Genomic DNA, 142,043 nt, shown 5'->3' on the forward strand with positions numbered 1-142,043 from the left:
CGCTGTGTCCCCGCTGTGTCCCCCGCTGTGTCTCTCGTTGTGTCCCGCTGTGTCCCTCTTTGTCCCCAGCTGTGTCCCGCTGTGTCCCCGCAGTGTCCCCGCTGTGTCCCGCTGTGTCCCGTTGTGTACCGCTGTGTCCCGCTGTGTCACTCTGTGTCCCCCACTGTGTCCCGCTGTGTCCCCGCTGTGTCCTGCTGTGTCCCCGCTGTGTCCCACTGTGTCCCGCTTTGTCCCCGCTGTGTCCCGCTGTGTCCCGCTTTTTCCCTGCTGTGTCCCCCTGTGTCCCCGCTGTGACCCACTGTGTACTGTTGTGTCCCCCGCTGTGTCCCGCTGTGTCCCACTGTGTCCCGTTGTTTCCCCCGCTGTGTCTCGCTGTGTGCCCCGCTGTGTCCCCTCGGTGTCCCGCTGTGTCCTCGCTGTGTTCCGCTGTGTCCCACTGTGTTTTCGCTGTGTCCCCCTCTGTGTCCCGCTCTGTCCTCGCTGTTTTCCCCGCTGTGTCCTGCAGTGTCCCCGGCTGTGTCCCCCACTGTGTCCCGTTGTGTGCCGATCTGTCCACGATGTGTCACGCAGTGTCCTGCTGTGTCCCCGATTTTTCCCTTTGTGTCCCCAGCTGTATACCCCGCTGTGTCCACGCAGTTTCCCCACTGTGTCCCGCTGTGTTCCGCTGTGTCCCGTGGTGTCCTGCTTTGTCCCCCGCTGTGTCCTCCACTGAGTCCCCGCTGTGTCCCGAGCTGTCCCCCACTGTGTCCCGCTCTATCCCCCGCTGTGATTCCCGCTTTGTCACCGCTGTGTCCCGCTATGTCCCGCTGTGTCCCCCGCTGTGTCCCGCTGTGGCCCCGCTGTGTCCCGCTTGGTTCCGACAGTTTCCGCACTGTGTCCCGCTGTGTTCCGCTGTGTCCCGTGGTGTCCTGCTTTGTCCCCCCTGTGTCCCACTGTGTCCCGCTGTGTCCTGCTTTGACCCGCTGTGTCCCACTGTGTCCCGTTGTGTCCCGCTGTGTCCTGCTGTGTCCCCGCTGTGTCCCACTGTGTCCCGCTGTGTCCTCTTGTGTTCCTGCTGTGTCCCACTTTGTCCCCGCTGTGTCCAGATGTGGCCCCGCTGTGTCCCCGCTGTGTCCCCTGCTGGGTCCACCGCTGTGTCCCCGCTGTGTCCCCCGCTGTGTCTCTCGTTGTGTCCCGCTGTGTCCCTCTTTGTCCCCACTGTGTCTCGCTGTGACCCCGCCTTGACCCGCTGTGTCCCCCTGTGTTCCCCGCTGTGTCCCGCTGTGTCCTCGCTGTTTCCCCCGCTGTGTCTCGCTGTGTCCCCCGCTGTGTCCCCTCGGTGTCCCGCTATGTCCTCGCTGTGTTCCGCTGTGTCCCACTGTGTTCTCGCTGTGTCCCCCTCTGTGTCCCCCGCTGTGTCCCACTGTGTCTTCGCTCTCTTCCCCGCTGTGTAGCGCTGTGTCCCCCACTGTGTCCTGCTGTGTCCCGCTGTGTCCTCGCTGTGTCCCCCACTGTGTCCCCCGATGTGTCTCCGCTGTGTCTCCGCTGTGTCCTGCTGTGTCCACGATGTGTCACGCAGTGTCCTGCTGAGTCTCCATTGTTTCCCTTTGTGTCCCCAGCTGTGTACCCCGCTGTGACTCGCTGTGTCCCGCTGTGTCCCACTCTGTGTTCCGTTGTGTCCCCAGCTGTGTACACCGCTGTGTCCCGCTGTGTCCCTGCTGTGTCCCGCTGTGTCTCTCGCTGTGTCCCGCTGTGTCCCGCAGTGTCCCTGCTGTGACCCGCTGTGTCCCACTGTGTCCCGCTGAGTCCCCGCTGTGTCCCCGCTGTGTCCCTCTCTTTCCCCCGCTGTGTCTCCCGCTTTGTCCCCACTGTGTCCCGCTGTGTCCTGCTGTGTCCCACACTGTGTCCCGTTGTGTCCCCAGCTGTGTACACCTTTGTGTCCCACTGTGTCCCCACTGTGTCCCGCTGTGTCCCACGCTTTGTCATGCTGTGTCCTGCTGTGTCCCCCGCTGTGTCCTGCTGTGACCCCGCTGTGTCCCGCTGTGTTCTAGTTCTCTCCCCGCTCTGTCCCCCGCTGTGTGCTGCTGTTTCCTCGCTGTGTCTCTCGCTGTGTCCCACTGTGTCCCAGCTGTGTCCCGCTATGTCCCGCTGTGTCCCCTCTGTGTCTCCCCTGTGTCCCGCTGTGTCCTTGCTGTGTCCCGCTGTGTCCCGCTGTGTCCCCGCTGTGTCCCACTGTGTCCCCGCTGTGTCCCTATGTGGCCCCGCTGTGTCCCTGCTGTGTCCCCTGCTTTGTCACCCGCTGTGTGCCCGCTGTGTTCCCCGCTGTGTCCCGCTGTGTCCCGCTGTGTCCCCGATCTGTCCCACGCTGTGTCCCGCTGTGTCCATGCTGTGTCCTGCTGTGTCCCCCGCTGTGTCCCGCTGTGTCGCGCTGTGTCCCCCGCTGTGTCCCTGCTGTGTCCCCGCTGTGTACCGCTGTGTCCCGCTGTGTACCGCTGTGTCCCGCTGTGTCACTCTGTGTCCCCCACTGTGTCCTGCTGTCTCCCCGCTGTGTCCTGCTGTGTCCCCGCTGTGTCCCACTGTGTCCCGCTTTGTCCCCGCTGTATCCCGCTGTGTCCCCCTGTTTCCCTGCTGTGTACCCCTGTGTCCCCGCTGTGACCCACTGTGTCCCGCTGTGTCCCCCGCTGTGTCCCGCTGTGTCCCGCTGTTTCCCCCGCTGTGTCTCGCTGTGTGCCCCGCTGTGTCCCCTCTGTGTCCCGCTGTGTCCTCACTGTGTTCCGCTGTGTCCCACTGTGTTCTCGCTTTGTCCCCCTCTGTGTCCCGCTCTGTCCTCGCTGTTTTCCCCGCTGTGTAGCGCTGTGTCCCCCGCTGTGTCCTGCTGTGTCCCGCTGTGTCCTCACTGTGTCCCCCGCTGTGTCCCCAGCTTTGTCCCCGCTGTGTCTCCGCTGTGTCTCGCTGTGTCCTGCTGTGTCCATGATGTGTCACACAGTGTCCTGCTGTTTCTCTGCTGTTTCCCTTTGTGTCCCCAACTGTGTACCCCGCTGTGTCCTGCTGTGATCTCGCTGTGTTTCTCGCTATGTAGCGCTGTGTCCCCCGCTGTGTCCCGCTGTGTCCCGCTGTCTCCCCGATGTGTCACACAGTGTCCCGCTGTTTCCCCTTTGTGTCCCTGCTCTGTCACGCTGTATACCATTCTGTGTCCAGCTGAGTCCCCGCTGTGTCGCCCGCTGTGTCCCCCGCTGTGTTGCGTTGTGTTCACCGATGAGTCACGCTGTGTCCCGCTGTGTCCGGCTGTGTCCCCGGCTGTGTCCCCTGCTGTGTCCCTGCTGTGTCCCCGCTGTGTCCCACTGTGTCCCGCTGTGTCCCTGCTGTGTCCCCGCTGTGTCCCGCTGTGTCCTCGCTGTGTCCCCCGCTGTGTCCTGCAGTGTCCCCGCCTGTGTCCCCCGCTGTGTCCTGCAGTGTCTCCGACTGTGTCCCACGCTGTTTCCGGCTGTGTCCTCGCTGTGTCCCGTTGTGTCTCGATCTGTCCACGATGTGTCACGCAATGTCCTGCTGTGTCCCCGCTTTTTCCCTTTGTGTCCCCAGCTGTATACCCCGCTGTGTCCACGCAGTTTCCCCACTGTGTCCCGCTGTGTTCCGCTGTGTCCCGTGGTGTCCTGCTTTGTCCCCCGCTGTGTCCCCCACTGTGTCCCGCTCTATCCCCCGCTGTGATTCCCGCTTTGCCACTGCTGTGTCCCGCTGTGTCCCGCTGTGTCCCCGCTGTGTCTCGCTTGGTCGCTGCAGTTTCCCCACTGTATCCCGCTGTGTTCCGGTGTGTCCTGTGGTGTCCTGCTTTGTCCCCGCTGTGTCCCACTGTGTCCCGCTGTGTCCTGCTTTGACCCACTGTGTCCCACTGTGTCCCGTTGTGTCCCGCTGTGTCCTGCAGTTTCCCCGGCTGTGTCCCCCGCTGTTTCTGGCTGTGTCCTCCCTGTGTCCCCTGCTGTGTCCCGCTGTGTCCCGCTCTGTCCATGATGTGTCACGCAGTGTCCTGCTGTGTCCCCGCTGTTTCCCTTTGTGTCCGCAGCTGTATACCCCGCTGTGTCCCGCTGTGTCCCCGCTGTATCGACGCAGTGTCCCGCTGGGTCCCGCTGAGTCCTGGCTGTTTCCCCAGCTGTGTCCCGCTTTGTCCCGCTGTGTCCCCGCTGTGTCCCCTGGTGTGTCCCCCACTGTCTCCCGCTTTGTCCCCCACTGTGCCCGCTGTTTCCCACTGTGTCCCCGCTGTGTCCCCAGCTGTGTCCCGCTGTGTCCACGATGTGTCACGCAGTGTCCTGCTGTGTCCCGGCTGTTTCCCTTTGTGTCCCCAGCTGTATACCCCGCTGTGTCCCTCTGTGTCCCCTCTGTATCGACGCAGTGTCCCGCTGGGTCCCGCTGTGTCCTGGCTGTGTCCCCAGCTGTGTCCCGCTGTGTCCCGCTGTGTCCCCGCTGTGTCCCCTGGTGTGTCCCCCACTGTCTCCCGCTTTGTTCCCCGCTGTGTCATCGCTGTGTCCCGCTGTGTCCGCTCTTTGTCACCTGCTGTGTCCCGTTGTGTCCCCAGCTGTGTCCCGCTGTGTCCCCGCAGTGTCCCCGCTGTGTCCCGCTGTGTACCTCGCTGTGTCCCCCGATGTGTCCCGCTGTGTCCTGGCTGTGTCCCCCCTGTGTAGCACTGTGTCCCCCGCTATGTCCCGCTGTGTCCCGCTGTGTCCCCGATGTGTCACGCAGTGTCCCGCTGTGTCCCTGCTGTGTCCCCGCTGTGTCACGCTGTGTTCCCCGAGGTGTCCCGCTGTTTCCCGCTGTGTCCCCCGCTCTGTCCCGCGGTGTACCTGCAATGTCGCACTGGGTCATGCTATGTTCCCCGCTGTGTCCCCCGCTCTGTCCCGCAGTGTCCCCCGCTGTGTCCCACTGTGTCCCGCAGTTTCCCCGCTGTGTCCTGCACTGTGTCCCGCTGTGTCCTCGCTGTGTCCCCGCTGTGTCCCGCTGTGTACCTCGCTGTGTTCCCCGCTGTGTCGCGCTGTGTCCTTGCTGTGTCCCCCGCTGTGTCCAGCTGTGTCCCCGATGTGTCACGCAGTGTCCTGCTGTGTCCTCGCAGTGGCCTGCTGTGTCACGCTGTGTTCCCCGCTGTGTCCCCCGCTCTGTCCCGCATTGTCCCCCGCTGTGTACCACTGTGTTCCACTGTTTCCCCGCTGTGTCCTGCGCTGTGTCCTGCTGTGTCCTCGCTGTGTCCCTGCTGTGTCCCCACTGTGTCCCGCTGTGTCCTCGCTGTTTCCCCCGTTGTGTCCCGCTGTGTCCCCCGCTTTGTCCCCGCGGTGTTTCGCTGTGTCCTCGCTGTGTCCCGCTGTGTCCCACTGTGTTCGCACTATGTCCCACGCTGTGTCCCGCTGTGTCCTCGCTGTGTTCTGCGCTTTGTAGCGCTGTGTCCCCTGCTGTGTCCCGCTGTGTCCCCAATATGTCACGCAGTGGCCCGCTGTGTCCTAGCTGTGTCACGCTCTGTACCCCGCTGTGTCTAGCTTAGTCCCCGCTGTGTCCCGCTGTGTTCCCCACTCTGTCCCCCCCTGTGTTTCGCTGTGTTCCCCACTGAGTCCCGCTGTGTAGCGCTGTGTCCATGCAGTTTCCCCACTGTGTCCTGCTGTGTTCCGCTGTGTCCCATGGTGTCCTGCTTTGTCCCCCGCTGCGTCCCCCGCTGAGTCCCCGCTGTGTCCCGAGGTGTCCCCCACTGTGTCGCGCTGTATCCCCCGCTGTGATTCCCGCTTTGTCACGGCTGTGTCCCGCTGTGTCCCGCTGTGTCCCCCGCTGTGTCCCGCTGTGTCCCCGCTGTGTCCCTCTTGGTCCCCGCAGTTTCCCCACTGTGTCCCGCTGTGTTCCGCTGTGTCCCGTGGTGTCCTGCTTTGTCCCCAATGTGTCCCACTGTGTCCCGCTGTGTCCTGCAGTTTCCCCGGCTGTGTCCCCAGCTGTTTCTGGCTGTGTCCTCGCTGTGTCCCCTGCTGTGTCCCGCTGTGTCCCGCTCTGTCCACGATGTGTAACGCAGTGTCCTGCTGTGTCCCAGTTGTTTCCCTTTATGTCCCCAGCTGTATACCCCGCTGTGTCCCGCTGTGTCCCTGCTGTATCGACGCAGTGTCCCGCTGGTTCCCGCTGAGTCCTGGCTGTGTCCCCACCTGTGTCCTGCTGTGTCCCGCTGTGTCCCCGCGGTGTCCCCTGGTGTGTCCCCCACTGTCTCCCGCTTTGTCCCCCGCTGTGTCCCGCTGTTTCCCACTGTGTCCCCGCTGTGTCCCCAGCTGTGTCCCGCTGTTTTCCCGCTGTGTACCTCACTGTGTCCCCCGATGTGTCCTGCTTTGTCCTGGCTGTGTCCCCCGCTGTGTAGCGTTGTGTCCCCCGCTGTGTCCGGCTGTGTCCCGCTGTGTCCCCGATGTGTCACGAAGTGTCCCGCTGTGTTCCCGCTGTGTCCCCGCTGTGTCACGCTGTGTTCTCCAAGGTGTCACGCTGTGTCCCGCTGTGTCCCCCCTATGTTCCGCAGTGTCCCCGCAGTGTCTCCATTGTGTCATGCTGTGTCCCCCGCTGTATGCCCCGCTCTGTCCCGCAGTGTCCCCCGCTGTGTCCCACTGTGTCCCGCTGTTTCCCCGCTGTGTCCTGCGCTGTGTCCCGCTGTGTCCTCGCTGTGTCCCTGCTGTGTCCTGCTGTGTACCTCGCTGAGTTCCCCGCTGTGTCCCCCTGTGTCCTTGCTGTGTCCCCTCTGTGTCCCGCTATGTCCCACTGTGTCCCCTCTGTGTCCCCGCTGTGTCCCGCTATGTCCCTGCTGTGTCCAGCTGTGTCCCTGCTCTGTCCCGCTGTGTCCCGCTGTGTCCCCGCTCTGTCCCGCTGTGTCCCTGCTGTGTCCCGCTCTGTCCCCGCTCTTTCCCCGCTGTGTCCCCCGCTGTGTCCCCCGCTGTGTCCTGCTGTGTCGCCCGCTGTGTCCCGCTGTGTCCTTGCTGTTTCCCACGCTGTTTCCCGCTGTGTTCCCCGCTATGTTCCCCGTTGTGTAGCGCTGTGTCCCCCGCTGTGTCCCGCTGTGATCCGCTGTGTCCCGCTGTGTCCCCGATGTGTCACGCAGTGTCCCGCTGTGTCCCCCGCTGTGTCACGCTGTATCCCGCTGTGTCCCCCGCTGTATCCTGTGGTGTCCCCAGCCGTGTCCCCCGCTGTGTCCGGCTGTGTCCCCGCTGTATCGACACAGCGGGACACAGCGGGGACAAAGCGGGGACTCAGCGGTGCATACAGCGGGGGACAAAGCGGGACACCACGGGACACTGCAGGACAAAGCAGGGACACTGCGGGGACACAGCAGGTGACACAGCGGGGACACAGTGGGACACAGCGTGACACAGCGTTGACACAGTGGGACACAGCGAGAGACACAGCGGGTACACAGCGGGGAACACAGCGGGACACAGAGGGACAGAGCGGGGACACAGCGGGACACAGCGGAGCACACAGCGGAACACAGCGGAGCACACAGCGGGACATAGCGGGACAAGCAGGGTACACAACTGGGGACAGCGGGACACCATGTTGGATACAGAGGGACACAACGGGACACCGAGGGGGACATAGCGGGACACAGCGGGACACAGCAGGGACAAAGCGGGAATCACAGCGGGAAATAGAGCGGGACACAGCGGGGGACACAGGGAGGACACAGCGGGACACTGTGAGGACAAAGCGGGGACACAGCGGGGACACTGCGGGGACACAGCGGGACACAGTGGGACACAGCGGGAACAAAGTGGGAATCACAGCGGGGGATAGAGCCGGACAAAGCGGGGGACACAGCGGGGACACAGCGGGGACACAGCGGAATACATCGGGACACAGCGGTGACACAGCGGGACACTTCGAGAGACACAGCGGGTACACAGCGGGGAACACAGCGGGACACAGCGGGACAGAGCGGTGACACAGCGGGACACAGCGGAGCACACAGGGGGACACAGCAGGACACAGCGGGTACAGAGCAGGACACAACGGGGGACACAGCGGGGACACAGCGGGGACACAGCGGGACACAGCGGGACACAGCGGTGACACAGCGGGACAGAGCGAGAGACACAGCGGGTACACAGCGGGGAACACAGCGGGACACAGTGGGACAGAGCGGGGACACAGCGGGACACAGCGGGGCACACAGCGCGACATAGCGGGACACAGCGGGACACAGCAGGGGACACAGCTGGGGACAGAGCAGGACACAGCACAACACAGTGGGACACAGCAGGGGACACAGCAGGACACAGTGCGACACAGCGGGGACAGAGCGGGGAGACAGCGGGAAGCACAGCAGGAAACAGTGGTGGACATAGCGCGGACACAGCTGGGACAGAGCGGGACACAGGGGAGTCACAGCGGGACACAGCGGGGGACACAGTGAGGACACATCGGGACACAGCTGGACACAGCGGGTGACAAAGCGGGAGAGAGCGGGGGACACAGCAAGGATACAGCGGGACACAGCGGGGACACAGAGGGGACTCAGCGTGGGACACAGCGGGGGACAAAGAGGTACACCACGGGACACAGTGAGACACAGCGTGACACAGAGGGGACACTGCGGGGACACAGCGGGACAAATCAGGGGACACAGCGGGACACAGCGGGGGACAAAGCTGGACACAGCGGGACACAGCGGGGACAGAGCGGGACACAGAGTGACACAGCGGGGACACAGCGGGACACAGCGAGGACACAGCAGGGACACAGAGGGTACACAGCGGGACACAGCGGGGACACAGAGGGACACAGCGGGACACAGCTTGGACACAGCGGGACATAGTGGGACACAGCAGGGACACAGCAGGACACAGAAGGGACACAGCGGAACACAGTGGGGGACACAGCACGACACAGTGGGACGCAGCGGGGGACACAGCAGGACACAGCGCGAAACAGCGGGGACACAGCGGGGACACAGCGGGGACACAGCGGGACACAGCGGGACACAGCGGTGACACAGCGTTACACAGCGAGAGACACTGCGGGTACACAGCGGGGAACACAGCGGGAAACAGCGGGACAGAGCGGGGACACAGCGGGACACAGAGGGTCACACAGCGGGACATAGCCGGACACAGCGGGACAAGCAGGGGACACAGCTGGGGACACAGCGGGACACAGTGGGGGATACAGCGAGGACACAGAGGGACACAACGGGACACCGAGGGGGACACAGCAGGACACAGCGGTTCACAGCGGGACACAGCAGTGACAAAGCGGGAATCACAGCTAGGGATAGAGCGGGACACAGTGGGGGACACAGGGAGGACACAACGGGACACAGCGGGGACACAGCGGGGGACACAGCGGGGACAGAGAGGAGACACAGGGGGACACAGCAGGACACAGCGGGACACAGCGGGGGACACAGCGGAGACTCGGCGGGAAACAGCGGGGGACAGAGCGAGGAAACAGAGGCACACTGCGAGACTCAGCGGGTGACACAGCGGGACACAGCGGGAGACACAAGGGGGGAAAGAGCGGGACAAAGCGGGACATTGCGAGACACATAGAGTGACACAGGGGGACACAGCGTGGGACACAGCGGGGACACAGCGGGGACACAGCGGGACGCAGCGGGATACAGCGGGGACACAGCGGGACACACCGGGACACTGCGGGACACTGCGGGGGACACAGCAAGGACACAGTGGGACACAGCGGAGTCACAGTGGGACACAGCGGGACACAGCAGGACACAGCAGAGACACAGCAGGACACATCTTCGACACAGAGGGGGGCACAGCGGGGAACAACTCGGGACACAGCGGGGACACAGCTGGACACAGCGGGATACAGAGCGGGACACAGCGGGGGCACAGCGAGGACACAGCGGGGACACAGCCGAGAACACAGTGGGACCCAGCGGGGGACAGAGCGGGGGACACAGCGGGGACACTGCGGGACACTGCGGGGGAAACAGTGGGGACACATCGAGACCCAGCGAGGGACACAGCGGGGACACAGCTGTGACACAGCAGGACGCAGCAGGGACACAGAGAGGACACAGCGGGACACTGCGGGACACATCGGGAGACAGCGAGACACAGCGGGGACACAGGGGACACAGCGGGACACAGCGGGACACAGCGGGGGCAGAGCGAGGAAACAGCGGCACACTGCGAGACACAGCGCGGGACAAAACGGGATACAGCGGGGCACACAGCGGGGGACAGAGCGGGCCAAAGCGGGACACTGCGAGACACATAGAGGAACACAGCAGGACACTGCATGGGACACAGCGGGGACACAGCGGGGACACACCGGGACACTGTGGGGAACACAGCAAGGACACAGTGGGACAGAGCGGAGACACAACGGGACACGGGGCACAAAGTGGGGACACAGCAGTACACATCTTCGACACAGCGGGGGACACAGTGGGGGACACAGCGGGGAACAAAGCGGGGAACACATCGGGACACAGCGCGGACACAGCTGGACACAGCGGGATACAGAGCGGGACAGAGCGGGGACAAAACGAGGACAAAGATCGGACAAAGCAGAGGACACAGTGGTACTCAGCGGGGGACAGAGCGGGGGACCCAGCGGGGACAGTGCGGGACACAGCGGGGGAAGCAGCGGGGACATATCGAGACACAGGGAGGGACACAGCGGGGACATAGCTATGACACAGCAGGGCACACCGGGGACACATAGGGACACAGCGGGGGACACAGTGGGATACAGTGGGACACAGCGGGGGACACAGTGAGACACAGCGAGGGACACAGCAGGGGACAGAGCGGGACAGAGCGGGGGACACAGCGGGACACAGTGGGACACAGCAGGGACACAGCGGGGACACAGCGGGACACAGCATGGGACACAGCGGGACACAGCAGGAAACATGGGGGGACACAGCTTGACACAGCGGGATACAAGGCGGGACACAGCGGGGACACAGCGAGGACACAGCGGGACACAGCGGGACACAGCGGGACACAGCGGGGACACAGGGGACACAGCGGGACACAGCGGTACACAGCGGGGGACACAGCGGGACAAATCGGGGGACACAGCGGGACACAGAGGTACACAGCGGGGGACACAGCCGGACACAGCAGGCGACAGAGAGGGGGACACAGCGGGACACAGCAGGGACAAAGCGGGACACAGCGGGACACAGTGGGGACAGAGCGGGACACAGTGGGGACAGAGTGGGACACAGAGTGACAAAGCAGGACACAGCGGGGACACAGCAGGGACAAAGCGGGGTACACAGCGCGACACAGCGGGACATAGCGGAGGACACAGCAGGACACAGCATGGACACAGCGGGACACAGCGTGGTTCAGAGCGGGGACACAGCGGGACACAGCGGGGAAAACAGCCTAACGCAGCGTGTGACACAGCGAGAACACAGCGGGACCCATTGGGACACAGCGTCGATACAGCGGGGACACAGCGGGACACAGCATGGTACACAGCTGGGGACACAACGGGACATTGCGGGGAACACAGCGGGACACAGCGGGACAAAACTGGTACAAAGCGGGGGACACAGCGGGGGACAAAGTGGGACACAGCGGGGGACACAGGGAGGACACAGCGGGACACAGCGGGGACAAAGCGGGGACTCAGCGGTGGATACATCGGGGGACAAAGTGGGACACCACGGGACACAGCGGGACACATCGTGGACACTGCGGGGACACAGCTGGGGAAACAACGGGACACTGCAGGTGACACAGCGGGGACACAGCGGGACACAGCGGGGACACAGCGGGGACACAGTGGGAAACAGCAGGACACAGCGTGGGACAAAGCGGGAGACAGCAGGGGACAGAGCAGGGGACACAGCGGGGACACAGTGGGACACAGCGGGACACAGCTGGGGACACAGGCAGGACACAGCGGGACACAGCGGGGGACACAGCGGGGACACAGCGGACACAGCGGGAAACAGCGGAGACACAGCTGGACACAGCGGGATACAGCAGGAGACACAGCGGGGACACAACGGGACACAGCGCGGGACACAGCGGGACACAGCAGGGACACAGCGGGACACAACGGGACACAGCGGGGGACACAGTGGGGACATAGAGGGGGACACAGTGAGGACACAACGGGACACAGCGGGACACAGTGGGGTACATAGCGGGGAACAGCAGGGACACACCGGGGGACAGCAGGGACACAGCAGGACACAGCGGGGACAGAGTGGGACACAGCGGGGGACATAGCGGGGACTCAGCGGGAACACAGCGGGACACAACGGGAAACAGCGGTGACACAGCGGGACACAGCGAAAGACAAGGCGGGTACACAGCGGGGAACACAGGTGGACACAGCGGGACAGAACAGGGACACAGTGCGACACAGCGGGGCACACAGCGGGACATAGCGGGACACAGCGGGACACAGCAGGGGACACAGCTGGGGAAACAGCAGGACAAAGCATGACACAGTGGGACATAGCAGGGGACACAGCAGGACATAGCGCGACACAGCGGGGACACAGCGGGGAGCACAGCAGGACACAGTGGGGGACATAGCGCGGACACAGCTGGGACACAGCGGGACACAGCGGGGTCACAGCGGAACACAGCAGGGGACACAGCGAGGACACAGCGGGACACAGAGGGGGACAAAGCAGGAGAGAGCGGGGGACACAGCGAGGATACAGCGGGACACAGCGGGGACACAGAGGGGACTCAGCAGGGGACACAGCGGGGGACAAAGAGGTACACCACGGGACACAGTGGGACAGAGCGGGACACAGAGGGGACACAGAGGGGACACAGCGGGACAAATCGGGGGACACAGCGGGACACAGCGGGACACAGCGGGGGGCAAAGCTGGACACAGCAGGGGAGAGAGCGGGGGACACAGCGAGACACAGCGGGGACAAAGCTGGTCACAGTGGGACACAGCGGGGACAGAGCGGGACACAGAGTGACACAGCGGGGACACAGCGGGATACAGCGGGGACACAGAGGAACACAGCGGGACACAACTTTGACATAGCGGGACACAGTAGGACACAGCGGGGATACAGCAGGACACAGAGGGGACACAGCGGGACACAGTGTGGGACACAGCGCGACACAGTGGGACACAGCGGGGGACACAGCAGGACACAGCAGGACACAGCGGGGACACAGCGGGGACACAGTGGTGACAAAACGGGACACAGCTGGGAACACAGCGGGAAACAGCGGGACAGAGCAGGGACACAGCGGGACACAGAGGGACACACAGCGGGACATAGCGGGACACAGCGGGACAAGAAGGGGACACAGCTGGGGACACAGCGGGACACAGTGGGGGATACAGCGAGGACACAGAGGGACACATCGGGACACCGAGGGGAACACAACGGGACACAGCGGGACACAGCGGGACACAGCAGGGCCAAAGCGGGAATCACAGCGGGGGATAGAGCTGGACACAGCGGGGGAAACAGGGAGGATACAGCGGGACACAGCGGGGACACAGCGGGGACTCAGCGGGGGACACAGCGGGGGATAGAGCAGGACACAGGGGGACACAGGGAGGACACAGCGGGACACAGCGGGGACACAGCGGGGACTCTGCAGGGGACACAGCGGGAGACTAAGTAGAAAACCATGGGACACAGCGGAACACAGAGGGACACAGTGGGGAAACTGCGGGGACACAGCGGGACACAGCGGAGGACACAGCGGGACACAGCAGGACTCAACGGGCAACACAGCGGAACACAGCGGGGGACAGAGCGGGGGACACAGCGGGACACAGCGGGGACTCAGCTGGACACAGCGGGGGACACAGAGTGACACAGCGGGGACACAGCGGGACACTGCGTGACACATCGAGGACACAGTGGGACACAGCAGGACACAGCAGGGGACACAGCGCTACACAGCGGGGAACACAGTGAGGACACAGTGGGACACAGCGGGGGACACAGCAAGAACACAGTGGGACACAGCGGGACACAGTGGAGGACACTGCAGGGAAACAGCGGGACACAGTGGGACACAGCGGGGGACACTGAGGGACAGAGCGTGGGACACAGCGGGGAACACAGGGAGGACACAGCGGGACACAGCAGGGACACAGCGGGTACTCAGACGGGAACATAGCGGGGGACAAAGCAGGACACCACGGGACACAGCGGAACACAGCGGAACACAGTGGGGGACACAGCGAGGTATACAGCGGGACACAGCGGGACAAAGTGAGGACACAGTGGAACACAGGGGGACAAAGCGGTGACACAGTGTGGGACACAGCGGAGGACACAGCTGGACACAGCGGGACACAGCGGGGTCACAGCGGGACACAGCGGGGGACAAAGCGGGACATAGCAGGACACAGCGGGACAAAGCGGGGGACACAGTGGGACACAGCGGGACACAGCGGGACACAGCAGGGACAAAGCGGGAGCCACAGCGGGGGACAGAGCGGGACACAGCGGGGGACACAGCGGGGAACAAAGCGGGACACAGCGGGACAGAGTGGGAACACAGCGGGACACAGCGGGGCACACAGCGGGACATAGCAGGACACAGCGGGACACACCAGGGGACACAACTGGGGACACAGCAGGACACAGCGCGACACAGGGGGACACAGCAGGACACAGAGCGACGCCTTGGGGACACAACGGGAACACAGCGGGGAGCCCAGCAGGACAAAGTGGGGGACATAGCGCGGACACAGCTGGGACACAGTGGGACACAGCGGGGTCACGGCGGGACACAGCGGGGGACACAGCGAGGACACAGTGGGACACAGCGTGGGATAAAGCGAGAGAGAGAGCGGGGGACAGAGCGAGTATACAGCATGACACAGCGGGGACACAGAGGGGACTCAGCGGGGGACACAGCGGGGGACAAAGAGGGACACCACGGGACACAGTGGGACACAGCGGGACAGAGGGTACAATGCGGGGACACAGCGGGACAAATCGGGGGGCACATCGGGACACAGCGGGACACAGCGGGGGACAAAGTTGGACACAGTGGGGGACAGAGCGGGGGACACAGCGGGACACAGCGGGGACACATTGGGACACTGCGTGACATATCGGGGACACAGCGCGACACAGCGCGACACAGGGGATACAGCGGGGGACACAACGATACACAGTGGGAAACACAGCGAGGAAACAGCGGGACACAGCGGGGTACAGAGCTGTGGACAAAAAGGGAAACAGCGGGGACACAGCAGGACACTGCGTGACACATCTTGGACACAGCGGGACACAGCGGGTCAAAGCGGCAATACAGCGGGGACACAGCGGGGGACACAGCGAGGACACATCGGGACATTGTCGGGGACACAGCGAGGACACAGCGGGACACAGCGGGACACAGCTGGGTACACAGCGCTACACAGCTGGGAACACAGTGAGGACACAGCGGGACATAGCGGGAAACACAGCGAGAACACTGCGGGACATTGTCGGGGACACAGCGAGGACACAGCGGGACACAGTGGGACAAAGCGGGACACAGCGAGACACAACGGGGGTCACAGCTGGAGACAACGGGGACACAGCAGGGACACAGCGGGACACAGCGTGACACAGCGGGGTACAGAGCGGGACACAGTGTGGGACACAGCGGGACACAGCGTGACACAGCGGGCGACAGAGCGGGACACAGTGTGCGACACAGCGGGACACAGCGGGGACCCAGTGGGACACAGCGGGTGACACAGAGGGGACACAGCGGGACACAGCGTGGGACACAGCGGGACACAGCTGAGGACACAGCGGGATACAGCTGGACACAGCGGGACACAGCGGGTACACAGCGGGGGACACGGTGGGGAACACAGTGGAACACAACTGGGGACACAGCGAGGACACAGCAGCGGACACATTGGGACACCGCGAGACACAGCGTGACACAGCGGGGGACACAGCGGGACAAAGTGGTGGACACAGCGGGACACAGCGGGGAACCAGAAGGACACAGTGGGGACACAGCAGGGACACAGCGGTACACAGCGGGGGAAACAGCCGAGATATAGCGGGACACCACGGGGGACACAGCGGGACACAGCAGGACACAGCGGGACACAGCGGGTACACAGCGGGGGACACAGTGGAGGACACAGCGGAACAAAACGGGGGACACAGCGAGGACACAGAGGGACACAGCAGAGACACAGCGGGGGGACTCAGCAGGGGACACCGCGGGGACATACCGGGATACCACGGGAAACAGCGGGACACAGCGGGGATACAGCGGGGACACAGCGAGGGAACAGCGGGACACAGCGGGGGACACAGCGGGACACATCAGGGATACAGCGGCGACACAGCCCGGGACACAGAGGGACACAGCCGGGGACATAGCGAGGATACAGCGGGACACATCGGGGAAAAAGCGGGGACACAGCCTGGGACACAGCGAGACACAGCGGGGACACAGCGGGGACACAGCGAGGACCCAGCTGGACACAACAGGATAAACAGCTGAACAAGCGGTTACACAGTGAGGACACAGCTGGACACAGCTGGACACAGCGGGACACAGCAAGGACACAGCGGGAAACAGCAGGGTACTCAGCGGGACACAGCGAGGACAGAGTGAGGACACAGCAGGACACAGCGAGACACAGCGGGACACAGCGGGGGACACAGCGGGACACAGCGGGGGACACAGCATGACACAGCCGGGGACACAGCGGGACACAGCGGGGGTCATAGCGAGGACACAGGGGACTCATCGGGGACACAGCGGGGACAGAGCCGGGGACAGAGCGGGACAGCGTGGGGACAAAGCCGGGACAAAGCGGGGACACAGCAGGACACAGGGTGATACAGCGGGACTCAGCGGGGACAAAGCGGGGGACACAGCGAGGACATAGCAGGACACAGCAGGACACAGCGAGACACAGCGGGGACACTGGGGGGACACTCCAGGGGACAGCGGGTCACAGCGAGGACAAAGTGAGACACATCAGGGATACAGCGGGGACACAGCGGGGACACAGGACACAGCGGGACACAGCGAGGGACACAGCGGGACATGGCGCGGACACAACGGGGACTCAGCGGGGGACACAGCGCGGGACAAACCTGGACACCACGGGAAATAGCAGGACACACCAGGACACAGCGGGGAAACAGTGGGGATAAAGCTGGGGACACAGCGGGACACAGCGGGGGACACAGCGAGGACACAGCGGGACACAGCGGGACACATCGGGGACATAGCGGGGTGACAGCCAGGGACACAGAGGGACACAGCAGGGGACACAGCGAGGACACAGCGGGACAGAGCGGGACACATTGGGGACACAGCTGGGACACAGCCCGGGACACAGCGAGACACAGCGGGAACACAGCGGGGACACAGCTGGGACACAATGGGGGACACAGCGAGGACAGAGCGGGACACAGCGGCGACACAGTGGGGACACAGCGGGGGACACAGCCGGGGACAAACCGGGACACAACGGGAAACAGCGGGACACAGCGAGACACAGCAGTGAAACAGCGGGGACACAGCGGGCAACACAGAGGGACACAGCGGGGGACACAGCGGGGGACACAGCGAGGACACAGCGGGACACAGAGAGACACATTGGGAACACAGCTGGGACACAGCCCGGGACACAGCGGGACACAGCGGGGGACCCAGCGGGACACAGCACGGACACAGCGGTGACTCAGCGGGGGACACAGCGGGGGACAAACCGGGACACCACGGGAAACGGCGGGACACACCGGGACACAGCGGGGACACAGCGGATACAAAGCTGGGGACACAGCGGGACACAGCGGGGGACACAGCAAGGACACAGTGGGACACCGCGGGACACATCGGGGAAACAGCGGGGACACAGCAAGGACACAGCGGGTCACAGCGGGACACATCGGGGACACAGCGGGGACAGAGCGTGGATACAGCAGGACACAGCGGGGAGAGAGCAGAGGACACAGCGGAACACAGCGGGACACAGCGGGGACACAGCGGGTCCACAGCGGGGACATAGCAGGACACAGAGGGGACAGAGCGGGGGATACAACGGGACACAGGGGGATACAGTAGGGACATAGCGGGACACAGCGGGGAACACAGCAGGGGACACAGCGGGACAAAAGGGGGACACAGTGGTACACAGCGGTACACAGCGGGGACACAGCAGGGGACACAGCAGGGGACACAGCGAGACACAGCAGGGGACACAGCGAGGACACAGCGGGACACAGCGGGGACACAGTGGGGACTCAGAGGGGATCAGAGCGGGGGACAAACGAGACACCACGGGAAACAGCGGGACACAGCTGGACACAGCGGGTCACAGCGGGAGACACAGCGGGACACAGCGGAGAACACAGTGGGACAGAGCGGGGACACAGCGGGGACACTGCGGGGAACACAGACTTACACAGAGGGGACAAAGCGGGGACACAGCGGGGACACAGCTGGACACACCGGTATACACAGCGGGACACAGCGGGGACACGCGAGGATACAGTGGGACACAGCGGGACACAGCGGGACACATGGGGGACAAAGCCGGACACAGCAGTGGACACAGCGGGACACAGCGGGGGACACAGCAGGACACAGAGGGACACATCGGGGATACAGCGGGGACATAGCGGGGACACAGCCCAGGACACAGCGGGACACAGCGGGGGACACAGCGGGAAACGGCGCGGACACAGCGGGGAGTCAGCGGGGTACACAGCGCGGGACAAACCTGGACACCACGGGAAATAGCGGGACACACCAGGACACAGCGGGGAAACAGCGGGGACAAAGCTGGGGACACAGCGGGACACAGCGGTGGACACAGCTAGGACACAGCGGGACACAGCGCGACACATCGGGGACACAGCGGGGTGACAGCCAGGGACACAGAGGGACACAGCAGGGGACACAGCGAGGACACAGCGGGACACAGCGGGACACATCGGGGACACAGCTGGGACACATCCCGGGACACAGCGAGACACAGCGGGGACACAGCGGGGACACAGCTGGGACACAATGGGGGACACAGCGAGGACACAGCGGGACACAGCGGGGACACAGTGTGGACACAGCGGGGGACACAGCCGGGGACAAACCGGGACACAACGGAAAAAACAGCGGGACAAAGCGGGACACAGCAGTGACACAGTGGGGACACAGCGGGCGACAACGAGGGACTCAGCGGGGGACACAGCGAGGACACAGCGGGACACAGCGGGACACATTGGGGACACAGCGGGGACACAGCCTGGGACACAGCGGGACACGGTGCGGACACAGCGGTGACTCAGCGGGGGACACAGCGGGGGACAAACCGGGACGCCACGGGAAACATCGGGACACACAGGGACACAGCGGATACAAAGCTGGGGACACAGCGGGACACAGCGGGGGACACAGCAAGGACACAGCGGGAACCACGGGACATATCAGGGACACAGCGGGGACACAGCAAGGACACAGCGGGACACAGCGGGACACATCGGGGACACAGCGGGAACAGAGCGTGGATACAGCAGGACACAGCGGGGAGAGAGCAGAGGACACAGCGGAACACAGCGGGACACAGCGGGGACACAGCGGGTCCACAGCGGGGAGAGCGGGGGATACAACGGGACACAGGGGGATACAGTAGGGACATAGCGGGACACAGCGGGGAACACAGCAGGGGACACAGCGGGACAAAAGGGGGACACAGTGGTACACAGCGGTACACAGAGGGGACACAGCAGGGGACACAGCAGGGGACAGAGCGAGACACAGCGGGGGACACAGCGAAGACACAGCGGGACACAGCGGGGACACAGTGGGGACTCAGAGGGGAACAGAGCAGGGGACAAAGCGAGACACCACGGGAAACAGCGGGACACAGCGGGACACAGCGGGTCACAGCGGGGGACACAGCGGGACACAGCGGAGAACACAGTGGGACAGAGCGGGGACACAGCGGAGACACTGCGGGGAACACAGACTTACACAGAGGGGACACAGCGGGGGCACAGCGGGGACACAGCTGGACACACCGGTATACACAGCGGGACACAGCGGGGGACACGCGAAGATACAGTGGGACACAGCGGGACACAGCGGGACACAGGGGGGACACAGCCGGACACAGCAGTGGACACAGCGGGACAGAGCGGGGGACACAGCGGGACACAGAGGGACACAGCGGGGACACAGTTGGGACACAGCTGGACACAGCAGGATACACAGCGGGACACAGCGAGGACACAGAGAGACACAGCGGGGACACAGCGGGTCCACAGCGGGGACATAGCAGGACACAGCGGGGACAGAGCGGGTGATACAACGGGACACAGGGGGATACAGTAGGGACATAGCGGGACACAGCGGGGAACACAGCAGGGGACACAGCGGGACACAACGAGGGACACAGTGGTACACAGCGGTACACAGCGGGGACACAGCAGGGGACACAGCAGGGGACAGAGCGAGACACAGCGGGGGACACAGCGAAGACACAGCGGGACACAGCGGGGACACAGTGGGGACTCAGAGGGGAACAGAGCAGGGGACAAAGCGAGACACCACGGGAAACAGCGGGACACAGCGGGACACAGCGGGTCACAGCGGGGGACACAGCGGGACACAGAGGGACACATCGGGGATACAGCGGGGACATAGCGGGGACACAGCCCAGGACACAGCGGGACACAGCGGGGGACACAGCGGGAAACGGCGCGGACACAGCGGGGAGTCAGCGGGGTACACAGCGCGGGACAAACCTGGACACCACGGGAAATAGCGGGACACACCAGGACACAGCGGGGAAACAGCGGGGACAAAGCTGGGGACACAGCGGGACACAGCGGTGGACACAGCTAGGACACAGCGGGACACAGCGCGACACATCGGGGACACAGCGGGGTGACAGCCAGGGACACAGAGGGACACAGCAGGGGACACAGCGAGGACACAGCGGGACACAGCGGGACACATCGGGGACACAGCTGGGACACATCCCGGGACACAGCGAGACACAGCGGGGACACAGCGGGGACACAGCTGGGACACAATGGGGGACACAGCGAGGACACAGCGGGACACAGCGGGGACACAGTGTGGACACAGCGGGGGACACAGCCGGGGACAAACCGGGACACAACGGAAAAAACAGCGGGACAAAGCGGGACACAGCAGTGACACAGTGGGGACACAGCGGGCGACAACGAGGGACTCAGCGGGGGACACAGCGAGGACACAGCGGGACACAGCGGGACACATTGGGGACACAGCGGGGACACAGCCTGGGACACAGCGGGACACGGTGCGGACACAGCGGTGACTCAGCGGGGGACACAGCGGGGGACAAACCGGGACGCCACGGGAAACATCGGGACACACAGGGACACAGCGGATACAAAGCTGGGGACACAGCGGGACACAGCGGGGGACACAGCAAGGACACAGCGGGAACCACGGGACATATCAGGGACACAGCGGGGACACAGCAAGGACACAGCGGGACACAGCGGGACACATCGGGGACACAGCGGGAACAGAGCGTGGATACAGCAGGACACAGCGGGGAGAGAGCAGAGGACACAGCGGAACACAGCGGGACACAGCGGGGACACAGCGGGTCCACAGCGGGGAGAGCGGGGGATACAACGGGACACAGGGGGATACAGTAGGGACATAGCGGGACACAGCGGGGAACACAGCAGGGGACACAGCGGGACAAAAGGGGGACACAGTGGTACACAGCGGTACACAGAGGGGACACAGCAGGGGACACAGCAGGGGACAGAGCGAGACACAGCGGGGGACACAGCGAAGACACAGCGGGACACAGCGGGGACACAGTGGGGACTCAGAGGGGAACAGAGCAGGGGACAAAGCGAGACACCACGGGAAACAGCGGGACACAGCGGGACACAGCGGGTCACAGCGGGGGACACAGCGGGACACAGCGGAGAACACAGTGGGACAGAGCGGGGACACAGCGGAGACACTGCGGGGAACACAGACTTACACAGAGGGGACACAGCGGGGGCACAGCGGGGACACAGCTGGACACACCGGTATACACAGCGGGACACAGCGGGGGACACGCGAAGATACAGTGGGACACAGCGGGACACAGCGGGACACAGGGGGGACACAGCCGGACACAGCAGTGGACACAGCGGGACAGAGCGGGGGACACAGCGGGACACAGAGGGACACAGCGGGGACACAGTTGGGACACAGCTGGACACAGCAGGATACACAGCGGGACACAGCGAGGACACAGAGAGACACAGCGGGGACACAGCGGGTCCACAGCGGGGACATAGCAGGACACAGCGGGGACAGAGCGGGTGATACAACGGGACACAGGGGGATACAGTAGGGACATAGCGGGACACAGCGGGGAACACAGCAGGGGACACAGCGGGACACAACGAGGGACACAGTGGTACACAGCGGTACACAGCGGGGACACAGCAGGGGACACAGCAGGGGACAGAGCGAGACACAGCGGGGGACACAGCGAAGACACAGCGGGACACAGCGGGGACACAGTGGGGACTCAGAGGGGAACAGAGCAGGGGACAAAGCGAGACACCACGGGAAACAGCGGGACACAGCGGGACACAGCGGGTCACAGCGGGGGACACAGCGGGACACAGCGGAGAACACAGTGGGACAGAGCGGGGACACAGCGGAGACACTGCGGGGAACACAGACTTACACAGAGGGGACACAGCGGGGGCACAGCGGGGACACAGCTGGACACACCGGTATACACAGCGGGACACAGCGGGGGACACGCGAAGATACAGTGGGACACAGCGGGACACAGCGGGACACAGGGGGGACACAGCCGGACACAGCAGTGGACACAGCGGGACAGAGCGGGGGACACAGCGGGACACAGAGGGACACAGCGGGGACACAGTGGGGACACAGCTGGACACAGCAGGATACACAGCGGGACACAGCGAGGACACAGCGAGGACACAGAGAGACACAGCGGGGACACAGCGGGACACATCGGGACAAAGCGAGACACAGCAGGGACACAGCGGAGACACTCCAGGTGACAGCTGGTACACAGGACACAGCAGGGGACAGCAGGGACACAGTGGGTCACCACAGGGACAAAGCGGGGGATAGCGGGGACACAGCGGGACACAGCTGGAACAAAGAGGGGGGCAGCGGGGACACAATGGGACACAGCGGGACACAACGGGGCCACAGCGGGGTCACAGCGGGGGACACAGGGGGACAAAGCGGGGTCACAGCGGGGGACACAGCGGGACAAAGCGGGGTCACTGCGGGGACACAGAGGGACAGAGCAGGGCACAGCGATCGACACAGCGGGGGAAACTGTGGGGAACACAGCGGAATACAGCCGGGACACAGTTGGACACAACAGGATAGAGAGTGGGACACATCGGGGACAGAGCGAGGACATAGCGGGACACAGCGGGACACAGAGGGACACAGCAGGACACAGCGGGGACACAGCTGGACACAGTGGAGAACACAAGGGGACACAGCGGGGACACAGCAGGACACAGTGGGGACACAGCGGGAACACAGCGGGATACGGCGGGGAAACAGCAGGACACAGCGGGACACAGCGGGACAGAGCAGGACACAGCGGGGACACAGCTTAGACACAGCAGGTGACACAGCGGGACACAGCGGGACACAGCGGAGCACAGCGTGGGACACAGCAGGACACAGCGGGGACACAGCTGGACATAGCTTGATACACAACGGGACACAATGGCTGACACAGCGGGGGTCACAACGGGAAACAACGGGGGACACAGCGGGACACAGCGGGGACACAGCGAGACACAGCGGGACACTGCGGGGACACAACAGGACACAGCGGGGATACAGCAGGGACAAAGCAGGACACAGCGGGGACAGAGCGGGGGACACAGCGGGGAACACAGCGGGGGACACAGCGGGAAACTACGGGGGACACAGCGGGTGTCACATTTGGACACAACGGGGGACACAGCGGGACACAGCGGGACACAGCGGGGGACACAGCGGGACAGTGTGGGAAACCAGGGGACACAGTGGGAAACAGCAGGGCACAGCGGGACACAGAGGAGACACAGCGGGTGACAGAGCGGGACACAGTGGGACACAGTGGGGACACAGCAGGACACAGCGGGTGACACAGGGGTGGACACAGAGAAACACAACGGGGGACACACCGGGACACAGCGGGACACAGCGGGGAACACAGTGGTGGACACAGCGGGGGACAAAGCGAGGACACAGCAGGACACAGCGGGACATAGCAGGCACACAGAGGGACACAGCGGGGAACAGCGTGGGACACAGCGGGACACAGTGGGGGACAGAGGGGGACACAGCGGGGACACAGCGTGACACAGTGAGGACACAGCGGGGAAAGAGCGGGATTCAGCAGGGACACAGCGGGACACAGCGGGGACACAGCGGGGGACACAGTGGGGAACACAGCGGGAAACAGTGGTGTCACTGCTGGACACAGCGGGATACATAGCGGGATAAAGGAAGGACACAGCGAGGACAGATTGGGATACAGCGGGACACATCGGGACAAAGCGGGACACAGAGGGGACATAGCGGGGACACAGCAGGGGACACTTCGGGACACAGCGGGACACCACAGTACAGAGCGGGGGACACAGCGAGGGAGACAGTTGGATACATTGGGGGACACAGCGGGACACAGCCGGACACAGCAGGGACACAGCGGGGACACAGTGGGGGACACAGCGTGTACAGAGCGAGGACACAGCAGGACACAGCAGGGACAGAGAGGGGGACACAGCAAGACATAGCGGGACACAGCAGGGACACAGCAGGTCACAGCGGGGGACACAGCCGGCGACAGGGCGGGACAAAACGGGGGACAGAGCGGGACAGAGCGGGACACAGCGGGACACAGTGGGACACAGCGGGGACACAGCGGGGACACTCAAGGGGACAGCAGGGATACAGCTGGACACAGCGGGATACACAGCGGGACATAGCGGGGACACAGCAGGACACAGTGGGGACACAACGAGGACACAGCGGGACACAGCGGAGGACACAGCAGGGGACAGTGGGACAAAAGGGGGGACAAAGCAGGACACAGCGGGGGACACAGCGGGACACATCGTAGACACAGCGGGCACACATGGGGGGACACAGAGGGACAAAGCAGGGTCACAGCGGGGACACAGCGGGGACACAGCTGGACACAGGCTGATACAGAGCGGGCCACAGCGGGGACACAGAGAGGACACAGCGGGACACATCGGGACACAGCGGGACACAGCGGGGGACACAGCGAGGACACAGCGGTAGACAGCGGGGACACAGCGGGGAATAATCGGGCAACACAGAGCGACACGGCGGGGACACAGCAGGACACAGTGGGGACACAGCGGGACACAGTGGGGGACACAGCGGGACAGAGTGAGAAACCAGGGGACACAGTGGGACACAGCAGGGCACAGCGGGACACAGAGGAGACACAGCGGGGGACACAGTGGGACACAGTTTGGACACAGCAGGACACAGCGGGTGACACAGGGGAGGACACAGCGGGACACAACGGGAGACACACCGGGACACAGCGGGACACAGCTGGGGACACAGTGGTGGACACAGCGGGGGACAAAGCGAGGACACAGCAGGACACAGCGGGACATAGCAGGGACACAGAGGGACACAGCGGGGAACAGAGTGGGACACAGCGGGACACAGAGTGGGACAGAGGGGGACACTGCGGGGACACAGCGGGACACAGTGGGGACACAGCGGGGACAGAGCGGGATTCAGCGGGGACACAGCGGGACACAGCGGGGACACAGCGGGGGACACAGCGGGGAACAGCGGGAAACAGTGGGGTCACAGCTGGACACAGCGGGATACATAGCGGAATAAAGCAAGGACACAGGGAGGACATAGCGGGATACAGCGGGACACATCGGGACAAAGGGGTCACAGCGGGGACACAGCGGGGACACAGCAGGGGACACTTCGGGACACAGCGGGACACCGCGGGACAGAGCGGGGGACACAGCGAGGGAGACAGTTGGATACATTGGGGGACACAGCGGGTCACAGCAGGACACAGCGGGGACACAGCGGGGACACAGCGGGTACAGAGCGAGGACACAGCAGGACACAGCAGGGACAGAGAGGGGGACACAGCCGGCGACAGAGCCGGAAACAACGGGGGACAGAGCGGGACATAGCGGGACACATTGGGACACAGCGGGACACAGCGGGAAACAGCGTGGACACAGCAGGGTGCACAGCAGGAGACAAAGCGGGACACAGCAGGAAACTGCGAGACACAGTGGGGACACAGCGGGGACACTCAAGGGGACAGCAGGGACACAGCTGGACACAGCGGGATACACAGCGGGACATAGCGGGGACACAGCTATGACACAGCGGGACACAGCAGGACACAGCGGGACAGAGCGGGGGACACAACGGGACACAGCGGGACACAGCGGGACACACCGGGACACAGCGGGGGACACATTGGGACACAGACGTCACAGCGGAGACACAGCGGTAACACAGCTGGACACAGCGGGATACACAGCGGGACACAGCGGGGACACAGCGAGGACACAGCGGGATACAACGGGACACAGCGGGGACACTCTAGGGGACAGCCGGTACACAGCGGGACACAGCGGGGGACAGCAGGGACACAGCGGGTCACAGCGGGACACAGCGGGGACACAGCGGGGGACAGTAGGGAAACAGCAGGACAAAGAGGGGACACAGCGGGGACACAGCGGGACAAAGCGGTGGACACAGCGGGACACACCTGGTCACAGCAGGGGAAACAGTGAGGAAACAGCGGGACACAGCGGGACAGAGCGGGGGACAGAGTGGGACACAGCGGGACACAGTGGGACAAAGCGGGAGACACAGCAGGACACATCGGGGACACAGCAGGGATACAGCGGGTACACAAGGGGCCACAGCGGGGACACAGCGAGGAAACAGCGGGACACAGCAGGACACAGCGGGAGACAGAGGAGGACAAAGCGAGGACACAGCGAGACACAGCGGGGACACAGCGGGGACAGAGCGAGGACACAGAATGACACAGCAGGGACAGAGAGGGGGACACAGCAAGACATAGCAGGACACAGCAGGGACACAGAAGGACAGAGCAGGGGACAGAGCCGGGGACACAGAGGGACACAGCGCGGACACAACGGGGGACACAGCGAGGACACAGCGGGGACACAGAGGGGGACACAGCGGGTGACACAGCGGGGGACACACGAGACAAAGCCGAAGACACAGCGGGACACAACGGGGGACACATCGGGACACAGAGGGACACAGCGGGACACAGCCGGACTACAGCGGGGGACACAGCGGGGACAGAGCTGGACACAGAGGGGCTGATGTGTACCCGCTATGTCCCGCTGTGTATCCCGCTGTGCCCAGCTGTGTCCCCGCTGTCCCCTTGAGTGTCCCCGCTGTGTCCCCGCTGTGTCTCTCTGTTTCCTGCTGTGTCCCCGCTGTGTCCTCGCTGTGTCCCCTGCTGTGTCCCCGCTGTGTCCCGCTGTGTCACCCTGTGTCCCGCTGTGTGCCCGATGTGTCCCGCTGTGTATCCCGCTGTGTCCAGCTGTGTTCCAGCTGTGTCCCCGCTGTGACCCCACTGTGTCCCTCTGTGTGCCACTGTGTCCCCCGCTGTGTCACTCTGTGTCCCCCGCTGTGTCCCGCTGTGTCCCGCTGTGTCCGGCTGTGTCCCCCGCTGTGTCCCGCTGTGTCCCGCTGTGTCCCTCTGTGTCATAGCGTTATCCCCGCTGTGTCCCGCTGTGTATCCCTCTGTGTCCAGCTGTGTTCCCGCTGTGTCGCCGCTGTGTCGTCTGTGTCCTGCTGTGTCCCCCGCTGTGTGCCACTGTATCCCCTGCTGTGTTCCGCTGTGTCCCCCGCTGTGTCCCGCTGTGTCCTCGCTGTGTCCCCCGCTGTGTCCCGTTGTGTCCCCCGCTGTGTCGCCGCTGTGTCGTCTGTGTGCCGCTGTCTCCCCCGCTGTGACCAGCTGTGTTCCGCTGTGTCCCCCGCTGTGTCCCGCTGTGTCCCGCTGTGTCCCGTTGTGTCCCCCGCTGTGTCGCGCTGTGTCCTGCTGTGTCCCGCTGTGTCCTCGCTGTGTCCCCCGCTGTGTCCCGCTGTGTCCCGCTGTGTATCACGCTGTGTCCAGCTGTGTCCCTGCTGTGTTCCTGCTGTGTCCCCGCTGTTTGCCGCTGTGTCCCCGGCTGTGTCCCGGCTCTTTCCCCGATGTGTCCCGCTGTGTCCTCACTATTTCCCCCGCTGTGTCCCTCTGTGTCCCACACTGTGTCCTGCTGTGTCCCCTGCTGTGTCCCGCTGTTTCCCACTGTGTCCCCGCTGTATCCTGCTGTGTCCCCGCTGTGTCCCGACTGACACATCGGGGACACAGCAGGGTCACAGCGGGGGACACAGCTCGACACAGCGGGGACACAGAGGGGACACAGCGGGGGACACAGTGGGGGAATCAGTGGGGAACACAGCGGGACACAGCAGGGGAAACAGCAGGACACAGCGGGGGACACAGAGGGACACAGCGAGGGAAATAGTGAGGACACAGCGGGACACATCGGGGAAAGAGCCGGGACACAGCAGGGGACACAGCGGGAAACAGCGGGGACACAGCAGAGACAAAGCAGGGACACAGCTGGACACAGCGTGATACACAGCGGGACAAAGCGGGGGACACAGTGAGGACACAGCGGGACACAGCGGGACACAGCGGGGGACACAATGGGACACAGCGGGACACAGCGCGACACAGCGGGGGACACAGCGGAACACAGCGGGGAACACAGCTGGACACAGCGGGGGACAGAGCGGCACACATACGACACAGCGACGACACAGCGGGGGACACAGCGGGGGACACAGCGAGGACACACCGGGACAAAGTGGGACACAGCGGGGGACACAACGGGACACAGCGGGAAACAGCGGGACACAGCGGGGGACACAGCGGGACACAGCGGGGGACACAGCGGGACACAGACGACACAGCGGCGACACAGCGGGACACAGCGGAGACACCGAGAGGACACAGAGGGACACAGCGGGACATAGTGGGACACAGCGGGGGACACAGCGGGACACAGACGACACAGCGGCGACACAGCGGGACACAGCGGAGACACCGAGAGGACACAGAGGGACACAGCGGGACATAGTGGGACACAGCGGGGGACACAGCGGGACACAGCCAGACACAGCGGGGGACACAGCGTGACACAGCGGGGGACAGAACGGCACTCAGAGGGACACAGCAGGGACACAGGAGGAACACAGCTGGACACAGCGGGATACACAGCGGGACACATCGGGGACACAGCGGGACACAGGGTGACACAGCGGGACACAGCGGAGGATACAGCGGGACACAGCGGGGACACAGAAGGACACAGTGGGGACACAGCAGGGACCCAGCATTATACAGCGGGAGAAACAGCCAGGGACACAGCGGGACACAACGCGAGACACAGCGGGACACAGCGGGACACAGCAGGACACAGCGGGGCCACAGCGGGGGACACAGCGGGACACAATGGGGGACACAGCGAGGACACAGCAGGACACAGCGGAGACACAGTGGGGACTCAGCGAGGGAAACATGAGGGGACATATCGGTACACCACGGTTAACAGCGGGACACAGCGGGACACAGAGGGGGACACAGCGAGACACGGCGGGGAAACAGCAGGGCCTCAGCGGGCGACACAGCTGGGGACAAACCAGGACACCACGGGAAACAGCGGGACACACCGGGACAAAGCGGGGATACAACGGGGACACAGCGAGGAAACAGCGGAAAACAGCGGGGGACAAAGCGAGGACACAGAGGGACACAGCGGGAGACACAGTGGAACACAGCGGTGACACAGTGTGACATTGCCGGACAGAGTGGGGGACAGATTGGGACACTGCGAGACACAGCGGGACACAGCGGGAGACAAAGCAGGACACAGCGAGGACTCAGCGGGACACAGCGGGACACATCGGGGACACAGCGGGGACACATGGGGGGACAGAGGGACAAAGCAGGGACACAGCGGGGACACAGCGGGGACACAGCTTGACACAGGCGGATACACAGCGGGCCACAGTGGGGAAAAAGCGAGGACAAAGCGGGACACATCGGGACACAGCGGGACACAGCAGGGGACACAGCGAGGACACAACGGGACACAGCGGGGCACAGCGGGGACACAGCGGGCAACACAGCGGGACACAGAGAGGACACAGCGGGACAAAGCGGTGGACACAGCGGGACACACCTGGTCACAGCAGGGGAAACAGCGAGGACACAGTGGGACACAGTGGGACACAGCGGAGGACACAACGGGACACAGCGGGAAACAGCGGGACACAGCGGGGAACACAGCGGGACACAGCGGGACACAGACGACACAGCGGCGACACAGCGGGACACAGCGGAGACACCGAGAGGACACAGAGGGACACAGCGGGACATAGTGGGACACAGCGGGGGACACAACGGGACACAGCCAGACACAGCGGGGGACACAGCGTGACACAGCGGGGGACAGAGCGGCACTCAGAGGGACACAGCGGGGACACAGGAGGAACACAGCTGGACACAGCGGGATACACAGCGGGACACATCGGGGACACAGCGGGACACAGCGAGGACACAGCGGGACACAGCTGGGTACACAGCGCTACACAGCTGGGAACACAGTGAGGACACAGCGGGACATAGCGGGAAACACAGCGAGAACACTGCGGGACATTGTCGCAGGACACAGCGGGAGACACAGCAGGACACATCGGGGACACAGCAGGGACACAGCGGGTACACAGCGGGGGACAGCAGGGGACACAGCAAGGACACAGCGGGACACAGCGGGGACACAGCGGGTACAGAGCGAGGACACATAAGGACACAGCAGGGATAGAGAGGGGGACACACCAAGACATAGCGGGACACAGCAGGGACACAGCAGGACAGAGCGGGGTACAGAGCCGGGGACACAGCGGGACACAGCGCAGACACAGCGGGGGACACAGCGAAGGACACAGCGGGACACAATGGGGACACAGCGGGACACAGCGGGGACAAAGCGGGGGACACAGCGGGCGAATCAGTGGGGAACACAGCCGGAAACAGCTGGGACATAGTTGGACACAACCGGATACACAGCGGGACACATCGGGGACACAGCGAGGACACAGCGAGACACAGCGGGACACAGCGGAGGACACAGTGGGACACAGCGGAAGACACAGCGGGACAAAGCGGGGACACAAAAGGACACAGTGGGGACACAGCGGGGACACAGCAGGATACAGCGGGGACACAGTGGGAAACAGCGGGACACAGCAGGGGAAACAGCAGGACACAGCGGGGGACACAGAGGGACACAGCGGGGGAAATAGTGAGGACACAGCGGGACACATCGGGGAAAGAGCCGGGACACAGCAGGGGACACAGCGGGAAACAGCGGGGACACAGCAGGGGCACAGCAGGGACACAGCGGTACACAGCGGGGGAAACAGCCGGGGACACAGCAGGACACAACGCGGGACACAGCGGGACACAGCGGGACACAGCAGGATACAGCAGGGACACAGCAGGGGACACAGCGGGGGACATAGCGGGACATAAAGGGGGACACAGTGAGGACACAGCGGGACAAAGCGGGACACATCGCGGACACAGCGGGGACACAGCCCGGGACACAGAGGGACACAGCGGGGACACAGCAGTTACAGAGCGGGGACACAGCTGGACACAGCGTGATACACAGCGGGACAAGCGGGGACACAGCGAAGACACAGCGGCACACAGCTGGACATAGCGGGACACAGCAAAGACACAGCGGGACACAGCAGAATACTCAGCGGGACACAGCGGGGGAGACAGCGGCACACAGAGGGACATAGCGGCGACACAGAGGGAACACAGCTGGACACAGCGGGATACACAGCGGGACACAGCGGGGACAGAGTGAGGACTCAGCGGGACACAGAGGACACAGCGGGACAGAGCGCGGGACACAGCGGGACACAGCGGGGGACACAGCGGTACACAGCCGGGGACACAGCGTGACACAGCGTGACACAGTGGGGACACAGCGTGGGACACAGCGGGGACACAGCGGGACACAGCCGGGAAACAGCGAGGACACAGCGAGACACAGCGGGACACAGCGGGACAGAGCAGGCACAGCCGGTACACAGCGTGGACACAGCAGGTGACACAGCGGGATACAGCAGGACACAGCGGGGCACATCGTGGGACACAGCGGGACACAGCGGGGACACAGCTGGACACAGCTTGATACACAGCGGGACACAGCGGGGGACACAGCGGGGGTCACAGAGGGAAACAACGGGGGACACAGTGGGACACAGCGGGGACACAGCGGGGGTACAGCGGGACACAGCGGGACACAGCGGGGACACAGCGGGACACAGCGGGGATACAGCGGGGACAAAGCGGGACACAGCAGGGACAGAGTGGGGGACAGAGCGGGGAACACAGCGGGGAACACAGCGGGGGACACAGCGGGATACAGCGGGGGACACAGCGGGTGTCACATTGGGACACAACGGGGGACACAGCGGGACACAGTGGGGACACAGCGGGGACACAGCGCGACACAGCGGGGGACAGAGCTGGGGACAGGGGGACACACGGGGGGACAGCAGGGACACAGCTGGGCACAGCAGGGTTCACAGCGGGACACAGCTTGGACACAGCAGGACACAGTGGGGACACAACGAGGACACAGCGGGACACAGCGGGGGACACAGCAGGGGACACAGTGGGACACAAGGGGTGACAAAGCAGGACACAGCGGGGGACACAGCGAGACACAGCGGGGGACACAGTGAGGACTCAGCAGGACACAACGGGACACATCGGGGACACAGCGGGCACACATGGGGGGACAAAGAGGGACAAAGCAGGGACATAGCGGGGACACAGCTGGACACAGGCTGATACACAGCGGGCCACAGCGGGGACACAGCGAGGACTCAGCGGGACACAGCGGGACACAGCAAAGACAGAGCAGGACACAGCAGGGTACTCAGCAGAACACAGCGGGGGAGACAGCGGCACACAGAGGGACACAGCGGCGACACAGAGGGAACACAGCTGGACACAGCGGGATCCACAGCGGGACACAGCGGGGACAGAGTGAGGACACAGCAGGACACAGAGGGACACAGCGGGACAGAGCGCGGGGCACAGCGGGACACAGCGGGGGACACAGCGGTACACAGCCGGGGACACATCGGGACACAGCCGGGACAAAGCGGGGACCCAGCAGGACACAGGGTGACACAGCGGGACACAGGAGGACACAGCGAGACACTGTGGGGACACTGCGGGGATACTCCAGGGGACAGCGGGGACACAGCGGGACACAGTGGAGGACAGCAGGGACACAGCGGTCACAGTGGGACACAGGGGAACACAGCGGGGGACAGCGGGGACACAACGGGTCACAGCGGGGACACAGTGGGGGACAGCGGGGACATAACAGGACACAGCGGGACACATCGGGGACACAGCATGGTCACAGCGGGGGACACAGTGGGACACAGCAGGTACACAGCGGGGAATCAGCGGGACACAGCTGGGACAAAGCGGGGGACACAGCGGGGGATTCAGTGGGGAACACAGCTGACACAGCGGGGACACAGTTGGACACAGCGGGATACACAGCGGGACACATCGGGGAAACAGCGGGGACAATCCAGGGGACAGCGGGAACACAGCAGGACACAGCGGGAGACAGCAGGGACACAGCGGGTCACAGCAGTACACAGCGGGACACAGCGGGGGACAGCGGGGACACAGCGGGACACAGCGGGGGACACAGCGGGACACAGCATAGGACACAATGGGACACAGCAGGACACAGCGGGGACACAGCGGGACACAGCGGGGACACTCTGGGGGACAGCAGGGACACAGCGGGACACAGCGGGGGACAGCGGGTACACAGCAGGACACAGCTTGACACAGCGGGATACAGTAGGGATACAGCGAGGGACAGCGGGGACACCGCGGGACACAACGGGAAACAGCGGTGACACAGCGGGGACACAGCGGGTGAAACAGCGGGGGACACAGCGGGAGACACAGTGGGACACAGCGGGACACAGCGGGACAGAGCAGGACACAGCGGGAACACAGCTGGACACAGCTTGATACACAGCGGGACACAGCGGGGGACACAGCGGGGGTCACAGCGGGAAACAACGGGGGACACAGTGGGACACAGCGGGGACACAGCGGGACACAGCGGGGACACAGCGGGACACAGCGGGGATACAGCGGGGACAAAGGGGGACACAGCAGGGACAGAGCGGGGGACACAGCGGGGGACACAGCGGGATACAGCGGGGGACACAGCGGGTGTCACATTGGGACACAACGGGTGTCACATTGGGACACAACGGGGGACACAGCGGGACACAGCGGGGACACAGCGGGGGACACAGCTGGGGACACAGTGGGACAAAGCGGGGACACAGCGGGGGACACAGCGAGGTCACAGCAGGACACAGGAGGACACAGCGAGACACGGCGGGGACACTGCGGGGACACTTCAGGGGACAGCGGGACACAGTGGGGTGTCGCTACCGCTTCGACCAGCAAGGAAGACGCGACACCGGACTCTTCTCTCTGCAGTTTATTCAGGACCTTTTAGTAATCTTCTGACCCCAACCCCGGGGAGAATTCCCCACAGCCTTAAGTACCCGCTGGGTAGCCAACCCTGATACGCCACGTGGGAACCACCAATAGGTTCAGGTGCGCGGAAGCAAGCCAGATTCTTTGCCTTAGCCATAACAGGAGTTGTTTACCACAGAGAGCACTCGCCATCGGGAAGGCGGAGGGCGGAAGCTGGCACCATCTTCCAGGTGCGGCCTCTCGCAGCTCTCTACAGTTCCCCCTTTTTTGTTTAAAGAACACAGATGAGAACAGAGGTCTGATCCCTGTTGTGCAATTGCAAGGACTGCATACAAGCCTTCTCCCAGAGGGCGCCTTCTCTAGGGATGACTCAGCCTGTCCATTGATTCGTTTTTCACAAGGAAGGGAAAAGGCGAATCGAACCCGTGTGCAATCAAACATGCTCTCCTCGAGGGCAAAACTCATGCCTCTCGACTGCAGTACTTTGGCTTTGCAATCTGTGTTCATTGTTTTAGGGTGGCAAGCCACGCTTAGGGGGACTGACCTGCTCCAATGACTGTAAAGGCTTGGATAATCATGGCTGCACTGCAACGCTGAGAACCTCTAATTTGGCAAATGCACCACAGACATACCAAGGAGGCTAACACCAGGAGGCCTACCAGGGCTCCCAAACCCGCCCCCTCCTTGAGATGAATCATAGCAGCGGAGATCCATGAAGATAACCCCTCCGCCAATCCGGCATCCACTCGGGTCGAGTTCACCATGACGATGGCAACCCTGAGCTGTTCCATCAGGCTGTCGAACTCCCCAGTTCAGTTACCTAAAAGATAACTAGACAACTGTTCAGACAAATTTGCAGCGTTTTTTGAATAGGTTTTTTCCTGGGCCTGAACTCTGGGCCTGGGCGCTGTCCCTCAGCTCTTCAGCTCAAGGCTAGCGCTCTACCACTTGAGCCACAACATCACTTCCAGCTTTTTTCTTTCTTCTTATGTGGTGCTGAGGAATTGAACCCAGGGCCTCATGCATGCAAGGCAAGCACTCTACCACTGAGCCCCCTTCCCAGCCCCATTCTTCTGGGTTAATTGCACCACAGCAGCAGCTAATCCAGCATTAGTTAGTGGTCCGCCCAGCTCTCTGCAAACTCTCATCCATGCTTCTAGTCCCCTATTCTTATATGGGGTTATGGCGGCTCTGCATTCCTTAGTGCACTGCTCGTAAACAAGCTGTTTAATTAATGGCATGGCTGCGTCTGGGTCACCAAAAATTCTGCCAGCGGCCTCGACCATACGAGCAACAAAGTCCGAAAACGGCTCTATAGAGCCCTGCAGGATTTTGGTGAGATTGCCACGCACCTCGCCTTTATTTGGTAAGGCCTTCCATGCCTTTATGGCAATTTTATTGATTTGTTCATAAACTTGAACCGGGTAGCCTATCTGCTGATTGGCGAATCTCCCCTGTCCAAGCAGCATATCTCTGTCCCAAGCTGGGTTTCCCCCAGCCTGATTGGCCGCAGCCTCTTCACTAGCAAATTCAATCAAAAAGGCCTTCCAGTCTAAATACTGACCTGGGCTCAAACAAGCTTGTGCGAGCCCACTCCAATCACCGGGTGTCATGCAATGTCTGTTTAAGGCCTCCACCTGGGCTACAGTAAAGGAGGCTGTGATACCGTATGTCCGCACAGACTCAGCTAAAGATTTTATCACCTTAAAATCTAAGGGTTCATGATACCGCTGTCCCTGTGGATCCTGAAATATTGGACAGGCTAGATGTAACTCGGTTCTGACCGCTTTCCACAAGCCTGGGCTGAAAGAACAGCCGGGGCTGCCACTTCCGGGGTCCTCCACATAGAGCGGAGGGGCCGAAGGTGTGGGGCGGGACATGGAGGGCGTGCATTCGTCTTTATCTGGGTCCTCTCTCTCCTTCCCTTTCCTCCTCTTTCTTATCTTTGTTTTTTCTATTTGTTCTATGAGTGATTGTAGTTCCTCTGAGTCTGTAGACTCAGAGGTCTCTCGTTCGGCAAAATCAGGGTATAACCCCCCCTGCTCTCCTCCTTTTCGCTGTTTGCCCTTTCCGATCTTTCTTCCTGCAGCATTTCTAAGGCAGCCTGACCATTCTCTACCGCCTCACTGCAACGCTGGTCCTCGAGACAGCCTCTTATCAGTTTCCATATTGGTCTCACTCCGCTCTTAAGCGTTCCTTGTTCAGAGGCAAAATCTAGGTCCCTCCCTAGTTTCTCCCAAGAGGCCACCGTGAGGCTTCCGGAGACAGAGAACCATGGGGCAAGGGTGTCACATTCATTAAAAAAATCTCTCTAAAGTACTCTTTTAAATTTTTAACTTTTTTGAGTGCAGTAGCTCATTGAGAGCCAAAAAAATTGGGTGCGAAGAAGAAGCGCCCATGTTTTAAACATTTAAAGCTGGTAAACAAACTTTTACTTTCACTTTTGGCTACTCTAGTTGACTAGCCCCGGGTTCTCACTCTCTCTTTATCTAATGAGAAGAGCAAAAATCCCCCCGCTCTTGTGGCGGATTCCCCTTTTACCTGGAAACTTACTCCCCGCTCTTGTGGCGGATTCCCCTTTTACCTGGGGACTTACCCCCGCTTTTGACGCGGATTCCCCTTTTACCTGGGAACTTACCGGTGCACCACACTGACCGCAGAGAGTTCTAAGTCCTCGTTGGGGTTATGGCTGAGTCCCCGTACGGGCAACCATGTGTCGCTACCGCCTCGACCAGCAAGGAAGACGCGACACCGGACTCTTCTCTCTGCAGTTTATTCAGGACCTTTTTGTAATCTTCTGACCCCAACCCCGGGGAGAATTCCCCACAGCCTTAAGTACCCGTTGGGTAGCCAACCCTGATACGCCACGTGGGAACCACCAATAGGTTCAGGTGCGCGGAAGCAAGCCAGATTCTTTGCCTTAGCCATAACAGGAGTTGTTTACCACACAGAGCACTCGCCATCGGGAAGGCGGAGGGTAGAAGCTGGCACCATCTTCCAGGTACGGCTCTCTCAGCTCTCTAGAGTGGGGGAAAGCAGGGACACAGCGGGTCACAGCGGGACACAGCGGAACACAGCAGAGGACAGCTGGGACACAACGGGACACAGCGGGGACAATGTGGGGGACAGCGGGGACACAAAGGGACACAGCGGGACACAGCGGGGACACAGCAGTGTCACAGCGGGGGACACAGAGGGACACAGCGGGGACACAGTGGGGACTCAGCGGGACCCAGCTGGGACAAAGTGGGGGACACAGCGGGGGATTCAGTGGGGAACACAGCAGGACACAGCGGGGACACAGTTGGACACAGTGGGATACAAAGCGGGACACAACCGGGAAACAGCGGGGACAATCCAGGGGACAGCGGGAACACAGCAGGACACAGCGGGAGACAGCAGGGACACAGCGGGTCACAGCAGTACACAGCGGGACACAGCAGGGGACAGCGGGGACACAGCGGGACACAGCGGGGGACACAGCGAGGACACAGCGGGAAACAGCAGGAAACAGAGAGACACAGCGGGGACACAGCGGGGACACTCAAGGGGACAACGGGGACACAGCTGGGCACAGCGGGATACAGAGCGCGACATAGAAGGGACACAGCTATGACACAGCGGGACACAGCAGGACACAGGGGGACAGAGCGGGGGACACAACGGGACACAGCGGGACACAGCGGGACACAGCGGGTCACAGCGGGACACAGCGGGGACACAGCGGGGGACAGTGAGGAAACAGCGGGACACAGAGGGGACACAGTGGGGACACAGCAGGAAACAGCAGGAAACAGCGGGGACACAGTGGGTGACAGCGGGGACACAACGGGACACAGAGGGACACATCGGGGACACAGCAGAGTCACAGCGGGGGACACAGCTAGACACAGCGGGACACAGCGGGAACAAAAGGGGACACAGCGGGGGACACAGCGGGGGAATCAGTGGGAAACACAGCGGGACACAGCGGGGACACAGTTGGACACAGCAGGATACACAGAGGGACACATCGGGGAAACAGCGAGGACACAGAGGGACACAGTGGGACAAAGCGGGACACAGGGTTACACAGCGGGGACACAGCGGGGACACAGCAGCGGACACATCGGGATACAGCAAGACACAGCTTGACACAACGGGGGACAGAGCGGGACACAGCGGAGGACACAGCGGGACACAGCGGGGAGACAGAAGGACACAGTGGGGACACAGCAGGGACACAGCAGTACACAGCGGGGGAAACAGCCTGGGACACAGCGGGACACAACGCGGGACACAGCGGGACACAGAGGAGACAAAGCGGGGACTAAGTGGGGGATACATCGAGGGATATAACGGGACACCACGGGAAACAGCGGGACACAGCGGGGGACACAGCGGGACACGGTGGGGAAACAGTGGGGACTCAGCGGGCGACACAGCGGGGGACAAACCGGGACACCACGGGAAACAGCGGGACATACCGGGACACAGCGGGGATACTGCGGGGACACAGTGAGGAAACAGCGGGACACAGCTGGGGACACAGCGAGGACACAGCGGGACACAGTGGGACACATCTGGGACACAGCGGGGACACAGCCCGGGACAGAGAGGGACACAGCGGGGGACGCAGCGAGGATACAGCAGGACACAGCGGGACACATCGGGGACAAAGCGGGGACACAGCCCAGGACACAGCGAGACACAGCGGGGACACAGTGGGGACAGAGCGGGGACACAGCTGGACACAGCGTGATACACAGTGGGACAAGCGGGGACACAGCGAGGACACAGCGAGACACAGCAGAACACATCGGGGGACACACCGGGACACAGCGGGACACAGCGGGGAACACAGTGGTGGACACAGCGGGGGACACAGAGAGGACACAGCGGGATTCAGTGGGACACAGCAGGGGACACAGTTGGGGATACTGCGGGGACACAGCGGGTACACAATGGGCCACAGCGGGGACACAGCGGGAGACACAGCGGGACACAGAGGGGACACAGCGGGGACACAGCAGGACACAGTGGGGGACAAAGCGGGATACCACGGGACACAGCGGGATACAACGGGGGACAGAGTGAACAGCGGGACACAGCGGGGACACAGAGGGGGACACAGCGAGGACACAGCGGGAAACAGCGGGACACAATGGGGGACACACCGGGGGACAGCGGAGACACTCCGTGGGACAGCGGGGACACAGCGGGACAAAGCAGAGGACAGCGGGGACACATCGGGGGAAACAGCGAGGACACAGCGGGATATAGCAGGAAACTACGAACCACAGCGCGGGACACAGCGGGGGACAGCGGGGACACAAAGGGGAAAAGCGGGAACAGAGCGGGACACAGCGGTGACACAGCAGGGACAGAGAGGGACACAGCGGGGACACAACGGAACATAGCGGGGGACACAGCGGGGGACACAGCAGGACACAGCGGGGACACAGCGGGGGACACAGCAGGACACAGCGGGGACACAGCGGGGGACACAGCGAGGGACACGGCTGGGGACAAAGCGGGACACCACGGGACACAGCGGGACACAACGGGGAAATCAGCGGGACACAGCGGGGGACACAGCGAAGACACAGCGGGACACAGCCGGACACAGCGGGGGACTCAGGGGGACACAGCATCGACACAGCGGGGACACAGCGGGTCACAGTGGGGACAGAGTGGGGGACACAGCGGGACACAGCGGGGAAACTCCGTAGGACAGCGGGAACACAGCGGGACACAGCGGAGGACACAGCGAGGACACTGGGGGACACAGCGGGAACCAGCGGGACACAGCGCGACACAACGGTGGACACAGCTGGACACAGCAGGACACAGCGGGAACCAGCGGGACACAGAGGGACACAAACGGGGCCACAGCGGGCCACAGTGGGACACACCGGGGTATAGGGGGGGACACAGCAGGGGACACAGCGGGACACAGTAGGGACAAACCGGGACAAAGTGGGGGACACTGCAGGATGCAGCGGGGGAAAGAGTGGGCGACAGAGCGCGGACCCAGCGGGACACAGTGGGGGACAAACCGGGACACCACGGGACACAGCGGGGGACACAGCAGGGGACAAAGCGGGACACATTGGGGGACACAGCAGGACACAGGAGGGTACACAGCGGGGACACTGCGGGACACAGCGGGACACAGCGGGGAACAGAGCGGGATACAGCGGGACACAGCGGGAACCAGAGGCTTACAGAGTGACACAGCGGGGGACACAGCGGGACACAGCGGGACACAGCGGGGACACAGCGGAGGACACAACGAGGACACATTGGGACACAGCAGGAGACACAGTGGGGACACAGCGGGGGACACAGCGGGACACAGCAGGGACACTTCCTGGGACAGCGGGAACACAGCGGGACACAGCTGCGGACACAGCGGGACACAGCGGTGACAAGGCGGGGACACAGTGCGACACAGTGGGTACAATGCAGAACACAGCAGGGGACACAGCGGGGGACACAGCGGGTCACAGCGGGACACAGCGGGACACAGCGGGGACACAGCGGGAGATACAGCGGGACACAGAGGGGACACAGCAGGGGACACAGTGGGGGACAAAGCTGGATACCACGGGACACAGTGGGATACAAAGGGGGACACAGCGGGATACAACGGTGGACACAGCGGGACAGCGGGACACAGCGGGACACAGCGGGGGACACAACGAGGACACAGTGGGACACAGCGGGGGACACAGCGGGACACAGCGTGGACACTTCCTGGGACAGCGGGAACACAGCGGGACACAGCGTAGGACAGCAGGGACAAAGCGGGGGACACAGTGTGACACAGTGGGTACAATGCAGAACACAGCAGGGGACCCAGCGAGGGACACACCGGGTCCCAGCGGGACACAGCGGGACACAGCGGGGACACAGCGGGGGACACAGCGGGGGAAACAGTGGGGGACACAGCGGGGACACTTCCTGGGACAGCGGGAACACAGCGGGACACAGCGTAGGACAGCGGGGACACAGCGGGAGACACAGCGAGGACACTGCAGGACAAAGCAAGACACAGCGGGTACACAAGGGACACAATGGGGGACACAGCGGGACACAGCGTGACACAGCGGGACACAGCGGGGACAAAGCGGGAATCACCCCGGGGGATAGAGCGGGACACAGCGGGGGACACAAGGAGGACACAGCGGGGGACACAGTGGGGGACAAAGCACGACACCATGGGACATAGCGGGACACAGTGGGGAAACTGCGGGGACACAGCGGGACACAGCGGAGGACACAGCGGGACACAGAGGGACTCAGCGGGGAACACAGCGGAACATAGCGTGGGACAGAGCGGGGGACACAGCGGGACACAGTGGGACACAGCGGGACACCGCAGGGGACACAGCGGGACACAGCGGGGGACACAGCGGGGCACAGCGGGGGAACAGCGAGGACACAGCGGGACACTGCGTCGATACAGCGGGGACACAGCGGGACACAGCGGGGTATACAGCTGGGGACACAAAGGGAAACAGCGGGGACACAGCAGGAAACTGCGTGACATATCGTGGACACAGCGGGACACAGCGGGACACAGCGGGGGACACAGCCGGGGACACTTCAGGACACAGCGGAGGACACAGCCGGGGACACTGCAGGACACAGCAGGGGACACAGCGAGGACACAGCGGGACCCAGCGGGACACTTCGTCGATACAGCGGGGACACAGCCGGAAACAGCGGGGTATACAGCTGGGGACACAAAGGGAAAGAGCGGGGACACAGCAGGACACTGCGTGACACATCGTGGACACAGCGGGGCACAGCGGGACACAGCGGAGCACACAGCGAGGACACAGCGGGACACAGCGTTACCCTGCGTAGATACAGCCGGGACACAGTTGGACACAGCGGTGTATACAGCAGGGGACACAAAGGGAAACATCGGGGACACAGCAGGACACTGCCTGACATATCGTGGACACAGCAGGACACAGCGGGACACAGCGGGGGACACAGCCGGGGACACTGCAGGACACAGCGGGGGACACAGCGAGGACACAGCGTGACACAGCGGGGACACAGCTGGGACACAGCGGGGTACACAGCTGGGGACACAACAGGACACAGCGGGGGACACAGCGGGACACAGCGGGGGACACAGCGAGAACAGAGGGGGACACAGCGGAACACCGTGAGGACACAGCGGGACACCGTGGGGATACGGCGCGGGACACAGTGGGACACAGCGGGGGAAACAGTGAGGACACAGTGGGACACAGCAGGACACAGCGGGGGACACAGAGGGACACAGGGAGACATAGCGGGGACACAGTGGGACACAGCGGGGACACAGCGGGACACAGCGGGACACAGTGGGGACACAGCGGGACACAGTGGGACACAGCGGGACAGAGCTGGGACACAGCGGGACACAGCGGGACACAACGGGGACACAGCGGGTCACAGCGAGAGACACAGCAGGGACACAGCGGGGAGCACAGCGGGACACAGCGGGACAGAACGGGGGACAAAGCGCTACACAGCGGGAAACACAGCAAGACGCAGCAGGACACAGCGGGGTACACAGCTGGGGACACGAAGGGAAAAAGCGGGGACACTGCGTGACACATCGTGGACACAGCGGGACACAGGGGGGACACAGCGGGGGACACAGCGGGGGACACAGCGAGGACACAGTGGGACACAGCGGGACACAGCGGGGGACACAGCGCTACACAGCAGGGAACAGAGCGGGACACAGCGGGGACAAAGCGGGACACAGCGGGACACAGCGGGGACACAGAGGGACACAGTGGGACACAGCGGGGACACAGCGGGGACACAGTGGGACACAGCGGGACACAGAGGGCACACAGCGGGTCACAGCGAGAGACACAGCGGGGACACAGCGGGAAGCACAGCGGGACACAGCGGGGGACATAGCGGGGACACAGCTGGGACACAACGGAACACAGTGGGGTCACAGGGGGACACAGCGGGGGACACAGTCTGACACAGCAGGACACAGCGGGACAAAGCGGGTGACACAGCGGGACACAGCGGGACACAGCGTCGATACAGCGGGGTCACAGCGGGACACAGCGGGGTTCAGAGCTGGGGACACAACGAGACACAGCGGGGGACACAGCGGGAAACAGCGGGACACAGCGGGACACAGCTGGGACAAAGCTGGAGACACTGCAGGGGACAGAGCGGGACACAGCCGGGGACACAGGGAGGACACAGCGGGACACAGCGGGGACACAGCGGGGACTCAGCGGGGGACACAGCGGTTACAGAACGGGGACACAGGGGGACACAGTGGGGACAAAGTGGGACAAATCGGGGACACAGCGGGACACAACAGGACAGAGCGGGGACACAATGGGACACAGCGGGGACACAGAACGACAAAGCAGGGACACAACGGTTCACAGCAGGGCAAAGCGGAAACAACAGCGGGGGATAGAGCGGGACACAGCGGAGGACACAGGGAGGACACAGCGGGGACACAGCGGGGGACAAAGCAGGACACCACGGGACATAGCGGAACACAGCGGGACACAGTGGGGAAACTGCGGGGTCACAGCGGGACACAGTGGAGGACACAGCGGGACTCAGCGGGGAACACAGCGGAACACAGCGGGGGACAGAGCAGAGGACAGAGTGGGACACAACGGGGACTCAGCTGGACATAGCGGGGGACACAGCGTGACACAGCGGGGTCACAGCTGGGACACTGCGTAACACATCGGGGACACAGCGGGACACAGCGGGACACAGCGGGGGACACAGTGCTACACAGCGGGGAACAAAGCGAGGATACAGCGGGACACAGCGTGGGACACAGCGAGAACACTGCGACACAGCGGGACACAGTGAGGACACAGCGGGAGACAGCGGGGACACAGAGGGGGAAACAGTAGGACACAACGGAGGAAACAGCGAGGACACAGCGGGACACAGGGGGGACACAGCAGGGACACAGCCGGGGACACAGCGGAACACAGCAAGGACACAGCGGGACACAGCGGAGGACACAGCTGGGGAAAAATCGGGACACAGTAGGACATAGCGGGGGACATTGCGGGACAGAATGGGGGACACAGCGGGGGACACAGTGGGACACAGTGGGGACACTGCGGGGACAATGCGGGACACAGCGGGGGACACAGCGGGACACAGCGGGACACAGCGGGGAACACAGAGTGACACAGCGGAGACACAGCGGGGACACAGTGGGACACAGCGGGGACAAAGCAAGACACAGCGGGACAAAGTGGGTCAGAGCGGGGACAAAGCATGACACCACGGGACACAGTGGAACACAGCGGGACACAGTGGTGAAACTGCGGGGACACAGCGGGACACAGTGGGGGACACAGCGGGACACCGTGGGACACAGCGGGACACAGCGGTGACAAAGCGGGAATCACAGCGGGGGATAGAGCGGGACACAGTGCGGGACACAGCGGAACACAGCAGGGACTCAGCGGGGGACACAGCGGGGGATAAAGCAGGACATCACGGGACACAGCAGAACACAGCAGGACTCAGTGGGGAAACTGCGGGGACACACCGGGACACAGCGGAGGACACAGCGGGACACAGCGGGACTCAGCGGGGAACACAGCGAAACACAGGGGTTGACCGAGTGGGGAACACAGCGGGACACAGAGGGTACTCAGCTGGACACAGCGGGGGACACAGCGTGACACAGCGGGGACACAGCAGGGACACAGCCGGACACTGTGTGACACATCGGGGACACAGCGGGACACAGCGGGGGACACAGCGCTACAAAGAGGGGAACAAAGTGAGGACACAGCCTGACACAGCGTGGGACACAGCGAGAACACAGTGGGACACAGCGGGACACAGCGGGGACAGAGCGAGGACACAGCGGGACACATCGGGACACAGCATGACACAGCGGAACACAGCGGGAACACAGCGGGGACACACCAGCGGACACAGCAGGACACAGCAGGACATAGCGGGACACAGCGGAGAAACAGCAGGGGACACAGCGGTTGACACAGCGGGACACAGCGGGGAAACAGCAGGACAAAGTGGGGCCACAGCGATGACACAGGGGGATACAGCGGGGAGAAAAGGAACATAGCGGGGACACATCGGGACACAGTGAGGCCACAGCAGGACACAGCTGGACACAGCGGGGGACACAGCGGGGGAATCAGTGGGGAACACAGCGGGACACAGCGGGGACACAGTTGGACACAGCGGGATACAAAGCGGGACACATCGGGGACACAGCGAGGACACAGCGGGACACAGTGGGACAAAGCGGGACACAGCGAGACACAACGGGGACACAGTGGGGACACAGCAGGGGACACATCAGGACACAGAGAGACACAGCGGGACACAGCGGTGTACACAGTGGGACACAGTGGAGGACACAGCGGGGCACACAGCGTGGGACACAGCAGGGGACAGAGCGAGGAACACAGCAGGACACAGCGGGGACACAACTGGACACAGCGGGATACACATCGGGACACAGCGGGGACACAGCGAGGACACAGCAGGACACAGCGGGGGACACAGCAGGGGACACAGCGGTACACAGCTGGGGATTCAGCGGGGACACAGCGGGGACACAGCGGGGGACACAGCGGGTACAGAGCGAGGACACAGCGGGACACAGTGGGGGACGCAGCGCGGGACACAACGAGGACACAGCGGAGACACAGCAGGGTCACAGCGGGCCACTGTGGAACACAGCGGGATACACAGCGGGACACATCGGGGACACAGCGAGGACACAGCAGGACACAGCGTGACAAAGCGGGACACAGCAAGACACAACGGGACACAGCAGGGACACAGCAGTGGACACATCGGGACACAGCGAGACACAGCGGGACACAGCGTGGTACACAGCGGGACACAGCAGAGGACACAGCGGGACACAGCGGGGACACAGCAGGACACAGTGGGGAAATAGCGGGGACACACCAGGATTAAGCAGGGACACAGAGGGACACAGTGGGGACACAGCGGGGCAAAAAGCGGGGGACACAGCGGGTGATAGCAGGACAAAGCCGGGACACACCTGGACCCAGCGGGATACACAGCGGGACACAGCGGGGACACAGAAAGGACACAGCGGGGGACACAGCGGGGGTCACAGCGGTACACAGCGGGGGACTCAGTGGGGAAACAGCGAGGACACAGCGGGGACACAGCGGGGGACACAGCAGAGGAAACAGTGGGGAACACAGTGGGACACAGCAGGTACACAGTTGTATACAGCGGGATACACAGCGGGACATATAGGGGACACAGCGAGGACACAGCGAGTACACAGCGGGACACAGCGGGACACAACGGGACACAGCGGGGAACACAGCGGGACACAGCGAGGACACAGCTGGACACACCGTGACACAGGGGAGACACAGCGGGACACAGCGGGGACACACCGGGACACAGTGAGGACACAGCGGGGGAGAGCGGGGACACAGACGGACACAGCGGGGACACATCGCCGACACAGCGCGGGACACAGCGGGACACAGCGGAGAACAGAGCGGGACACAGTGGGGACACAGCAGGACACAGTGGGGACACAGCAGGGACACAGCGGGATACAACGCGGACACAGAGGGACACAGCGGGGACACAGCGGGGGACACAGCGGGGGACACAGTGGGGGACACAGCGGGGAACACAGCGGGACACAGCGAGGACACAGCTGGACACACCGTGACACAGGGGAGACACAGCGGGACACAGCGGGGACACACCGGGACACAGCGGGGGAGAGCGGGGACACAGACGGACACAGCGGGGACACATCGCCGACACAGCGCGGGACACAGCGGGACACAGCGGAGAACAGAGCGGGACACAGCGGGGACACAGCAGGACACAGTGGGGACACAGCGGGGACACAGCGGGATACAGCGCGGACATAGAGGGACACAGCGGGGACACTGTGTGGGACACAGCGGGGAACACAGCGGGACACAGCGGGGACACAGCTGGACACAGCATGACACAGGGGGGACACAGCGGGACACAGCGGGGAAACAGCGGGACACAGTGAGGACACAGCAGGGGAGAGCGGGGACACAGCGGGACACAGCGGGACAAAGCGGGACACAGCAAGACACAACGGGACAAAGCAGGGACACAGCAGCGGACACATCGGGACACAGTGAGGACACAGCAGGACACAGCGGAGGACACAGCAGGGGATACAGTGGTACACAGCGGGGGACACAGCGCGTGAAACAGTGGGGAATACAGCGGGACACAGCGGGGACACAGTTGGACACAATGGGATAAACAGCGGGACACATCGGGGAAACAGCGAGGACACAGCAAGGACACAACTGGACAAAGCGGGACACAACGGGACACAGCGGGACACAGCGGGGACACAGCAGCGGACACAGTGGGACAGAGCGGGACAGAGCGGGACACAGCCAGAGACACAGTGGGACACAGCGGAGAACACAGCGGGACACAGCGGGGACACAGCAGGACACAGTGGGGACACAGCGGGGACACAGCGGGATACAGCGAGGAAACAGCGGGACACAGAGGGGACACAGTGGGGACAGAGCGAGAACACAGCGGGACACAGCGGGGGACACAGCGGGGGACACAGCAGGACGCAGCGCGGGACACAACGAGGACACAGCGGAGACACAACAGGGACACAGAGGGCCACTGCGGGACACAGGGGGGATACAATGGGACACAGTTGGAAACAGCGGGATACACAGCGGGACACAGCGGGGACACAGCGAGGACACAGCGGGACACAGCGGGACACAGCGGGACACAGCCGGGACACAGCGGGACACAGAGGGGACACAGCGGGACACCGTGAGGACACAGCGGGAGAGAGCGGGGACACAGCTGGACACAGCGGGGACACAGCGGGGGAGAGCATGGACACAGTGGGACACAGCGGGGACACAGCAGGGGACAGCGGGGCACACAGGGGGGGACACAGCAGGGGACAGAGCGGCGAACACAGAAGGACACAGCGGGGAAACACACCTGGACACAGCGGGATACCCAGCGGGACATAGCAGGGACACAGCTAGGAAACAGCAGGACACAGCGGGGGACACAGCGGGGGACACAGCGGTACTTAGCGGGGGACTCAGCGGGGGAATCATTGGGGAACACAGCGGGACACATTTGGACACAGCTGGTTACACAGCGGGACACATCGGGGACACAGCGAGGACACAGCGGGACACAGCGGGACAAAGCGGGACCCAAAGCAAGACACAATGGGACACAGCGGGGACACAGCAGCGGACACATCGGGACACAGCGAGACACAGCGGGACACAGCGTGGTACACAGCGGGACACAGCGGAGGACACAGCGGGACACAGCGGGGACACAGCAGGACACAGTGGGGAAACAGCGGGGACACAGCAGGATTAAGCAGGGACACAGAGGGACACAGCGGGGACACAGCGGGGCAAAAAGCGGGGGACACAGCGGGTGATAGCAGGACAAAGCGGGGACACACCTGGACCCAGCGGGATACACAGCGGGACACAGCGGGGACACAGAAAGGACAGAGCAGGACACAGCGGGGGACACAGCGGGGGTCACAGAGGTACACAGCGGGGGACTCAGCGGGGAAACAGCGAGGACACAGCGAGGACACAGCGGGGGACACAGCAGCGGAAACAGTGGGGAACACAGTGGGACACAGCAGGTACACAGTTGTACACAGCGGGATACACAGCGGGACATATAGGGGACACAGCGAGGACACAGCGAGTACACAGCGGGACACAGCGGGACACAACGGGACACAGCGGGACACAGCGGGGACACAGCGGGAACACAGCAGCGGACACAGCGGGACAAAGCGGGACACAGCGGGACACAGTGGGGGACACAGCGGGACACAGCGGAGAACAGATTGGGACACAGCGGGGACACAGCGGGGACACAGCGGGGGACACAGCGGGACACAGCGGGGACACAGCTGGACACAGCGGGATACCTAGCGGGACACAGCGAGGACACAGCGAGGCCACAGCGGGACACAGCAGTGGACACAGCGTGGGACACAGCGGGACACTGCGCAGGACACAGCGAGGACACAGCGGGGACACAACGGGGACACAGCGGGCCACAGCGGGGATACAGCGGGACACAGCTGGACACAGCGGAATACACAGCGAGTCACAGCGGGGACACAGAGGACACAGCGGGACACAGCGGTGACACAGCGGGACACAGTGAGGACACAGCGGAGGAGAGCGGGGACACAGCGGGACACAGCGGGGACAAAGCGGGGGAGAGGTGGGACACAGGGGGACACATTGGGGACACAGTGGGGGACAGCGGTGACAAAGTGTGTCACAGCGGGACAGAGCGGGGGACACAGCGGGACACAGCGGGACACATCGGTACACAGCAGGGACACAGCGGGGGACACAGCGGGGGACACAGCGGGACACAATGGCTGACACAGCGAGTTCACAGTGGGACACAGTGGGGACAGAGTGGGGACTTAGAAGGGGACACAGTGGGGGACAAGACGGGAAACAGCGGGACACAGCGGTACAGAGCAGGACACAGCGGGGGACACAGCGGGACACAGCGGAGGATACAGCGGGACACAGCGCGGACACAGCAGGACACAGAGTGGACACAGCGGGGACACAGGGGGATACAGCGGGGACACAGGGGGATACCACGGTGACACAGCGGGACACAAGGGGAACATAGTGTGGGACACAGTGGGGGACACAGCGGGGGACACAGCGTGGGACACAGCAGTATATAGTGGGGGACTCAGCGGGGACACAGTGGGGACAGAGTGGGGACACAGCGGAGGACACAGAGGGATACACAGAGGGACACATCGGGGACACAGCGAGGACACAGCGAGGTCACAGCAGGACACAGCGGGACACAACGGGACACAGTGGGACACAAGGGGACACAGCAGGGACACAGCAGCGGACACAGCGGGACACAGCGGGACACAGCGGGGGACACAGGGGGACATAGCAGACAACACAGCGGGACACAGCGGGGACACAGCAGGACACCTTGGGGACACAGCAGGGACACAGCGTGATACAGCGGCGACACAGCGGGAAAAAAAGGGAAAATAGCGGGGTACACAGCGGGGGACACCGTGGGGGAAACAGTGGGGAACACAGCGAGACACAGCGGTGACACAGCTAGACACAGCGGGATACACAGTGGGACACAGAGGGGACCCAGCAAGGACACAGCGGGGGAATCAGTGGGGAACACAGCGGGACACAGCGGGGACACAGTTGGACACAGCGGGATACACAGCGGGACACATCGGGGACACAGCGGGACACAGCGGGACACAGCGGGACAAAGCGGGACACAGCGAAACACAAGGGGGACACACCGGGGACACAGCAACGGACACATCGGGACACAGCGAGACACAGCAGGTACACAGCGGGGCACACAGTGGGGAACACAGCAGGGGACATAGCGGAGAACACAGCAGGACACAGCGGGGACACACCTGGACACAGCGGGATACACAGCGGGACACAGCTGGGACACAGCGAGGACACAGCAGGACACAGCATGAGACACAGCGGGGGACACAGCGGGGACACAAAGGGGACACAGCGGGGACACAGCGGGGGAAACAGTGGGGAACACAGCAGGACACCTCGGGGAAACAGTTGGACACAGCGAGGACACAGCGAAACACAGCGGGACACAACGGGACACAGAGGGACACAGCGGGGACACAGCGGGGACAAAGCGGGACACAGCAGGACACAGCGGGACACAGCGGGGGACACAGCAGGACACAGCGGAGAACAAAGGGGGACACAGCGGAGACACAGCATTACACAGTGGGGGCACAGCGGGGACACAGCGAGATACAGCGGGGACACAGCAGGACACAGCAGGGACACAGCGGGGGACACAGTGGGGGACACAGTGGGGGACACAGCGGGGAATAGAGTGGGACACAGCGGGGACACAGCTGGACACAGCGAGATACACAGCGGTACACAGCGGGGACAGAGCGAGGACACAGCGGGAACACAGCAGGGACACAGCAGCAGACACAGCGGGACACAGCAGGACACAGCGGGACACAGCGGGGGACACAGCGGGGGACACAGCGGGTGACACAGCGGGACACAGCGGGGACACAGCGTGACAAAGTGGGGACACAGCGATGACACAGCAGGATACAGAGGGGACACAGGGGGGCACAGCAGGACACATCGCGACACAGCGGGGCCACAGCTGGACACAGCGGGAAACAGTGGGGGACACAGCGGGGGAATCAGTAGGGAACACAGAGGGACACAGTTGGACACAGCGGGATACACAGCGGGACACATCGGGAACACTGCGAGGACACAGCAGCGGACACAGCGGGACACAGTGGGACACAGCGGGACATAGTGGAGAACACATCGGGACACAGCGGGGACAAAGCAGGACACAGTGGGGACAAAGCGTGGACACAGCGGGATATAGCGGGGCACAGCGGGACACAGCGGGGAAACAGCGAGGGTCACAGCAGTGGACACATCGGGACACAGCGAGACACAGCGGAACACAGCGGGGTACACAGCGGGACACAGTGGAGGACACAGCGGGGCACTCAGCGGCGGACACAGCAGGGGACATAGCGGAGAACACAGCAGGACACAGCGGGGACACACCTGGACACAGGGGGATACACAGCGGGACACAGCGGGGACACAGCGCGGACACAGCAGGACACAGCGGGAGACACAGCGGAGGACACAGCAGTACACAGTGGGGGACACAGCGGGGACACAGAGGGGACACAGCGGGGACACAGCGGGGGAAACAGCGGGGGAAACAGTGGGGAACACAGCGGGACACTGCGGGGAAACAGTTGGACACATCGAGGACACAGCGGGACACAGCAGGACACAGCGCGACACAGCGGGGACACAGCGGAAACACAGCGCGGAGCACAGCAAGACACAGTGGGGGACATAGCGTGGACACAACTGGGACACAGCGGAAAACAGCGGTGTCACAGCGGGACACAGTGGGGGACACGGCGAGGACACAGTGGGACACAGCGGGACACAGCAGGGGACAAAGCTGGACACAGCGGGGACAGAGCGGGGGACACAGCGGGACACAACGGGGACAAAGCGGGACACCGGGACACAGCTGGGACACAGCGAGACACAGCGAGAGACAGAGCGGGTACACAGCGGGGAACACAGCGGGACACACCGGGACAGAGCGGGGACACAGCGGGACACAGCGGAAACACAGCGCGGAGCACAGCAAGACACAGTGGGGGACATAGCGTGGACACAACTGGGACACAGCGGAAAACAGCGGTGTCACAGCGGGACACAGTGGGGGACACGGCGAGGACACAGTGGGACACAGCGGGACACAGCAGGGGACAAAGCTGGACACAGCGGGGGACAGAGCGGGGGACACAGCGGGACACAACGGGGACAAAGCGGGACACCGGGACACAGCTGGGACACAGCGAGACACAGCGAGAGACACAGCGGGTACACAGCGGGGAACACAGCGGGACACACCGGGACAGAGCGGGGACACAGCGGGACACAGCGGGACAAGCAGGGGACACAGCTGGGGACACAGCGGGACAAAGTGGGGACACAGCGGGACACAGTGGGATACACAGCGGGACACATCGGGGACACAGCGAGGACACAGCCGGACCCATCGGGACACAGCAGGACACAGCAGAACACAGCGGGGCACACAGCGGGGACACAGCAGCGGACACAGCAGGGACACAGCGGGGCACCCAGCGGGGGAAACAGGTGGGGACTAAGCGGGGAACACAGCGGGACACAGTGGGGACACACCTGGACACAGCGGGATACACAGTGGGATACAGCGGGGACACAGCGGGACACAGCGGGACACAGCGGGGGACACAGCAGGACACAGCGAGGGACACAGTGGGACACAGAATGGTACAGCGGGACACAGCAGGACACAGTGAGGACACAGCGGGGGAGAGCGGGGACACAACGGGACACAGCGGGGACACAGCGGGGGAGAGCGTGGACACAGCGGGACACAGGGGGGACACAGCGGGGGACAGCGGGGACACAGCAGGGGACACATCGGGGACACAGTGGGACACAGTGGGGACACAGCGTGACACAGCGGAACAGAGCGGGGTCACAGCAGGACACAGCGGGGGACAGAGCGGGACACAGGGGAACACAGCGGGGACACAGCAGGGTCACACCTGGACACAGTGGGATACACAGCGACAACACAGCGGGACACAGCGGGACACAGCTATACACAGCGGGACACAGCGGGACACAGCGGGGGACACAGAGGGACAGAGCGAGGACACAGCGGGGGACACAGCGAGGACCAAACGGAACAGAGCGGGACACAACCGGACACAGCGGGACACAGTGGGGACACAGCGGGGATACAGCAGCGGATACAGCGGGACAGAGCGGGACACAGCGGGACACAGAGGGAGACACAGTGGGGACACAGCAGGACACAGTGGGGACACAGCGGGGACACAGCGGAATAAAACGAGGACACAGCGGGACACAGCGGAATACAGTGAGGACTCAGCGGGACACAGCGGGGACACAGCGGGGGACACAGTGGGGGACACAGCGGGGAACACAGCGGGACACAGCTGGACACAGCGGGGATACAGCGGGACACAGCTGGACACAGCGGGATACACAGCGGGACACAGCGGGGACACAGCGAGGACACAGCAGGACACAGCGGGACACAGCGGGGACACAGCGGGAAACAGCAGGAACACAGCGGGACACCGTGAGGACACAGCGGGGGAGAGCGGGGACACAGCGGGACACAGCGGGACACAGTGGGGACACAGCGGGGGACAGCGGGGTCACAGCTGGGGACACATCGGGGACACAGCAGGGGACACAGTGGGGGACACAGCGGGGAACACAGCGGGACACAGCGGGGACAGAGCTGGACACAGCGAGATACACAGCGGGACACAGCGGGGACAGAGCGAGGACACAGCGGGACACAGTGGGCGACACAGCGGGGGACACAGCGGGACACAGCACAGGTCACAGCGAGGACACAGTGCAGACACAGCGGGGACATAGCTGGGTAGAGCGGGGACACATGGGACAGCAGGGACACAGCTGGACACAGCGGGGGACACAGTGGGAAACAGCGGGGACACAGCAGGACACAGTGGGGACACAATGGGGACACAGCGGGACACAGCGGGGGACACAGCAGGGGACACAGTGGGACACAACGGGGGACACAGCGGGACACAGTAGGACACAGCGTGAGACACAGTGGAACACAGCGGTGACAGCCTGACATTGCCAAACAGAGTGGGGGACAGATTGGGACACAGCGGGACACAGCGGGACACAGCGGGAGACAAAGCAGGACACAGCGGGGGACACAGCGAGACACAGTGGGGGACACAGCGAGGACTCAGCGGGACACATCGGGGACACAGCAGGGACACATGGGGGGACACAGAGGGACAAAGCAGGGACACAGCGGGTACACAGCGAGGACACAACTGGACACAGGAGGATCTACAGCGGGCCACAGCGGGGACACAGCTAGAACACAGCGGGACACATCAGGACACAGCGGGACACAGCAGGGGACACAGCGAGGACACAGCGGGACACAGCGGGGACACAGCGGGGACACAGCGGGGACACAGCGTGCAACACAGCGGGACATATAGTGGACACAGCGGGACAAAGCGGTGGACACAGTGGGACAGAGTGGGAAACCAGGGGACAGAGTGGGACACAGCGTGACACAGCGGGACACAGCGGGACAAAGTGGGGACACAGCGGGACACAGCGGGGGACACAGGGGGGACACAGCGGGACACAACAGAGGACACACCAGGACACAGCGCGACGCAGCGGGACACAGCGGGGGACACAGTGGTGGACAAATCGGGGAACACAGGGAGGACACAGCAGGACATTGCGGAATATAGCGGGGATACAAAGGGACACAGCGGGGACACAGCTGTGGACACAGCGGGACACAGCGTGGGACACATTCGGACACAGCGTGGGACACAGCGTGGGACACAGTGGGGGACACAGCGTGGGACACAGCGGGACATAGCGGTACACAGCGGGACACAGAGGGACAAAGCAGGGCCACAGCGGGGGACACAGCAGGCCACAGCGGGGACACAGCGGGGACACAGAGAGACACAGTTGGGACACAGCGGGGAAATAGCGGGGACACAGCTGGACACAGCGTGATACACAGCGGGACACAGCCCGGGACACAGCGAGACACCTCGGGGACACAGCGGGGAAACAGCAAGAAACAAGGTGACACAGCGGGACACAGTGGGGGCACAGCGGGGGACACTGCGAGGACACAGCATGACACAGCAGGACACAGTGAGACAGAGCGGGGACACTGCGGGGACATGCTATGGGACAGCGGGGACACAGCAGGACACAGTTGGGGACAGCAGGGACACAGCGGGTCACAGCGGGACACAGCAGAACACAGCAGGGGACAGCGGGTACACAGAGGGACACAGCGGGAACACAGTGGAGGACAGCAGGGACAAAACGGGACACAGCGGGACACATCGGGGCCACAGCAGGGTCACAGCGGGATACACAGCGGTACATAGCGGGGTCACAGCTATGACACAGCGGAACACAGCAAGACACAGCGGCGACACAGCGGGAACACAGCTGGACACAGCGGGATACACAGCGGGACACTGCGGGGACACAGTGAGGACACAGCGGGATACAACGGGACACAGCGGGGACACTCCAGGGGACAGCCCGGACACAGCGGGACACAGCTGGGGACAGCAGGGACACAGCGGGTCACAGCGGGACACAGCGGGTACACAGCGGGGGACAGTGTGGAAACAGCGGGACACAGAGGGGAAACAGCGGGAACACAGCGGGACACAGCGGGGACACAGTGGGTGACAGCGGGGACTGAATGGGACACAGTGGGACACATCGGGGACACAGCAGGGTCACAGCGTGGACACAGCTCTACACTGCAGGGTCACAGCGTGGACACAGCGGGGACACAGCGGGGGACACAGCGGGGCAAACAGTGGGAAACACAGCGGGACACAGCGGGGACACAGTTGGACACAGCTGGATACACAGCGGGACACATCGGGGACACAGCGAGGACACAGAGGGACACAGTGAGACTAAGCGGGACACAGCAGGACACAGCGGGGACACAGCGGGGACACAGCAGCAGACACATCGGGGACACAGCGAGACACAGGGGGACACAGCGGGGGACACAGCGGAACACAGCAGAGGTCACAGTAGGACACAGCGGGGACACAGAAGGACACAGTGGGGACACAGCGGGGACACAGCGGTACAGAGCGGGGGAAACAGCCAGGGACACAGCGGGACACAATGCGGGACACAGCGGGACACAGCGGGACACAGCAGGACACAGCGGAGACACAGTGGGACACAATGGGGGACACAAGGAGAACACAGCGGGACACAGCGGAGACACAGAAGGGACTCAGCGGGGGACACATTGGGGGACATACCGGGACAACACGGGAAACAGCGGGACACAGCGGGACACAGCAGGGACACAGCGGGGACACAGCGTGGGACACAGCAGGACAGAGCGGGGGCCACAGCGAGGAAAGAGCGGGACACTGCAGGACACATCGAGGACATAGCGGGGACACAGCCCGGGACACAGCGGGACACAGCGGGGGAAACAGAGGGACACGGGGGGAAACAGAGGGGACTCAGCGGGCAACACACAGGGCGTCAAACCGGGACACCACGGGAAACAGCGGGACACAACGGGACACAGCAGGGATAAAGCGGGGACACAGCGAGGAAACAGCGGGACACAGTGGGGGACACAGCGAGGACACAGCGGGACGCAGCGGGACACATCGGGGACACAGCGGGGACACAGCCCGGACACAGCAGGACACAGCAGGGGACACAGCAGGACACAGGGGGGGACACAGAGGGACATAGCGGGGGACTTAGTGAGGACACAGCGTGACACATCAGGGAAAGAGCGGGGACACAGCGGGGACACAGCGGGGACACAACGGGGGACACAGTGAGTACACAGCGGGACACAGCGGGGACACAGTGGGGACTCAGCGGGGGACACAGCGGGGGACAAATCGGGACACCACGAGAAACAGCGGGACACAGCGGGACACAGCAGGGACACAGCGGGGACAGAGCCCGGGACACAGCGGGACACAGCGGGGGACACAGCAAGACACAGCGCGGACACAGTGGGAACTCAGCGGGGGACACAGGGGCGGACAAACAGGGACAGCACGGGAAACAGCGGGACACAGCGGGACACAGCGGGACACAGGCCGGGACACAGCGAGACACAGCGGGGACACAGCGAGGAAAAAGCGGGGACACAGCTGGACAAAGCATGATACACAGCAGGACACAACGCGGGACACAGCGAGACACCTTGCGGACCCAGCGGGGACACAGGAGGACACAGGGTGACACAGCGGGACACAGTGGGGGCACAGTGGGGGACACAGCGAGGACACAGCGGGACAAAGCAGGACACAGCGAGACACAGCAGGGACACTGCGGGGACATTCCATGGGACAGCGGGGAAACAGCGGGACACAGTGGGGGACAGCGGGAACACAGTGGGTGACAGCGGTGACACAACGGGACACAGCGGGACACATCGGGGATACAGCATGGTCACAGCGGGGGACACAGCGGGACAAAGCGGGGACAAAATGGGGACACAGCGGGACACAGCGGGGACAAAGCGAGGGACACAGCGGGGGAATCAGTGGGGAACACAGCGGGACACAGCGGGGACACAGATGGACACAGGGGGGACCCAGCAGGGACACAGCGAGACACAGCGGGGACACAGTGGGAAACAGCAGGACACAACAGGGACACAGCAGGACACAGCGGGGGACACAGAGGGACACAGCTGGGGAAATAGTGAGGACACAGCGGGACACAACGGGGAAACAGCGGGGACACAGCAGGGGACACAGCGGGAAATAGCGGTGACACAGCAGGGACACAGCTGGACACAGCGGGATACACAGGGGGACACAGCGGGGGACACAGAGAGGACACAGCGGGACACAGCGGGAAACAGCGGGACAGAGCGGGGGACACAATGGGACACAACGTGACACAGCGAGATACACTGTGGGACATAGCGGGGACACAGCTATGACACAGCGGGACACAGCAGGACACAGCGGGACACAGCGGGGACACAGCGGAGGACACAGCGGGGACACAGCGCGGGACACAGCGGGACACAGCGAGTCACAGCGGGGGACAGTGCGGACACAACGGGGACACAGCGGGACACAGCGGGGGACACAGCAGGGGACACAGTGGGGACACAACGGGTGACAAAGCAGGACACAGCGTGGGACACAGAGAGACACAGCTGGGGACACAGCGAGGACTCAGCGGGACACAGCGGGACACATCGGGGACACAGCGGGGACACACGGGGGGACACAGAGGGACAAAGTAGGGACACAGCGGGTACACAGAAGGGACACAGCTGGACACAGGCGGATACACAGCGGGCCACAGCGGGGACACAGCGAGCGGGCACCCAGCAGGCAACACAGCGGGACACAGCGGGGACACAGCGGGACATAGCGGGGACACAGCAGGAAACAGCGGGCGACACAGAGGGACGTAGTGGGAAACCCGGGGACACAGTGGGACACAGCGGGACACAGCGGGACACAGCGGGGACAAAACGGGGGACACAGAGGGACACAGTGGGCCACCGTGGGGAAACAGGGAGGACACAGCGGGACACAGCGGGGACAAAGCGGGGACTTAGCGGTGGATACAGCGGGGGACAAACCGGGACACCACGGGACACAGCAGGTGACACAGCGGGGACACAGCGGGACACAGCGGGGACACAGCAGGGACACAGTGGGAAACAGCGGGACACAGAGTGGGACAAAGCGGGAGACAGCGGGGGACACAGAAGGGGACACAGCGGGGACACAGCGGGACACAGTGTTACACAGCTGGGGAAACAGCCAGGACAAAGCGGGAAACAGCGGGGGACAAAGCGAGGACACAGTGGACACAGCGGGACACAGCGGGGACACAGCTGGACACAGCAGGATACAGCAGGAGGCACAGCAGGGACACAATGGGACACTGCTGGGGACACAGCGGGACAAAGCAGGGACACAGCGGGACACAGAGGGACACAGCGGTGACACAGCGGCACACAGGGAGAGACACAGCGGGTACACAGCGGGGAACACAGCGGGACACAGCGGGACAGAGCGGCGACACAGCGGGACACAGCGGGGCACACAACGTGACATAGAGTGACACAGCGGGACAAAGCAGGGGACACAGCTGGGGATACAGCAGGACACAGCGCGACACAGCGGGAAACAACAGGACACAGCGCGACACATTGGGAGACACAGCGAGGACACAGTGGGACACAGCGTGGGACACAGCGAGAACACAGTGGGACACAGCGGGACACAGCGAGAACACAACGGGACACCACAGGGACAAAGCGGTGGACACAGCGGAACACAACGGAGGAAACAGCGCGGACACAGCGGGACACAGGAGGGCACAGCAGGGACACAGCGAGGACGCAGCGGGGAATCAGCGGGACACATGGGACACAGCGGGGGACATTGAGGGACAGAGCGGGGGACACATCGGGGGACACAGGGAGGATACAGCTGGAAACAGCGGGGACACAGCGGAACACAGCAGGGACAAAGCGGGGGACAAAGCGGGGGACAGAACGGGACACAGCGGGGGACACAGGGAGGACACAGCGGGACACAGCGGGGACAAAGCGGGGACTCAGGTGTGGATACAGCGGGGGACAAACCGGGACCCCACGGGACACAGTGAGATACAGCGGGGACACTGCGGGGACACAGCTGGGGACACAACGAGACACAGCAGGTGACACAGCGGGGACACAGCGGGACACAGCGGGGACACAGCGGGGACACAGTGGGAAACAGCAGGACACAGCGGGGGACAAAGCGGGAGACAGCGGGGGACACAGAAGGGGACACAGCGGGGACACAGCGGGACACAGCGGTACACAGCTGGGGAAACAGCCAGGACAAAGCGGTTAACAGTGGGGGACAAAGCGAGGACACAGTGGACACAGCGGGACACAGCGGGGACACAGCTGGACACAGCGGGATACAGCAGGAGGCACAGCAGGGACACAACGGGACACAGCGGGGGACAGAGCGGGACAAAGCACGGACACAGCGGGATACAACAGGACACAGCGGGGGACATAGCGGGACACAGCGGGGGACACAGGGAGGACACAGCGGGACACAGCGGGATACAGCAGGGTCACAACGGGGACACAGCGGGGGACACAGAGAGAATACAGAGGGACACAGCGGGATACAGCGGGGACACAATGGGGACACAGCGGGGGACACAGAGAGAACACAGCAGGACAGAGCGGGACACAGCGCGAAAGAGCGGGACACAGCAGGGACACCGCTGGGGACACAGCGGGGGACACAGCGGGACACAGCGGGGGATACAGCAGAGGACACAGGGGGGGACAGCGCGGACAAAGCGGGGACACAGCGGGACACAGCAGGACACAGCAGGGGACTCAGCGGGACACAGCGTGGGACACAGCGGCATACAGCGGGGACCCAGCGGGACACAGCGGGGGACACAGAGGGGACACAGCGGGACACAGCATGGGACACAGCGGGACACAGCGGAGGACACAGCGGGATCTAGCGGGGGATACAGCGGGACACAGCGGGGGACACAGCGAGACACACCAGGACAAAGCGGGCCACAGCGGGGCCACAGCGGGGACACAGTGGGACACAGCGGGGGACACAGCGGGGCACATCGGGGGACACAGCTTGACACATCGGGATACACGGCGGGACACAGCAGGCACAAAGCGAGGACACATCAGGTCACTGCGGGACACATTGGGACACATCGGGATACAGCGGGGACACAGGGGATACAGCGGGACTCAGCGGGACACAGCGGGACTCAGCGGGGGACACAGCGGGGACACAGCGGGGACACAGCGGGACACAGCGGGACACAGCGGGACACAGTGGGACTCAGCGGGGACACAGCGGGGAAACAGTGTGACAGAGCGAGACACCGCGGGGACACATCGGTACACAGTGGGAGACACAGCGGGACACAGCAGCACACAGCGGGACACAGCGTGGGACACAACAGGACACAGCGGGGGATACAGAGAGACACAGCGGGGGACACAGCGGAGACACATCGGGTCACAGCGGAGGACTCAGCGGGGATACAGCTGGCACAAAGCAGGACACAGCGGGGACACATCGGGACACAGCGGGGGACACAGCGGGACACAGAGGGACACAGCGGGGGACACAGCGGGGACACAACTGGGACACAGCAGGACACAGGAGGGACACATCAGGACACACTGGGGGACACAGCGGCACACAGCTGGACACAGCGGGGGACACAGCGGGTCACAGAAGGGTCACAGCGAGACACAGCGGGACTCATTGGTGAACACAACGGAACACAGTGGGGGACACAGCGAGGACACAGCGTAATACAGCGGGACACAGGGGGACACGGTTGGGGAAACAACGGGGACACAGCGGGTACACAGCAGGACAAAGCGGGGACACAGCGGGTCACAGCGGGACACAGCGGGGGACACAGAGGAACATAGCACGACACAGCGGGACAAAGCATTGGACACAGGGGGACACAGCGGGGACACAGCGGGACACAGCGGTATACACAGCTGGGGACACAACGGGACACAGAGTGGGACACAGCGGGACACAGCAGGACACAGCGGGACACAGTGGGGACAAAGCGGGAGACACAGCGGGGGACAGAGCGGGGGACACAGGGAGGACACAGCTGGGACACAGCGGGGACTCAGCGGGGGACATAGCGGGGGACAAAAGCAGGACACCAAGGGACACAGTGGGTACACGGCGGGGACACAGCGGGACACAGCGGGGGACACACCGGGACACAGCGAGACTCATCGCTGAACACAACGGAACACAGCGGGGGACATAGCGGGGGAGAAAGCGGGACACAGCGGGAACTCAGCTGGACACAGCGGGGTATACAGCGTGACAGAGCAGGGACACAGCGGGGACACAGCGGGACACTGTGTGACACATTGGGGACACAGCGGGACACAGCGGGACACAGCGGGGGACATAGCTGGGGACACAGCAAGGACACAGCTGGAAACAGCGGGACACAGTGGGACACAGCGGAGACAAGCGGGGATACAGCGGGGTTCACATCGGGGGGCACAGCATTACACAGCGGTGAAAATAGCGGTGGAAACCGCGAGGACACAGCGGGACACAGCGTGACACAGCCGGGGACACAGCGGGACACAGCGGGGGACAAAGCGGGGGACAGCCGCGGACACAGCGAAGACACAGCGGGACACAGCGAGGACACAGTGGGGACTCAGCGCGGGTCACAGCGGGGGACAAAGCTGGACACCACGGGTCACAGCGGGAAACAGGGGGACACAGATGTGACACTGCAGGGACACAGCGGGACAAAGCAGGGGACACAGCGGGACCCAGCGGGACACAGTGGGGCACACAGCGGGGTCACAGTGGGACACAGCGAGAGACACAGCGGGGACACAGCTGGGACACAGCGGGACATAGCGGGGTCACAGCGGGACACAGTGGGGGACACAGCGGGACATAGCAGGACACAGCGGGACAAAGTGTGGGACACAGTGGAACAGAGCGGTACACAGCGGGACACAGTGGGGACACAGCGGGACATAGCCATGTACACAGCTGGGGACACAACGGGACACAGAGTGGGATAGAGCCGGACACAGCGGGACACAGCGAGAGAAACAGCGGGGACACAGCGGGGACACATTGGGACACAGCGGGACACAGCGGGGACACAGGGGACACAGCAGGACACAGCGGGACACAGCGGGGACACAGCGGGACATAGCGGGAAACTGCGGGGACACAGCAGGACACAACGGGGACACATCGGTACACGGTGGGGAACACAGCGGGACACAGCGGCACACAGCGGGACACAGCGTGGGACACAGCAGTACACAGCGGGGGACATAGCGAGACACAGCAGGGGACACAGCAGCAACAAATCGGGAATCAGCGGGACACATCGGGGGACAGAGCTTGACACAGGGGGATACACGTAGGGACACAGCAGGGACACAGCGAGGACACAGCGGGACACAGCAGGACACATCGGGACACAGCGGGACACAGCGGGGACACATGGGACACAGCGGGACACAGCGGGACACAGCAGGGGACACAGCGGGTGACACAGCGGGTAACAGAGGGGAGACAGCGTGGACACAGTGGGGACACAGCGGGACACAGCGGGGACACAGCGGGGATACAGCGGGACATAGCGGGACACAGAGTGGGATAGAGCGGGACACAGCGGGACACAGCGAGAGACACAGCGGGGACACAGCGGGGACACATTGGGACACAGCGGGACACAGCGGGGACACAGTGGGACACAGCGAGAGACACAGCGGTGACACAGCGGGGAGCACAGCGGGACAAGGGGGGGACACAGCGGGACACAGCGGGGACACAGCGGGGGACATAGCAGGGACACAAAGGGACACAGCTGTGGACACAGCAGGACACAGCGGGGTACACAGCTGGGGACACAAAAGGACACAGCGGGGATACAGCGGGGATTCAGCGGGGGACACAGCGGGGGACAAAGCGGGACACCACGGAACACAGCAGTACACAGCGGAACACAGCGGGGACACTGTAGGGACACAGCGGGACACAGCGTGGGACACAGCAGGGGACACAGCGGGACACAGCGGGGGACAGTGTGGGGGACACAGCGGGGACACAGCGGGACACAGCGGGGTACAAAGCGGGTCACAACCAGCACAGAGCGGGGACACAGCGGGACACAGCGGGGGACACAGCGGGGGACACAGCGAGGACACAGCGGGACATAGCAGGACACAGCGGGATAAAGCGTGGGACACAGAGGGACACAGAGGGACACAGCGGGACATAGCGTTGTACACAGCTGGGGACACAACGGTACACAGAGTGGGATAGAGCAGGACACAGCGGGACACAGCGGGACACAGCGGGGCACATCGGGGCCACATTGTGACACAGCGGGACACAGCGGGGACACAGTGGGACACAGCGAAAGACACAGCGGCGACACAGCGGGGAGCACAGCGGGACACAGCAGGGGACATAGCGGGGACACAGCTGGGACACAGCTGGACACAGCGGGGTCAGAGCGGGACACAGCGGGGGACACAGCGGGACATAGCAGGACACAGCGGGAAAAAGCGTGGGACACAGCGGGACACAGCGGGACACAGCGGGACACAGCGGTGACACAACGGGACTCAGCAGTGTACACAGCTGGGGACACCACGGGACACAACGGGCCACAGCGGGTCCCAGCGGTACACAATTGGGACAAAGCGGGAGACACAGTGGGGGACAGAGCGGGACACAGCGGGGGACACAGTGAGGACCCAGCGGGACACATTGGGGACAGAGCGGGAACTCAGGGGGGAACATAGCGGGGGACAAAGCAGGACACCACGGGACACAGCGGAACACAGCGGAACACAATGGGGACACTGCGGGGACACAGCGGAGGACACAGCGGAACACAATGGGGACACTGCGGGGACACAGCGGAGGACACAGCAGGACACAGCGTGGACTCAGCTGGACACAGCGGGGTATACAGCGTGACACAGCGGGGACACAGCGGAGACACAGCGGGACACTGTGTGACACATCGGGGACACAGACGGACACAGCGGGACACAGCGGGGGACACAGCGCTACACAGCGGGAAACACAGCGAGGACACAGCGGGAGACAGCAGGACACAGCGGGGGAAACAGTGGGACACAGCGAGGTCATAGCGGGGGACACAGTGTGGACACAGCGGGACACAAGGGGGACACAGCGAGGACACAGCGGGACACAGCGGGACACAGGGGGGGACACAGTTGGGGAAACAACGGGGACACAGCGGGTACACAGCGGGACACATCGGGACACAGCGGCACACAGCGGGTCACAGCGGGACACAGTGGGGACACAGCGGGGACCCAGTGGGGGACATAGAGTGGACACAGCGGGACACAGCGAGGACACAGCGGGGAGCACAGCAGGACACAGCGGGGGACATAGCGGGGACACAGCTGGGACACAGCGGGCCACAGCGGGTTCACAGCGGGACACAGTGGGGGACACAGCGGGACATAGCACGACACAGCGGGACAAAGCGTTGGACACAGCGGGACACAGCGGGGGACACAGCGGGACACAACGGTGTACACAGCTGGGGACACAACAGGACACATAGTGGCACACAGCGGGACACAGCAGGACACAGCGGGACACAGTGGGGACAAAGCGGGAGACACAGCGGGGGACAGAGCGGGAAACAGCGGGGGACACAGGGAGGACCCAGCGGGACACAGCGGGGACAGAGCGGGGACTCAGCGGTGGACATAGCGGGGGACAAAGCAGGACACCACGGGACACAGCTGGACACAGCGGGACATAGCGTTGTACACAGCTGGGGACACAACGGTACACAGAGTGGGATAGAGCGGGACACAGCGGAACACAGCGGGACACAGCGGGGCACACCGGGGCCACATTGGGACACAGCGGGACACAGCGGGGACATAGTGGGACACAGCGAAAGACACAGCAGCGACACAGCGGGGAGCACAGCGGGACACAGCGGGGGAAATAGCGGGGACACAGCTGGGACACAGCTGGACACAGCGGGGTCAGAGCGGGACACAGCGGGGGACACAGCGGGACATAGCAGGACACAGCGGGAAAAAGCGTGGGACACAGCGGGACACAGCGGGACACAGCGGGACACAGCGGTGACACAGCGGGACTCAGCAGTGTACACAGCTGGAGACACCACTGGACACAGAGTGGGACACAACGGGACACAGCGGGTCCCAGCGGTACACAATTGGGACAAAGCGGTAGACACAGTGGGGGACAGAGCGGTACACAGCGGGGGACACAGTAAGGACCCAGGGGGACACAGCGGGGACAGAGCGGGGAATCAGCGGGGAACATAGCGGGGAACAAAGCAGGACACCACGGGACACAGCGGAACACAGCGGAACACAGTGGGGACACTGCGGGGACACAGCGGAGGACACAGCAGGCCACAGCGGGGACTCAGCTGGACACAGCGGGGTATACAGCGTGACACAGCGGGGACACAGCGGGGACACAGCAGGACACTGTGTGACACATCGGGGACACAGCGGGACACAGCCAGAGACACAGCGGGGACACAGCGGGACATAGTGGGACACAGCGGTTACACAGCGGGACACAGAGAGAGACACAGCGTGGGACACAGCGGGGACACAGTGGGGGACACAGAAGGGAACACAGCGGGCACACAGCGGGGCTACATCGGTACACAGCGGGGACACAGTGGGACACAGCGGGGACATAGCGGGGGACACAGAAGGGGACACAGCGGGGACACAGCGGGGCTAAATCGAGACACAGCGGGGACACAGTGGGACAGAGCGGGGACACAGCGGGGACACAGCGGGACACAGTGGGACACAGCGGAGACACAGCAGGACACAGCGAGAGACACAGCGTTGGACACAGCGGGGGGACACAGCGGGGGACAAAGAAGGGGACAACAGCGGGGACACAGCAGGGCTACATCGGGACACATTGGGGACACAGTGGGACACAGCGAGGACACAGCGGGACACAGCGGGGACACAGCGAGGACACAGCGAGGACACAGCGGGACACAGCTGGACACAGCGGGGTCCCCAATGTGTCATGCAGTGTCCCGCTGTGTCCCTGCTGTGTCCCCGCTGTGTCACACTGTGTCCCCCGCTGTGTCCAACACAGTCCCCGCTGTGTCCCCCGCTCTGTTCCCCGCTGTGTTCCGCTGTGTTCCCCGCTGAGTCCCACTGTGTCCTGCTGTGTCCTCCGCTGTGTCCCGCTGTGTTCCGCTGTGTCCCGTGGTGTCCTGCTTTGTCCCCCGCGGTGTCCCCCGCTGAGTCCCGGCTGTGTCCCCACTGTGTCCCGCTGTGTCCTCCCTGTGTCCCCCGCTGTGTCCCGCTCTATCCCCCGCTGTGATTCCCTCTTTGTCCCAGCTTTGTCCCGCTGTGTCCAGCTGTGTCCCTCACTGTTTCCCGTTGTGTCGCCGCTGTGTCCTGCTGTGTCCTTCTGTGTCCCGCTGTGTCCCGCTGTGTCCCCCTGTGTCACCGCTATGTCCCCGCTTTGTCCCCCGCTGAGTCCCCGCTGTGTCCACGCTGTGTCCCGCTGTGTCCTCCCTGTGTCCCCCGCTATGTCCCGCTCTATACCCCGCTGTGATTCCCGCTTTGTCACTGCTGTGTCCCGCTGTGTCCCGCTGTGTCCCATTGTGTTCTCGCTGTGTCCCCCGCTGTGTCCCGCTGTGTCCTCGCTGTGTTCCCCACTGTGTAGCGCTGTGTCACCCGCTGTGTCCCGCTGTGTCCCCCATTTGTCACGCAGTGTCCCGCTGTGTCCCCGCTGTGTCCCGCTGTGTCCTCCCTGTGTCCCCCGCTGTGTCCCTCTCTATACCCCGCTGTGATTCCCGCTTTGTCATTGCTTTGTCCCGCTGAGTCCCACTGTGTTCTCTCTGTGTCCCCCTCTGTGTCCCGCTGTGTCCTCGCTGTGTTCCCCGCTGTGTAGCGCTGTGTCACCCGCTGTGTCCGGCTGTGTCCCACTGTGTCCCCAATGTGTCATGCAATGTCCCGCTGTGTCCCCGCTGTGTCCCCGCTGTGTCACACTGTGTTCCCCTCTGTGTCCAACACAGTCCCCGCTGTGTCCCCCGCTCTGTCCCCTGCTGTGTTCAGCTGTGTTCCCCTCTGAGTCCCGCTGTTTCCCGCTGTGTCCCCCTCTGTGTCCCGTTGTGTCCCCAGCTGTGTACCCCTCTTTGTCCCGCTGTGTCCCCCCTGTATCGACGCTGTGTCTCGTTGGGTCCAGCTTTGTCCTCGCTGTGACCCCGCTGGGTCCCACTGTGTCCCCCGCTGTGTCTCTCTGTGTCCCGCTGTGTCCCCGCTGTGACCCCCGCTGTGTCCCGATGTGTCCGCACTGTGTCCCGCTGTGTCCCTGCTGTTTCCCGCTGTGTCCCGCTGTGTCCACCGCTGTGTCACTGCTGTGTCCACCCTCTGTCCCGCTATGTCCCGCTGTGACCCTCTGTGTCCCCCACTGTGTCATGCTGTGTCCTTGCTCTCTCCTGCTTTGTCCCACGCTGTGTCCCGCTGTGTCCCACTCTATCCTCACTGTGTCCCCCGCTGTGTCCCGCTGTGACCCCACTGTGTCAGGCTGTGTCCCCGCAGTGTCCCCACTGTGTTCCGCTGTGTTTTGCTGTGTCCCATTGTGTCCTGCTTTGTCCCCCGCTATGTCCCCCGCTGAGTCCCCGCTGTGTCCCGGCTGTGTCCCGCTGTGTCCTCCCTGTGTCCCCCAATGTGTCCCGATCTGTCCCGCGCTGTGTCTCCCTTTTTGGCCCCGCTGTGTCCCACTGTGTCCCGCTGTGTCCCACTCTGTATCCCGTTGTGTCCCCAGCTGTGTACATCGCTGTGTATCGCTGTGTCCCCACTGTGTCCCGCTTGTCCCGCTGTGTCCAGTTGTGTCCCCCGCTTTGTCCCGCTGTGTCCTGCTGTGTCCCTCTGTGTCCCCCGCTGTGTCCGGCTGTGACCCAGCTGTGTCCCGCTGTGTCCCGCGGTGTCACGGCTGTGTTCCCCTGTGTTCAGCTGTGTCCTCGCTGTGTCCCGCTGTGTCCCGCTATGTAACTCGCTGTGTCCCCATCTGTGTTCCGCTGTGTTCCCTTGTGTCCCGTGGTGTCCTGCTTTGTCCCCCGCTATGTCCTCTCCTGAGTCCCCACTGTATTCCCGCTGTGTCCCTCGCTGTGTCACCACTGTGTCCCCCTGTGTTCCTCTGTGTCCTCGCTGTGTCCCGCTGTGTACTGCTGTGTACCTCGCTGTATCCCCTTCTGTGTTCCGCTGTGTTCCGTTGTGTCGCGTGGTGTCCTGCTTTGTCCCCCGCTATGTCCCCCGCTGAATCCCCACTGTGTCCCCGCTGTGTCCTCCCTGTGTCCCACTTTGTCCCGCTGTTTCCCCCTGTGTCCTGCGCTGTGTCCCGCTGTCCCCCGCTGTGTCCCACTGTGTCCCGCTGTTTCCCGCTGTGTCCTCGCTGTATCTCCACTGTGTCCCCGCTGTGCCCCGCTGTGTCCCCTCTGTCTTATTGCTGTGTCCCGCTGTGTCCCTCTGTGTCCTTGGTGTGTCCCCCGCTGTGTCCCGCTGTGTCCCACGCTGTGTCCCAGCTGTGTCCCCGCTGTGTCCCGCTGTGTCCCTGCTGTGTCCCGCTGTGTCCCCAATGTGTCATTCAATGTCCCGCTGTGTCCCCGCTGTGTCACACTGTGTCCTCCGCTGTGTCCAACACAGTCCCCACTGTGTCCCCCGCTCTGTCCCCCGCTGTGTTCTGCTGTGTTCCCAGCTGAGTCCCGCTGTGTCCCGCTGTGTCCTCCGCTGTGTCCCAACTGAGTCCCACGTTGTGTCCCGCTGTGTCTCCGCTGTGTGCTGCTGTGTCCCCGCTGTGTCCCGCTTTGTACCGCTGTGTCCTCACTGTGTCCCCCGCTTTGTCCCAACTGAGTCCCACGTTGTGTCCCACTGTGTCTCCGCTGTGTGCCCGCTGTGACCCGCTGTGTTCCGCTGTGTCCCCGCTGTGTGGTGCTGTGTCCCCGCTGTGTCCCCGCTGTGTCCTGCTCTGTCCCCCGCTGTGTCTCCCGCTTTGTCCCCGCTGTGTCCCGCTGTGTCCCGCTGTGTCCTACTCTGTGTCCCGTTGTGTCCCCAGCTGTGTACACCGCTGTGTCCGGTTGTGTTCCCGCTGTGTTCCGCTGTGTCCGCGCGGTGATTCCCGTTGTGTAGCGCTGTGTCCCACGCTGTGTCACGCTTTGTCCCGCTGTGTCCCGCTGTGTCCCCGATGTGTCACGCAGTGTCCCGCTGTGTCTAAGCTGTGTCCGGCTGTGTCCCGCTGTGTCTACGATGTGTCACGCAGTATCCCCGCTGTGTCCCCCGCTGTGTTCCGTTGTGTTCACCGATGAGTCCCGCTGTGTCCCGCTGTGTCCCCCGCTGTGTCCCACTGTGTCCCCGCAGTGTCCCCACTGTGTTCCACAGTGTTCTGCTGTGTCCCGTGGTGTCCTGCTTTGACCCCCGCTCTGTCCTGCTGTGTCCCGCTGTGTCCCCCGCTGTGTCCCTGCTGTGTTCCCCCCCTGTCCCGCTGTGTCCTCGCTGTTTCCCCCATTGTGTCCCGCTGTGACCCCGCTGTATCCAAGCGGTGTCCCGCTGTGTCCTCACTATGTCCCGCTGAGTCCTACAGTGTTCTCGCTGTGTCCCGCTGTGTCCCGCTGTGTCCCTAATGTGTCATGCAATGTCCCGCTGTGTCCCCGCTGTGTCCCCGCTGTGTCACACTGTGTCCCCTGCTGTGTCCAACACAGTCCCCGCTGTGTCCTCCGCTCTGTCCCCCGCTGTGTTCCGCTGTGTTACCCGCTGAGTCCCGCTGTGTCCCGCTGTGTCCTCCGCTGTATCCCAACTGAGTCCCACGTTGTGTCCCGCTGTGTCTCCGCTGTGTGCACGCTGTGTCCCGCTGTGTTCCGCTGTGTCCCCGCTGTGTGCTGCTGTGTCCCCGCTGTGTCCCCGCTGTGACCCGCTGTGTACTGCTGTGTCCTCACTGTGTCCCCCGCTGTGTCCCAACTGAGTCCCACGTTGTGTCCCGCTGTGTGCCCGCTGTGACCCGCTGTGTTCAGCTGTGTCCCCGCTGTGTGCTGCTGTGTCCCCGCTGTGTCCCCGCTGTGTCCCCGCTGTGTCCTGCTCTGTCCCCCACTGTGTCTCCCGCTTTGTCCCCACTGTGTCCCGCTGTTTCCCGCTGTGTCCCGCTGTGTCCCGCTGTGTCCCCCTCTGTGTCCCGTTGTGTCCCCAGCTGTGTATCCCTCTGTGTCCCGCTTTGTCCCCGCTGTATCGACGCTGTGTCTCGTTGGGTCCAGCTTTGTCCTCGCTGTGACCCCGCTGGGTCCCACTGTGTCCCCCGCTGTGTCTCTCTGTGTCCCGCTGTGTCCACGCTGTGACCCGCACTGTGTCCCGATGTGTCTGCACTGTGTCCCGCTGTGTCCCCCGCTGTTTCCCGCTGTGTCCCGCTGTGTCCACTGCTGTGTCACTGCTGTGTCCACCCTCTGTCCCGCTATGTCCCGCTGTGACCCGCTGTGTCCCCCACTGTGTCATGCTGTGTCCCTGCTCTCGCCCGCTTTTTCCCCCGCTGTGTCACGCTGTGTCCCGCTGTGTCCTCACTGTGTCCCCCGCTGTGTCCCGCTGTGACCCCGCTGTGTCAGGCTGTGTCCCCGCAGTGTCCCCACTGTGTTCCGCTGTGTTGTGCTGTGTCCCGTTGTGTCCTGCTTTGTCCCCTGCTATGTCCCCCGCTGAGTCCCCGCTGTGTCCCCACTGTGTCCCGCTGTGTCCTCCCTGTGTCCCCCAATGTGTCCCGATCTGTCCCCCGCTGTGTCTCCCTTTTTGGCCCCGCTGTGTCCCACTGTGTCCTGCTGTGTCCCACTCTGTATGCCGTTGTGTCCCCAGCTGTGTACACCTCTGTGTAGCGCTGTGTCCCCACTGTGTCCCGCTTGTCCCGCCGTGTCCCGCTGTGTCCCCCGCTTTGTCCCGCTGTGTCCTGCTGTGTCCCGCTGTATCCCCCGCTGTGTCTGGCTGTGACCCCGCTGTGTCCCGCTGTGTCCCGTTGTGTCACCGCTCTGTCTCCCTGTGTTCCGCTGTGTCCTCACTGTGTCCCGCTGTGTCCATGCTGTCCCCCGCTGTGTTCCGCTGTGTCCCGCTGAGTCACCCTGTCCCCTGGTGTGTCCCCGCTGTCCCCCGCTGTGTCCCCCGCTGTGTCCCACTGTGTCCTGCTGTGTCCTCGCTGTATCCCCACTGTGTCCCCGCTGTGCCCCGCTGTGTCCCCTCTGTGTCACTGCTGTGTCCTGCTGTTTCCCGTTGTGTCCCCCGCTGAGTCCAGCTGTGTCCCGCTGTGTCCTCGCTGTTTCCCTCGCTGTGTCCCGCTGTGTCCCCCGCTGTGTCCCCGCGGTGTCCCGCTGTGTCCTCGCTGTGTTCCGCTGTGTCCCGCTGTGTTCTCGTGTGTCGCTCGCTATGTCCCGTTGTGTCCTCGATGTTTCCCACTGTGTAGCACTGTGTCCCCAGCTGTGTCCCGCTGTGTCCCTCTGTGTCCTCGCTATGTCCCTCCTGTGTCCCCCGTTGTGTCCCCGCTGTGTCTCCGCTGTATCCCGCTGTGTCCACGATGTGTCACGCAGTGTCCTGCTGTGTCCCCGCTGTTTCCCTTTGTGTCCCCAGCTATGTACCCCGTTGTGTCCCGCTGTGTCCTCGTGGTGTTTCCCGCTGTGTAGCGCTGTGACCCGCTGTGTCCCGCTGTGTCCCGCTGTGTCCCTGATGTGTCACGCAGTGTCCCGCTGTGTCTCCGCTGTGTCCTGCTGTGTCCCCGTGTTTCCACGTTGTGTCCCGCAGTGTCCCGCTGGGTCCCCGCTGTGTCCCCACTGTGTCCAGCTGTGTCCCCCGCTCTGTCCCCCGCTGACTTCGTTGTGTTCACCGATGAGTCCCGATGAGTCCCGCTGTGTCCCGCTGTGTCCCCCGCTGTGTCCCGCTGTGTCCCCGCAGTGTCCCCACTGTGTTCCGCTGTGTTGTGCTGTGTCCCATTGTGTACTGCTTTGTCCCCCGCTATGTCCCCCGCTGAGTCCCCGCTGTGTCCCCGCTGTGTCCCGCTGTGTCCTCCCTGTGTCCTCCGCTGTGTCCCGATCTGTCCCCTGCTGTGTCCCCTTTTTGGCCACGCTGTGTCCCGCTGTGTCCCGCTGTGTCCCACTCTGTATCCCGTTGTGTCCCCAGCTGTGTACACCGCTGTGTAGCTCTGTGTCCCCGCTGTGTCCTGCTTGTCCCGCCGTGTCCCGCTGTGTCCCCCGCTTTGTCCCGCTGTGTCCTGCTGTGTCCCACTGTGTCCCCCGCTGTGTCTGGCTGTGACCCCGCTGTGTCCCGCTGTGTCACCGCTCTGTCTCCCTGTGTTCCGCTTTGTCCTCGCTGTGTCCCGCTGTGTCCATGCTGTCCCCCGCTGTGTTCCGCTGTGTCCCTCTGAGTTACCCTGTCCCCTGGTGTGTCCCCGCTGTCCCCCGCTGTGTCCCCCGCTGTGTCCCACTGTGTCCCGCTGTGTCCTCGCTGTATCCCCACTGTGTCCCCGCTGTGCCCCGCTGTGTCCCCTCTGTGTCACTGCTGTGTCCCGCTGTTTCCCGCTGTGTCCCCCGCTGAGTCCAGCTGTGTTCCGCTGTTTCCTCGCTGTCTTGCTGTGTCCTGCTGTGTACCTCGCTGTGTCCCCCTCTGTGTTCCGCTGTGTTCCGTTGTGTCCCGTGGTGTCCTGCTTTGTCCCCCGCTATGTCCCCCGCTGAGTCCCCACTGTATCCCTGCTGTGTCCCGCTGTGTCCCCCGCTGTGTCCCTCGCTGTGTCACCGCTGTGTACCCCTGTGTTCCGCTGTGTCCTCGCTGTGTCCCGCTGTGTCCCGCTGCGTACCTTGCTGTGTCCCCCTCTGTGTTCCGCTGTGTTCCCTTGTGTCCCGTGGTGTCCTGGTTTGTCCCCCGCTATGTCACCCGCTGAGTCCCCACTGTATTCCCGCTGTGTCCCGCTGTGTCCTTGCTGTTTCCCCCGCTGTGTCCCGCTGTGTCCCCCGCTATGTCCCCGCGGTGTGCTGCTGTGTCCTCGCTGTGTTCCGCTGTGTCCCACTATGTTCTCGCTGTGTCCCTCGCTATGTCCCGCTGTGTCCTCACTGTGTTTCCCGCTGTGATGCGCTGTGTCCCCAGCTGTGTCCCGCTGTGTCCCTCTGTGTCCTCGCTGTGTCCCACGCTGTGTCCCCCGCTGTGTCCCCGCTGTGTCTCCGCTGTATCCTGCTGTGTCCACGATGTGTCACGCAGTGTCCTGCTGTGTCCCCGCTGTTTCCCTTTGTGTCCTCAGCTATGTACCCCGCTGTGTCCCGCTGTGTCCTCGCGGTGTTTCCCGCTGTGTAGCGCTGTGTCCCCGGCTGTGTCCCACTGTGTCCCGCTGTGTCCCGCTGTGTCCCTGATCTGTCAGGCAGTGTCCTGCTGTGTCTCCGCTGTGTCTCGCTGTGTCCCCCTGTGTCAACGTTGTGTCATGCTGTGTCCCGCTGTATCCCCGCTGTGTCCCTGCTGTGTCCAGCTGTGTCCCCCGCTCTGTCCCCCGCTGTCTTCGTTGTGTTCACCGATGAGTCCCGCTGTGTCCCGCTGTGTCCCCCGCTGTGTCCCGCTGTGTCCCTGCAGTGTCTGCACTGTGTTCTGCTGTGTCTTGCTGTGTCCCGTGGTGTCCTGCTTTGTCCCCCGCTATGTCCCCCGCTGAGTCCCCGCTGTGTCCCCGCTGTGTCCCGCTGTGTCCTCCCTGTGTCCCCCGCTGTGTCCCGATCTGTCCCGCGCTGTGTCTCCCTTTTTGGCCCCGCTGTGTCCCGCTGTGTCCCACTCTGTATCCCGTTGTGTCCCCAGCTGTGTACATCGCTGTGTAGCGCTGTGTCCCCACTGTGTCCTGCTTGTCGCGCTGTGTCCCGCTGTGTCCCCTGCTTTGTCCCGCTGTGTCCTGCTGTGTCCCTCTGTGTCCCCCGCTGTGTCCGGCTGTGACCCCGCTGTGTCTCGCTGTGTCCCGCTGTGTCACCGCTGTGTCCCCCTGTGTCCCGCTGTGTCCCGCTATGTAACTCGCTGTGTCCCCATCTGTGTTCCGCTGTGTTCCCTTGTGTCCCGTGGCATCCTGCTTTGTCCCCCGCTATGTCCCCGGGTGAGTCCCCACTGTATTCCCGCTGTGTCCCGCTGTGTCCCCCGCTGTGTCCCACTTTGTCCCGCTGTTTCCCCGCTGTGTCCTGTGCTGTGTCCCGCTGTCCCCCGCTGTGTCCCACAGTGTCCCGCTGTTTCCCGCTGTGTCCTCGCTGTATCCCCACTGTGTGCCCGCTGTGCCCCGCAGTGTCCCCTCTGTCTTATTGCTGTGTCCCGCTGTGTCCCTCTGTGTCCTTGGTGTGTCCCCCGCTGTGTCCCGCTGTGTCCCACGCTGTGTCCCAGCTGTGTCCCCGCTGTGTCCCGCTGTGTCCCTGCTGTGTCCCACGCTGTGTCCCAGCTGTGTCCCCGATGTGTCCCGCTGTGTCCCCCGCTGTGCCCCGCTTTTTCCACGATGTCACCCGCTGTGTCCCCGCTGTGTCCCGCTCTGTCCCGCTGTGTCCCACTGTGTCCCGCTGTGACCCTACTGTGTCCCGCTGTGTCCCCCACTGTGTCCCGCTGTGTCCCCCGCTGTGTCCCGTTATGTCCCGCTGTGGCCCCCGCTGTGTCCCGCTGTGTCTCCGCTGTATCTTCATGTGTCCCGCTGTGTTGCCATTGTGTCCCGCTGTGTCTGGCGCTGTGTCCCGTTTTGTCCCCGCTGTGTCTCCTGCTGCGTCCCGCTGTGTCCCCGCTGTGTCCAGCTGTGTCCCCGCTGTGTCCTGCTGTGTCCCGCTGTGTCCTCGCTGTGTCCCCCACTGTGTCCCGCTGTGTCCCACTGTGTCCCTCTGTGTCCTCGCTGTATCCAGCACTGTGTCCAGCTGTGTTCCCAACTGTGTCCCCTGCTGTGTCCTGCTGTGTCCCGCTATGTCACGCTCTATCCCACTTTGCTCTCGCTGTGTCCCCGGCTGTGTCCCCCGCTCTGTCCCTCAGTGTCCCCCGCTCTGTCCCACTGTGTCCCTCGGTTTCCCAGCTGTGTCCTCCGCTGTGTACCGCTGTGTCCTAGCTGTTTCTCACTGTGACCCCCACTCTGTCCTGCTGTGTCCCGCTGTGTCCCCCGCTGTGTCCCTGCTGTGTTCCCACCGTGTCCCGCTGTGTCCTCGCTGTTTCCCCCGTTGTGTCCCACTGTGACCCCACTGTTTCCAAGCGGTGTCCCGCTGTGTCCTCACTATGTCCCGCTGAGTCCCACTGTGTTCTCGCTGTGTCCCCCGCTGTGTCCCGCTGTGTCCTCACTGTGTTCCCCGCTGTGTAGCGCTGTGTCACCCGCTGTGTCCCGCTGTGTCCCGCTGTGTCCCCAATGTGTCATTCAATGTCCCGCTGTGTCCCCGCTGTCACACGGTGTCCCCCGCTGTGTCCAACACAGTCCCCGCTGTGTCCCCCGCTCTGTCCCTCGCTGTGTTCTGCTGTGTTCCCCGCTGAGTCCCGCTGTGTCCCGCTGTGTCCTCCGCTGTGTCCCAACTGAGTCCCACCTTGTGTCCCGCTGTGTCTCCGCTGTGTGCACGCTGTGTCCCGCTGTGTTCCGCTGTGTCCCCGCTGTGTGCTGCTGTGTCCCCGTTGTGTCCCCGCTGTGCCCCGCTTTGTACCGCTGTGTCCTCACTGTGTCCCCCGCTGTGTCCCAACTGAGTCCCACGTTGTGTCCCGCTGTGTCTCCGCTGTGTGCCCGCTATGACCCGCTGTGTTCCGCTGTGTCCCCGCTGTGTGCTGCTGTGTCCCCGCTGTGTCCCCGCTGTGTCCTGCTCTGTCCCCCGCTGTGTCTCCCGCTTTGTCTCCGCTGTGTCCTGCTGTGTCCCGCTGTGTCCTACTCTGTGTCCCGTTGTGTCCCCAGCTGTGTACACCGCTGTGTCCGGTTGTGTTCCTGCTGTGTTCCGCTGTGTCCTCGCGGTGTTTCCCGTTGTGTAGCGCTGTGTCCCACGCTGTGTCACGCTTTGTCCCGCTGTGTCCCGCTGTGTCCCCGATGTGTCAAACAGTGTCCCCGTGTTTCCACGTTGTGTCCCGCAATGTCCCCCTGTGTCCCCGTTGTGTCCCCACTGTGTCCAGCTGTGTCCCCCGCTCTGTCACCCGCTGACTTCGTTGTGTTCAATGATGAGTCCCGATGAGTCCCGCTGTGTCCCGCTGTGTCCCCCGCTGTGTCCCGCTGTGTCCCCGCAGTGTCCCCACTGTGTTCCGCTGTGTTGTGCTGTGTCCCGTTGTGTCCTGCTTTGTCCCCCGCTATGTCCCCCGCTGAGTCCCCGCTGTGTCCCCGCTGTGTCCCGCTGTGTCCTCCCTGTGTCCGTGCTGTGTCCCGATCTGTCCCCCGCTGTGTCCCCTTTTTGGCCCAGCTGTGTCCCGCTGTGTCCCGCTGTGTCCCAATCTGTATCCCGTTGTGTCCCCAGCTGTGTACACCGCTGTGTAGCTCTGTGTCCCCGCTGTGTCCTGCTTGTCCCGCCGTGTCCCGCTGTGTCCCCCGCTTTGTCCCGCTGTGTCCTGCTGTGTCCCTCTGTGTCCCCCGCTGTGTCCGGCTGTGACCCCGCTGTGTCCCGCTGTGTCACCGCTCTGTCTCCCTGTGTTCCGCTTTGTCCTCGCTGTGTCCCGCTGTGTCCATGCTGTCCCCCGCTGTGTTCCGCTGTGTCCCTCTGAGTTACCCTGTCCCCTGGTGTGTCCCCGCTGTCCCCCGCTGTGTCCCCCGCTGTGTCCCACTGTGTCCCGCTGTGTCCTCGCTGTATCCCCACTGTGTCCCCGCTGTGCCCCGCTGTGTCCCCTCTGTGTCACTGCTGTGTCCCGCTGTTTCCCGCTGTGTCCCCCGCTGAGTCCAGCTGTGTTCCGCTGTTTCCTCGCTGTCTTGCTGTGTCCTGCTGTGTACCTCGCTGTGTCCCCCTCTGTGTTCCGCTGTGTTCCGTTGTGTCCCGTGGTGTCCTGCTTTGTCCCCCGCTATGTCCCCCGCTGAGTCCCCACTGTATCCCCGCTGTGTCCCGCTGTGTCCCCCGCTGTGTCCCTCGCTGTGTCACTGCTGTGTACCCCTGTGTTCCGCTGTGTCCTCGCTGTGTCCCGCTGAGTCCCGCTGCGTACCTCGCTGTGTCCCCCTCTGTGTTCCACTGTGTTCCCTTGTGTCCCGTGGTGTCCTGGTTTGTCCCCCGCTATGTCACCCGCTGAGTCCCCACTGTATTCCCGCTGTGTCCCGCTGTGTCCTTGCTGTTTCCCCCGCTGTGTCCCGCTGTGTCCCCCGCTATGTCCCCGCGGTGTGCTGCTGTGTCCTCGCTGTGTCCCACTATGTTCTCGCTGTGTCCCTCGCTATGTCCCGCTGTGTCCTCACTGTGTTTCCCGCTGTGATGCGCTGTGTCCCCAGCTGTGTCCCGCTGTGTCCCTCTGTGTCCTCGCTGTGTCCCACGCTGTGTCCCCCGCTGTGTCCCCGCTGTGTCTCCGCTGTATCCCGCTGTGTCCACGATGTGTCACGCAGTGTCCTGCTGTGTCCCCGCTGTTTCCCTTTGTGTCCTCAGCTATGTACCCCGCTGTGTCCCGCTGTGTCCTCGCGGTGTTTCCCGCTGTGTAGCGCTGTGTCCCCGGCTGTGTCCCACTGTGTCCCGCTGTGTCCCGCTGTGTCCCTGATCTGTCAGGCAGTGTCCTGCTGTGTCTCCGCTGTGTCTTGCTTTGTCCCCCTGTGTCAACGTTGTGTCATACAGTGTCCCGCTGTATCCCCGCTGTGTCCCCCACTGTGTCCACGCTGTGTCCCGCTGCGTCCTGCTGTGTCCATGCTGTCACCCGCTGTGTTCCGCTGTGTCCCACTGAGTCACCCTGTCCCGGTGTGTCCCCGCTGTCCCCCGCTGTGTCCCCCGCGGTGTCCCACTGTGTCCCATTGTGTCCTCGCTGTATCCCCACTGTGTCCCCACTGTGCCCCGCTGTGTCCCCTCTGTGTCACTGCTGTGTCCCGCTGTGTTCCGCTGTGTCCTTGGTGTGTCCCCCGCTGTGTCCCGCTGTGTCCACCACTGTGTCCCCCACTGTGTTCCGCTGTGTCCCCTGCTGTGTCCCGATGTATCCCGCTGTGTCCTCCGCTGTGTCCCGCTCTGTCCCGTTGTGTCCCGCTGTGTCCCTGCTGTGTCCCGCTGTGTCCCACGGTGTGTCCCGCTGTGTCCCCCGCTCTGTCCCGTTGTGTCCCGCTGTTGCCCTCGCTGTGTCTCGCTGTGTCTCCGCTGTGTCTTCATGTGTCCCGCTGTGTCCGGCGCTGTGTCCCATTGTGTCCTCGCTGTGTCTCCTGCTGTGGCCCGCTGTGGCCCACTGTTTCCCGCTATGTCCAGCTGTGTCCCCGCTGTGTCCCGCTGTGTCCTCGCTGTGTCCCCCGCTGTGTCCCTCTGTGTCCTCGCTGTGTCCCCCACTGTGTCCCGCTCTGTCCCGCTGTGTCCCACTGTGTCCCTCTGTGTCCTCGCTGTATCCCCCACTGTGTCCCGCTGTATCCCCGCTGTGTCCCCCGCTGTGTCCCAATGTGTCAACGCGCTGTCCCCAGCTGAGTCACGCTGTGTCCCCGCTGTGTCCCCTGCTGTGTCCCGCTGTATCCCCTGCTCTCTCCCCGCTGTGTCCCGCTGTGTCCCCACGCTGTCCCCAGCTGTGTCCCGCTGTGTCCCTGCTCTGTCCCACGCTGTGTCCGAGCTGTGTCCCCGCTGTGTCCCGCTGTGTCCGCCGCTGTGCCCCGCTTTTACCCCGATGTCCCCCGCTGTGTCCCCGCTGTGTCCCGCTGTGTTGCGCTGTGTCCACGCTGTCCCCCGCTGTGTTCCCTCTGAGTCCCCCTGTCCCCTGGTGTGTCTCCGCTGTCCCCTGCAGTGGCCCCCGCTGTGTCGCGCTGTGTCCTGCTGTGTCCTCCCTGTATCCCCACTGTGTCCTCGTTGTGCCCCGCTGTGTCCCTGCTGTGTCCCACGCTGTGTCCCAGCTGTGTCCCCGATTTGTCCCGCTTTGTCCCCCGCTGTGCCCTGCTTTTTCCACGATGTCACCCGCTGTGTCCCCGCTGTGTCCCGCTCTGTCCCGCTTCGTCCCACTGTGTCCCGCTGTGACCCTGCTATGTCACGCTGTGTCCCCCGCTGTGTCCCGCTGTGGCCCCCGCTGTGTCCCGTTATGTCCCGCTGTGGCCCCCGCTGTGTCCCGCTGTGACTCCGCTGTGTCTTCATGTGTCCAGCTGTGTTGCCGTTGTGTCCCACTGTGTCTGGCGCTGTGTCCCTTTGTGTCCCCGCTGTGTCTCCTGCTGTGTCCCGCTGTGTCCCGCTGTGTCCAGCTGTGTCCACGCTGTGTCACGCTGTGTCCAACTTTGTCCTCGCTGTGTCCCCCACTGTGTCCCGCTGTGTCTCGCTGTGTCCCTCTGTGTCCTCGCTGTATCCCGCACTGTATCCCACTGTGTCCCCAGCTGTGTCCTGCTGTGTCCCGCTATGTCACGATCTATCCCACTTTGCTCTCACTGTGTCCCCTGCTTTGTTCCCGCTCTGTCCCTCAGTGTCCCCCGCTCTGTCCCACTCTGTCCCGCGATTTCCCAGCTGTGTCCTCCGCTGTGTTCCGTTGTGTCCGAGCTGTTTCTGCTGTGTCTCCCGCTCTGTCCTGCTGTGTCCCGCTGTGTCCCCGTCTGTGTCCCTGCTGTGTTCCCCCTGTGTCCCGCTGTGAACTCGCTGTTTCCTCCGTTGTGTCCCGCTGTGACCCCGTTGTGTCCAAGCGGTGTCCCGCTGTGTCCTCACTATGTCCCGCTGAGTCCCACTGTGTTCTCGCTGTGTCCCCCGCTGTGTCCCGCTGTGTCCTCGCTGTGTTCCCCGCTGTGTAGCGCTGTGTCATCCGCTGTGTCACGCTGTGTCCCGCTGTGTCCCCAATGTGTCATGCAATGTCCCGCTGTGTCCCCGCTGTGTCCCCGCTGTGTCCCGCTGTGTCCGCTGCTGTGTCCACGCGGTGTCCCGCTGTGTCCTCGCTGTGTTCCACTGTGTCCCGCTGTGTTCTCGCTGTGTCGCTCGCTATGTCCCGTTGTGTCCTCGCTGTGTTTCCCGTTGTGTAGCACTGTGTCCCCAGCTGTGTCCCGCTGTGTCCCTCTGTGTCCTCGCTATGTCCCCTGCTGTGTCCCCAGCTGTGTCCCCGCTGTGTCTCCGCTGTATCCTGCTGTGTCCACGATGAGTCACGCAGTGTCCTGCTGTGGCCCCGCTGTTTCCCTTTGTGTCCCCAGCTATGTACACCGCTGTGTCCCGCTGTGTCCTCGCGGTGTTTCCAGCTGTGTAGCTCTGTGTCCCCCGCTGTGTCCCGCTGTGTCCCCCTGTGTCCACGTTGTGTCATGCTGTGTCCCGCTGTGTCCCCGCTGTGTCCCCACTGTGTCCAGCTGTGTCCCCAGCTCTGTCCCCCGCTATCTTGGTTGTGTTCACCGATGAGTCCCGCTGTGTCCCGCTGTGTCCCCCGCTGTGTCCCGCTGTGTCCCTGAAGTGTCCACACTGTGTTCCGCTGTGTTGTGCTGTGTCCCGTGGTGTCCTGCTTTGTCCCCCGCTATGTCCCCCGCTGAGTCCCCGCTGTGTCCCCGCTGTGTCCCGCTGTGTCCTCCCTGTGTCCCCCAAAATGTCCCGATCTGTTCCCCGCTGTGTCTCCCTTTTTGGCCCCGCTGTGTCCCGCTATGTCCCACTGTGTCCTCGCTGTGTCCCCCGCTGTGTCCCGCTGTGTCCTCGCTGTGTCCCCCACTGTGTCCCGCTGTGTCCCACTGTGTCCCTCTGTGTCCTCGCTGTATCTCCCACTGTGTCCCGCTGTGTCCTCGCTGTGTCCCCCGCTGTGTCCCAATGTGTCATCACGCTGTCCCCAGCTGAGTCACGCGGTGTCCCCGCTGTGTCCCCTGCTGTGTCCCGCTGTATCCCCCGCTCTCTCCCCGCTGTGTCCCGCTGTGTCCCCACGCTGTCCCCAGCTGTGTCACCGCTGTGTCCCCAGCTGTGTCCAGCTGTGTCCCTGCTCTGTCCCACGCTGTGTCCCCGCTGTGTCCCGCTGTGTCCCCTCCTGTGCCCCCTTTTACCCCAATGTCCCCAACTGTGTCCCCGCTGTGTCCCGCTGTGTTGCGCTGTGTCCCGCTGAGTCCCCCTGTCCCCAGGTGTGTCCCCGCTTTCCCCCGCTGTGGCCCCAGCTGTTTCGCGCTGTGTCCCGCTGTGTCCTCGCTGTATCCCCACTGTGTCCCCGCTGTGCCCCGCTGTGTCCCCTCTGTCTTATTGCTGTGTCCCGCTGTGTCCCTCTGTGTCCTTGGTGTGTCCCCCACTGTGTCCCGCTGTGTCCAACGCTGTGTCCCAGCTTTATCCCCGCTTTTTCCCGCTGTGTCCCACGCTGTGTCCCAGCTGTGTCCCCGATGTGTCTTGCTGTGCCCCCCGCTGTGCCCCACTTTATCCACGATGTCACCTGCTGTGTCCCCGCTGTGTCCCGCTCTGTCCCGCTGCGTCCCACTGTGTTCCGCTGTGTTCTGCTGTGTCCCGTGGTGGCCTGCTTTGTCCCCCGATATGTCTCCCGCTGAGTCCCCGCTTTGTCCCCGCTGTGTGCCGCTGTTTCCCCCGCTGTGTTGCTGGCTGTGTCACCGCTGTTTCCCCCTGTGTTCCGCTGTGTCCTCGCTGTGTCCCGCTGTGTCCCGTTGTGTACCTCGCTGTGTCCCCCACTGTGTTCCGCTGTGTTCCGCTGTGTCCCTTGGTGTCCTGCTTTGTCCCCCGCTATGTCCCCCGCTGAGTCCCCGCTGTGTCCCCGCTGTGTCCCGCTGTGTCCTCCCTGTGTCCCCCGAAGTGTTCCCGCTCTGTCCCGCAGTGTCCCCCGCTGTGTCCCACTGTGTCCCGCTGTTTCCCTGCTGTGTCCTCCGTTGTGTCCCGCTGTCCCCCGCTGGGTCCCACTGTGTCCCGCTGTTTCCCCGCAGTGTCCTCCGCTGTGTCACGCAGTGTCCCGCTGTGTACCCGCTGTGTCCCCGCTGTGTCACGCTGTATCCCCCGCTGTGTCCTGCTGTGTCCCCGCTGTGTCCCGCTGTGTCCTGCTGTGTCCTTACTGTGTCCCACGCTGTGTCCCTCTGTGTCCTCGCTGTATCCCCCACTGTGTCCCGCTGTATCCCCGCTGTGTCCCCCGCTGTTTCCCAATGTGTCATCGCCCTGTCCCCAGCTGAGTAATGCTGTGTCCCCGCTGTGTCCCCCGCTGTATCCCGCTGTGTCCCCCGCTCTCTCCCCGCTCTGTCCCGCTGTGTCCCCGCGCTGTCCCCACCTATGTCCCCGCTGTGTCCCCAGCTCTGTCCCGCTGTGTCCCTGCTGTGTCCTACGCTGTTTCCCAGCTGTGTCCCCGCTGTGTCCCACTGTGTCCCCCGCTGTGCCCCGCTTTTTCCACGATGTCACCCGCTGTGTCCCAGCTGTGTCCCGCTGTGTTCCGCTGTGTCCCGCTGAGTCCCCCTGTCCCATGATGTGTCTCCACTGACCCCGCTGTGGCCCCCGCTGTGTCCCGCTGTGTCCCGCTGTGTCCTCGCTGTATCCCAAATGTGTCCCCGCTGTGCCCCGCTGTGTCCCCTCTGTGTCACTGCTGTGTCCTGCTGTGTCCCACTGTGTCCTTGGTGTGTCCCCCGCTGTGTCCCGCTGTGTTCCCCGCTGTGTCCCCCGCTGTGTTCTGCTGTGTCCCCTGCTGTGTCCCGCTGTATCCCGCTGTGTCCCCGCTGTGTCTCCTGCTGTGTCCCGCTGTGTCCCGCTGTGTCCAGCTTTGTCCCCGGTGTGTCCCGCTGTTTTCCGATGTGTCCTTGCTGTGTCCCCCGCTGTGTCCCGCTGTGTCCCGCTGTGTCTCACTGTGACCGTCTGTGTCCTCGCTCTATCCCCCACTGTGTCCCCAGCTGTGTCCCCTGCTGTGTCCCGCTGTGTCCTGCTATATTCAGCTGTGTCCCCGCTGTACCCGGTGTGTCCCTGCTGTTCCCTGATATGTACCCCACTGAGTCCCGCTGTGTGCCGCTTTGTCCGTTGTGTCCTCGCTGGGTCCTCCTCTATGTCCCCACTGTGTCCACCGCTGTGTCCCCTTGTGTCCCGCTGTGGCCCCCTCTCTGTCCTGCTGTATCTCCGCTGTGTCCCCGCTGTGTCCCGCTGTGTCCCTGCTGTGTCCCCCGTGTCCCGCTGTGTCCCGCTGTGTCGCCGCTGTGTTCCTGCTGTGTCCAGCTGTGTCGCGCTGTGTCGTGCTTTGTCCCCTGCTGTGTCCCACTGTGTCCTGCTGTGTCCCCCACTGTGTCACGCTGTGTCCCCTCTGTGTCCCCGCTGTGTCCCGCTGTGTCTCGCTGTGTCCCCGCTGTATCCCCGCTGTGTCCCGCTGTGTCCTGTTTGGCCTCGCTGTGTCCCCTGCTGTGTCCCGATGTGACCGCTCTGTGTCCCGCTGTGTCCCAGCTGTGTCCCCGCTATATCTCCCCACTGTGTCCCGCTGTGCTCGCTGCTGTGTCCTGCTGTGTCCCCCGCTGTGTCCTGCTGTGTCCCGCTGTGTCCCCCATTGTGTCCCGCTGTGTTCCCACTGTGTCCTGCTGTGACCCCGCTGTGTCCTGCTGTGTCCCGCTGTGTCCCCACTGTGTCCCGCTGTGTCCCTGCTGTGTCCCGCTGTGTCCCCCGATGTGTCCCGCTGTGTCCCGCTGTATCCTCGCTGTTTCCCCCCTGTGTTCCACTGTGTCCCCCGCTGTGTGCCACTGTATCCCGCTGTGTCCTCGCTGTTTCCCCCGCTGTGTCCCCCACTGTGTCCGCTCGGTGTCCCACTGTGTGCACGCTGTGTTCCGCTGTGTCCCGCTGTGTTCTCGCTGTGTCCCGCTGTGTTCTCGCTGTGTCCCCCGCTGTGCCCCGCTGTGTCCTCGCTGTGTTCCCCGCTGTGTAGTGCTGTGTCCTCCGCTGTGTCCCGCTGTGTCCCGCTGTGTCCTCGCTGTGTCCCCCGCTGTGTCCCCTGCTGTGTCCCCTCTGTGTCTCTGCGGTACCCCGCTGTGTCCCCCTGTGTCCACGATGTGTCACGCAGTGTTCTGCTGTGTCTGTTCTGTTTCCTTTGTGTCCCCAGCTGTGTACCCCGCGGTGTCCCGCTGTGTCCTCGCTGTGTCCACGATGTGTCACGCAGTGTCCTGCTGGGTCTCTGCTGTTTCCCTTTGTGTCCCCAGCTGTGTACCCCGCTGTGTCCCACTGTGTCCTCGCTGTGTTTCCCGCTGTGTAGCGCTGTGTCCCCCACTGTGTCCTGCTGTGTCCCGCTGTGTCCCGCTGTGTCCCCGATGTGTCACGCAGTGTCCCGCTGTGTCCCCGCTGTGTCACGCTGTATACCACGCTGTGTCCAGCTGAGTCCCCGCTGTGTCCCGCTGTGTCCCCCGCTATGTCCCCCGCTGTGTTCCGTTGTGTTCACCGATGAGTCCCGCTGTGTCCCCGCAGTGTCCCCACTGTGTTCCGCTGTGTTCCGCTGTGTCCCGTGGTGTCCTGCTTTGTCCCCCGCTATGTCCCCCGCTGAGTACCTGCTATGTCCCTGTGTTTGCCGCTGTGTCCTCCCTGTGTGCCCCGCTGTGTCCCAGTCTGTACCCCACTGTGTCTCACGCTTTGTCCCCACTGTGTCCCGCTGTGTCCTGCTGTGTCCTACTCTGTGTCCCGTTGTGTACCCAGCTGTGTACACTGCTGTTTCCTGCTGTGTCCGCGCTGCGTCCCGCTGTGTCCCACTCTGTCCCCCGCTTTGTTCCGCTGTATCCTGCTGTGTCCCGATGTGCCCCCGGCTGTGTCCCGCTGTGACCCCACTGTGTCCCGCTCTGTCCCAGCTGTGTCCCCGCTATGTCCCACGCTGTGTCCCGCTGTGCTCCCCGCTGTGTCCCCGCTGTGTCTTTCGCTGTGTCCCGCTGTGTCCCCTCTGTGTCCCGCTGTGTCCCGCTGTGTCCCCGCTGTGTTCTGCTGTGTCCCCGCTGTGTCCCGCTGTGTCTCTGCTGTGTCCTGCTGTGTCCCGCTGTGTCCACGATGTATCACGCCATATCCTGCTGTGTCTCCGCTGTTTCCCTTTGTGTCCTCAGCTGTGTACCCCGCTGTGTCCCGCTGTGTCCTCGTTGTGTTTCCCGCTGTGTAGCGCTGTATCTCCCGCTGTGTCCCGCTGTGTCCCGCTGTGTCCCCGATGTGTCACACAGTGTCCCGCTGTTTCCCCGCTGTGTCCCCGCTGTGTCCTGCTGTATACCACGCTGTGTCCAGCTGAGTCCCCGCTGTGTCCCGCTGTGTCCCCCACTCGGTCCCCCGCTGTGTTCCGTTGTCTTCACCGATGAGTCCCGCTGTGTCCCCCGCTGTGTCCCGCTGTGTCCCCGCAGTGTCCCCACTCTGTTCCCCTGTGTTCTGCTGTGTCCCGTGGTGTCCTGCTTTGTCCCCCGCTATGTCCCGCGCTGAGTCCCCGCTGTGTTCCCGCTGTGTGCTGCTGTGTCCCCTGCTGTGTCGCTCGCTGTGTCACCGATGTGTCCCACTGTGTTCCGCTGTGTCCTTGCTGTGTCCCACTGTGTCCCGCTGTGTACCTCGCTGTGTCCCCCACTGTGTTCCGCTGGTTCCGCTGTGTCCCGTGGTGTCCTGCTTTGTCCTGCGCTATGTCCCCCGCTGAGTCCCCACTGTGTCCCCGCTGTGTCCCGCTGTGTCCTCCCTGTGTCCCCCGAAGTGTTCCGCGCTCTTTCCCGCAGTGTCCCCCGCTGTGTCCCACTGTGTCCCGCTGTTTCCCCGCTGTGTCCTCCGCTGTGTCCCGCTGTCCCCTGCTGGGTCCCACTGTGTCCCGCTGTTTCCCCGCAGTGTCCTCCGCTGTGTCACACAGTGTCCCGCTGTGTACCCGCTGTGTCCCCGCTGTGTCACGCTGTGTCCCCCGCTGTGTCCTGCTGAGTCCCCGCTGTGTCCCGCTGTGTCCTGCTGTGTCCTCACTGTGTCCCCTGCTGTGTCCCGCTGTGTCCTCACTGTGGACCCCAATGTGTCCCACTGTGTCACACTGTGTCCCTCTGTGTCCGCGCTGTATCCCCCACTGTGTCCCGCTGTATCCCCGCTGTGTCCCCCGCTGTGTCCCAATGTGTCATCGCGGTGTCCCCAGCTGAGTAACGCTGTGCCCCCGCTGTGCCCCCGCTGTGTCCCCCGCTGTATCCCGCTGTGTCACGCTGTGTCCCCGCGCTGTCCCCACCTGTGTCCCTGCTGTGTCACCAGCTGTGTCCCGCTGTGTCCCTGCTGTGTCCCACGCTGTGTCCCAGCTTTGTCCCCGCTGTTTCCCACTGTGTCCCCCGCTGTGCCCCGCTTTTTCCACGATGTCACCCGCTGTGTCCCCGCTGTGTCCCGCTGTGTTCCGCTGTGTCCCGCTGAGTCCCCCTGTCCCATGGTGTGTTTCCGCTGTCCCCCACTGTGGCCCGCGCTGTGTCCCGCTGTGTCCCGCTGTGTCCTCGCTGTATCCCAACTGTGTCCCCGCTGTGTCCCGCTGTGTCCCCAGCTGTGTCCCCTGCTGTGTCCCGCTGTGTCCCGCTATGTTCAGCTGTGTCCCCGCTGTCCCCGGTGTGTCCCTGCTGTTCCCCGCTATGTACCCCACTGTGTCCCGCTGTGTCCCGCTGTGTCCCGTTGTGTCCTCGCTGGGTCCCCATCGATGTCCCCACTGTGTCCCCCGCTGTGTCACGTTGTGTCCCGCTGTGGCCCCTGCTGTGTCCCGCTGTGTCTCCGCTGTGTCCCCGCTTTGTCCCACTGTGTCCCTTTTGTGTCCCTCTGTGTCCCGCGCTGTGTCCCGTTTTGTCCCCGCTGTGTCTCCTTCTGTATCCCGCTGTGTCCAGCTGTGTCCCCGCTGTGTCCCGCTGTGTCCTCCCTGTGTCCCCCGCTGTGTCCTGCTCTATACCCCGCTGTGATTCCCACTTTGTCACTGCTGTGTCCCGCTGTGTCCCGCTGTGTCCAGCTGTGTTCCCCTCTGTGTTCCTTTGTGTCCCCAGCTGTGTACCCTGCTGTGTCCCTTTGTGTCCCCGCTGTATCGATGCTGTGTCCCGCTGGGTACCGCTTTGTCCTAGCTGTGACCCCACTGGGTCCCACTGTGTCCCCCGCTGTGTCCCACTGTGTCCCGCTGTGTCCCCCATTGTGTACCGCTGTGTCCCCTCTGTGTCCTGCTGTGACCCCGCTGTGTCCCTCTGTGTCCCGCTGTGTCCCCGCTGTGTCCCGCTGTGTCCCTGCTGTGTCCCGCTGTGTCCCCCGATGTGTCCCGCTGTGTCCCACTGTGACCTCGCTGTTTCCCCCCGTGTCCCGCTGTGTCCCCCGCTGTGTCCCCGCGGTGTCCCGCTGTGTCCTCGCTGTGTTCCGCTGTGTCCCGCTGTGTTCTCGCTGTGTCCCCTGCTATGTCCCACTGTGTCCTCGCTGTGTTCCCCGCTGTTTAGCGCTGTCTCCAGCTGTGTCCCGCTGTGTCCCTCTGTGTCCCCCGCTGTGTCCCGCTGTGTCTCCGCTGTCCCCCGCTATGTCCACCTGTGTCCCACGCTGTGTCCCACTGTTTCCCCAATGTCCCCAGCTGTGTTGCCGCTGTGTCCCATGGGGAAGCTGCTGTTTCCCCGCTGTGTAACGCTGTGTCCCCCGCTGTGTCCCACGCTGTGTCCCACGATATGTCCCACTGTGTCCCCGCTGATCCCTGCTGTGTCCCGCTGTGTCCCCGCTGTCCCCCGTTTTGTCACCACTGTCCCCGGCTGTGTACCCCGCTATGTCCCGATGTGTCCCGCTGTGTCCCGCTGTGTACCGCTGTGTCCTCATTGTGTCCCCCGCTGTGTCCCAACTGAGTCCCACGTTGTATCCCGCTGTGTCTCCACTGTGTCTCCGCTGTGTGCCCGCTGTGTTCCGCTGTGTCCCCGCTGTGTGCTGCTGTATTCCGCTGTGTCCCCCGCTGTGTCCCACTGTGTCCCGCTGTGTCCACGCTGTGTACCCGCTGTGTCCAGCTGAGTCCCACTGTGTCCCGCGGTGTACACGCTATGTCCCGCTGTGTCCCCACTGTGTCCTTCTGTGTCCCGCTTTGTCCCCGCTGTGTCCCACTGTGTCCCCGCTCTGTCCTTCTGTGTCTCTGCTGTGTCCCCCGCAGTGTCTCCCACTCTGTGCTCCACGGTATCCCGCTGTGTCCCCCGCTGGTTCCTCAGCTATGTCCCGATGTGTCCCCGCTGTGTCTCGCTGTGTCCCGCTGTGTCCCCCTCTGTGGCCTGCTGTGTCCCACTGTGTCCCCGCTCTGTCCTTCTGTGTCCCTGCTGTGTCCCCTGCTGTGTATCCCACTCTGTGCTCCACGGTATCCCGCTGTGTCCCCTGCTGGGTCCTCCGCTATGTCCCGATGTGTCCCTGCTGTGTCTCGCTGTGTCCCGATGTGTCCCCGCTGTGTCTCTCTGTGTCCCGCTGTGTCCTGCTGTGTCGCCCGCTGTATCCCGCTGTGTCCCCCGCTGTGTCCTCACTGTGTCCCGCTCTGTCCCGTTGTGTCCCGCTGTGTCCCTGCTGTGTCCCGCTGTGTCCTCCGGTGTGTCCTGCTGTGTCCCCCGCTGTGTCCTGTTGTGTCGCGCTGTGGCCCCCTCTGTTTCACGCTGTGTCTCTGCTGTGTCTTCATATGTCCTGCTGTGTTCCCGTTGTGTCCCGCTGTGTCCGGCGCTGTGTCCCGTTGTGTCCCCGCTGTGTCTCCTGCTGTATCCCGCTGTGTCCCCTGCTGTGTCCCGCTGTATCCCCCGCTCTCTCCCCGCTGTGTCCCCACGCTGTCCCCAGCTGTGTCCCCGCTGTGTCCCCAGCTGTGTCCCGCTGTGTCCCTGCTCTGTCCCACGCTGTGTCCGAGCTGTGTCCCGCTGTGTCCCCTGCTGTGCCCCCTTTTACCCCGATGTCCCCCGTTGTGTCCCTGCTGTGTCCCGCTGTGTTCCGCTGTGTCCACGCTGTCCCCCGCTGTGTTCCGCTGTGTCCCGCTGAGTCCCCCTGTCCCCTGGTGTGTCCCCGCTGTCCCCCGCTGTGCCCCCCACTGTGTCCCGCTGTGTCGCGCTATGTCCTCGCTGTATCCCCACTGTGTCCCCGCTGTGACCCGCTGTGTCCCCTCTGTCTTATTGCTGTGTCCGGCTGTGTTCCGCTGTGTCCCCTGCTGTGTCCCTCTGTATCCCGCTGTGTCCCCCGCTGTGTCCCCGCTGTGTCCCCCTCTGTCCCGTTGTGTCCCGCTGTGTCCCTGCTGTGTCCCGCTGTGTCCCACGGTGTGTCCCGCTGTGTCCCCCGCTGTGTCCCTTTGTGTCCCGCTGTGGCCTCCGCTGTGTCACGCTGTGTCTCCGCTGTGTCTTCATGTGTCCTGCTGTGTTCCCGTTGTGTCCCACTGTGTCCGGCGCTGTGTCCCGTTGTGTACCCGCTGTGTCTCCTGCTGTGTCCCGCTGTGTCCCACTGTGTCCCGCTGTGTCCAGCTTTGTCCCCGCTGTGTCCCGCTGTGTCCCGCTGTGTCCTCGCTGTGTCCCCCACTGTGTCCCGCTGTGTCCTCGCTATGTCCCCCACTGTGTCCCGCTGTGTCCCGCTGTGTCACACTGTGTCCCTCTGTGTCCTCGCTGTATCCCCCACTGTGTCCCGCTGTATCCCCGCTGTGTCCCCCGCTGTTTCCCAATGTGTCATCGCGCTGTCTCCATCCGAGTCACGCTGTGTCCCCGCTGTGTCCCCTGCTGTGTCCCGCTGTATCCCCCGCTCTCTCCCAGCTGTGTCCCGCTTTGTCCCCACGCTGTCCCCAGCTGTGTCACCGCTGTGTCCCGAGCTGTGTTCCGCTGTGTTCCCGCTCTGTCCCACGCTGTGTCTGAGCTGTGTCCCGCTGTGTCCCGCTGTGTCCCGCAGTGTCCCCTGCTGTGCCCCGCTTTTACCCCGATGTCCCCCACTGTGTCCCCGCTGTGTCCCGCTGTGTTCCGCTGTGTCCACGCTGTCCCCCGATGGTTCCCGCTGTGTCCCGCTGAGTCCCCTTGTCCCCTGGTGTGTCCTCGCTGTCCCCCGCTGTGGCCACCGCTGTGTCGCGCTGTGTCCTGCTGTGTCTTCGCTGTATCCCCACTGTGTCCCTGCTGTGACCCGCTGTGTCCCCTCTGTCTTATTGCTGTGTCCCGCTGTGTCCCTCTGTGTCCTTGGTATGTCCCCCGCTGTGTCCCGCTGTGTCCCACGCTGTGTCCCAGCTGTGTCCTCGCTGTGTCCCGCTGTGTCCCTGCTGTGTCCCACGCTGTGTCCAAGCAGTGTCCCCGATGTGTCCCGCTGTGTCCCCCGCTGTGCCCCGCTTTTTCCACGATGTCACCCGCTGTGTCCCCGCTGTGTCCCGCTCTGTCCCTCTGCGTCCCACTGTGTCCCACTGTGACCCGGCTGTGTCCCGCTGTGTCCCACTCTTTCCCCTGCTGTGTCCCGTTATGTCCCGCTGTGGCCCCCGCTGTGTCCCGCTGTGTCTCCTCTGTGTCTTCATGTGTCCCGCTATGTTGTCGTTGTGTCCCGCTATGTCTGGCGCTTTGTCCCGTTGTGTACCCGCTGTGTCTCCTGCTGTGTCCCGCTGTGTCCCGCTATGTCCCGCTGTGTCCAGCTGTGTCCCCGCTGTGTCTTGCTGTGTCCCGCTGTGTCCCTTTTTGTCCTTGGTGTGTCCCCCGCTGTGTCTCAGCTGTGTCCCCGCTATGTCCCCCACTGTGTCCCGCTGTGCTCCCAGCTGTGTCCCCCCTGTGTCCCCACTGTGTCCCGCTGTGTCCAGCTGTGTCCTGCTGTGTCCCCCATTGTGTCCCGCTGTTTCACGCTGTGTCCCCCACTGTGTCCTGCTGTGTCCCCGCTGTGTCCCGCTGTTTCCCGCTGTGTCCCCCGCTGAGTCCAGCTGTGTCCCGCTGTGTCCTCGCGCTTTCCCCCGGTGTGTCCCGCTGAGTCCAGCTGTGTCCCGCTGTGTCCTCGCGCTTTCCCCCGGTGTGTCCCGCTGTGTCCCCCGCTGTGTCCCCACGGTGTCCCGCTGTGTCCTCGCTGTGTTCTGCTGTGTCCCGCTGTGTTCTCGCTGTGTCGCTCGCTATGTCCCGTTTTGTCCTCGCTGTGTTTCCCGCTGTGTAACACTGTGTCCCCAGCTGTGTCCCGCTGTGTCCCTCTGTGACCTCACTATGTCCCCCGCTGTGTCCCCCGCTGTGTCCCCATTGTGTCTCCGCTGTATCCCGCTGGGTCCACGTTGTGTCACGCAGTTTCCCGCAGTGTCCCCGCTGTGTCCCCACTGTGTCCAGCTGTGTCCCCCGCTCTGTCCCCCGCTGTCTTGGTTGTGATCACCGATGAGTCCCGCTGTGTCCCGCTGTGTCCCCCGCTGTGTCCCGCTGTGTCCCCGCAGTGTCTGCACTGTGTTCCGCTGTGTTGTGCTGTGTCCCGTGGTGTCCTGCTTTGTCCCCCGCTGAGTCCCCGCTGTGTCCCCGCTGTGTCCCACTGTGTCCCGCTATGTCCCCCGCTGTGCCCCGCTTTTACCCCGATGTCCCCCGCTGTGCCCCGCTGTGTCCCGCTGTGTTGCGCTGTGTCCACGCTGTCCCTCGCTGTGTTCCGCTGTGTCCCGCTGAGTCACCCTGTCCCCTGGTGTGTCCCCGGTGTCCCCCGCTGTGGCCCCCGCTGTGGCCCGATGTGTCGCGCTGTGTCCTCGCTGTATCCACACTGTGTCCCCGCTGTGCCCCGCTGTGTCCCCTCTGTCTTATTGCTGTGTCCCGCTGTGTCCCTCTGTGTCCTTGGTGTGTCCCCCGCTGTGTCCCGTTGTGTACCACGCTGTCCCAGCTGTGTCCCCGCTGTGTCCCGCTGTGTCCCTGCTGTGTCCCACGCTGTGTCCCAGCTGTGTCCCCAATATGTCCCGCTGTGTCCCCCGCTGTGCCCCGCTTTTTCCACGATGTCACCCGCTGTGTCCCCGCTGTGTCCCGCTCTGTCCTGCTGTGTCCCACTGTGTCCCGCTGTAACCCTGCTGTGTCCCGCTGAGTCCCCGCTGTGTCCAGCTGTGGCCACGCTGTGTCCCGCTGTGTCGCGCTGTGACCTCGCTGTGTCCCCCACTGTGTCCCGCTGTGTCCGACTGTGTCCCTCTGTGTCCTCGCTGTATCCCGCACTGTGTCCCGCTGTGTCCCCAGCTGTGTCCCCTGCTGTGTCCTGCTGTGTCCCGCTATGTCACGCTCTATCCCAGTTTGCTCTCGCTGTGTCCCCGCCTGTGTCCCCCGCTCTGTCCCTCAGTGTCCCACGCTCTGTCCCACTCTGTCCCGCGGTTTCCCCGCTGTGTCCTCCGCTGTGTACCCCTGTGTCTTAGCTGTTTCTCGCTTTGTCCCCCGCTCTGTCCTGCTGTGTCCCGCTGTGTCCCCCGCTGTGTACCTACTGTGTTCCCCCGTGTCCCGCTGTGTCCTCGCTGTTTCCCCAGTTGTGTCCCGCTGTGTCCCCGCTGTGTCCAAGTGGTGTCCCGCTCTGTCCTCACTATGTCCCGCTGAGTCCCACTGTGTTCTCGCTGTGTCCCCCGCTGTGTCCCGCTGTGTCCTCGCTGTGTTCCCCGCTGTGTAGCGCTGTGTCACCCGCTGTGTCCCGCTGTGTCCCGCTGTGTCCCCAATGTGTCATGCAATGTCCTGCTGTGTCCCCACTGTGTCCCCGCTGTGTCACACTGTGTCCCCCGCTGTGTAGAACACAGTCCCCGCTGTGTCCCCCGCTCTGTCCCCCGCTATGTTCCGCTGTGTTCCCCGCTGAGTCCTGCTGTGTCCCACTGTGTTCCGCTGTGTCCCGTGGTGTCCTGCTTTGTCCCCCGCGGTGTCCCCCGCTGAGTCCCCGCTGTGTCCACGCTGAGTCCCGCTGTGTCCTCCCTGTGTCCCCCGCTGTGTCCCCCTCTATCCCCCGCTGTGATTCCCTCTTTGTTCCAGTTGTGTCCCGCTGTTTCCCCCACTGTGTCCCGCTGTGTCCCCGCTGTTTCCTGCTGTGTCCCCGCTGTTCCTCACTGTTTCCCGTTGTGTTCCCGCTGTGTCCTGCTGTGTCCCGTTGTGTCCCCGCTGTGTCCCGCTGTGTCCCCCTGTGTCCCTGCTATGTCCCTGCTGTGTCCCCCGCTGACTCCCCGCTGTGTCCACGCTGTGTCCCGCTGTGTCCTCCCTGTGTCCCCCGCTGTGTCCCGCTCTATACCCCGCTTTGATTGCCGATTTGTCACTGCTGTGTCCCACTGTGTCCCGCTGTGTCCCACTGTGTTCTCGCTGTGTCCCCCGCTGGGTCCCGCTGTGTCCTCGATGTGTTCCCCGCTGTGTAGCCCTGTGTCCCCCGCTGTGTCCCGCTGTGTCCCGCTTTGTCCTTGCTGTGTCCGCCCCTATGTCCTCGCTGTGTCTCCGCTGTGTCCCGCTGTGTCCTCGCTGTGTTTCCCGCTGTGTAGCACTGTGTCCCCCGCTGTGTCCCGCTGTGTCCGCGATGTGTCACGCAGTGTCCCGCTGTGTCCCCGCTGTGTCCCCGGTGTGTCACGCTGTATACCACGCTGTGTCCAGCTGAGTCCCCGCTGTGTCCCGCTGTGTCCCCCGCTCTGTCTCCTGCTGTGTTCTGTTGTGTTCACCAATGAGTCCCGCTGTGTCCCCCGCTGTGTCCCGCTGTGTTCCCACAGTGTCCCCACTGTGTTCCGCTGTGTTCCGTTGTGTCCCGTGGTGTCCTGCTTTGTCCCCCGCTATGTCCCCCGCTGAGTCCCCGCTGTGTCCACGCTGTATCCCGCTGTGTCCTCCCTGTGTCCCGCACTGTGTCCCGCTCTGTCCCCCGTTGTGTCTCCCGCTTTGTCCCAGCTGTGTCCCGATGTGTCCCGCTGTGTCCAACACTGTGTCCCATTGTGTCCACAGCTGTGTTCACCGCTTTGTCCTGCTGTGTCTCCACTATGTCCCGCTGTGTCCCGCTGTGTCCCCCGCTTTGTCCCGCTGTGTCCCGCTGTGTCCTCCCTTTTTCCCCCGCTGTATCCCGCTGTGTCCCGCTGTATCCCCCTGTGTCCCCGCTGCGTCCCCGCTGTGTCCCGCTGTGACCCGCTGTGTCCTGCTGTGTCCCGCACTGTGTCCCGCTGTGTCCCGCTGTGTGTCCCGCTGTGTCCCGCTGTGTCCCCGCTGTGTCCTGCTTTGTCCCCGCTGTGTCCCGCTGTGTCGTCGCTGTTTCCCCCGCTGTTTCCCGCTGTGTCCCCCGCTGTATCCCCGCGGTGTCCCGCTGTGTCCCCGCTGTATCCTGCTGTGTCCCCACTGTATCCCACTCTGTTCCGCTCTGTCCCCGCTGTGTCCCGCTGTGTCCCCACTGTGTCCCGCTGTTTCCCGCTGTGTCCCCCGCTGAGTCCCGCTGTGTCCCGCTGTGTCCTCGCTGTTTCCCCCGCTGTGTCCCGCTGTGTCCCCCTCTGTGTCCCCGTGGTGTCCCGCTGTGTCCTCGCTCTGTTCCGCTGTGTCCCGCTGTGTTCTCGCTGTGTCGCTCGCTATGTCCCGTTGTGTCCTCCTTGTGTTTCCCGCTGTGTAGCGCTGTGTTCTGCTGTGTCCCGCTGTGTTCCAGCTGTGTCCTGCTTTGTCCCCGCTGTGTCCCGCTCTGTCCCACTGTGTCCCCCGCTGTGTGCCACTGTATCCCGCTGTGTCCTCGCTGTTTCCCCCGCTGTGTCCCGCTGTGTCCTCCACTGTGTCCCCTCGGTGTCCCACTGTGTGCACGCTGTGTTCCGCTGTGTCCCGCTGTGTTCTCGCTGTGTCCCCCGCTGTGTCCCGCTGTGTCCCACGCTGTGTCCCAGCTGTGTCCCTGATGTGTCCCGCTGTGTCCCCCGCTGTGCCCCGCTTTTTCCACGATGTCACCCGCCTTGTCCCCGCTATGTCCCCCTCTGTCCCTCTGTGTCCCACTGTGTCCCACTGTGACCCTGCTGTGTCCCGCTGTGTCCCCCGCTATGTCCCGCTGTTTCCCCTGCTGTGTCCCGTTATGTCCCGCTGTGGCCCCCGCTGTGTCCCGCTGTGTCTCCTCTGTGTCTTCATGTGTCCCGCTATGTTGTCGTTGTGTCCCGCTGTGGCTGTGTCTGGCGCTTTGTCCCATTGTGTACCCGCTGTGTCTCCTGCTGTGTCCCGCTGTGTCCCGCTGTGTCCCGCCGTGTCCAGCTATGTCCCCGCTGTGTCTTGCTGTGTCCCGCTGTGTCCCTCTGTGTCCTTGGTGTGTCCCCCGCTGTGTCCCGCTGTGTATCCTGCTGTGTCCCCCACTGTGTTCCGCTGTGTCCCCTGCTGTGTCCCGCTGTATCCCGCTGTGTCCCCCGCTGTGTCCCCACTGTGTCCCGCTCTGTCCCGTTGTGTCCCGCTGTGTCCCTGCTGTGTCCCGCTGTGTCCACCGGTGTGTCCCGCTGTGTCCCCCGCTGTGTCCCGTTGTGTCCCGCTGTAGCCCCTGCTGTGTCACGCTGGGTCTCCGTTGTGTCTTCATGTGTCCTGCTGTTTTCCCGTTGTGTCCCGCTGTGTCCGGCGCTGTGTCCCGTTGTGTCCCCACTGTGTCTCCTACTGTGTCCCGCTGTGTCCCGCTGTGTTCCGCTGTGTTCCACTGTGTCCCCGCTGTGTCCCGCTGTGTCCTGCTGTGTCCTCGCTGTGTCTCGCCCCTGTGTCCTTGCTGTGTCCCCCACTGTGTCCCGCTGTGTCCCACTGTGTCCCTCTGTGTCCTCGCTGTATCCCCCACTGTTTCCCGCTGTATCCCCTCTGTGCCCCCGCTGTGTCCCAATGTGTCATTGCGCTGTCCCCAGCTGAGTCACGCTGTGTCCCCGCTGTGTCCCCTGCTGTGTCCCGCTGTATCCCCCGCTCTCTGCCCGCTGTGTCCCGCTGTGTCCCCACGGTGTCCCCAGCTGTTTCACCGCTGTGTCCCCAGCTGTGTCCCGCTGTGTCCCTTCTCTGTCCCACACTGTGTCCGAGTTGTGTCCCCGCTGTGTCCCGCTATGTCCCCCGCTGTGCCCCGCTTTTACCCCGATGTCCCCCGCTGAGTCCCCGCTGTGTTCCGCTGTGCCCCGCTGTGTCCCCTCTGTCTTATTGCTGTGTCCCGCTGTGTCCCTCTGTGTCCTTGGTGTGTCCTCCACTGTGTCCCGCTGTGTCCCACGCTGTGTCCCAGCTGTGTCCCCGCTGTGTCCCGCTGTGTCCCTGCTGTTTCCCACGCTGTGTCCCAGCTGTGTCCCCGATGTGTCCCGCTGTGTCCCCCGCTGTGCCCCGCTTTTTCCACGATGTCACCCGCTGTGTCCCCTCTGTGTCCCGCTCTGTCCCGCTGCGTCCCACTGTGTCCTGCTGTGACCCTGCTGTGTCCCGCTGTGTCCCCCGCTGTGTCCCGCTGTGTCCCCCACTGTGTCCCGTTATGTCCCGCTGTGGCCCCCGCTGTGTCGCGCTGTGTCTCCCCTGTGTCATCATGTGTCCCGGTGTGTTGCCTTTGTGTCCCGCTGTGTCTGATGCTGTGTCCCTTTGTGTCCCCGCTGTGTCTCCTGCTGTGTCCCGCTGTGTCCCGCTGTGTCCCGCTGTGTCCAGCTGTGTCCACGCTGTGTCCCGCTGTGTCCCGCAGTGACCTCGCTGTGTCCCCCACTGTGTCCCGCTGTGTCCCGCTGTGTCCCACTGTGTCCCTCTGTGTCCTCGCTGTATCCCGCACTGTGTCCCGCTGTGTCCCCAGCTGTGTCCCCTGCTGTGTCCTGCTGTGTCCCGCTATGTCTCGCTTTATCCCAGTTTGCTCTCGCTGTGTCCCCGGCTGTGTCCCCCGCTCTGTCCCTCAGTTTCCCCCGCTCTGTCCCACTCTGTCCAGCGGTCTCCCCGCTGTGTCCTCCGCTGTGTACCCCTGTGTCTTAGCTGTTTCTCGCTGTGTCCCCCGCTCGGTCCTGCTGTGTCCCGCTGTGTCCCCTGCTGTATACTTGCTGTGTTCCCCCCGAGTCACGCTGTGTCCTCGCTGTTTCCCCAGTTGTGTTCCCCTGTGTCCCCGCTGTGTCCAAGCGGTGTCCCACTGTGTCCTCACTATGTCCCGCTGAGTCCCACTGTGTTCTCGCTGTGTCCCCCGCTGTGTCCCGCTGTGTCCTCTCTGTGTTCCCCGCTGTGTAGCGCTGTGTCACCCGCTGTGTCCCGCTGTGTCCCGCTGTGTCCCCAATGTGTCATGCAATGTCCTGCTGTGTCCCCGCTGTGTCCCCGCTGTGTCACACTGTGTCCCCCGCTGTGTCCAACACAGTCCCCGCTGTGTCCCCCGCTCTGTCCCCCGCTATGTTCCGCTGTGTTCCCCGCTGAGTCCTGCTGTGTCCCGCTGTGTTCCGCTGTGTCCCGTGGTGTCCTGCTTTGTCCCCCGCGGTGTCCCCCGCTGAGTCCCCGCTGTGTCCACGCTGTGTGCACGCTGTGTCCTGCTGTGTCCTCCCAGTGTCCCCCGCTGTGTCCCCCTCTATCCCCCGCTGTGATTCCCTCTTTGTTCCAGCTGTGTCCCGCTGTGTGCCCCACTGTGTCCCACTGTGTCCCCGCTGTTTCCTGCTGTGTCCCCGCTGTTCCTCACTGTTTCCCGTTGTGTCCCCGCTGTGTCCTGCTGTGTCCTGCTGTGTCCCCCTGTGTCCCCGCTATGTCCCCCACTTTGTCCCGCTGTGTCCTGCTGTGTACCACTGTGTCCCCCGCTGTGTCCAGCTGTGACCCAGCTGTGTCCCGCTGTTTCCCGCTGTTTCACCGCTGTGTCCCCCTGTGTTCCGCTGTGTCTTCGCTGTGTCCCGCTGTGTCTTCCGCTTTGTCACGCAGTCTCCCGCTGTGTACCCGTTGTGTCCCCAGCTGTGTCCCGCTGTGTCCCCGTAGTGTCCCCGCTGTGTCCCACTGTATCCCGTGGTGTCCCGATTTGTCCCATGCTGTATCCACCGCTGAGTCCCCGCTTTGTCCTTGCTGTGTCCCGCTGTGTCCCGCTGTGTTCCCTGCTATGTCCCCTTGTGTCCCCAGCTGTGTCCCCTGCTTTGTCCCACTGTGTCCCCGCTGTATCGAAGCTGTGTTTCTCTGGGTCCCGCTGTGTTCTCGCTGTGTCCCACACTGTGTCCCCTGCTGTGTCCCCCGCTGTGTCCCACTGTGTCCAGCGCTCTGTCACACTGTGTCCCCCGCTGTGTCCCGCTGAGTCCCCGCTTTGTCCTTGCTGTGTCCCGCTGTGTTCCCTGCTATGTCCCCTTGTGTCCCCAGCTGTGTACCCTGCTTTGTCCCGCTGTGTCCTCGCTGTATCGAAGCTGTGTTTCTCTGGGTCCCGCTGTGTTCCCGCTGTGCCCCGCTGTGTCCCTGCTGTGTCCCGCTGTGTCCCACTGTGTCCCACTGTGTCCCGCGCTGTATCCCGCTATATCCCGCTGTGTCCTCGCTGTTTCCCCCGCTGTGTTCGCTGTGTCCCCCACTCTGTCCCCTCGGTGTCCCACTGTGTGCACGCTGTGTTCCGCTGTGTCCCGCTGTGTTCTCGCTGTGTTCCCCGCTGTGTCCCGCTGTGTCCTCGCTGTGTTCCCCGCTGTGTAGCGCTTTGTCCCCCCCTGTGTCCCGCTGTGTCCCGCTGTGTCCCCCGTTGTGTCTTCACTGTGTCCACGATGTGACACGCAGTGTCCTGCTGTGTCTGCGCTGTTTCCCTTTTTGTCACTAGCTGTGTACCCCGCTGTGTCCCGCTTTGTCTTCGCTGTGTCCACGATGTGTCACGCAGTGTACTGCTGTGTCTCCGCTGTTTCCCTTTGTGTCCCCAGCTGTGTACCCCGCTGTGTCCCACTGTGTCCTCGCTGTGTTTCCTGCTGTGTAGCGCTGTGTCCCCCACTGTGTCCCGCTGTGTCCCGCTGTGTCCCGCTGTGTCCCCGATGTGTCACGCAGTGTCTCGCTGTGTTCCCGCTGTGTCACGCTGTATACCACACTGTGTCCAGCTGAGTCACTGCTGTGTCCCGCTGTGTCCATCTGTGTCCCTTTGTGTCACCCGCTATGTTCCCGGCTGTGTCCCCGCTCTGACCCCACTATGTCCTGGTGTGTCCTGATGTGTCCACGGCTGTGTCCCCCGCTGTGTCCCCCTGTGTCCCCTGCTGTGTCCCCACGGTGTCCCGCTGTGTCCTCGCTGTGTTCCGCTGTGTCCTCGCTGTGTTCCCCGCTGTGTAGCGCTGTGTCCCCCGCTGTGTCCCGCTGTGTCCCGCTTTGTCCTCGCTGTGTCCGCCTCTGTGTCCTTGCTGTGTCTCCGCTGTGTCCCGCTGTGTCCTGCTGTGTCCACGATGTGTCACGCAGTGTCCTGCTGTGTCTCTGCTGTTTCCCTTTGTGTCCCCAGCTCTGTACCCCGCTGTGTCCCGCTGTGTCCCCGCTGTGTCCCCGGTGTGTCATGCTGTATACCATGCTGTGTCCAGCTGAGTCCCCGCTGTGTCCCGCTCTGTCCCCCGCTGTGTCTCCCGCTTTGTCCCAGCTGTGTCCCGCTGTGTCCCGCTGTGTCCAACACTGTGTCCCATTGTGTCCACAGCTGCGTTCACCGCTTTGTCCTGCTGTGTCTCCACTATGTCCCGCTGTGTCCCGCTGCGTCCCCGAAGTGTCCCGCTGTGACCCGCCGTGTCCTGCTGTGTCCCGCACTGTGTCCCGCTGTGTCCCGCTGTGTCCCCCACTGTGTCCCGCTGTGTCCCCGCTGTGTCCTGCTTTGTCCCCGCTGTGTCCCGCTGTGTCCCGCTGTGTCCCGCTGTGTCGTCGCTGTTTCCCCCGCTGTGTCCCGCTGTGTCCCCGCTGTGTCCCGCTGTGTCCCCGCTGTGTCCCGCTGTGTCCCCGCTGTATCCTGCTGTGTCCCCACTGTGTCCCACTGTGTCCCGCTGTGTCCCCGCTGTGTCCCGCTGTGTCCCCGCTGTGTCCCGCTGTTTCCCGCTGTGTCCCCCGCTGAGTCCCGCTGTGTCCCGCTGTGTCCTCGCTGTTTCCCCCGCTGTGTCCCGCTGTGTCCCCCTCTGTGTCCCCGTGGTGTCCCGCTGTGTCCTCGCTCTGTTTCGCTGTGTCCCGCTGTGTCCTCGCTGTGTCGCTCGCTATGTCCCGTTGTGTCCTCCTTGTGTTTCCCGCTGTGTAGCGCTGTGTTCCGCTGTGTCCCGCTGTGTTCCAGCTGTGTCCTGCTGTTTCCCCGCTGTGTCCCGCTCTGTCCCACTGTGTCCCCCACTGTGTCCCACTGTATCCCGCTGTGTCCTTGCTGTTTCCCCCGCTGTGTCCCACTGTGTCCCCCACTGTGTCCCCTCGGTGTCCCACTGTGTGCACGCTGTGTTCCGCTGTGTCCTGCTGTGTTCTCGCTGTGTCCCCCCCGTGTCCCACTGTGTCCCACGCTGTGTCCCAGCTGTGTCCTCGCTGTGTCCCGCTGTGTCCCGCTGTGTCCTCGCTGTTTCCCCCGCTGTGTCCCGCTGTGTCCCCCGCTGTGTCCCCGTGGTATCCCGCTGTGTCCTCGCTCTGTTTCGCTGTGTCCCGCTGTGTTCTCGCTGTGTCGCTCGCTATGTCCTGTTGTGTCCTCCTTGTGTTTCCGGTTGTGTAGCGCTGTGTTCTGCTGTGTCCCGCTGTGTTCCAGCTGTGTCCCGCTATGTCCCCGCTGTGTCCCACTGTATCCCGCTGTGTCCTCGCTGTTTCCCCCGCTGTGTCCCGCTGTGTCCCCCACTGTGTCCCCTCGGTGTCCCACTGTGTGCACGCTGTGTTCCGCTGTGTCCCGCTGTGTTCTCGCTGTGTCCCCCGCTGTGTCCCGCTGTGTCCACGCTGTGTTCCCCGCTGTGTAGTGCTGTGTCCCCCGCTGTGTCCTGCTGTGTCCCGCTGAGTCCTCGCTGTGTCCCCCGCTGTGTCCCCTGCTGTGTCCCCGCTGTGTCTCTGCGGTAACCCACTGTGTCCCCCTGTGTCCACGATATGTCACGCAGTGTTCTGCTGTGTCTGCGCTGATTCCTTTGTGTCCCCAGCTGTGTACCCCGCTGTGTCCCGCTGTGTCCTCGCTGTGTCCACGGTGTGTCACGCAGTGTCCTGCTGTGTCTCCGCTGTTTCCCTTTGTGTCCCCAGCTGTGTACCCCGCTGTGTCCCACTGTGTCCTCGCTTTGTTTCCCGCTTTGTAGCGCTGTGTTCCACACTGTGTCCCGCTGTGTCCCGCTGTGTCCCCGCTGTGTCACGCTGTATACCACGCTGTGTCCAGCTGAGTCCCCGTTGTGTCCCGCTGTGTCCCCGCAGTGTCCCCACTGTGTTCCGCTGTGTTCTGCTGTGTCCCGTGGTGTCCTGCTTTGTCCCCCGCTATGTCCCCCGCTGAGTCCCTGCTATGTCCCCGCTGTTTCCCGCTGTGTCCTCCCTGTGTGCCCCGCTGTGTCCCAGTCTGTACCCCACTGTGTCTCACGCTTTGTCCCCGCTGTGTCCCGCTGTGTCCTGATGTGTCCTACTCTGTGTCCCGTTGTGTCCCCAGCTATGTATACTGCTGTTTCCCGCTGTGTCTGCGCTGTGTCCCGCTGTGTCCCACTCTGTCCCCAGCTTTGTTCCGCTGTGTCCTGCTGTGTCCTGCTGTGCCCCTGGCTGTGTCCCGCTGTGACCCCGCTGTGTCCCGCTCTGTCCCAGCTGTGTCCCCGCTATTTCCCACGCTGTGTCCCGCTGTGCTCCCCGCTGTGTCCCCGCTGTGTCTTTCACTGTGTCCCGCTGTGTCCCCGCTGTGTCCTGCTGTGTCCCGCTGTGTCCCCGCTGTGTTCTGCTGTGTCCCCGCTGTGTCCCGCTGTGTCTCTGCTGTGTCCTGCTGTGTCCCGCTGTGTCCACAATGTATCACGCCATATCCTGCTGTGTCTCCGATGTTTCCCTTTGTGTCCTCAGCTGTGTACCTCGCTGTGTCCCGCTGTGTCCTCGTTGTGTTTCCCGCTGTGTAGCGCTGTGTCTCCCGCTGTGTCCCGCTGTGCCCCGATGTGTCACGCAGTGTCCCGCTGTTTCCCCGCTGTGTCCCCTCTGTGTCACGCTGTAAACCACGCTGTGTCCAGCTGAGTCCCCGCTGTGTTCCGCTGTGTCCCCCGCTCTGTCCCCCGCTGTGTTCTGTTGTCTTCACCGATGAGTCCCGCTGTGTCCTCCGCTGTGTCCTGCTGTCCCCCGCTGGGTCCCACTGTGTCCCGCTGTTTCACCGCAGTGTCCTCCGCTGTGTCACGCAGTGTCCCTCTGTGTACCCGCTGTGTCCCCGCTGTGTCCCGCTGTGTCCTGCTGTGTCCTGACTGTGTCCCCTGCTTTGTCCCGCTGTGTCCTCGCTGTGGACCCCAATGTGTCCCGCTGTGTCCCGCTGTGTCACACTGTGTCCCTCTGTGTCCTCGCTGTATCCCCCACTGTGTCCCGCTGTATCCCCGCTGTGTCCCCCGCTGTGTCCCAATGTGTCATCGCGCTGTCCCCAGCTGAGTAACGCTGTGTCTCCGCTGTGTCCCCCGCTGTATCCCGCTGTGTCCCCCGCTCTCTCCCCGCTGTGTCCTGCTGTGTCCCCGTGCTGTCCCCACCTGTGTCCCCGCTGTGTCACCAGCTGTGTCCCGCTGTGTCCCTGCTGTGTCCCACGCTGTGTCCCAGCTGTTTCCCGCTGTGTCCTCGCTGTGGCCCCGCTGTGTCTCGCTGTGTCCTCTCTGTGTCCCCACTGTGTCCCGCTGTGTCTCGCTGTGTCCCACTGTGTCTGTCTGTGTCCTCGCTGTATCCCAAACTGTGTCCCGCTGTGTCCCCAGCTGTGTCCCCTGCTGTGTCCCGCTGTGTCCTGCTATGTTCAGCTGTGTCCCCGCTGTCCCCGGTGTGTCCCTGCTGTTCCCCGCTATGTACCGCACTGTGTCCCGCTGTGTCCCGTTGTGTCCCGTTGTGTCCTCGCTGGGTCCCCCTCTACGTCCCCACGATGTCCCCCGCTGTGTCCCCTTGTGTACCGCTGTGGCCCCTGCTGTGTCCCGCTGTGTCTCCGCTGTGTCCCCGCTGTGTCCCGCTGTGTCCCTGCTGTGTCCCGCTGTGTCCCGCGCTGTGTCCCGTTGTGTCCCCGCTGTGTCTCCTTCTGTATCCCGCTGTGTCCAGCTGTGTCCCCGCTGTGTCCCGCTGTGTCCTCCCTGTGTCCCCCGCTGTGTCCCGCTCTATACCCCGCTGTGATTCCCACTTTGTCACTGCTGTGTCCCGCTGTGTCCCGCTGTGTCCCCCTCTGTGTCCCTTTGTATCCCCAGCTGTGTACCCTGCTGTGTCCCTTTGTGTCCCCGCTGTATCGACGCTGTGTCCCGCTGGGTACCGCTTTGTCCTAGCTGTGACCCCACTGGGTCCCACTGTGTCCCCCGCTGTGTCCCCCATTGTGTCCCGCTGTGTCCCCTCTGTGTCCTGCTGTGACCCCGCTGTGTCCCTCTGTGTCCCGCTGTGTCCCGCTGTGTCCCTGCTGTGTCCCGCTGTGTCCCCCGATGTGTCCCGCTGTGTCCCACTGTGACCTCGCTGTTTCCCCCCTGTGTCCCGCTGTGTCCCCACTGTGTCCCCGCTGTGTTCCGCTGTGTCCCCGCTGTGTGCTGCTGTGTCCCCGCTGTGTCCCTGCTCTGTTCCGCTGTGTCCCCCGCTGTGTCCCACTGTGTCCCGCTGTGTCCACGCTGTGTCCCCGCTGTGTGCAGCTGAGTCCCACTGTGTCGCGTGGTGTACACGCTATGTCCCTCTGTGTCCCCACTGTGTCCTTCTGTGTCCCGCTGTGTCCATGCTGTGTCCCGCTGTGTCCCCGCTCTGTCCTTCTGTGTCCCTGCTGTGTCCCTCGCTGTGTCTCCCGCTCTGTGCTCCATGGTATCCCGCTGTGTCCCCCGCTCGGTCCTCCACTATGTCCCGATGTGTCCCCGCTGTGTCTCGCTGTGTCCCGCTGTGTCCCCCTCTGTGGCCCACTGTGTCCCCCGATGTGTCCCCCGCTCTGTCTCCCCTGTCTCCCGCTGTGTCCCCGCTGTCCCAGGCTGTGTCTCCGCTGCATCCTGCTGTGTCCCGCTTTGTCCCAGCTGTGTCCCCGCTGTGTCCTACTGTATACAGCCCGCTGTGTCGCCCGCTTTATCCCGCTGTGTCGCCCGCTGTATCCCGCTGTGTCCCCTTCTGTGTCCTCACTGTGTCCCGCTCTGTCCCGTTGTGTCCTGCTGTGTCCCTGCTGTGTCCCGCTGTGTCCTCCGGTGTGTCCTGCTGTGTCCCTCGCTGTGTCCCGTTGTGTCCCGCTGTTGCCCCCTCTGTTTCACGCTGTGTCTCTGCTGTGTCTTCATATGTCCTGCTGTGTTCCCGTTGTGTCCCGCTGTGTCTCCTGCTGTATCCCGCTGTGTCCCCTGCTGTGTCCCGCTGTATCCCCCGCTATCTCCCCGCTGTGTCCCGCTGTGTCCCCACGCTGTCCCCAGCTGTGTCACCGCTGTGTCCCCAGCTGTGTCCCGCTGTGTCCCTGCTCTGTCCCACGCTGTGTCCGAGCTGTGTCCCGCTGTGTGCCGCTGTGTCCCCACTGTGTCCCACTGTGTCCCGCTGTGTCCCGCTGTGTCCTGCTGTGTCCCGCTTTGTGCCCCGCTGTGTCCTGCTGTGACCCCGCTGTGTCCCGCTGTGTCCCAGCTCTGTCCCCGCTCTGTCCCCCTCTGTGTCCCGCTGTGCTCCCCGCTGTGTCCTCGCTGTGTTTCTCGCTGTGTCCCGCTATGTCCCGCTGTGTCCCCGCTGTGTCCTACTGTGTCCCCGCTGTGTCCCGCAGTGGCCCCGCTGTGTCCCACTGTGTCACCGCTGAGTCCCGATGTGGCCCCGCTGTATCCCCGATGTGTCCCCTGCTGTGTCCCCCGCTGTGTCCGCGCTTTGTACCCCACTGTGTCTCTCGCTGTGTCACGCTGTGTCCCCGCTGTGTCCCACTGAGTCCCGGTGTGTCCCTGCTGTGTCCCCGCTGTGTCCTACTGTGTCCCGCTGAGTCCCCGCTGTGTCCCCGCTGTGTCCCGCTCTGTCCCCCGCTGTGTCTCCCGCTTTGTCCCCACTGTGTCGCGCTGTGTCCCCGCTGTGTCCCACTGTGTCCCGCTGTGTCCCGCTGTGTCCTGCTTTGTCCACACTGTGTCCCGCTGTGTCCCGCTGTGTCCTCGCTGTGTTCCCTGCTGTGTAGCGCTGTGTCCCCCGCTGTGTCCCCGCTGTGTCTCCGCTGTGTCCCTCTGTGTCCTGCTGTGTCCACGATGTGTCACGCAGTGTCCTGCTGTGTCTCCGCTGTTTCCCTTTGTGTCCCCAGCTGTGTACCCCGCTGTGTCCCGCTGTGTCCTCGCTGTATTTCCCACTGTGTAGTGTGTGTCCCGCTGTGTCCCGCTGTGTCCCCCATGTGTCACACAGTCTCCCGCTGTGTCCCCACTGTGTCCCAACTCTGTCACGCTGTATTCCATGCTGTGTCCAGCTGAGTCCCCGCTGTGTCCCGCTGTGTCCCCCGCTGTGTCCCCCGTTGTGTTCCACTGTGTTCACCGATGAGTCCCGCTGTATCCTGCTGTGTCCCACGCTGTGTCCCGCTGTGTCCCCACAGTGTCCCCACTGTGTTCTGCTGTGTTCCGCTGTTTCCCGTGGTGTCCTGCTTTGTCCTCCGCTATGTCCCGCGCTGTGTCCCCGCTGTGTCCCGCTCTGTCCCCCGCTGTGTCTCCCGCTTTGTCCCCACTGTGTCCCGCTGTGCCACGCTGTGTTCCGCTGTGTCCCACTCTGTGTCCCGTTGTGTCCCCAGCTGTGTACACCCCTGTGTCCCGCTGTGTCCCCGCTGTGTCCCGCTGTGTCCCGCTGTGTCCCACGCTTAGTCCCGCTGTGTCCTGCTGTGTCCCACTTTGTGCCCCGCTGTGTCCTGCTGTGACCCCGCTGTGTCCCGCTGTGTCCCAGCTCTGTCCCCGCTCTGTCCCCCGCTGTGTCCCGCTGTGCTCCCCGCTGTGTCCTCGCTGTGTATCTCGGTGTGTCCCGCTGTGTCCCCATGTGTCCCGCTATGTCCCGCTATGTCCCGCTGTGTCCCCGCTGTGTCCCCGCTGTGTCCTCGCTGTGTCCCCGCTGTGTCACGCAGTGGCCCCGCTGTGTCCCACTGTGTCACCGCTGAGTCCCGATGTGGCTCCGCTGTGTCCCTCTGTGTCCTGCTGTGTCCACGATGAGTCACGCAGTGTCCTGCTGTGTCTCCGCTGTTTCCCTTTGTGTCCCCAGCTGTGTACCCCGCTGTGTCCCGCTGTGTCCTCGCTGTATTTCCCACTGTGTAGTGTGTGTCCCGCTGTGTCCCGCTGTATCCCCGATGTGTCACACAGTCTCCCGCTGTGTCCCCACTGTGTTCCAACTCTGTCACGCTGTATTCCATGCTGTGTCCAGCTGAGTCCCCGCTGTGTCCCGCTGTGTCCCCCGCTGTGTCCCCCGTTGTGTTCCACTGTGTTCACCGATGAGTCCCGCTGTGTCCTGCTGTGTCCCACGCTGTGTCCCGCTGTGTCCCCACAGTGTCCCCACTGTGTTCTGCTGTGTTCCGCTGTTTCCCGTGGTGTCCTGCTTTGTCCTCCGCTATGTCCCGCGCTGTGTCCCCGCTGTGTCCCGCTCTGTCCCCCGCTGTGTCTCCCGCTTTGTCCCCACTGTGTCCCACTGTGCCACGCTGTGTTCCGCTGTGTCCCACTCTGTGTCCCGTTGTGTCCCCAGCTGTGTACACCCCTGTATCCCGCTGTGTCCCCACTGTGTCCCCCGCTGTGTGCCCGCTGTGTCCCGCTGTGTCCCCGCTGTGTCACCTGCTGTGTCCCATTGTGTCCCCAGCTGTGTCCCGCTGTGTCCTTCTGTGTCCCACTTTGTGCCCCGCTGTGTCCTGCTGTGACCCCGCTGTGTCCCATCTCTGTCCCCGCTCTGTCCCCCGCTGTGTCCCGCTGTGCTCCCCGCTGTGTCCTCGCTGTGTATCTGGCTTTGTCCCGCTGTGTCCCCATGTGTCCCGCTATGTCCCGCTGTGTCCCCGCTGTGTCGCGCAGTGGCCCCGCTGTGTCCCACTGTGTCACCGCTGAGTCCCGATGTGGCTCCGCTGTGTCCCGCTGTGTCCCGCTGTGTCCCGCTGTGTCCCACACTTAATCCCGCTGTGTCCTGCTGTGTCCCGTTTGTCCCCCGCTGTGTCCTGCTGTGACCCCGCTGTGTCCCGCTGTGTCCCGCTGTGTCCCAGCTCTGTCCCCGCTCTGTCCCATGCTGTGTCCCACTGTGCTCCCCGCTCTGTCCCCGCTGTGTCTCTCGCTGTGTCCCACTGTGTCCCCGCTGTGGCCCGCTTTCCCCGCTGTGTCCTGCTGTGTCCCGCTGTGTCCCTGTTGTGTCCCACTGTGTCCCCGCTGTGGCCCGAAGTGGCCCCGCTGTGTCCCCGCTGTGTCCCCTGCTGTGTCCCCCGTTGTGTCCCCGCTGTGTTCCCCCGCTGTGTCTCTCGCTGTGTCCCGTTGTGTCCCTGCTGTGTCCTGCTGTGTCCCGCTGTGTCCCCTTTCTGTCCCACACTGTGTCCCGCTGTGTCCATGCTGCGTCCTGCTGTGTCCCCCGCTGTGTCCCGCTGTGTCGCTCTGTGTCCCCCGCTGTGTCCCTGCTGTGTCCCCGCTGTGTCCCGCTGTGTCAAGCTGTGTCCCGCTGTGTCCTGCTGTGTCCCGCGTTGTGTCCCGCTGTGGCCCCGGCTGTTTCCCCCGCTGTGTACCGCTGTTTCCCTGCTGTGTCCCCACTGTGTCCTTCTTTGTCCCCACTGTGTCCCGCTGTATACTCCGCTGTGTCCCGCTGTGTACCCCGTTGTGTCACGCAGTGTCTTGCTTTGTTCCGATGTGTCCGCTGCTGTGTCCCCGCTGTGTCCCCGCTGTGTCCTACTGTGTCCCCGCTGTGGCCCGATGTAGCCCCGCTGTGTCCCCACTGTGTCCCCTTCTATGCCCCCGCTGTGTCCCCGATTGTGTCCCACGCTGTGTCGCTCGCTGTTTCCCGCTGTGTCTTACTGTGTCCCCGCTGTGTCCCGCAGTGGCCCCGCTGTGTCCCACTGTGTCACCGCTGAGTCCCTATGTGGCCCCGCTGTATCCCCGATGTGTCCCCTGCTGTGTCCCCCGCTGTGTCCTCGATTTGTACCCCACTGTGTCTCTCGCTGTGTCGCGCTGTGTCCCCGCTGTGTCCCCGCTGTGTCCTACTGTGTCCCGCTGAGTCCCCGCTGTGTCCCCGCTGTGTCCCGCTCTGTCCCCCGCTGTGTCTCCCGCTTTGTCGCCATTTTGTCCCGCTGTGTTCCTCTTTGTCTCGCTGTGTCCCACTCTGTGTCCCGTTGTGTCTCCAGCTGTGTACACCGCTGTGTCCCGCTGTGTCCCCGCTGTGTCCCGCTGTGTCCCAATGTGTCCCGCTGTGTCCCACACTTAATCCCGCTGTGTCCTGCTGTACCCCGTTTGTCCCTCGCTGTGTCCTGCTGTGACCCCGCTGTGTCTCGCTGTGTCCCAGCTCTGTCCCCGCTCTGTCCCATGCTGTGTCCCGCTATGACCCTGCTGTGTCCAGCTGTGTTCCCGTTGTGTCCCGCTGTGTCCGCTGTGTCCTCGCTTTGTCCCCCGCTGTGTCCCGCTTTGTCCCCCCCTGTGTCCCGCTGTTTCCCACTTTATGTCCCCACTGTGTCCCCACTGTGTCCCGCTGTGTCCTGCTGTGTCCTCGCTGTGTCCCCCGCTGTGTCCCGCTGCTTCCTCGCTGTGTCCTCGCTGTATCCCCGCTGTGTCCCTGTGTGTCCCACTGTTTCCCGTGGTGTCCCGGTTTGTCCCCCGCTGTGTCGCCCGCTGAGTCCCCGCTGTTTCCCCGCCGTGTCCTGCTGTTTCCCACGCTGTGTCCCGCTTTGTCCCGGGCTGTGTCCCCGCTGTGTCCCCGATGTGTCCGGCAGTGTCCCGCTCTTTCCTCGCTGTGTCCCCCGCTATGTCCCGCTGTGTCCCACGCTGTGTAACCGCTGTGTCCCTGCTGTGTCCCGCTGTGTCCTGCTGTTTCCCGTCGGGTCCCGGTGTGTCCCCCGTTGTGTCCCCCACTGAGTCCCCGCTGTGTCTCCTCTGTGTCCCGCTGTGTCCTCGCTGTGTCCCCCGTTGTGTCCCACTGTGTCACCCGCTATGTCCCCCGCTGTGTCCCAGCTGTGTCCTGCTGTGTCCCGCTGTGTCCCGCTGTGTCCCCGGCTGTTTCCCCCGCTGTGTACCGCTGTTTCCCTGCAGTGTCCCCACTGTGTCCTTCTGTGTCCCCGCTGTGTTCTGCTGTGTCCTCCGCTGTGTCCCGCTGTGTACACCGTTGTGTCACGCAGTGTCTCGCTGTGTTCCGATGTGTCCGCTTCTGTGTCCCCACTGTGTCCCGCTGTGTCCGGCTTAGTCCCACTGTTTGTCTCTGCGTCCTCGCTGTGTCCCCGATGTGTCCCTCTGTGTATCCCGCTGTGTCCACCTGTGTCCCCCCTGTATACGACTGTGTTCCCCACGGATTCCCCCGCTGTGTCCAGCTGAGTCCCCGCTGTGTCCCGCTCTGTCCCCCGCTGTGTCCCCCTCTGTGTTCCGTTGTGTTCACCAATGAGTCCCGCTGTGTCCCGCTGTTTCCCCCGCTGTTTCCCGCTGTGTCCCCGCAGTGTACCCACTGTGTTCCGCTGTGTTCCGCTGTGGCCCGTGGTGTTCTGCTTTGTCCCCCGCTATGTCCCCCGCTGAGTCCACCCTGTGTCCCCGCTGTGTCCCGCTGGGTCCTCCCTGCGTCCCCTGCTGTGTCCCGCTCTCTCTTCTGCTGTGTCTACCAATTTTTACCCACTGTGTCCAGCTGTGTCCCGCTGTGTCCCACACTGTGTCCCGTTGTGTCCCCAGTTGTGTACACCGCTGTGTCCCGCTGTGTCCCCGCTGTGCCCCGCTGTGTCCAAAGCTTTGTCCCGCTGTGTCTTGTTATGTCCCGCTGTGTCTCCCGCTGTGTCCCGCTTTGACCCCGCTGTGTCCCGCTTTGTCCCAGCTGTGTCCCCGCTATGTCCCCTGCTGTGTCCCGCTGTGCTCCCCGCTGTGTCCCCGCTGTGTCTCTCACTGTGTCCCGCTGTGTTCCCGCTGTGTCCCGCTGTGTCCCGCTATGTCTGCTGTGTCCCCGCTGTGTCCCGCTGAGTCCCGATGTGTCCCGCTGTGTCAGGCTGTGTCTATCTGTGTCCCCGCTCTGTCCCCCGCAGTGTCTCGCTGTGTCCCCCGCTGTGTCCCACTTTGTCCCGCTTTGTCGCACTGTGTCCTCGCTGTGTCTCCGCAGTGTCCCGCTGTGTCCCACTGTGTCCTCGCTGTGTCCCCCTCTGTCCCCGCTGTGTCCCCCCTGTGTCCCCCGCTGTGTCTGGCTGTGTCCTAGCTGTGTGCCCGCTGTGTCCCGCCGTGTATCCCGCTGTGTCAAGCTCTGTCCCCTGATGTGTCCCGCTGTGTCCCCGCTGTGTCCCCGCTGTGTCCCCGCTGTGTCCCGCTGTTTCCCTTGGTGTCCCGGTTTGTCCCCCGCTGTGTCCCCTGTTGAGTCCCCGCTGTATCCACGCTGTGTCCCGCTGTGTCCTCTCTGTGTCCCCCGTTGTGTCCCGCTGTGTCCCCCGCTGTGTTTCCCCCGCTGTGTCCCTGCTGTGTCCCGCTGTGTCCGGCTGTGTCCTGCTGGGACCCACTGTGTCCCCCGCTCTGTCTCGCTGTGTCATGCTGTGTCCCGCTCTGTCCTAGCTGTTTCCCCTGCTTTGACCCAGTGTGTCCCGCTGTGTCCCGCTGTGTCCCGCAGTGTCCCCGCTGTGTCCTGCTGTGTCCCCGGCTGTGTCCTCGCTTTGTCCCGCTGTGTCCCACTGTGTACCGCTATGTCTCGCTGTGTCCCACGCTATGTCCCCCGCTGTGTCCGGATGTTTCCCCCACTGTGTCTCGCTGTGTCCACAGCTGTGTCCCCGCTGTGTCCCTCTGTGTCCCCGCTATGTCTCGCTGTGTCCTGCTTTGTCCTCGCTGTGTCCCCCGCTGTGTCCACAACTGTGTCCCCAGCTGTGTCCCCCTGTGTCCCGCTGTGTCCGGGTGTGACACCAGTTGTTTCCCGCTGTGTCCCCCCTGTATCCTCCGCTGTGTCCCGCTGTGTCCCCACTGTGTCCCGTTGTGTCCCGCTGTGTCTCCCTCTGTGTCTCCGCTGTGTCCCGCTGTGTCTCACTGTGTGCCCTGGTTTCCCACTCTGTCCCACTGTGTCCCCCGCTGTGTCCCACTGTGTCCCCGTTGTGTTTCGTTGTGTCCCCTCTGTGTCCCGCTGTGTTGCCTGCTGTGTCCCCGCTGTGTCCCCATTGTGTCCCCACTGTGTCCTGCTGTGTCTCCTCTGTGTCCCGCTGTGTCCCCCGCTGTGTCCTGCTGTGTCTCTGCTGTGTCCCGCTATGTCTTGCTGCGTCCTCCTCTCTGTCCCTGCTGTGTCCTGCTGTGTCCTCGCTCTGTACCCGCTGTGTCCCGATGTGTCCTCGCTGTGTCCCACGCTGTCCCCCGCTGTGTCCCGCTGTGTCCTCGCTGTGTCCCCGCTGTGGCCCCTTGTGAATCCGCCTGTGTCCCGCTGTGTCCCTGCTGTGTACCTGCTGTCTCCCCGTTGTGTGCCGCTGTGTCCCCCGCTGTGTCCCCGTTGTGTCCCCAATATGTCCCGCTGTGTCCTCCCTGTGTCCCCCGCTGTGTCTTGCTTTGTCTCCCGCTGTGTCCTGCTGTGTCTCCCACTGTATACTGCTGTGTTCCGCTGTGTCCCACTGTGTCCCACGCTCTGTCCCGCTGAGTCCCGCTGTGTCCCGCTGTGTCCTCGATGTTTCCCCTGCTGTGACCTGGTGTGTCCCGCTGTGTCCCGCTGTATCCCGCTGTGTCCCCGCTGTGTCCTTCTGTGTCCCCCACTGTGTCCTTCTGTGTCCCCCGCTGTGTCCCCTCTTTGTCCCGCTTTGTCCCGCTGTGTACCGCTATGTCCCGCTGTGTCCCAAGCTGTGTCCACCGCTGTGTCCGGGTGTGTCCCCCGCTTTGTCCCGCTGTGTACCGGTCTGTGTCTCCGCTGTGTCTCCGATGTGTCCCGCTGTGTCCCGCTGTGACCTAGCTGTGTCCCGCGCTGTGTCCTATTCTGTCCCCCACTGTGTCCCTGCTGTGTCCCCGCTGTGTCCTGCTGTGTCCCGCTGTTTCCCGTGGTGTCCCGGTTTGTCCCCCGCTCTGTACCAGCTGTCCCCCGCTGTGGCCCGCTGTGTCCCCGCTGTCCCCCGGAATGTCCCCGTTGTGTACCGCTGTGTCACCGCTGTGTCCTGCTGTGTCCCACTGTGTCCCATGCTGTGTCCCGTTGTGTCCCCCGCTGTGTCCCGCTGTGTCCCCCGCTGTGTCCCGCTGTGTCCCCGCTGTCCCCCGCTGTTTCCCGCTGTGTACTGCTGTGACCCGCTGTGTCCCTGCTGTCTCCCGCTGTGTCCTGCTGTGTCCCGCTAGGTCCCCGCTGTGTCCCAGCTGTGTCCCGCTGTGTCCCCCGCTGTGACCCTGCTGTGTCCCCGATGTGTCTCGCTGTGTCCCGTTGTGTCCCCGCTGTCCCCCACTGTGTCCCCTTTGTGTCTCCCCTGTGTCCCTCGGTGTCCCCCCGTCCCTCGCTGTATCCCTGCTGTATTACGCTGTATCAAGCTGTGTCCTGTTGTGTACCCGCTGTCCCCCGCTGTGTCCCGCTGTGTCCCTGCTGTCCCCCAGAGTGTCACTGCTGTGTCCCGCTGTGTCTCGCTGTGTCCTGCTGTGTCCCACTTTGTCCCATGCTGTGTCCCGCTGTGTCCTGCGCTGTGTCCTTTTGTGTCCACGATGTGTCCCCCGCTGTGTCTTGCAGTGTCCCCATTGTCCCCCGCTGTGTCCCGGAGTGTACTGCTGTGACCCGCTGTGTCCTTGCTGTCTCCCGCTGTGTCCTGCTGTGTTCCCGCTGTCCCATGGATTGTCCCCGCTGTTTCCCCGATGTGTCCCGCTGTGTATCCCGCTGTGTCCAACTATGTCCCCACTGTGTCCCGCTGTGTTCCCCACTGAATCCCCTGCTCTGTCCCCCACTTTGTCCCAGCTGTGTCTCGCTGAGTACCCGCTGTGTCCCCGCTGTGTCCCGCTGTGTCCCCTGCTGTGACCCTGCTGTGTCCCCGAAGTGTCCCGCAGTGTCCCGTTGTGTCCCCGCTGTCCCCCCACTGTGTCCCCGCTGTGTCCCACTGTGTCCCCGCTGTCCCCCGCTGTGTTCCGCTGTGTATCGCTGTGACCTGCTTTATCCCTGCTGTCCCCCACTGTGTCCCGCTGTGTCCCCGCTGTCCTCTGGAGTGTCCTCGCAGTGTCCCCGCTTTGTCTCGCTGTGTCCTGCTGTGTCCCGCTGTGTCCTCGCTGTGTTCCCCGCTGTGTCCCCGCTGTGTCCCGCTGTGTCACCCTGTGTCCTGCTGTGTCAACGCTTTGTCCCATCTGTGTCCCCACGCTGTCCAGCTCTGTCCCCGGCTGTGTTCCCGCTGTGTACCCTATGTGTCCCGCTGTGTCCTGGCTGTGTCACCCGCTGTGTCCCGCTTTGTCCCTGGCTGTGTCACGCTGTGTCCCCTGCTGTGTCGCGCTGTGTCCCCTGCTCTGTCCCGCTGTGTCCCGCTGTGTCCTCGCTCTGTCCCCGCTGTGTCCCGCTGTGTATCCCGCTGTGTCCAGCTGTTTTCCCTCTGTGTCGCCGCTGTGTCCCTCTGTGTCGCGCTGTGTCCATCGCTGTGTCACGCAGAGTACCCTGCTATGTCCCACTGTGTCCTTGCTGTGTCCCGCTGTGTCCCACTGTGTCCCACTGTGTACCACTGTGTCCTCGCTGTGTAACCACTTCTCCCGCTGTTTATCACCCTGTGTCCAGCTGTGTCCCCGCTGTGTCCCCGCTGTGTCCCCGATGTGTCCCGCTGTGTCCTGCTCTTTCCTCGCTGTGTCCCCCGCTGTGTCCCGCTGTGTCCCCCGCTGTGTCCGCGCTGTGTCCCCGCTGTGTCCCCAGCTGAGTCCCCGCTGTGTCTCTGCTGTGTCCCGCTGTGTCCTCGCTGTGTCCCCCGTTGTGTCCCGCCATGTCCCCGGATGTGTCCCCCGCTGTGTAACGCTGTGTCCCTGCTGTGTCCCCACTGTGTCCTTCTGTGTCCCCGCTTTGTCCCGCTGTGTCTTCCGCTGTGTCCCGCTGTGTCCCCCGCTGTGTCACGCTGTGTCTTGCTGTGTCCCGATGTGTCCGCTGCTGTGTTCCCGTTGTGTCCCCGCTGTGTCCCGCTGTGTCCCGCTTAGTCCCACTTTGTCCCGCTTAGTCCCACTTTGTCCCTCTGTGTCCTCGCTGTGTCCCCGATGTTTCCCGCTGTGTATCCCGCTGTGTCCAACTGTGTCCCCGCTGTGTCCCGATGTGTTCTCCACTGATTCCACCGCTGTGTCCCCTGCTGTGTGTCCGCTGTGTCCCCGATGTGTCCCCGCTGTGTCGAGCTGTGTCCCCGCTGTGACCCTGCTGTGTCCCCGAAGTGTCCCGCTGTGTCCCTGCTGTGTCCCCTCTGTGTCCTGCTGTTTCCCGTGGTGTCCCGGTTTGTCTCCCGCTGTGTCCCCCTCTGACTCCCCGCTGTGTCCCCGCCGAGTCCCGCTGTGTCCCCCGCTGTGTCCCGCTGTGTCCCGGGCTGTGTCTCCGCTGTGTCCCCGATGTGTCCCGCTGTGTCCCGCTCTTTACTCGCTGTGTCCCCCGCTGTGTCCCGCTGTGTCCTGCTGTGTCCCCGCTGTGTCCCTGCTGTGTCACGCTGTGTCCCGCTGTTTCCCTTGGTGTCCCGGTATGTCCCCCGCTGTGTCCCCGTTGTGTCTCTGCTGTGTCCCGCTGTGTCCCGCTTAGTCCCACTGTGTCTCGCTGTGTCCTTGCTGTGTCCCCGATGTGTCCCGCTGTGTATCCCGCTGTGTCCAACTGTGTCCCCGCTGTGTCCCGCTGTGTTCCCCACTGATTCCCCCGCTGTGTCCCCGCTGTGTCCCCTCTGAGTCCCCGCTGTGTCGAACTGTGTCCCCGCTGTGACCCTGCTGTGTCCCCGATGTGTCCTGCTGTGTCCCCTTGTGTACATGCTGTCACTCTCTGTTTCCCCGCTGTGTCCCGCTGTGTCCCTGCTGTGTCCCCTCTGTGTCCCGCTGTTTCCCCACTGTCCCCCGCTGTGTCCCCGCTGTGTCCCGCTCTGACCCGCTGTGTCCCTGCTGTCCCCCGCTGTGTCCCGCTGTGTCCCGGCTGTCCCCTGGAGTGTCCCTGCTAGGTCCCGTTGTGTCCTGCTGTGTCCTCGCTGTGTCCCTGCTGTGTCCCGCTGTGTATCCCGCTGTGTCCAGCTGTGTTCCCGCTGTGTCGCAGCTGTGTCGTCTGTGTCCCCGCTCTATCCTGCTGTGTCCTGCTGTGTCCCGCTGTGTCCCGTTGTGTCCCCCGCTCTGTCCCGCTGTGTCCTGCCTTGTCCCGCTGTGTCATAGCTGTGTCCCTGCTATGTCCCGCTCTGTATCCCGCTGTGTCCAGCTGTGTCCCCGCTGTCCCCTTGAGTGTACGTGCTGTGCCCCGCTGTGTCTCCCTGTTCCCTTTTGTGTCCCTCTGTGTCCTCGCTGTGTCCCCCGCTGTGTCCCTGCTGTGTCCCGCTGTGTCACCTGTTGTGTTCACGCTGTGTCCCCGCTGTGTCCTGCTCTGTCCCGCTGTGTCCCGCTGTGTCCCGTTGTGTCCTTGCTGTGTCCTGGCTGTATCCCGCTGTGTCCCCACTGTGTCCCCTGCTGTGTCCCCACTGTGTCAAGATGTGTCCCGCTGTGTCCCGCTGTGTCCCCCGTTGTGTACCGCTGTGTCCCCCGCTGTGTCCCCACTGTGTCAAGCTGTGTCCCGCTGTGTCCCGTTGTATCCCGCTGTGTCCCCGCTGAGTCCCCGCTGTGTCCCGCTGTGTCCCGCTGTGTCCCTTGTTGTGTCCTGCTGTGTCCCCGGCTGTGTCCCCCGCTGTGACCTGCTGTGTCCCTACTGTGTCCCGCTATGTCTTGCTGTGTCCCCTTCTCTATCCATGCTGTGTCCTGATGTGTACTCGCTCTGTACCTGCTGTGTCCCGCTGTGTCCTCGATGTGCCCGCTGTTGCCCGTTGTTAATCCGCCTGTGTCCAGCTGTGTCCCCGCTGTTTACCTGCTGGGTCCCCTCTGTGTCCCACTGTGTCCCCCGCTGTGTCCCCGTTGTGTCCCGCTGTGTCCTCGCTGTGTCCCACTGTGTCCACTGCTGTGTCCCTCGCTGTGTCCCGCTGTGTTCCCGTTGTGTCCCCACTGTGTCCTGCTGTGTCCCCGCTGTGTTCCACTGTGTCCCCCGCTGTGTCCAGCTGTCTCCCTGCTGTCCCCCCGTGTGTCCCAGCTGTCCCAAGCTGTGTCCCCCGCTGTGTCCCGCCGTGTCCCTGCTGTGTCCCCGCTGTGTCCCGCTGTGTCCCCCGTTGTGTCCCAATGTGACACCCGCTGTGTCGCCCGCAGTGTCCCGCTGTGTTCCCCGCTGTGTTCCCCGTTGTGTCCCCCGCTCTGTCCCCGCTTTGTCCCGCTTTTTCCCCGCTGTTTCCCCGCTGTGTCCTGTTGTGTCCCCGCTGTGTGCCGCTGTGTCCCGCTGTGTCCCCACTGTGTCCCCGCTGTGTCCCTCAGTGTCCCCCATTGTTTCCTGCTGTGACCCCCGCTGTGTCCCCCGCTGTGTCCCGTTTTGTATCAAGTTTTGTCCAGCTGTGTCCCCGCTGTGTCCCACTGTGTCCCACACTGAGCCCCGCTGTGTCCCACTGTGTCCCGCTGTGTCCCCTCCTGTGTCTCCCTCTGTGTCTCACTGTGTCCCAACTGTGTGCCACTGTGTCCCGCTTTGTCCCCCACTGTGTCCCCGCTGAGTCCCCGCTGTATCCCGCTGTGTCCCGCTCTGTCCCCCGTTGTGTCCTGCTGTGTACCCAGCTGTGTCTCCCGCTGTGACCTGCTGTGTCCCTGCTGTGTCCCGCTATGGCTTGCTGTGTCCCCTTCTCTATCCCTGCTGTGACCTGCTGTGTCCTCGCTCTGTACCCGCTGTGTCCCGCTGTGTCCTCGCTGTGTCCCACGCTGTTCCCCGCTGTGCCTCGCTGTGTCCCGCTGTGTCCTCGCTGTGTCCCCGCTGTGGCCCGTTGTGAATCCGCCTGTGTCCAGTTGTGTCCCCGCTGTGTACCTGCTGTGTCCCCACTCTGTCCCGCTGTGTCCCCCGCTGTGTCCCCGCTGTGTCCCCGATGTGTCCCGCTGTGTCCTGCTGTGTCCTCGCTGTGTCCCGCTGTGTCCTCGCTGTGTCCCCGCTGTGACCCGGTGTGTCCCACTGTGTCCTGCTGTGCCCGGCTCTGTCCCCGCTGTGTCCTCCTGTGTCCCCCTCTGTGACCCGGTGTGTCCCACTGTGTCCCGCTGTGTCCCGCTCTGTCCCCGCTGTGTCCTGCTATGTCCCCCGCTGTGTCCCGGCTTTGTCCCGCTGTGTTCCGCTATGTAGCCCTATGTCCCTGTGTCCCCCGCTGTGTCCCACGCTGTGTCCCACGCTGTGTCACCCGCTGTGTCCGGATGTGTCCCCGATGTGTCCCGCTGTGTCCACCGCGGTGTCCCCGCTGTGTCCCTCTGTGTCCACGCTATGTCCCGCTGTGTCCTGCTGTGTCCTCGCTTTGTCCCCCGCTGTGTCCACCACTGTGTCCCCCGCTGTGTCCCGCTGTGTCCCGCTGTGTCCCGGTGTGTCCCCGTTGTGTTCCGCTGTGTCCCCTCCTGTGTCCCCCGCTGTGTCCCGCTGTGTCCCAACTGTGTCCCACTGTGTCCCGCTGTGTCCCCTCCTGTGTCTCCCTCTGTGTCTCACTGTTTCCCAACTGTGTCCCACTGTGTCCCGCTTTGTCCCCCACTGTGTCCCCGCTGAGTCCCCGCTGTGTCCCGCTGTGTCCCGCTGTGTCCCCCGTTGTGTCCTGCTGTGTCCCCGGCTGTGTCCCCCGCTGTGACCTGCTGTGTCCCTGCTGTGTCCCGCTATGGTTTGCTGTGTCCCCCTCTCTATCCCTGCTGTGACCTGCTGTGTCCTCGCTCTGTACCCGCTGTATCCCGTTGTGTCCTCGCTGTGTCCCACGCTGTTCCCCCCTGTGCCTCGCTGTGTCCTGCTTTGTCCTTGCTGTGCCCCGCTGTGTCCTCGCTGTGTCCCCGCTGTGGCCCGTTGTGAATCCGCCTGTGTCCAACTGTGTCCCGGCTGTGTCCTGCTCTGTCCCGCTGTGTCCCGCTGTTTCCTCGCTGTGTCCTGGCTGTGTCCCGCAGTTTCGCCGCTGCGTACCCCACTGTGTCCCCCGCTGTGTCACCCGCTGTGTCCCCCACTGTGTCCCAGCTGTGTCTCCGCTGTGTCCCATTGTGAACCGCTGTGTCCCTTCTGTTCCCCTTTGTGTCTCTGCTGTGTCCCGCAGTGTCCCCGCTGTCCCCTGCAGTGTCCCGCTGTGTCAGGGGCTGTTTCCCCGATGTGTCCCGCTGTGTCCTCGCTGTGTCCCCCGTTGTGTCCCGCTGTTTCCTCGCTGTGTCCCCGCTGTATCCCCGCTGTGTCCCGCTGTGTCCCGCTGTTTCCCGTGATGTCCCGTTATGTCCCCCACTGTGTCCCCCGCTGAGTCCCCGCTGTGTCTCTGCTGTGTCCCGCTTTATCCTCGCTGTGTCCCCAATTGTGTCCCGCTGTGTCCCACACTGTGTCCCATTGTGTCCCGCTGTGTCCTCTGCTGTGTCCCCGCTGTGTCCTCGCTGTGTCCCCGCTGTGTCCCATTCTGTATCCCGCTGTGTCCAGCTGTGTCCCCGCTGTGTCCCGATGTATTCCCCGCTGTGTCCCCCTCTGTATCCCCCGCTCTGTCCCCACTCTGTCCCACTGTGTCCTCGCTCTGTCCTACGCAGTGTCCCGGTGTCTCCCGCTGTGTCCCCGCTGTGTCCCGCTGTGTCCCGCTGTGTCCCCGATGTGTCCCCGCTGTGTCCCTTCTTGGTCCCACGCTGTGACCCGCTGTGTCACCCTATGTGTCTCGCATTGTCCTGCTTTGCCCGCTCTGTCCCCCGCTGTGTCCCCCGCTGTATCCCGCTTTGTCCCCCGCTGTGTCTCGCAGTGTGCCGCTGTTTCCTCGCTCTGCCCCCACTGTGTCCCGCTGTGTCCCCGCTGTGTCCCGCTTTGTCCCTCTATGTGTCTCGCAGTGTCCCGCTTTGTCCCGTTCTGTCCCCCACTGTGTCCTGCTCTGTCACTGCTGTATCCCGCTGTGTCCCGCTGTGTTCTCTCTGTGTCCCCTGCTGTGTCCCGCTATGTCTCCTGCAGTGTCCCCCGAAGTGTCCCGCTGTGTCCCACGCTGTGTCCCGTTATGTACCGCTATGTCCTCTGCTGTGTCCACGCTGTGTCCTCGCTGTGTCCCCGCTGTGTCCCGCTCTGTATCCCACTGTGTCCAGCTGTGTCCCCTCTGTGTCCCGCTGTGTTCCCCGCTGTGTCCCCCGCTGTGTCCCCCGCGGTGCCCCCCACTGTGTCCAAGATGTGTCCTCCTGTGTCCCCGCTGTGTCCCACTGTGTCCTGCTGTATCACGCTGTGTCCTACCATTTCCTCGCTGTGTTCCCCGCAGTGTCCCGGTGTGTCCCGCTGTGTCCACGCTGTGTTCCGCTGTTTCCCCGCGGGGTCCCCGCTGTGTCCCCGCTGTGTCCCGATGTGTTCCCCGCTGTGTCCACCACTGTGTCCCCCACATTGTCCAAGATGTGTCCCGCTGTGTCCCCGCTGTGTCCCGCTGTGTCCCCACTGTGTCCCACTCTGTCCCGCTGTGTCCCACTTTGACCCCCTGTGTTCCCCGCAGTGTGGCCTTGTGTCCCGCTGTGTCCCCGCTGTGTCCCCGCTGTGTCCTGCTGTGTCCCCGCTGTGTCCCCCGTGTGTTCCCGCTGTGTCCCACGCTGTGTCCCGCTGTGTCCCCCGATGTGTCTTGCAGTGTCCCGCGTTGTCCCGCTGTGTCCTCAGCTGTGTCCCCGGCTGTGTCCCGCTGTGTCCCCGCTCTGTCCCACGTGCATCCCGTGGTGTCTTCAGCTGTGTCCCATGCTGTGTCCCGCTGTGTCCCCTCTGTTTCCCCCGCTGGGTCCCGCTGGGTCTCTGCTGTGACCCGCTCTGTCTTACGCTGTGTCCCGCTCTGTCCCCCACTGTGTTCCGCTGTGTACCACTGTGTCCTTGCTGTGTCCCCGTAGTCTCCCGCTGTAACGCACGGTGTGTCCCGCTGTGTCCCGCTGTGTCCCCCGCTTTGCTCCACGCTTTGCCCCGCTGTGTCCCGCTATGTCCCGTTGTGTCCCGCTGTGTCCTCTCTGTGTCCCCCCTGTTTCTCCCGCTGTGTCCCCCGCTGTGTCCCACTGTGTCCCCCGCTATGTCCCGCTGTGTCACCAGCGGTGTCCCCACTGTGTCCCGCTGTGTCCTTCTGTGTCCCGGCTGTGTCCCACTGTGTCCCCTGCTGTGTCCTGCTCTGTCCCCGCTGTGTCCCGCTGTGTCCCGCTGTGTCACCGCTGTGTCACTACTCTGTTCCGCTGTGTCGCCTTGTGTCCCCGCTGTATCCCGCTGTGTCCCGCTGTGTTCTCTCTTTGTCCCCTGCAGTGTGCCGTTGTGTCCCGCTGTTACCCCGCTGTGTCCCCGCTGTGTCCTGCTGTGTCCCCGCTGTGTCCCCCCTGTGTCCCCGCTGTGTCCCACGCTGTGTCCCGCTGTGTCCCCCGATGTATCTCGCAGTGTCCCGCGTTGTCCCGCTCTGTCCCCCGCTGTGTCCTACGCTGTGTCCCGCTGTGTCCCCCGCGGTGTCTCGCAGTTTGCCGTTGTGTGCTCGCTGTGTCCACCGCTGTGTCCCCCGCTGTGTCCCGCTGTGACCCGCTGTGTCCCCTGTGTCCCCGCTGTGTCCCGCTGTATCCCCGCTCTGTCCCACGCTGGATCCCGCGGTTTCCTGAGCTTTGTCCCGCTTTGTCCCATGCTGTGTCCCGCTGTGTCCCCTCTGTGTCCTGCTCTGTATCCCGCTGTGTCCAGCTGTGTCCCCGCTGAGTCCAGATGTGTTCCCGCTGTGTCCCTCGCTGTGTCCCCCGCTGTGCCCCCCACTGTGTCGAAGATGTGTCCTGTTGTGTCCCTGCTGTGTCCCGCTGTGTCCTGCTGTATCACGCTGTGTCTTATTGTGTCCTCGCTGTGTCCCCCGCAGTGTCAAGGTGTGTCCCGCTCTGTCCCCGCTGTGTCCCGCTGTTTCCCCGCTGTTTTCCCGCTGTGTCCCCGCTGTGTCCCACCCTGTGTCCCGCTGTGTCCCCCTATGTGCCTCCAAGTGTCACGCTTTGTCTCGCTCTGTCCCCCGCTGTGTCCCCCGCTGTAAACCGCTGTGTCCCCCGCTGTGTCTCGCAGTGTGCCGCTGTTTCCTCACTCTGTCCCCTGCTGTGTCCGCTGGGTCCCCGCTGATTCCCCCGATGTGTCCCGCTGTGTCCCCTCTGTCCCCGCTGTGTCCCACTGTGTCCCGCTGTGTCCTTCTGTGTCCCGGCTGTGTCCCACTGTGGCCCCCGCGGTGTCCTGCTGTGTCCCCGCTGTGTCCCGCTGTGTCCAGCTGTGTCACAGCTGTGTCACTGCTGTGTTTTGCTGTGTCCCATTGTGTCCCCGCTGTATCCCACTGTGTCCCGCTGTGTTCTCTCTGTGTCCCCTGCTGTGTCCCGCTATGTCTCCCCAGTGTCCCCCGCTGTGGCCCGCTGTGTCCCACGCTGTGTCCCATTGTGTCCCGCTGTGTCCTCTGCTGTGTCCCAGCTGTGTACTCGCTGTGTCCCCGCTGTGTCCCGCTCTGTATCCCGCTGTGTCCAGCTGTGTCCCCGCTGTGTCCCGATGTATTCCCCGCTGTGTCACCCCTCTGTATCCCCCGCTGTGTCCCCGATGTGTCCCACTGTGTCCTCGCTCTGTCCTCCGTAGTGTCCCGGTGTCTCCCGCTGTGTCCCCGCTGTGTCCAGCTGTGTCCAGCTGTGTCCCACGCTGTGACCCGCTGTGTCCCCCTATGTGTCTCACAGTGTCCCGCTTTGCCCGCTCTGTCCCCCGCTGTGTCCCCCGCTGTATCCCGCTGTGTCCCGCTGTGTCCCGTTGTGTCCCGCTGTGTCCTCTGCTTTGTCCCCGCTGTGTCCTAACTGTGTCCCCGCTGAGTCCCGCTCTGTATCCCGCTGTGTCGAGCTGTGTCCCCGCTGTGTCCCGATGTGTTCCCCGCTGTGTCCCCCGCTGTGTCCCCCGCTGTGCCCCCATCTGTGTCGAAGATGTGTCCTGCTGTGTCACCACTGTGTCCCGCTGGGTCTGCTGTATCACGCTGTGTCCTACTGTGTCTTCGCTGTGTCCCCCGCAGTGTCCCTGTGTGTCCAACTGTGTCCCCACTGTGTCCCCGCTGTGTCCCGGTGTTTCCCCGCGGTGTCCCCGCTGGGTCCCCGCTGGGTCCCACGCTGTGTCCCGCTGTGTCCCCCTATGTGTCTCGCAGTGTCCCGCTTTGTCCCGCACTGTCCCCCCGTGTGTCCCCCGCTGTAACCCTCTGTGTCCCCCGCTGGGTCTCTCAGTGTGCCGCTGTTTCCTCGCTCTGTCCCCCGCTGTGTCCCGCTTTGTCCCGCTGTGTCGCCTGTGTCCCCGCTGTGTCCCGCTGTGTCCCGATGTGTCCAGCTGTGTCCCGCTTTGTCCTCGTTGTGTCCCCGCTGTGTCACGCTCTGTATGCCGCTGTGTCCAGCTGTGTCCCCGCTGTGTCCCCCTGTGTCCCCGCTGTGTCCAGCTGTGTCCCCGTTGTGTCCCGATGTGTTCCCCGCTGTGTCCCCCGCTGTGTCCCCCGCTGTGCCCCCCTCTGTGTCGAAGATGTGTCCTGCTGTGTCCCCACTGTGTCCCGCTGGGTCTTGCTGTATCACGCTGTGTCCTACTGTGTCTTCGCTGTGTCCCCCGCAGTTTCCCTGTGTGTCCAACTGTGTCCTCGCTGTGTCCCCGCTGTGTCCCGGTGTTTCCCCGCGGTGTCCCCGCTGGGTCCCCGCTGTGTCCCCGCTGTGTCCCACGCTGTGTCCCGCTGTGTCCCCCTATGTGTCTCGCAGTGTCCCACTTTGTACCGCTCTGTCCCCCCGTGTGTCCCCCGCTGTAACCCTCTGTGTCCCCCGCTGGGTCTCTCAGTGTGCCGCTGTTTCCTTGCTCTGTCCCCTGCTGTGTCCCGCTGGGTACCCGCTGTGTCCCCCGCTGTGTCCCGCTGTGTCCCGCTTTGTCCCGCTGTGTCGCCTGTGTCCCCGCTGTGTCCCGCTGTGTCCCGATGTGTCCAGCTGTGTCCCGCTTTGTCCTCGTTGTGTCCCCGCTGTGTCACGCTCTGTATGCCGCTGTGTCCAGGTGTGTCCCCGCTGTGTCCCCCTGTGTCCCCGCTGTGTCCAGCTGTGTCCCCGTTGTGTCCCCGGTGTATCCCGCTGTGTCCCGCTGTGTTCTCTCTGTGTCCGCCGCTGTGTGTCGCTATGTCCCCTGCAGTGTCCCCCGCTGTGTCCCGCTGAGACCACGCTTTGTCCCGCTGTGTCCCGCTGTGTCCTCTGCTGTCTCCACGCTGTGTCCTCGCTGTGTCCCCACTCTGTCCCGCTCTGTATCCCGCTGTGTCCAGCTGTGTCCCCGCTGTGTCCCGATGTGTTCCCCGCTGTGTCCCCCGCTGTGTCCCCCGCTGTGTCCCCCGCTGTGTCCAAGATGTGTCACGCTGTGTCCCCCCTTGTCCTGCTGTGCCCCGCTGTGTCTCCACTGTGTCCCACTCTGTCCAGCTGTGTCCCACTGTGACCCTCTGTGTCCCCCGCAGTGTGCCGTTGTGTCCCGCTGTGTCTCCGCTGTGTCCCCGCTGTGTCCTGCTGAGTCCCCGCTGTGTCCCCCCTGTGACCCGCTTTGTCCCACGCTGTGTCCCGCTGTGACCCCCGATGTGTCTCGCAGTGTACCGCGTTGTCCCGCTTTGTCTCCCGCTGTGTCCCACGCTGAGTCCCGCTATGTCCCCCGCTGTGTCTCGCAGTTTGCCGCTGTGTGCTCGCTGTGTCCACCGCTGTGTAACCCGCTGTGTCTCACTGTGTCCCGCTGTGTCTCCTGTGTCCCCGCTGTGTCCTGATGTGTCCGCGCTCTGTCCCACGCTGGATCCCGCGGTGTCCTCAGCTGTGTCCCGCTGTGTCCCATGCTGTGTCCCGCTGTGTCCACTCTGTGTCCCCCGCTGTGTCCCGCTGGGTCCCTGCTGTGTCCCGCTCTGTCCCACGCTGTGTCCCGCTCTGTGCCCCGCTGTTTTCCGCTGTGTCCCGCTGTGTCCCACGCTGTGTCCCATTTTGTCCCGCTGTGTCCTCTGCTGTGTCCCCCGCTGTGTCCTCGCTGTGTCCCCACTGAATCCCGCACTGTATCCCGCTGTGTCCAGCTGTGTCCCCGCTGTGTCCGGATGTATTCCCCGCTGTGTCCCCACTCTGTATCCCCCGCTGTGTCCCCGCTGTGTCCCACTGTGTCCTCGCTCTGTCCTCTGCAGTGTCCCGGTGTCTCCCGCTGTGTCCCTGCTGTGTTCCGCTGTGTCCCCGCTGTGTCCCCGCTGTCTCCCTTCTGTGTCCCACACTGTGACCCGCTGTGTCCCCCTATGTGTCTCGCAGTGTCCCGCTTTGCCCGCTCTGTCCCCCGCTGTGTCCCCCGCTGTATCCCGCTTTGTCCCCCGCTGTGTCTCGCAGTGTGCCGCTGTTTCCTCGCTCTGTCCCCTGCTGTGTCCCGCTGTGTCCCCGCTGTGTCCCCTGTGTCCCTGCTGTGTCCCGCTGTGTCCCGCTGTGTCCTGCTGTGTCCCGCTGTGTCCTCTCTGTGTCCCGCTGTGTCCCGCCTTGTATCACGCTGTGTCAAGCTGTGTCCCCCCATGTGTCCTGCTGTGTCCCGCTGTGTCCCGCTGTGTCCCCTGTGTCCCCGCTGTGTCCCACTGTGTCCCGATGTGTCCCGCTGTGTCCCGCTGGGTCCTCGTTGTGTCCCCGCTGTGTCCCGCTGTGTCCCGCTGTGTCCCCCGCTGTGTCCCGCTGTGTCCCTCTAAGTGTCTCGCAGTGTCCTGCTTTGTCCCGTTCTGTCTCCCGCTGTGTGCCCCGCTGTATCCCGCTTTGTCCCCCGCTGTGTCCCGCAGTGTCCCCTCTGTGTTCCTCGCTCTGTCCCCCGCTGGGTCCCACTATGTCCCGCTGTGTCCTCGCTGTGTACCCGCTGTGTCCCGCTCTGTATCCCGCTGTGTCCAGCTGTGTCCCCACTGTGTCCCGATTTCTTCCCCGCTGTGTCCCTGCTGTGTCCCCCACTGTGCTCCCCTCTGTGTCGAAGATGTGTCCTGCTGTGTCCCCGCTGTGTCCCGCTGTGTCCTGCTGTATCACGCTGTGTCCTACTGTGTCCTCGCTGTGTCCCCCGCAGTGACCTGGTGTGTCCTGCTGTGTCCCCGCTGTGTATCCGCTGTGTTCCGCTGTGTCCCCGCTGTGTCCCGCTGTGTCCCCCTATGTGTCTCGCAGTGTCCCGCTTTGTCCCGCTCTGTCCCCCACTGTGTCCCCCGCTATGTCCCGCTGTGTCCCCCCCGTGTCTCGCAGTGTGCCGCTGTTTCCTCGCTCTGTTCCCCGCTGTGTCCCGCTGTGTCCCTTGTGTCCCCGCTGTGTCCCGCTGTTTCCTCGCTGTGTCCCCACTGTGTCCCGCCATGTATCCAGCTGTGTCAATCTGTGTCCCCCGCTGTGACCTGCTGTGTCCTGCTGTGTCCCCCGTGTCCCCGCTGTGTCCCGATGTGTCCTCTGCTGTCTCCACGCTGTGTCCTCGCTGTGTCCCCACTCTGTCCCGCTCTGTATCCCGCTGTGTCCAGCTGTGTCCCCGCTGTGTCCCCGCTGTGTCCCGATGTGTTCCCCGCTGTGTCCTCCGCTGTGTCTCCCGCTGTGTCCCCCGCTGTGTCCAAGATGTGTCACGCTGTGTCCCCGCCTTGTCCCGCTGTGCCCCGCTGTGTCTCCACTGTGTCCCACTCTGTCCAGCTGTGTCCCACTGTGACCCTCTGTGTCCCCCGCAGTGTGCCGTTGTGTCCCGCTGTGTCCCCGCTGTGTCCCCCCTGTGACCCGCTTTGTCCCACGCTGTGTCCCGCTGTGTCCCCATGTGTCCTCGCTGTGTCCCCGCTGTGTCCCGCCGTGTATCCCGCTGTGTCAAACTGTGTCCCCCAATGTGTCCCGCTGTGTCCCCCTGTGTCCCCTGCTGTGTCCCGCTGTGTCCCGCTGTGTCCTGATATGTCCCTCCTGTGTCCTGCTATGTCCCAGCTGTATCCCCGCTGTGTCCCCCACTGTGTCATGATGTGTCCCCGCTGTGTACCCCGTTGTGTCTCGCTGTGTCCCCCACTGTGTCCCGCTGTGTCCCCCTGTGTTCCCTGCTGTGTCCCGCTGTGTCCCGATATGTCCCTGGTGTGTCCTGCTGTGTCCCAGCTGTATCCCCGCTGTGTCCCCCGCTGTGTCCTGATGTGTCCCCGCTGTGTAGCCCGCTGTGTCTCACTGTGTCCCCCGCTGTGTTCCGCTGTGTCGCCCGCTGTGTCAGCCTGTGTGCTGCTGTGTCCCGCTATTTCCCCCGCTGTGTCCCGATGTGTCCCCGCTGTGTCCTGCTGTGTCCAAGCTGTGTCCCCACTGTGTCCCCTGCTGTGTCCCAATGTGTCCCCGCTGTGTCCCCCACTGTGTCCCCCGCTGTGTCCCGCTGTGTCCCCGCTGTGTCCCCCACTCTGTCACCCGCTGGGTCCCGCTGTTTCCTCCGCTGTTTCCCGCTCTGTCCCACACTGTGTCCCGCTGTGTCAGGCTGTTTCCCCGCTGTGCCCCCCGCTGTGTTCCGCTGTGTCCCACTGTGTCCCGCTGTGTCCTCGCTGTGTCCCCTCAGTGTCCCTGTTGTGTCCCGCTGTGTCCCCGCTGAGTCTCGCTGTTTCCCGCACTTTGTCCCGCTGAGTTCCCCGCTGTGTCCGCGCTGTGTCCCATGCTGTGTCCCGCTGTGTCCCCTCTGTGTCCCCCGCTGTATCCGGCTGGGTCCCTGCTGTGTCCAGCTGTGTCCCACGCTGTGTCCCGCTGAGTCCCCCGCTGTGTCCAACTGTGTCCTGCTGTGTCCCCGGTGAGTACCCGCTGTCTCCCGCTGTGATCCCGGTTGTGTCCCTCTGTGTCCAGCTGTGTCCCCCGCTGTGTTCTCCGATGTTTCCCGCTGTGTCCTCTCTGTGTCCCCCCTGTGTCCCCCGTTGTGTCCCCCGCTGTATCCCGCTGTGTCCCCCGCTGTATCCCGCTGTGTCCCCCGCTGTGTCCCGCTCTGTCCCGCTATGTCCTGCTGTGTCCTGCTGTGTCCTAGCTGTGTCACTCTATGTGTCCCTGTTGTTTCTCCGCTGTATCCCGCTGTGTCCTGCTGTGTTTTCCCTGTGTCCCCGCTGTGTCCCCGTGGTGTCCGACGCTGTATCCCACTGTTTCCCGCTGTGTTCTCTCTGTGTCCCCCGCTGTGTCCCGCTATATCCCCTGCTGTGTCCCCAGCTGTGTCCCGCTGTTTCCCACGCTGTGTCCCACTGTATCACTGCTGTGTCCCCAGTGTGTCCCCGCTGTGACCGACGCTGTGTCCCCCGATGTGTCTCACAGTGTTCCGCTTTGTCCCGCTCTGTACCCTGCTGTGTCCACCGCTTTGTCCCGCTGTGTCCCCCGCTGTGTCCCCTGCTGTGTCCTGCTGTGTCCCGATGTGTCCCGCTGTTTCCCGCTGAGTCCTCGCAGTGTCCCCGCTGTGTCCCTCCGTGTATCCCGCTGTGTCAGCTGTGTCCCCCGATGTGTCCTTCTGTGTCCCGCTGTGTCCCCCGCTGTGTCCCTTTGTCCCCACTGTGTCCCCGCTGTGTCCCGCTGTGTCCCACTCTGTCCTTGCCGTGTCCCCCGCTGTATCCCGCTCTGTGCCCCGCTGAGTCCTCCACTGTGTCTCGCTGTGTTCCCCGCTGTGCTGTGTTCCCTGTGTCCCTGCTGTGTGCCGCTGTGTCCCCGCTCTGTCCCACGCTGGATCCCGCGGTGTCCTCAGCTGTGTCCCGTAGTGTCCCATGCTGTGTCCCGCTGTGTCCCCTCTGTGTCCCCCGCTGGGTCCCGCTGGGTCCCTGCTGTGTCCTGCTCTGTCCCACGCTGTGTCCCTCTGTGTCCCCCACTGTGTTCCGCTGTGTCCCGCTGTGTCCCCGCTGTGTCCCCGTAGTGTCCCGCTGTGACCCCCGGTGTGTCCTGCTGTGTCCCGCTGTGACCCACGCTTTGTTCCCCGCTTTGCCCCGCTGTGTCCCGCTATGTAACGTTTTGTCCCGCTGTGTCCTCTCTATGTCCGCCCCTGTTTCCTCCGCTGTGTCCCCCGCTGTGTCCCACTGTTTCCCCCGCTGTGTCCCCCGCTGTGTCCCGCTCTGTCACCAGTGGTGTCCCCGCTGTGTCCCACTGTGTCCCGCTGTGTCCTTCTGTGTCCCTGCTGTGTCCCACTGTGTCCCCCGCTGTGTCCTGCTCTGTCCGCGCTGTGTCCCGCTGTGTCCCGCTGTGTCACCGCTATGTCACTGCTCTGTTCCACTGTGTCCCGCTGTGTCCCACGCTGTGTCCCGTTGTGTCCCGCTGTGTCCTCTGCTGTGTCCCCGGTGTGTCCTCACTGTGTCCCCGCTGTGTCCCGCTCTGTATCCCGCTGTGTCCATCTGTGACACCGCTGTGTCGCGCTGTGTTCCGCACTGTGTCCCCCGCTGTGTCCCCCGCTTTGCCCCCCTCTGTGTCGAAGATGTGTCCTGCTGTCTCCCCACTGTGTCCCGCTGTGTCCTGCTGTATCATGCTGTGTTCTACTGTTTCCTCGCTGTGTCCCCCGCAGTGTCCCTGTGTGTCCCGCTGTGTCCCGCTGTTTCCCTAGGTGTCCCCCCTGGGTCCCCGCTGTGTCCCAAGCTGTGTCCCATTGTGTCCCCCTATGTGTCTCGCAGTGTCCCGCTTTGTCCCGCTCTGTCCCCCGCTGTGTCCCCTGCTGTGTCTCGCAGTGTGCCACTGTTTCCTCGCTCTGTCCAGGGCTGTGTCCCGCTGTGTCCCCGCTGAGTCCCCCACTGTGTCCCGCTGTGTCCCGCTGTGTCCCGCTGTGTCCCCTGTGTCCCCGCTGTGTCCTGCTTTGTCCTCGCTGTGTCCCCGCTGTGATCCACTCTGTATGCCGCTTTGTCCAGCTGTGTCCCCGCTGTGTCCCTGCTGTGTCCAGCTGTGTCCCCGTTGTGTCCCTGTTGTATCCCGCTGTGTCCCGCTGTGTTCTCTCTGTGTCCGCCCCTGTGTCCCGCTATATCCCATGCAGTGTCCCCCGCTGTGTCCCGCTGTGTCACGCTGTGTCCTCTGCTGTGTCCCCGCTGTGTCCAAGCTGTGTCCCTGCTCTGTCCCGCTCTGTATCCCTCTGTGTCGAGCTGTGTCCCCACTGTGTCCCAATGTGTTCCCCACTGTGTCCCCCGCTGTGTCGCCCGCTGTGTCCCCCGCTGTGTCCAAGATTTGTCACGCTGTGTCCCCGCTGTGTCCCGCTGTGTCCCCGCTGTGCCTCCACTGTGTCCCACTCTGTCCAGCTGTGTCCCACTGTGACCCCCTGTGTCCCCCGCAGTGTGCCATTGTGTCCCGCTCTGTCGCGCTATGTCCCGCTGTGTCCTACTGTGTCTTCGCTGTGTCTCCCTATGTGTCCTGGTTGTTTCTCCGCTGTATCCCGCTGTGTCCTGCTGTGTTTTCTCTGTGTCCCCTGCTGTGTCTCCGTTGTGTTCGACGCTGTATCCCTCTGTTTCCCACTGTGTTCTCTCTGTGTACCCCGCTGTGTCCCGCTATATCCCCCGCAATGTCGCCCGCTGTGTCCCCCTGCTTCCCAGGCTGTGTCCCGCTGTATCACCGCTTTGTCCCCGCTGTGTCCCCGCTGTGACCGACGCTGTGTCCCGCTTTATCCACCTATGTGTCTCGCAGTGTCCCGCTTTGTCCCGCTCTGTCCCTCGCTGTGTCCCCCGCTTTGTCCCGCTCTGTCCCCTGCTGTGTCTGGCAGTGTCCCGCTGTGTCCTCGCTGTGTCCCCCACTGTGTCCCCCGCTGTGACGCGCTGTGTCCCAATGTGTCCCGCTGAGTCCTCGCTGTGTCCCCGCGGAGTCCCTCCATGTATCCCGCTTTGTCAGCTCTGTCCCCCGATGTGTCCTTCTGTGTCCCGCTGTGTCCCCCGCTGTGTCCCGCTGTGTCCCCGCTGTGTCCCCGCTGTGTCCCCGTTGTGTCCCCGGTGTATCCCGCTGTGTCCCGCTGTGTTCTCTCTGTGTCCCCCGCTGTGTCCCGCTATGTCCCCTGCAGTGTCCCCCGCTGTGTCCCGATGAGACCACGCTTTGTCCCGCTGTGTCCTGCTGTGTCCTCTGCTGTGTCCCCGCTTTGTCCTCGCTGTGTCCCCACTCTGTCCCGCTCTGTATCCCGCTTTGACGAGCTGTGTCCCCGCTGTGTCCCGATGTGTCCCCCGCTGTGTCCCCCGCTGTGTCCCCCGCTGTGTCCAAGATGTGTCCCGCTGTGTCCTGCTGTGTCCCGCTGTGTCCCCGCTGTGTCTCCTCTCGGTCCCACTCTGCCAGCTGTATCCCACTGTGACCCCCTTTGTCCCCCGCAGTGTGCCGTTGTGTCCTGCTGTGTCCCCGCTGTGTCCCCGTTGTGTCCTGCTGTGTCCCCGGTTTGCCCCCCTGTGACCCGCTTTGTCCCTCTCTGTGTCCCGCTGTGTCCACCGATGTGTCTCGCAGTGTCCCGCGTTGTCCCGCTCTGTCCCCCGCTGTATCCCGCTGTGTCCTCGCTGTGTCCCCCGCTCTGTCCCCCGCTGGGTCCCGCTGTTTCCTCCGCTGTTTCCCGCTCTGTTCCAAGCTGTGTCGCGCTGTGTCCCGCTTTTTCCCCGCTGTGTCCCCCGCTGTGTTCCCACTGTGTCCCACTGTGTCCCGCTGTGTCCTCGCTGTGATCCCCACAGTGTCCCGCTGTGTCCCGCTGTGTCCCGCTGTGTCCCGCACTGTGTCTCGCTGAGTTCCCCGCTGTGTCCGCGCTGTGTCCCATGCTGTGTCCTGCTGTGTCCCCTCTGTGTCCCCCGCTGTATCCGGCTGGGTCCCTGCTGTGTCCAGCTGTGTCCCACGCTGTGTCCCGCTGAGTCCCCCGCTGTGTCCAACTGTGTCCTGCTGTGTCCCCGCTGAGTACCCGCTGTCTCCCGCTGTGATCCCGGTTGTGTCCCTCTGTGTCCAGCTGTGTCCCCCGCTGTGTTCCCCGCTGTGTCCCGCTGTGTCCCACTATGTCCCGCTGAGTCCCGCTGTGTCCTCTCTGTTTCCCCCCTTTGTCTCCTGTTGTGTCCCCCGATGTATCCCGCTGTGTCCCCGCTGTGTCCCCAGTGGTGTCCCTGCTGTGTCCCGCTCTGTCCCGCTGTGTCCTGCTGTGTCCTCGCTGTGTCACCCTATGTGTCCCCGTTGTTTCTCCACTGTATCCCGCTGTGTTCTGCTGTGTTTTCTCTGTGTCCCCCGCTGTGTCCTCGTTGTGTCCGACGCTGTATCCCGCTGTGTCCCGATGTCTCCCGCTATGTCCCGCTTTGTCCTCTCTGTGTCCCCGCTGTGATCCGCTCTGTATGCCGCTGTGTCCAGCTGTGTCCCCGCTGTGTCCTGCTGTGTCCCTGCTGTGTCCAGCTGTGTCCCCGTTGTGTCCCCGCTGTATCCCGCTTTGTTCTCTCTGTGTCCGCTGCTGTGTCCCGCTATGTCCCCTGCAGTGTCCCCCGCTGTGTCCCGCTGAGACCACGCTTTGTCCCGTTGTGTCCCGCTGTGTCCTCTGCTGTGTCCCTGCTGTGTCCTCGCTGTGTCCCCGCTCTGTCCCGCTCTGTATCCCGCTGTGTCGAGCTGTGTCCCCGCTGTGTCCCGATGTGTTCCCCGCTGTGTCCCCTGCTGTGTCCCCCGCTGTGTCCCCCTCTGTGTCCAAGATGTGTCACGCTGTGTCTCCGCTGTGTCTCCGCTGTGTCCCTCTGTGTCCCCGCTGTGCCTCCACCATGTCCCACTCTGTCCAGCTGTGTCCCACTGTGACCCCCTGTGTCCCCCGCAGGGTGCCGTTGTGTCCCGCTGTGTCCCCGCTGTGTCCCCGCTGTGTCCTGCTGTGTCCCCGCTGTGTCCCACCTGTGTCCCCGCTGTGTCCCACGCTGTGTCCCGCTGTGTCCCCCGATGTGTCTCGCAGTGTCCCGCGTTTAACCGCTCTGTCCACCTCTGTGTCCCCCGCTGTGTCCTGCTGTGTCCCCCGCGGTGTCTCGCAATTTGCCGCTGTGTGCTCGCTGTGTCCACCGCTGTGTCCCCCGCTATCTCCCGCTGTGACCCGCTGTGTCCCCTGTGTCCCCGCTGTGTCCCGCTGTGTCCCCGCTCTGTCCCACGCTGGATCCCGCGGTGTCCTCAGCTTTGTCCCGCTGTGTCCCATGCTGTGTCCAGCTGTGTCCCCTCTGTGTCCTGCTCTGTATCCCGCTGTGTCCAGCTGTGTCCCCGCTGTGTCCCGATGTGTTCCCCGCTGTGTCCCCCGCTGTGTCCCCCGCTGTGCCCCCCTCTGGGTCGAAGATGTGTCCTGCTGTGTCCCTGCTGTGTCCCGCTGTGTCCTGCTGTATCACGCTGTGTCCTATTGTGTCCTCGCTATGTCCCCCGCAGTGTCCAGGTGTGTCCCGCTGTGTCTCGCAGTGTCCCACGTTTTCCCGCTCTGTCCCCCTCTGTGTCCCCCGCTGTGTCCCGCTGTGTCCCCCGCGGTGTCTCGCAGTTTGCCGCTGTGTGCTCGCTGTGTCCACCGCTGTGTCCCCCGCTATCTCCCGCTGTGTCCCCTGTGTCCCCGCTGTGTCCCGCTGTGTCCCCGCTCTGTCCCACGCTGGATCCCGCGGTGTCCTCAGCTTTGTCCCGCTGTGTCCCATGCTGTGTCCAGCTGTGTCCCGTCTGTGTCCTGCTCTGTATCCCACTGTGTCCAGCTGTGTCCCCGCTGTGTCCCGATGTGTTCCCCGCTGTGTCCCCCGCTGTGTCCCCTGCTGTGCCCCCCTCTGTGTCGAAGATGTGTCCTGCTGTGTCCCTGCTGTGTCCCGCTGTGTCCTGCTGTATCACGCTGTGTCCTATTGTGTCCTCGCTGTGTCCCCCGCAGTGTCCAGGTGTGTCCCGCTGTGTCCCCGCTGTGTCCCGCTGTTTCCCCGCTGTGTTCCCGCTGTGTCCCCGCTGTGTCCCCGTAGTCTCCCGCTGTGACCCCCGGTGTGTCCCGCTGTGTCCCTCTGTGTCCCCCGCTTTATTCCCCGCTTTGTCCCGCTGTGTCCCGCTATGTCCCGTTGTGTCCCGCTGTGTCCTCTCTGTGTCCCCACCTGTTTCCCCCGCTGTGTCCCCCGCTGTGTCCCACTGTGTCCCCCGCTGTGTCCCCTGCTGTGTCCCGCTGTGTCACCAGCGCTGTCCCTGCTGTGTCCCACTGTGTCCCGCTGTGTCCTTCTGTGTCCCGGCTGTGTCCCACTGTGTCCCCCGCTGTGTCCTGCTCTGTCCCCGCTGTGTCCCGCTGTGTCCCGCTGTGTAACCGCTTTGTCACTGCTGTGTTCGGCTGTGTCCCGTTGTGTCCCCGCTGTATCCCGCTGTGTCCCGCTGTGTTCTCTCTGTGTCCCCTGCTGTGTCCCGCTATGTCTCCCGCAGTGTCCCCCGCTGTGTCCCGCTGTGTCCCACGTTGTGTCGCGTTGTGTCCCGCTGTGTCCTCTACTGTGTCCCCGCTGTGTCCTCACTGTGTCCCCGCTGTGTCCCACTCTGTATCCCGCTGTGTCCAGCTGTGTCCCCGCTGTTTCCCGATGTGTTCCCCGCTGTGTCCCCCGCTGTGTCCCCCGCTGTGCCCCCCTCTGTGTCAAAGATGTGTCCTGCTGTGTCCCCGCTGTGTCTTGCTGTGTCCTGCTGTATCACGCTGTGTCCTACTGTGTCCTCGCTGTGTCCCCGCAGTGTCCCTGTGTGTCCCGCTGTGTCCACGCTGTGTCCCGCTGTTTCCCCGCGGTGTCCCCGCTGTGTCCCCGCTGTGTCCCGATGTGTTCCCCGGTGTGTCCCCCGATGTGACCCCGCTGTGTCCAAGATGTGTCCCGCTGTGTCCCCGCTGTGTCCCGCTGTGTCCCCACTGTGTCCCACTCTGTCCCGCTGTGTCCCACTTTGACCCCCTACGTCCCCGGCAGTGTGGCCTTCTGTCCCGCTGTGTCCCCGCTGTGTCCCCGCTGTGTCCTGCTGTGTCCCCGCGGTGTCCCCTGTGTGTCCCCGCTGTGTCCCACGCTGTGTCCCGCTTTGTCCCACGATGTGTCTTGCAGTGTCCCGCGTTTTCCCTTTGTGTCCCCCGCTGTGTCCCCCGCTGTGTCCCGCTGTGTCCCCCGCTGTGTCTCGCAGTTTGCCGCTGTGTGCGCGCTGTGTCCCCCACTGTGACCCCGCTGTGTCCCGCTGTGTCCCCGCTCTGTCCCACACTGGATCCCGCGGTGTCTTCAGCTGTGTCCCATGCTGTGTCCCGCTGTGTCCCCTCTGTTTCCCCCGCTGGGTCCCGCTGGGTCCCTGCTGTGACCCGCTCTGCCTTACGCTGTGTCCCGCTCTGTCCCCCACTGTGTTCCGCTGTGTCCCGCTGTGTCCTTGCTGTGTCCCCGTAGTCTCCCGCTGTGACCCCCGGTGTGTCCCGCTGTGTCCCGCTGTGTCCCCCGCTTTGCTCCGCGCTTTGCCGCGCTGTGTCCCGCTATGTCCTGTTGTGTCCCGCTGTGTCCTCTTTGTGTCCGCCCCTGTTTCCCCCGCTGTGTCCCCCGCTGTGTCCCACTGTGTCCCCCACTGTGTCCCGCTCTGTAACCAGTGGTGTCCCCGCTGTGTCCCACTGTGTCCCGCTGTGTCCTTCTGTGTCCCGGCTGTGTCCCACTGTGTCCCCCGCTGTGTCCTGGTCTGTCCCTGCTGTGTCCCGCTGTGTCCCGCTGTGTCACCGCTGTGTCACTGCTGTGTTCCGATGTGTCCCGTTGTGTCATCGCTGTATCCCGCTGTGTCCCGCTGTGTTCTCTCTGTGTCCCCCGCTGTGTCCCGCTATGTCTCCCGCAGTGTCCCGCTGTGGCCCACGCTGTGTCCCGTTGTGTCCCGCTGTGTCCTCTGCTGTGTCCCTGCTGTGTCCTCACTCTGTCCCCGCTGTGTCCCACTCTGTATCCCGCTATGTCCAGCTGTGACACCGCTGTGTCCCGATGTGTTCCCCACTGTGCCCCCCTCTGTGTCCCCTGCTGTGTCCCCCTCTGTTTCGAAGATGTGTCCTGCTGTGTCCCCACTGTGTCCCGCTGTGTTCTGCTGTATCACGCTGTGTCCTACTGTGTCCTCGCTGTGTCCCATGCAGTGTCCCTGTGTGTCCCGCTGTGTCCCCGCTGTGTCCTGGGTGTGTCCCGCTTTTTCCCGCGGTGTCCCCCCTGGGTCCCCGCTCTGTCCCACGCTGTATCCCGCTGTGTACCCCTATGTGTCTCGCAGTGTCCCGCTTTGTCCCGCTCTGTCCCCCGCTGTGTCCCCCGCTGTAACCCGCTGTGTCCCCTGCTGTGTCTCGCAGTGTACCGTTGTTTCCTCGCTCTGTCCCAGGCTGTGTCCTGCTGTGTCCCCGCTGAGTCCTCCGCTGTGTCCCGCTGTGTCCCACTGTTTCCCGCTGTGTCCCCTCTGTCCCCGCTGTGTCCCGCTGTGTCCCGCTGTTTCCCGTGGTGTCCCGGTTAGGCCCCGCTGTGTCCCCAGCTGAGTCCCCGCTGTGTCCGTGCCGTGTCCCGCTGTGTCCCCTGCTGTGTCCCGCTGTGTCCCGGGCTGTGTCCCTGCTGTGTCCCGCTGTGTCCCACGCTGTGTCCCGCTGTGTCCCGCTGTTTCCCGTGGTGTCCCGGTTAGGCCCCGCTGTGTCCCCAGCTGAGTCCCCGCTGTGTCCGTGCCATGTCCCGCTGTGTCCCCCGCTTTGTCCCACTGTGTCCCGCTGTGTCCTTCTGTGTCTCGGCTGTGTCCCACTTTGTCCCGTGCTGTGTCCTTCTCTGTCCCCGCTGTATCCCGCTGTGTCCCGCTGTGTTCTCTCTGTGTCCCCTGCTGTCTCCCGCTATATCTCCCGCAGTGTCCCCCGCTGTGTCCCGCTGTGTCCCACGCTGTGTCCCGTTGTGTCCCGCTGTGTCCTCTGCTGTGTCCCCGCTGTGTCCTCACTGTGTCCCTGCTGTGTCCCGCTCTGTATCCCGCTGTGTCCAGCTGTGTCCCCGCTGTGTCCCGCTGTGTTCCCCGCTGTGTCCCCCGCTGTGTCCCCCGCGGTACACCCCTCTGTGTCGAAGATGTGTCCTGCTGTGTCCCCTCTGTGGCCCGCTGTGTCCTGCTGTATCACGCTGTGTCCTACTGTGTCCTCGCTGTGTCCCCCGCAGTGTCCCGGTGTGTCCGGCTGTGTCCAAGCTGTGTCCCGCTGTTTCCCCGCGGGGTCCCCGCTAGTTCCCCGCTGGGTCCCACTCTGTGTCCCGCTGTGTCCCCCTATGTGTCTCACAGTGTCCCGCTTTTTCCCGCTCTGTCCCCCGCTGTGTCCCCTGCTGTGTCCTCGCTGTGTCGCTGCTCTGTTCCGCTCTGTATCCCGCTGTGTCCAGCTGTGTCCCCGCTGTGTCCCGATGTGTTCCCCGCTGTGTCCCCCGCTGTGTCCAAGATGAGTCCCGCTGTGTCCCCGCTGTGTCCCGCTGTGTCCCCACTGTGTCACACTCTGTCCCACTGTGTCCCACTGTGACCCCCTGTGTCCCCCGCAGTGTGCCCTTGTGTCCCGCTGTGTCCCCGCTGTGTCCCCGCTGTGTCCTGCTGTGTCCCCGCAGTGTCCCCCGTGTGTCCGCGCTGTGTCCCACGCTGTGTCCCGCTGTGTCCCCCGATGTGTCTTGCAGTTTGCCGCTTTGTGCACACTGTGTCCCCCGCTGTGACCCCGCTGTCTCCCTCTGTGTCCCCGCTCTGTCCCAGGCTGGATCCCGCGGTGTCTTCAGCTGTGTCCCATGCTGTGTCGCGCTGTGTCCCTTCTGTGTCCCCCGCTGTGTCCAGCTAGGTCCCTGCTGTGACCCGCTCTGTCCCACACTGTGTCCCGCTCTGTCCCCCACTGTGTTCCGCTGTGTCCCGCTGTGTCCCCACTGTGTACCCGTAGTCTCCCGCTGTATCCCCCGGTGTGTCATGCTGTGTCCCCCGCTTTGTTCCCCACTTTGCCCCGCTGTGTCCCGCTATGTCCCGTTGTGTCCCGCTGTGTCCTCTCTGTGTCCCCCCCTGTATCCCCTGCTGTGTCCCCCGCTGTGTCCCACTGTGTCCCCAGCTGTGTCCCCCGCTGTGTCCCACTGTGTCACCAGCGGTGTCCACGCTGTGTCGCACTGTGTCCGGCTGTGTCCTTCTGTGTCGCGGCTGTGTCCCACTGTGTCCCCCGCTGTGTCCTGCTCTGTCCCCGCTGTGTCCCGGTGTGTCCCGCTGTGTCACCGCTGTGTCACTGCTGTGTTCCGCTGTGTCGCATTGTCCCCGCTGTATCCCGCTGTGTCCCGCTGTGTTCTCTCTGTGCCCCTGCTGTGTTCCGCTATGTCTCCCGCAGGGTCCCGCTGTGTCCCACGCTGTGTTCCGTTGTGTCCCGCTGTGTCCTCTGCTGTGTCCCCACTGTGTCCTCACTGTGTCCCCGCTGTGTCCCGCTCTGTATCCCGCTGTGTCCATCTGTGACACCGCTGTGTCCCGATGTGCTCCTCGCTGTGTCCCCCGCTGTATCCCCCGCGGTGCCCCCCTCTGTGTCGAAGATTTGTCCTGCTGTGTCCCCAATGTGTCCCGCTGTGTCCTGCTGTATCACGCTGTGTCCTACTGTGTCCTCGCTGTGTCCCCCGCAGTGTCCCTCTGTGTCCCGCTGTGTCCCTGCTGTGTCCACGCTGTGTCCCGCTGTTTCCCCGCGGTGTCCCCCCTAGGTCCCTGATGTGTCCCACGCTGTGTCCCGCTGTGTACCCCTATGTGTCTCGCAGTGTCACGCTTTGTCCCGCTCTGTCCCCCGTTGTGTCCCCCGCTGTAACCCGCTGTGTCCCCAGCTGTGTCTCGCAGTGTGCCACTGTTTCCTCACTCTGTCCCCTGCTGTGTCCCGCTGTGTCCCCCTGTGTCCCCACTGTGTCCCGCTGTGTCCCGATGTGTCCTCTGCTGTGTCCAGCTGTGTCCCCGTTGTGTCCCCGCTGTATCCCTCTGTGTCCCGCTGTGTTCTCTGTGTCCGCCGCTGTGTCCCGCTATGTCCCCTGCAGTGTCCCCCACCGTGTCCCGCTGAGACCACGCTTTGTCCCGCTGTGTCCCGCTGTGTCCTCTGCTGTGTCCCCGCTGTGTCCTCACTTTGTCCCCGCTCTGTCCCGCTCTGTATCCCGCTGTGTTGAGCTGTGTCCCTGCTGTGTCCCGATGTGTTCCCCGCTGTGTCCCCCGCTGTGTCCCCCGCTGTGTCCCCCGCTGTGTCCAAGATGTGTCACGCTGTGTCCCCACTGTGCCCGCTGTGTCCCCGCTGTGTCTCCTCTCGGTCCCACTCTGCCAGCTGTGTCCCACTGTGACCCCCTGTGTTCCCCGCAGTGTGCCGTTGTGTCCCGCTGTGTCCACGCTGTGTCCTGCTGTGTCCCCGCAGTGTCCCCCCTGTGTCCCCGCTGTGTTCCACGCTGTGTCCCGCTATGTCCCCTGCAGTGTCCCCCACCGTGTCCCGCTGAGACCACGCTTTGTCCCGCTGTGTCCCGCTGTGTCCTCTGCTGTGTCCCCGCTGTGTCCTCACTTTGTCCCCGCTCTGTCCCGCTCTGTATCCCGCTGTGTCGAGCTGTGTCCCCGCTGTGTCCCGATGTGTTCCCCGCTGTGTCCCCCGCTGTTTCCAAGATGTGTCACGCTGTGTCCCCGCTGTGCCCGCTTTGTCCCCGCTGTGCCTCCACTGTGTCCCACTCTGTCCAGCTGTGTCCCACTGTGACCCCCTGTGTCCCCCGCAGTGTGCCGTTGTGTCCCGCTGTGTCCGCGCTGTGTCCTGCTGTGTCCCCGCAGTGTCCCCCCTGTGTCCCCGCTGTGTTCCACGCTGTGTCCCGCTGTGTCCCCCGATGTGTCTCGCAGTGTCCCGCGTTTTCCCGCTCTGTCCCCCGCTGTGTCCCACGCTGTGTCCTGCTGTGTCCCCCGGGGTGTCTCGCAGTTTGCCGTTGTGTGCTCGCTGTGTCCACCGCTATGTCCCCCGCTGTGACCCACTGTGACCCGCTGTGTCCCCTGTGTTCCCGCTGTGTCCTGCTGTGTCCCCACTCTGTCCCACGCTGGATCTCGCGGTGTCCTCAGCTTTGTCCCGCTGTTTCCCATGCTGTGTCCCGCTGTGTCCCCTCTGTGTCCCCCGCTGTGTCCCGCTGTGTCCCTGCTGTGTCCTGCTCTGTCCCACGCTGTGTCCCGCTCTGTGCCCCGCTGTTTTCCGCTGTGTCCCGCTGTGTCCCGCTGTGTCCCCCTCTTTGTTCCCCGCTTTGTCCCGCTGTGTCCCGCTATGTCCCGTTGTGTCCAGCTGTGTTCTCTCTGTGTCCCCCCCTGTTTCCCCCGCTGTGTCCCACACTCTGTCCCCCGCTGGGTCCCACTGTGTCTTCTGCTGTGTCCCTCTGTTTCCCTCTCTGTGTCCCGCTGTGTCCCACTGTGTGCCCTGTCTCTCCGCTGTGTCCCCCTGTGTCCCAATGTGTCCCACTGTGTCCCCATGTGTCCTCGCTGTGTCCCCGCTGTGTCCCGCCGTGTATCCCGCTGTGTCAAACTGTGTCCCCCAATGTGTCCCGCTGTGTCCCCCTGTGTTCCCTGCTGTGTCCCGCTGTGTCCCGATATGTCCCTGGTGTGTCCTGCTGTGTCCTAGCTGTATCCCCGCTGTGTCCCCCGCTGTGTCCTGATGTGTCTCCGCTGTGTAGCCCGCTGTGTCTCGCTGTGTCCCCCCCTGTGTTCTGCTATGTCGCCCGCTGTGTCACCCTGTGTGCTGCTGTGTCCCGCTGTGTCCCCCGCTGTGTCCCGATGTGTCCCCGCTGTGTCCCCCGCTGTGTCCCGCTGTGTCCCCGCTATGTCCCCTGCTCTGTCCCTCGCTGGTTCCCGCTGATTCCTCCGCTGTTTCCCGCTCTGTCCCACGATGTGTCCCGCTGTGTCCCGCTGCTTCCCCGCTGTGTCCGCCGCTGTGTTCCCGCTGTGTCCCACTGTGTCCCGCTGTGTCCTCGCTGTGTCCCCCACAGTGTCCCGCTGTGTCCCCGCTGTGTCCCATGCTGTATCCCGCTGTGTCCCCTCTGCGTCCCCCACTGTATCCGGCTGGGTCCCTGCTGTGTCCAGCTGTGTCCCACGCTGTGTCCCGCTGAGTCCCCCGCTGTGTCCAACTGTGTCCTGCTGTGTCCCCCTGAGTACTCGCTGTCTCCCGCTGTGATCCCGGTTGTGTCCCTCTGTGTCCAGCTGTGTCCCCCGCTGTGTTCCCCGATGTGTTCCGCTTTGTCCCGCTATGTCCCGCTGTGTCCCGCTGTGTCCTCTCTGTGTCCCCCCTGTGTCCCCCGTTGTGTCCCCCGTTGTGTCCCCCGTTGTATCCCGCTGTGTCCTCCGCTGTGTCCTGCGCTGTGTCCCTGCTGTGTCCCGCTCTGTCCCGCTATGTCCCGCTGTGTCCTACTGTGTCCTCGCTGTGTCACTCTATGTGTCCCCGTTGTTTCTCCACTGTATCCCGCTGTGTACTGCTGTGTTTTCCCTGTGTCCCCCGCTGTGTCCCCGTTGTGTCCGACGCTGTATCCCACTGTTTCCCGCTGTGTTCTCTCTGTGTCTCCCGCTGTGTCCCGCTTTATCCCCCGCTGTGTCCCCAGCTGTGTCCCGCTGTTTCCCACTCTGTGTCCCGCTGTATCACCGCTGTGTCCCCAGCTGTGTCTTTGCCGTGACCGACGCTGTGTCCCGCT

This window comes from Dipodomys merriami, unplaced genomic scaffold (assembly GCF_024711535.1).
Source record: "Dipodomys merriami isolate MVZ:Mamm:240054 unplaced genomic scaffold, mDipMer1.0.p SCAF_194, whole genome shotgun sequence".
In the NCBI taxonomy this organism is placed as follows: domain Eukaryota; kingdom Metazoa; phylum Chordata; class Mammalia; order Rodentia; family Heteromyidae; genus Dipodomys; species Dipodomys merriami.